Here is a 144,179-nt window from a genome sequence, read left to right on the forward strand (position 1 = left end):
CTGGAAGTCCAAGACCAAGGTGTCAGCAGGTTTGCTTTCTCCTGAGGCCTCCCTCCATGGCATGCAAATGGTGCCTTCTCTCTGCGTCCTCACACAGTCCTTCCTCTGTGCACACGATACCCTGGTGTCACTCAGTGTGTTCAAATGTCCTCTTCTTATATGAGTCACATTAGATGAGGATTCACTTTTTAAAAAACTCACAAAATTCATTTGAACTTAATCACCATTTTAAAGGCCTTGTCTCCAAATACAGCCCATTCTGAGGTACTAGGGAGTAGGGCTTCAACATACAAATTTTGGGGAGCACAATTCAGTCCATAACAGTAGTCATCTGAAAATTTTTCTTTTTTCCTTAAAGATTGGCAGCTAAGCCAATCTTCCTTTTTTTTTCTTCGTCTTCTCCCAAAGCCCCCAAGTAAGTAGTTATATATTCTACTTGTAGGTCTTTCTGGTTGTGCTATGTGGGATGCCGCCTCAGCATGGCTTGATGAGTGGTGCCATGTTGGTGCCCAGGATCCGAACCAGCGAAACAGGGCGGCCGAAGTGGAGCGTGTGAACTTAACCACTCGGCCGTGGGGCAGGCCCCTCATTTGAAAATTTAATGTTCCATTTTCTTAACTGTTTAAGTATTTTATTTAGTAACTAGTAAAGGTGCACAATAATAGATTATGTGTTTTTCCCACATTTTGGCAGAGTAACCATTACTATTCACTATTACACACGGGTGTATCTGCTAGGTGCTTTTAGTGTTCAGAGCAGAATCTGATTGCATTAATTGCTGTGGCTATAAGATTGATCCAATTGGTTCCTCAAACGAGTTTAAATTCAAGACAGCCCAGAAAAAGGGGAAAACACCAATCACTATTAGATTCAACGCTCAGTTATCAGCCCTACAAAATACATTAAACTTTAAACATAAACATACATAATTTCTGATAGAAATAAATCTAATTAGTGAAGTATTGTCTAAAATCAGTTGATTGATTAGGAAAAAGAAAATTTTTACTCTCAGAATCTATGCAAATAAACTTTAAAAAGAATGAATGCTCAATCTAAATTATCAACTATATCAAATAGCCAAGGTAGTTCCGAAATTTCTAAGTTATCTGACAGAATCTTTTGGTCCTAAGGAATAATTTCAAATGTTTGGGGAAAGACCTCAATAGAATAAAATGACAATTGCCACGTCAAATCTTCCGTGTTTATAAAAGAAACAGCTGTGACTGAGGGCAATAAATTAATATTCCAAGTTGTCTTTCTGGAATAGAGTTATGAATTTGAACATGTTCACAAGAAAATAGAATAAGGCCACACCCATTTGAAATGATCTTTACAGATGCCACGTAAATATGCACCAAACCACTTTGCAATTAAATGCCACATAATTAGCTCAGGGACTTCAAGCCAAAAGTATGTTGTAAATCTACTAAATTTAAATTGTGCACAGTGGTAAATGAGAATAAATATTCCAAAATGATAGCTCATTTAGCGTGCTCTCACACACTCACGCCCACACACACACGCAACAGAATCAAACCGATGCGAATCTGGAAATAATTACATCATCTCTTTATTGGCAAACCTAAAGGAAAAGTTCACGAGAAAACTAGTTTTACATTTAATTTCTCATATTTCATGCACACAAGGAAAAATAAATGATGGCCAAAAAAATGGTTTCTATGCATCTTTTGCTACAATCAAAAGATTGCTTATTCTATGAACATATTGTAAAGATGTCCAAATGTTCTCTTTTTATCTACTTTGCTAAATGATAAGGATTTTAATACCAGATGGTACATATTACACCATATCATTCATCTAAAGTTGTGTGATTCCAAGCACATAAAATTCTTTTCAAAAAAGTAACTGCTCCAGAGTTCCTTTCTTTTTTTCTTGCTTCTTTTTCTTTCTCCTCTCCCTCTTTTTGTAAGGGGTGGTGGTATTAATTTCTGGTAATGTGATATCTAACAGTATCTTTGAAAAACAACAAAGATTCAGACACCACTAACATTCTTTTCTAAGTGGAGAGTTAGCTTGTACTCATGATTCTTTTAATAAACATTTCTTGAGCTATGTTCTTTGTCTAGGGAACTCTGCAAGGCTATGCAATAGAGTGGCTAAAATTAAAAAGTAGCCAACATGCCAGAGATAGCAAAGAAACTAAGCAGTCTAGTTTGAGTAGAAGATAATGTGTCAAAAACGTTATGTTATATCTATATGAAAATTTTTTTAAAAATCAGAAACTAGAATTAGAAGTCCTACCAGAGTCCTAGGTCCTAGTGGAATCAGTTAGCCCATTGTCTAAGAGAGGACAATCTAGTCACTGAGGTTATGGCTGAGATGAAGAAGAAACATACACCTAGAGAAACAAATGGCTGCTGTTTTAAAGCACCAAAGTAAATTGCTAAATATATATTGATAACATTATGAATACACAGTATCTAATGCACGTTGAGTAGGACATAGTAGAATTTTCAGCTGCACAAACAAATCAGTAAAATTTATAATAAGTCAAAAATCAAAGATGTTATGTTTCAGTCTGGAAAGCAAGGAAAAGAGATTGCAAAATCAGTCAAGGCTAAAGAAGTTCAGTCCACTTGTATTTCTGGTTTACGCCAGCCCCGAGGAATGTGCTCTCACATCCTGTAGTTGGTGGAAAGTAAATAACAGATTATATTTGTCAGACACACTACTGACTTGTATGATTTCAGGCAACTTCAATATATCTAGACTGATAGTCAGCCAATGAGATACTGTCTCCACTCAGCCACTGAAAAGCCACTATGGTCCAACTCTCAATTCCTCCAGGACTTTTTGTTTACAATCGCCCTCCCAACTTCCTCTTTCTCTCTATAAAAGAGTTTCCCATCCCCTTGTTGCTCAAGATTTGCACATGGCTCTCCATGCTTGTAGACCCCAAATTGCAATTCTTTGCTGATCTCGAATAAACCCATTTTTTGCCGGGGAAATAACTGGCAATCTATTTGTTTAAGGTCAACAGATTAATAATAGTTGCTATAGCAGAGATGTTGGTTGGCTATGCCAAAAGCCATTGCCAAGTCTCATTTTCTATTTCCCACTTCTCTATAGAGACTGGACAGGCTAAACACTTACTTTCCACTTCTCTCTTTGTCCTGATGTCAGTTATCCCTAAAGCAGATTCTGAGACAAGGATTGGGATGTGAATAGGAAAGAAAAGAAAAGGAGGGGCCGACTGGGTGATGTAGTGGTTAAGTTCGCATGCTTTGCTTCAGGGGCCGGGGATTCACAGGTTCTGATCCCGGGATCAGACGTATGCACTGCTTATCAGGCCAAGCTGTGGCATCCTGCATGTAAGATAGAGGAAGAGAAGCACAGATGTTAGCTCAGGGCCAATGTTCCTCAGCAAAAAGAGGAGGATTGGTGACAGATGTTAACTCAGGGCTAATGTTCAAAGAAAGAAAGCAAAAAGAAAAGGAAAGAATTTAGGGGTAAGAGTGAGGCAGGAAAGCCAATAAGGGATGTGTTAATGAGCAATTACCATGGTGGGCAACTGGGAATCATATATTACGGGGATTCTGAGAGACTATGGAGAAGACCTCTCAGAATTACCCCGTGAAGGGTGAGGAAGTGGGATTTTTGTATAACTACTCCCATTCTTACCAATTCAGTTGTTCAGCTCTGTAGAATGAGCAACTGAACGTGACTGCATCATGAGTAATTGGAGATATAGGCATAGTTTTAAAAAGTCATGTTAAAAATATGTGCTTGTGCAGTACTGCAAATTCGTCTTAGTAGTAGAAAGAGTACAGAATTTGATCAGAAGATCTGGGTTTTATCTCATCCTGGCTTGCCACTAGCAGATAACAAAATGGAACAGTCTCTCTGTCTGGGTCGTGGAGATTTATCATTTGAGAAATGATGAGCTCGCATTATTGAAGAAACTTTTTCCAGTTTTAAGTCCCAAGAATCTTTGTTTAAATACATTTTTATTATGTTTACAATAACTTTGATCTTTGTTAGGCTCTGAAAACTTCTGATGCCCCATTTATCATTTTTCGTTAAATAGAAAATAGAATGCTTTTCCAATGTGAGAAAGCCATCTGTAAAACGAGTAAATTAGCATGGCTAAAACAAAATCTCTCTACGGGAGAAATCAAATTATCTGTTAAAGTAATTGGACATAGCTCATACAATTTTTCATGATAGTCAGTGAAGTACAAGCAATGTTATTTCAATACTTGAAGCTAGCCAATGTTTAATTTTGAATTTTAAAGAGAATGACACCATGTGTAAGTAATAAAGCTAGAATCGCCGAACAAACCAAATCCTCAAAAAAAAAATGCTTATGATTAAAATTGTCCTAAACTATCATATAATTAATGCCAGATGTTAATCATGAAAACAGAAGATAAAGAATTCATGCAGCAAGAAAGTTCCATTTTAAACAGTAGGATGTTAACTTATGAAAATAAGGAGTCACTGTAAGTCCGGTTAGCCAATAAGCCTTCTGTAGCATATTAAAACATTTTTCCATTAACCAGAGTTTATATAGTCAAAGTCCTTTTTGCTGGATCAAATACCTAATTTCTTGGATAAAAGTCAGACTGCTAGAGGTTAGCAGCCACGTGATAAATGCAAAAGAATTTGCATCTTTCAAGATTTTCGGGGAGCTTTTCCTTTTTTTGCATTTTACTTTTCTGCAATGAGATTATAGACTGAGCTCTGATTTGTAGCTCTGTGTCCAAATCTTGCTTTTCTCTTATAATCCAAGTCCACATTTCACAGCTTTTGTAACATTTTTACCTGATTGCTCCTTTAGCACCACAAGCTTAGTATGCCCAAACTTCTTTTCCCTAAAAGATCTTTCCTTCTGTTGATTCCCCTTTGATTCAGCAATGCATTCTTTCATTCAATCATTCTTTCATTCATTTATCATCTCCTCACTCAAAGAACGTTTAAGTGCCTACCAGGAGGTAAATATATTGGGGGGAGCTAAGGCAAATACAAAGAACAATAAAATATAGTGCCTGCTCTTCAGGGTCTAGCAGAGGATTAGCACGGAGAACAGTTATAATGAACTGGAGTAACGCTTTCATTGCTGTTAATGGAACCCATACCACTTCTTTACTTGGCAAATTTTTGAGAAGCTGCCTCAGATTGAAGTACTTCACTTGAATCTTGAACACTGAGTGAAATTTTCCAGGGTACAGAGAAGGGCAGGGGTACAGCGTAACCAGCCTCGAAGAGATGGGGGAAATGACGAGAGGTGTTGCATGTCTGAACTTTAGATTTGTATTTCTGAGTATAGTTGCATTTATTCCTCATCTTTTGTGTTGTTGTTATCATATATATTACATCTACATATGTTAGAGTTCCCATAAAATAGTTTTATGATTTCTGCATTAAAGTCATATACAATTTTTAAAAATAAAGGTAATAATATTTTGTTTGTCTAAATATTTAATATTTCTAATGTTCCACATTTCTTCCTTCAGCTTCAAAATTTTCCTTCAGCCTAAAGAACTTTTGTACTTTTTTTTTATATTTCCTGACATTTGCATAGCTTTTTTTTTTTTTTTTGAGGTATGCTTTTATTTTTGGTGAGGAAGATTGGCCCTGAGTTAACATCTGTTGCCAATCTTCCTCTTTTTTTTTCTCCTCAAAGCCCCAGTACATAGTTGTATATCCTAGTTACAGGTTCTTCTAGTTCTTCTTTGTGGGATGCCACCACAGCATGGCCTGATGAGTGGTGTGTAAGTCCACGCCCAGGATCTGCACCTGCAAGCTCCAGCCAGGCCAGTGAAGCACAGTGCACGAATTTAACCACTTGGCCGTGGGGATGGCCTCCTTTGTACTTCTTGTGGTGCAGTTCTGCTGGATACAAATGCTCATATTTTTCATTTCTTGACAATGTCTTTGCTTTACTTTTCATTTTGAATTCCTTTTGCTGCATATAAACTTCATGGTAGACATCCTTTCAGTACTCTAAAGATATCACTGCACTGTCACCTGACCTCCATTGTTTTTGATGAGAAGTCAGCTGTCATTTATATTGCTAATCAGCTGTAGGTAATGCATTCTTTTTCTCTGCCTAATTTTCAGGTGTGCTCTTTAGTTTTGATTTTCCAGTTTTATCATAAGACTAGCTGTCTTGCTTGGAGTTTTCTGAGAATTTTAGATGTTAGTAGATAATTATTACTACCTTTGGGAAAATTTTGCCTATTGTTCCTCTGCTATGGACTGAATGGTGTCCCCCCAAAATTTGTATGTTGAAGTCCTAACCCCCAACATGACTATATTTGGAGATGAGGACTATCAGGAGGTTAATAGAGATCAAATGAGGTCATAAGGGTAAGGATTTAATTCCACAGGACTGGTGTCCTTATAGGAAGAGAGAGACACTAGATCTCCCTGTCTGTGTGCCCACAGGGGAAAAGCCCATGCGGACACAGTAAGAAGTCAGTTGTCTACAAGCCAGGAAGAGAGGTCTCACAGGAAACTACTCATGATGGGACCTTGATCTTCGTCTTGCCTCTAGAACCATGAGAAAATAAATTTCTGTTGTTTAGGCCCACAATCTGTGATATTCTGTTACGGCAGCCAAAGAAGACTAATAAGTCTTCCAAATATATATATTTTTTTAATTTCCCTTCTTTCTCTCCTCTCCTTCATGTACCCCAGTTATATATATCTTGGACCTCTTGAGATAATCTCATGGATCACTGAGGATCCACTGATTTGTTTCATCTATTCTCTCTGCTCTCTATTAAAATTGGACATTTTCTATTGATCTATCCTCAAGCTTAGTAACTACTTATTTTACCACATAAGAAGACATTTTTTAATAATATAGATTGTTTTGCTTGGTTCTAGAACATCCATTGGGTTATTTTCTAGAGTTTCCATTTCTTTCTGAGATCCCCTATCTGCCTATTCGTTATGACCATATTTTACTTCAAGTTCCTAAACTTATTTATAATTGTTTGTTTAAAGTCCTTGTATTCTAATTTCAATATCCAGGGTTTTCTATGATTGGTTTCTGTTGACTGCTTTTTCTCTTGACTATGGATCATAATTTTCTGTTTCTTCTCATTGTATAATAATTTTTTTATTGAACATTGTAGATACTGTGGATGATACACTGTAGAGACTGGATTCTGTTATCTCTTTCTGAAGATGACTGATTTTTATTCTAGTAGGCAATTAAATTGGCTTGACTCAAACTCAGACTTCTGGCTCAACTTACGTGGGCATCAGCTGAAACTACTCATTTGTCTCAGTCTTCTAGCTATTGCTTTTCTTTGAGAATTCTGAACTTTTCCCTGTGTATGTGCAGTTCAGTAGTTACCAAAGGATTTAGGTAGAGCTTATGTAAGATTTGGGGCTCTCCCCTCTCTTTTTCTCTCCATTATAGGATCTCCTTCCTTACTCTCCTCAACCCAGTAAAATTCCAGCTTGTGTACTAACTTGAGTGTACCCTCAGGTGTAAAGCTAGTGTAGCTCCTTCTTTCATGGGTCATCTCCCTCCAGTTTCTGTCTGCTTTGGTCACTCTATTTCTTCACATATTTTATCCAGTGTTTATAATTTTTATCTGAATGAGGGTTAGCCATATACAACCTACTCTACCATTATGGGAATAAGAATTTGTAGGAAGGGTTTTAATGACAGATTACATTTTTAAAATAAATGTTGGACACATCATAGTTTCTTTTCTTTTCTCTCCTTTTTTAACTTTTGGTCATTTCTGATAATTTGTCTTTTTTAAGTACTTGTTTATTTCATATACTTTTGTGAAATTTATTGGCAGAGACCCTGGTTTTTGATTATATTCTTGAGTGACATATCATAGGGTCTGGTGCCTGTCTTGCCTCTGGACTTTGAGTTGTGAATTACGTATTATTACCTTATAGTATTATGAATTTGATTCCGATTTTTTTTTGTTTCTTCTCTGAAAGCATCTTGACTAAAGAGTACATATAAAATAAATGTTGATATGAATTAAATTGCTAAGATCCAGAATTTTTACATTAAAAATTCACTTTGTTTATACATTGCCAGCAAATAAAACCTGTTAGATAAAAATGGCAATTTCTCTATTTTAAACGTTTCCATAACTGGCACCAATCTATGGTGGTGAAGGAGGAGTATGGGAAATTTGAGTATTTCATTAAAAAGCTTAAAATAATTTGTTTTATTTAGTCCCTTGTGGATGCAAGTACAACAAAATTATTCAAGTTATTACCAGATAATGGGAGCTTATTGTAAGGATAAAAGTGGGCATAAGGGAGTATGACACTCAGGCGTGCAACCAGGTCTGAGGAATAACGGAATAAGAGCAGTACCCAGTATCACAAAGGCTGGAACAGAATCCTAAGCAGCTCTCGGTAATTCAGTAGTGACCAGCTTTTAATGCATTTTTACAAACCTCCAAACATCTGCTTTTCATTCTTTTCCCCAAACCAATCTATTTCCTCATAGTTTTTGCTCCTTCATAACTTTGATTTCCTTGTGATTCCTCAGGTTTCTCTCTGCCTTATGGATGGCCTCTATCTCTGTTTCTTTGAAGCTTCAGATTTCTTTGCCTATGAATAAATTTTTCTCTGTATTAACTGGGATACTTTCACTTACAATTAATAGAAATCTAAAACAAATTACCATCCACATAAAACGTAATTTATTGGTGTACAGACCTGAGACGTAAAGGTTTACCATTGAATTCAAGAATGGTTGATACAGGGGCTCAAATAATATTCCTCGCCCTCTCTTTCCCTTGCTCTCTCACTCTATCACAGAGCAGATTTCTCCATGTGATGGGCCAGATTGACATTACCAGTCCTAGAGTTACATCATATCATCTTCGTGACCTGGGTGGAAAAGAGTATATATTCCAGTATCTCCAAACTGATATCCGCAAGGAGTACTCTGATGGACTCTGATTGACATAACTTATATTACGTGCCCATCTCTGAACCAATCTTTGTGTATTACCCATGACAGTGTCAACCCATCCTGAACTATATCCAATAGATTTCTTGTAAGTAAGATTACTATATTCCTAGAAGAAATGTGGAAAGAATTATTGGATATAAACACAAAGAAGTCCAGCAAACTCTATAGTTCCTAGTTCAGATTTCTGACAATGATTATGTCACCATTCAGAGCACTTTCCACCAGGCACTCCCATGGTCTGGCATGGATACGCTTTTCTTGGATGCAGCGTCCGGTCATAGTCTAGTAACAGGTACTTATAGAGTGGAATCACATTGTACAAAACCAGATGTACAGAGCAATGCTGTAATAAGAGCACTGAGTAGATTTATTTTTCCTGTAGAAGTGTTTGTGGACTTGGCAGATATCATAATTGCCATATCTAGTTAAATAACTATTGTTTTAGATGAAGAAATTCAGTTGTTACAATTCTTTTATAAATTCCAAATTTCACCGTTATTCTCTTAATTTCTATTGAATATGTCTATAAGTATATGCCTTATTACAATGACAAATATCATAAAAAGTTAGCGTTTTTGTAAATATGCTGGCATATGCTGTATTTGATTAGATTTGATATTTAGGTGGACCAAAGGGCAAGAAGAGAGTTGTAATCAGCAAATCGTCTCTTATAAAAGAACTATTTGAAGCCCTAAATTGGTTGTTATTCATTCTATTAAATTAAACAATTCCAGAAGTTATAAATCTTTATTGAAGCCAAAGAAAATATTTATGTAAAAGTGATCATTTAGCCATGGAAAAGGGTAGAACAAGTTTCATCCAGAAAGGTTTCTATATTATTGTTTGCATTAAACCACACTGTTAGCTTAAATTCTGAGTGACCTTATAACTTAATATTTTAGTGTTCAAAGCAAAATGTGTCGAGAAAAAATGCATACAAAATTTAAGTAAGGAGAAAAAACACTATATGTAATTCATTTTAATATAAATAGAATGCTAACCGGGCAAATTATGCTTCATATCTTTAAGTATTTTCAGTAAAACAACTAGGTGATACATGATTTGAATACCAAGCAGTATAAAAAGTAATATTTCATTCAGAAAACAAAACACAAAATGGAATGAATGTTCCTTTCCTTTCTATCTCTCAACCCAGGAAAAGGCTTAACTTTGAAATGTAAATTCTAAATTAAGTATTCAATAATTCTAAAAGTTTCTCAGTAAAATTAAAAGGAAATTCTCTTTCCTCATGTGAAAATTCCTTATGCATTCCTCACAATAAGATATGGTTGGACTCATCTACTTACTTATCATAAACACTTGTGTAAACACAATTTTTCATGAAGTTCATAAAAGGTTTATCCTACTTCCCAATCCAACTCCACATGTTTGAAATACTCCACAACCCTTACCTTCATTGAGAAATAGCAACGGGAGAATCAGACTGTCACTAAAAACTATCTCCCAGTGCTCTTAACTTTGCTGTATTTGATACAAGTCTTTCAAAACAACAACCATAGTGCAAAATTCATCACATGGTTTCTTAGGTACAATATTTGCAAAGTACTCATCTAGGCTTCCACAAATGAGAAATAAAAAGGAATTCCAGGATAGACCACGTTCCTCTGAGTAAAAGGTAGGCCAGTGGTCATTGCAGTTTTGGAGTTCTCAAATGTAACATTTGTGGTAGCTTTGTTTTCAGCTAACCATGATCTTGTACATCACGTCATTTTATGAGATTCTTTCTTTAATTTTAAAATTTGCGGAATATGAGATCTTGCAACTCATCATCAACGTCTCTCTATAGAAACATTTATATTCATATTCATGTTCATATTTAGGAAGATGTGTATAGAAATATATATTTAAGAATTTGGAACAAGCAAATTTTAATTCAAAATTTTGTAAACTTAAAGAAAATTAGTAAAATTAAACCATTGCATTTCTGTCTGAGTGTGTAGTGTTTAAAGTTCATCCTGTACTCCAGACTTTCTTTAGCTACTCTTTCCTTTAGGGTCAAATGTCATGAAAATTTTGTCCTCACACCCTGTTTCCACTTCTTCACTTCCCATCACCTCCAGTTACCCTAGTTTGCATCCTGATCCTACTATATCACTGAAACTGTTTTTACCAGTGTCACCAGGGACATGCTTGCTAAGTTCAATCATTGATTTAACCCCTGAGGCAGTGTTAGTCCCCTACCCAACATCCGTTCTTTCCTTCCGTACTAACAAAATAGGAATTTTCTTTGTCCTGTCAAACATACATACACACACACACACACACACAAATACTCACATGCATACATACACACAGAGACATAACTACATTTTCTGGCTCTCCATGAAGCAATATTTACCCATTTGACAAGTCTGCCCAATGAGATGTAAATTGAAGACACAGGAGATTTTGGGGTATGTTTCTATTAACAGATAGAGGCTCCATATCCACTGCTGGGTTGCTTCCATCTCTTCTTTCTGCTGGTGTAATGGACAGAAATTGAAGGTGGAGAGCCCTTTTGTGACTATAGCTTGCCAGAAAGGAAATTTTTTGCATATAGTGTAATGTAATCCTTCACTGAAACAAATTCTTTGCTGCCTTTATCGTTCACAAAGTCTTTTTTAGGGAATCAGTAACTTTTCTTGGTTTTGTGACACATTAATACTCGTGTTTTTCTCATTCTTCTCTGTCCCTTTTTGTTATTTAGATTATCTATTTGTTTTACTTTGTGTTGCTTTCACTTTGTCTTCATTTATGCACTAATTTTATTTTGTTTTCACTTCCCCTGAGTTCTACCAAATCATGTTTCAGCTTCTCTGTTGTCTTGCTATTTTTCTTTAAGTGCTTTTATCTTTGCCTCACTGTGGGAATTAGGGCAAATTCTTTAAACTCCCTATCCCTCAGTTTTCTCACTTTTAAGGTAGGAATAATAAAAATACCTACCTTGTAGCATTTTTGTGAGAATTAAATGATAAAGTATTTCAGTCAGAACAATTGTTGGCACAAAAATCAAAATTCAGTATTTCATAGTTATTATTAATTTATTAAGCTGATTACTTCATTGCTTTTTAACATTTTTATGTCTAACATTTTAAGTGTAACCACATACAGAAAAGTATTAAGCTTAATGAATGACAAAAGATGTAAACAAAATTTATTGACATAAATTTTCTCAAGATATCTTCATTTAGGTGTTTAATGTCTGTGGGATTGTAATGAGTTTTTCTTTTTCATTCCTCATATTAGGTCTGGTCTCCTCTTTTTCCCTTAACTAGATTCATAAGAAATTTATTAATTTTATCAGTTTTTTTCAAATACTAAATTTTGGTTTTCTTGATCCTTTCTATTATTTTTGTTTTCTCTTTATTTTAAATTTATGTTTTTATTTTAATCCTTCTTTCAGTTCAAGTTTCTGTCTTATATCTAAATTTTAAATAAATATTTAAATCATTGATATTTGATCTTTTCTTCAGGTTTAATACATATATCTTGGGCTACAGATTTCCCTCTGTGAAACACTTTAGCTGCATCCCATAGGTTTTGATCTGCAGTATTTTTATTGTCCTTGAGGTCAAAATGTTTTCTAATTTCCATTGTGATTTCTTCTTTGACCCCTGGGTTATTTGGAAATATATTTCTTAATTTCTAATTGCCTTTGTAATTGTTTTGTTATTGATTTGTAGCTTACTTCTTCTGGTCAGAGAATATACTCCATATGATTTTAGTCCTTTGAAATGTGTTGAGATATGCCTAATAGCTCAGCCTATAATCCATTTTTATAACACTGTTATGAAACTAAAATACCTTCTGCTGTTTGAGACCACCATGTTGCATACTTGTGTTTGTAGTAGATTCTGTAATTAGCCCCATGCAATGGCATCACTGTGAGTAAAATGTATTTCCTGGTCCTTTTGGACTTGGCCATGTGATGTGCTTTGCCCAATGGCATGTGGTCAGAAGTGACAGTATGCCAGTTTGGAGTATAAGCCTTTAAAGGGCTCACGAGTTTCCACCTGCTTGTTGCACATTTTCCACTGGAATGAGACACACAGACCCCTGCTCTCCTATTGGTGCCCGGGGGAGCAGAGCCACCATACTTAGAGCAACCTTAAGCAGAGTTGCCTCAGGCAACCTCAGATCTATGAGGATAAACAACTGATAGTTTAAGCTGCTGAATTCTCAGATGATTTGCTTTTTTAATCAGAAAAACCATCAATATTTTTCAAAGAAATGTGTTCCAAACAGTGACTTTTCCTAAAGAAGTGATTTTTTTTAAATGAAAAAGAAATTTTCGTCCATGAAATATCAAAGGCTCATTTAACAGATAACGTACACTGTATTTATGATTTAACAGAGTACAAACAAGGGCCATAGATTTCACTTTAATTAGGACTGAAAGATCAAGATAAATACCAATGGTTGGTGGGTAGGAGAGTGTTTTATACCCCAAACTCCAAAATTCCAGCTCTATGTCCTGTCCTGTTCCTAAATTTATAAAAATCTTCATGATGCAGTGATTGGAGTTTTTGTAACTTCAGTGATGTGTCAGAGGGCGATGAGTCTTGGTTTGAAAAATCTCTTGTATCCAAAGGCAGGAATAGTACTCGACCATGATGATTAAACACATAAAATGACTCTTTAATGTGTCAAATAGCTTATTTTTAGTTCTGAAGAGGCATTTGCGTCTTTAAACTCCTCTGCAATACGAAATATACCAGAACTGCAAAGGTCAAAAGTGTCTGAAGAACTATACCTATTGGCAGTGATTTATCTCTTTTTAAAATATATATATATATGTTTATTTATTTTTATAATGCAGAGCAGATTTATTTGATTGCACAATGAGGATTAGGAGACTAGACAGAAGGAAATCAGTCTTCAGGCAAATGGAGATGATCAAGACTTTTAAACAACTGACTTTGGGACCTGCTATAATGGGAAGACGCTGTGCTACCTTCAGAAGCTAGGTTTCTTCACCTGATGCCTCAGCAGGCTTTTCAAACAGGTCTTCCCACTAGATCAGCTCTTCTGTTGCCTCCTGGTTGGCAATTTGGTATTCCTGACGGTCTATGTTCTTCATCTGCTTACCCAGGAACTCTCCTAGGAAATCTAAGAGATTAGTTTAACTTGTTCTCAGAAGCCAAGATCTTCAGGTCCTACAGGACCTTGCTTAGCACGTTCTCCAACTGCAGAGCAGACTTCAGGGTGTATACGCCACTTCCTCAGTTCTCCATCAGGCCTCTTACTAATGAAAGGCAGACACTACCTTCATGTTTTCTTAAATATCTTAGGAATTGCTTTCCGCATTCCCTCTTCATCTCAGCCTGCTCCTTGAACAATATGGCAAAAGAGGTGTTTCCATCTCTTTGTCATAATAACAGGCCACCGATAAGTAAGCCTTACTAACACACAGCTCATTTGATGATGCTCAGTTAATAGCAGCCTTACACTCTTCAGGGAGGGGGCCCTGGATGTGGGATTCAGGTGGTTTGTTATTGTGGCAATAGCTAGCCCTTGCAATTATGTTTTCCAAATCTTCTATATCCTTACTATTATTTGTCTTTTTTTCCTATCAATTTAATTCACAGAAATGCATTTTGTCACTGCATTTATCAATGTGTCAAAATATTATCTTTCTATAGATTTTATGTTGGCTCAACTGTGTTTCAACATTGCTACAAAAATTTTCAGACATACTGGAAAGTTGAACGAAATTTACATTGAACACTCGTATACTCACCACCATGATCCCATAATTAACATTCTAATCTGCTTGTATTTCTGATGTATTTATCATATATAAACTCTTCCAGCCATCCATCACCCATTTATGATTTGACACTTCTCAAAATAATTTGCAGATATCACTATACTTTTTCCTAAATGTTTCAATATCTAGAGTTCAATATTTATTTTCTTTTCATACGAAATTTACATACAGTGAAATATATAAACCTTTAGTGTACATTTGCTGAGTTTTAATAAACACATACACCTATAACAAAGTATTACCAAGATATAGAATATGGATATCAGTCCAGAATGTCAGCTCCTGACCTCACCCTCCTACAAACACTCACTGTTCTGATTTTATCCATCATAGATTCATTTGCCCATTCTAGAACTTGATATGAAAGAAATCATAGAGTGTATATCTTTTGTACCAAGCTGCTTGCACTCAGAATAATGTTTCTGAGACTCATCCCTATTGTGGGTATACCAATAGTCCATTCCTTTTCATTGCTATATAGTATTACATTCTTTTTTATCTTTTTTGATAAACTTTGCCTTTGTTTTTTATTTGTTTGTGAAGTTTGCTAGCATTTAATGGAATTATTGATATTCACAGTTTTGGGTCTATCATTTTACCATGCACTTTCTGTTTGTGCTCTCTGTTGTTTGATGCTCTATTCCATTTTTTCTCTTTTTTTTGGATTAGTTGAGTGTGTTTTAGAATTCTATCTTAACTTATATATTTACCTTTAGTTATATATCATTTTGTTATATTTTTAGAGATTACTCTAGGGATTAAAATATGCATTCTGGAATTTTCTTAGTCGAATTAGATTTTGTATTGTTGCTGGTTCCATTTCAATAACCCATGTTTGAGTAAAATGATTTTTTCTAGCCTAATTTTTTGAGTGAGGTTTTCCTGAAGGATGGGCCAATGTTATATTCCAGGCTGGAGAAAAATATTTTTGTGCCCTAGCTTGGTGTGTGTGAGAAGTTTATTAGCTTTTACTTATCCAAAAATATTAAAGTTAGCAACTGGCAGGCAGCTCACAATGACGTGAATGTGAAGGGCCTCACATCTCTCCTTGGACTAACCTGAAGTATAGGATGTCTGTGTGATTTCTCATTCATCCTTCTCCATCTTTTCCTTTAAACAGAGCCAGGCCTAAGGAAGCTCCTGCATCAGTCCAGGCACCCTGTTACCATTTCTGCAAATAAGAAACTATTGCTTTTGAATCTTAGAATTGCCCCATCCACTTAAGAATAAGCAGTGTTTATGGCTTTCTAAATTGAATTCTGCAACCAAGAGGATCCTTTGTCTATATCCCCACTGGTCTTCCTTGTTTAGACAATCCTCTCTCCTATTGAATAATTCAGAGTTGCTTGCTGATACGTCTGAGGTTTTATTTATCTATTTTATAATGGACTTTATGTTTATATTTCTTTCCCTCTTTGTTGCTTCTGGATGTTTGCCAAGAAAAAGAGGAAGATTATACTCAGCCACACTAAATACAAAATTCACCCTCTCAGTAACTTTCATTCCTCTTAACTTGTTTTATTTTCTTGATAACATGTATCGGTATTTAAAATTTATTTATTTTTATTTGTCTGTCACCCCTACTTGAAAGTAAACTCAACAAAAGCAGCACTTTTGACTGCCTTGATTATTTCTACATCCACAGTGCAAGGAGCAGCTCCTGAAACTATAATTAATAAATATTTGTGGAAATAATAGGAGTTCAGGAAATATCTGTTTAAAACCTATATTTTCACCTACATATAGCTAATTTTTCCTAAAAACATAATGCACTTCCGATTGGTTGTATGAGCTATAGATTTAAGCAGTTTATATAGGCAGTTTTAAAGTTTATTTTCAATATCATACACACATAACAACAATGAAAACTCACATGATTTCTGTAATTGCTGTGAATTCAGAGAAATCATGAGACAGCAGAAGGCTAACCTTTTAAAGGAATCAAGTTGCGTTTGGTTTAATAAAAATATTAAGTAATGGAATGGGTTTATACAGGTATGATGAAACTCATTAAAGTGGTCTGGGAATAATGGAAGTTTGCAAAATACTGCATTGATTCGTATATTTAAACAAGACATTACTAGGCCATACCAGCCTGGGACTGGAAATCAAGTGATCTTTTCTTAATCATTGGAATTGCGATGACTTCAGTCTCCTACCTGCCCTGACAGCCTTTGCTCATGACTTCTCTCTCCAGAGATCCCTGAGGAGCCCAGTCTCTGCAGTTGTTTACCTACTGCCCCAGCCAGGAGGATAGGAACTCACATGGGCTCTTAAGGCAGCTTCGCATTGTCAACCAAAAGGTGTGCTTGAAGAAAATGGCAGGTATTGTGTTTGTTTTAATTGGGTTTGGTTTCTTTTTAAAGGGAATAGTAGGCTTGAGAAAGGTCCCCAGACATGAGCTGGGTTTTGAATATGTTTCTAATTTTTTTCCCCTGCTTTCCCTTCAGGTATGGATTTTTTCTCATGATGAGACTTGCTCTCAGATATCTCTGCTAGGACATGCTCTTGAAGCTTCTCCCACACTTTATTCCACACCCCCTCCCTCTCCCCGCCAGGATAAATTGTTTATCTGAATAGTCACATTTCAGGATATACTGATTATCTAAAAGGCTTACCAAAGAGCTCTGCCTTAAGGTGTTGAGAAGACCAGTTAATAATAAAGATATACTTAATGTCTTACTTCTTGATGTTCCCTGTATGTGGAGCTCCCTTAGAAAACCTCCAGGAAGGGGAATAGTGGTCAAGGTAGAATGTCAGCATTGCTTGGATATCCAGCTAAACAATCTAGAAAGCAACATTAATTCTAATAAAACTCATGGCGAGTTATTGAATAAGAAGAATAACTATCATAGTAAACAAAATTACTATTTATTGAATGCTTCCTGTGTGTTGGAAATTGTGCTGTACACTTTTACGTGCATTACATCATTTAAATACACAATTCTTATGTTAACCCTGTGAGGGTATTATTTTTCCTGGTTTATAGGACAATAATCTGAGGTAAAGAGAGATTAAACGAGTCTTTCAAGGTTACATAGCTATGAACGTTGAACTCAGGGGTCATCTAACTTCAAAGCTGAGGTTCTTCACGCTGTGTTAGGAATGAAATGCTTTGAAACCTTTAAATGAATATCAGTTATAAGGGTGTCTGACAGTTAATTTTATGTGTCAACTTAGGCCATGGTGCCCAGTTGTTTGGTCAAACACTAGACTAGACATTGCTGTGAAGATATCTGTAGATGTGATTAACATCTACAATCATTGACTTTAAGTGAAAGAACTTACCCTTGATAATGTGGTTGGGGCTCATCCAATCAGTTGAAGGCCTTTAGAGGGGAAAATGAGGTTTCCAGGAGAAGAAGAAATTCAGCCTCAAGGCTGGAATATAGAAATCCAGCTTGAGTTTCTAGCTTACTGTCCTGCCTTACAAATTTCATACTCAAAGCCACAACATCGACTACTGCCTGAATTTCCTACTTGCTAGCCTGCCCTAGGAATTTCAGACCTGCCAGCCCCCACAACTGTGTGAACCAGTTCCTGAAAATAATTGGCATAGGACACATATATATATTCTATTGGTTTTGTTTCTATGGAGAACACAGACTAATATAGGGGGCATTCACACCTACCCTAACTTACATCTTATGCATAGCTAGCATTTAAGACAAGGTGTAGATCAAAAACCTGTTTGGAATAGGTTGCTATAACAGAACCCGTAAACGATATCTTCTTATGTGACATGCTGATTCATGCTGGCCATTGCAAACTAAAGAAAATTCTTCACATGTACTTTCGGAAATCCTAGGCTCTGCTATGCCATGAAACTACACAGGCCTTTAAGATTTTAGGCAACTTCAAGGATATCACCTTAGATTTCAAAGGGTAAATAAACCTCCGGGGCCCGCTCCCACTACCTCAAGACTCCACACACATGCTCCCAAATTCTTCTTGATTGAGGTAGATTCAGTTGTCGTCAATGAAACCTCATTTGAATACGCCATGAGAGGGATTTAAGTATTGTACATTTTACTTTCCTAGATGACCTTTAAATTCCCTGTCCTTCTAGAGATTCTGAGGATCTATGAGGAATCTTTGTAATGATTTGTTGGGGTTTGAAGAACTCCCTTCTTCTTTTCTTCTTCTCAAGTTCTGAGCTAATTAAGGTTGGCTGTAAAATACAGGACACTCAGTTCATTTCCATTTCAGGTGAACAAAGAGTGAATATTTTTAGGATAAATGTCCTGAATATTGCATGAGATATACTATATCTTAAAAAATTGTCTATTTATTTGAAATTCAAATTTCACTGTGTTTGCTGTATTTCTATTTCCTGAATCTGGCAACACTTACTAGTAATTGACAGGTATAATTACAGAGCAAATCAAACAGGAGATAAAATATCACATTTGCTATTGATACACTGACCAATAATATTGATAAGATAATAATTGCCAAGTTTTGACTTTAATTTTGATAATAATATTATAATAAATTATAATTATAAAAACTGATTTAAAGCGCTTTGACTTTTCCAGGTAGCATAGTTCAGTAGACATTTTACCCAGAGCTGGTGGGGGTTGATGACAGATAACAATTCCCTAATTTAAGAAATAATAATTTTGAAAAATGGTAAGTGTATAGAACATAAAAAAATGGTACCACCTGTAATTTTCACACACATAGATAAACATTATTAATATCTTGGTATATTTCCCTCTAGCCTTATATGTGTAGGTCTGCATGTGTGCACAGGTGTATGTATGTACGTTTACACAGATTGGAATATAGTTTTGCATAAGGAGAGTGAAGAATTGTATCATATTACCTGTGTTTCCTTCTGTTAACCTCTTCTGCTCTAAAGTTTATCATGTTTATTAATTTTTATTCTCTACTACCTATGAGTTACTGGCATATCAGGACTTAATAAAAAATCTTCTTGAATGAAGGAAGGACAGGCTCTTATGAAATGTTGAGTCAGAGAAAAGTTAGGAAAACTCAACAATAATCAGCATCTGAGTGGCTAGAACGCTGCTTCACACAACTGTGTTCGGTAAGTGGAACCAGCTCAAGGGCCAATGTAAGATGTACTGAATAATCACCAGTACCAAGTACTGTTTCCACCAATAGACACTCTGACTGTATGAAGAAACAATGATCCAAGCCGTCTTCCTGCGTTTTACTTGGATCTGATATATTTCTATACCAATTCAACTCAGTGAAACTGAATGGCCTGAAGGGCCACACAATATAAATTTTGAAACTATGTGTTTTTTATTCAACAAACATTGATTAGAGGCCTCCTTTGTTCCAGAGACAGAGCTGGACAGTGGGTATGCAAAGGTGGAAAAATAAAACATGATTTTTGCCACCATGGAATTCCAGTTTTGTGGAAATTAAATTTGATAATAAATAAAAAATATTCAAGAAGAAATATGGAAAACTAAAGCAGGATGCTATGAAGAATAATGATAAGAATTTTAGTGTAGGGGAGTCAGACAGGCCTCCCTGAGACGCACGTGATTACTGGTGGTGTTTTGAGAGAGAGAGAGTAAAGTATATATAAGACAAAAGGGGGGCTGGCCCCGTGGCTGAGTGGTTAAGTTCGCACGCTCCGCTGCAGGTGGCCCAGTGTTTCGTTGGTTCAAATCCTGGGCGTGGACATGGCACTGCTCGTCAAACCATGCTGAGGCAGCGTCCCACATGCCACAACTAGAAGGACCCCCAACAAAGAATATACAACTATGTACTGGGGGGCTTTGGGGAGAAAAAGGAAAAAATAAAATCTTAAAAAAAAAGAAAAAAAAGACAAAAGGGAACAAGAGAGGTGAAGAACCAGAAACGGGAAAGAATGTGGTATGCTGGAGGCAGTGAAGACTAATGTGACTGAATCTTTGGTGAGGAAGGAATATGGTGGGGTAAGATAATGTTGGAAAGGCACGAGGCTATATCAGAAACATATTTCAGCTACATTACTGATCTTTTATTTAAATCTATGCACAAGAAAGAGTCATTGCTTTTTTGTAGATATCAACAATGTTTCAGAAGATTTTTTAAAATAACAACAGTATGAAATAATGCACTACAGATCGTTTAAAGAAACTCAGACCAATGCATTAAGTAGAAATATAAATTCTATAGTCCTTTACATGGAAAACTTCCCCAGTTATAGTAAACAGATTGTCTATATTTTCTCTTGTAAAAGGGAAGCATTTCCAATTCTTTGAGGCATTTACTTGGCATTTTAAATCCTAATAAAAAGACTACATAGAATTAAATCTTTAGGTTTGGTATCCATGTTATGCAATATGCCATTTAGTCTCTTTTACAAATATTTCATCTATCATTAATAAACTTACTAAAATTTCATTTTAACTCCTTCTTTAGGTGTATTTATCTTCCTTTTTATAATCTAACTATCTTTCTGTTAATGATTTTGGCAATTATATATTAAAAACCTGAAGTCTTAAAAGTGATTATAACTATAGAAACTCATGAGACAAGGAGAGAAAAATTTAGTAGCAACTTATAAAAGCTCTATTGAATGCTATCTCTAGCTGTAAACTCCAGAGTAACATTAATGTGTGAGACGTAGAAAGAGTGGAAGTTGGATGATGTTTTGGGATTGGAATCAGGCTTGGAGCAAAAGGCCTATTCACCTACACCAGCTGTGAAGGCCAAGATGGAAAACATATCATCTTGTAAACAAGTACATGAATTAACTTATTCAATTCAGAACAAGTGATTTAACCAAGTTAGACAACATAAAGTAACTTCAGCCAAGGGAAGACTAGATATTAATTGTAACAGAGCCAACAAACATCAGCCAAGTTAGAAAACTTGGGAGCAAAGTGTTAAGACTGCTGGCATTTATATGCATGTGTAGACTTTAAAAGTTAGAACTTAGAAAATATTCTGTAATAAGAACACCATAAATGTACCGTGTAATACAGTTCCCTGCTTTGATAAAAGACTCTTTTGATTTCAAATGTTTTCCTCTAGCAAATATTTGCTAAAGGAGACCGAATTTCTTGAATACGTATATAATGTACACAGTGTGTGGGTATCCTTACAAATTAATGCAGGAACCATCCATAACTAGAAGTTGTAATCCTGGGAGTGGTAGTACCCATAATAATATCTACCTCATTTTAAAACATGGTCTATCTTTAATTCAGCATAATACTGTATATTTAGTCTACGTTCTTACTATATCAGGAGAATTCCATAAAGGCATATACCCCAAGTACAGTGCCTGGGATATTGTAGGTACAAAAAAGTAAGGCAAATTAGTGAGTAAATTAATACATTAATTTTTTTATTGATGTGAAATGAAAAGACTGAATATTTATTTTTTAGAACAGTTTTAGATTTACAGAAAAATTGAGCAGATGGTACAGAGATTCCCATGTTACCCTCTTCCATCCCGCCAACATTTGCTCTATTATTAATATGTTGCACTAATGTGGATTATTTGTTATACTAATGAACCGATAGTAACATATTATTATTAAAGTCCGTTAAAGTTTACATTAAAATTCACTATTTTGCTTTACAGTTCTATGGGTTTTGACAAATACATAATGTCATGTGTCTATCATTACAGTATCAAACAGAGTGTTTTCCTGACCCTAAAGATTTCCTGTCCTTCACCCATTCACCCCGAGTCACTCCCTCTAAACTCTTGGGAATCAATGATCTTTTTACTGTTTCTGTAATTTTGCCATTTCCAGAATGTCTTATGGTTGGAATCATACAGTTAGTAGACTTTTGAGATTGGCTTCTTTTACCTAGCAATACGTGTTTAATTTTCCTCCAAGTTTTTTATGGATTGAGAGCTCATTTTTAAAGATTTTTGAAAAATGCTCCATTGTATGGATATACCACTGTTTATCCATCACCTTTGAAGGATATCTTTATTGCTTGGAGATTTTGATGATTATGAATAAAACCGTTATAAACAGAGTATTCCCAACTCCTCCATCCTATCCCTTATCACACTGCTGTCATTCATTTTACTTGTCCATTTGCTATAATCACCTAAAACATTATTGCTATTACTATTTTGAACAAACCGTTATCTATTAAGTAAATTAAGAATAAGAGAAATAAAAGATTTTATTTTATTTTCATTTATTCCTTGTCTTATGCTCTTCTTTTCTTTATGTAGATCCAAGTTTCTGACTTATATCATTCTTCTCTCTAAAGAACTTCTTTTAACGTTTCCTAAGGTTATGTTTTTCTGAAAAAGTCTTTATTTCTCCTTCGCTTTTTAAAGATATATTCAATGAACCCGTAATTCTAGGATTTGGAGTTTTTTCCCCCCAACATTTTAAATATTTCACTCCATTCTCTTCTTGTTTGCATGGTTTCTGACTAGAAGTCTAAAGTAATTCTTATTCTTGTTCCTCTAAAGGTAAATTTCCTCCACCACTTAAGAATTATTATAAGATTTTCTCTTTGTCTTTGCTTTTCTGCAGTTTGCATATGATATACCTATGTATAGTTTTTTTTGTTGTTCTTATTCATCTTACTTGTTTTTCTCTAAGTTTCCTGGATCTGTCATGTGGTGTCTGTCAATAATTTTGGAAAATTCTGTTATTGTTACTTCAAATATTTCTTCCATTCCCTTTTGTTTTTCTTCTCCTTCCTGTGTTTTCATTATATATATGTTGCACCTTTTGTAATTCTTCCACATTTCTTGTCTATTCTGTTTCTTTAAAATTTTTTTTTCACTCTTTTCTTTATTTTTGGAAGTTTCTATTGACATCTCTTCAGGCTCATCAGTTCTTTCTTTGGCCACCTTTAGTAGACTGTTGAGTCCATCAAAAGCATTATCCATTTATATTACAGGGTTTCTTATTCCTAGAATTTCCTTTTGATGCTTTCTTGGAGTTTCTATCTCTTTGCTTATATTACCCATCTGTTCTCACAAGTTGTCCACTTTTTCCAATAGAGTCTTTAACATATTAATCATAATTGTTGTAAATACTCTATCTGATAACTCTAAATTCTATGTCGTATCTGAGTCATCTTCTGATACTTGCTCTGTCTCTTCAGACTGTGCTTTTCCTGTCTTTTAGCATGCCTTTTAATTTCTTGTTGAAAGCTGGGCATGACATATTGGGTAATAGTCACTTTAGGCTTTTAGTGTGAGATTTTATGTTAATCTGGCTAGAAATTGGGTTGTATTTAATGTTTGCCATAGCTATAGTGCCAGAGCTTCAGTTTTCTCTAGTTTCCTTGTTGGGCCTTTTTCTTTCCTTTGCCTCTGGGTTTCCCTAAGAACTCCTTCTTAAATAGAATCTGTGTGCTGAAGCTCTCTCAGTTGTAATCTGTTCTCTTTACATTTAAACCATGTTGATGTGGTGGTAAGGTGTTTGAGAGGGTAAGCATTCCATACTCTTTCAATTAAATCTCAGATTTTTAGTGGACCGTAGTCCCTGGGACTTGATTTTCAGAAACCTTCCTCAGCCCCTTTTCTTCCCTCTCTCTTTATCTGAGACAAAATGGCTAGCAGGGGCTGCAGTTGGCTGATTACCCTTCCTTCAGGTCAGCTAGGGCTCTGGGAAGAGTAACTTCTCATTGGGCAGGCCTTTGATAATTTTCCTTTGGGCATATTGCAAAATATTTACTAAAAACAGTAGAAGAGTGGCAGGATTAAGAAAATACACATAAAAGAGTAAAATAATAACATTGACTAGAGTGAAAAATGATGGTGATAGAAAAAAGCAAAATGAATTTCAATTCACTGTAATTATTATTTCAGAAAAATGATTACAATGGATTAAACAGAAATAAAAATTTAAAGGTATGAAGAGATTTATGCTGAAATTAACAACAGTAATCAATCTTCAGGTGAAAAAATGTACCTTCTTCTTCTGGAAAGATTGATATGGAACCATAAAGGCCAAAACATCATTTGGTGATGTTACCAAAGTTCAAGGTTTAGAAAACATATTATGAGCCACCAGAGAGGAAAAGTAAGTGACCTAAAGAGTGGAAAATAATTAAGCTGGCTTCAGTCTTTTCCACTGCAACTTTTAGTGCCAGAAGACAATGAAGCAATGTCTCAATGTTCTAAGAAAAATGTGACCTAAGAATATCCTACCAAAAAATTTATCCTTAGAGTAAAAAGTTCACAAACATTTTCAAACTTGCAAGAATTTCGGGAATATAGTACATATGAGATTTTTTGGGGAAACAATCTAGAAGCGATCAAGGCTAAAAAAGAGTTGTATCAAAATTGTACATTCAAAAATGAGGCAGATGTAGAACAAAAGAATAGATCATTGGTATTAATACCATTGTATCTATATCTGAGGTCAAAGTTCAGGAACACAGTATTGTATAATAGGACAAAGAGAATGATCTGGGTCCAGATCCTTACCTTATATTATAATTTCAGCTCTAACATATTTTAGGTGTTTAATCTTGGGAAAATTAATAATTGTAAATATTTCATAAGGTTGTTGTGAAGATTAAATGTGTTATAGTACGTAAAAAAAGTACAGGATACATTAGAACCCCTTGAAATATTTAAGCTAAAGTTACCTAATAAGCAGTATGTATTCAGATAATAAGAAAAATTGTTAATCACTGCAAAGTAAAAACATAACAAAGTTAGACAGTGAGGAGAAATATAAATGTAAATAAGTACATATAAATTTGAAACACTTTAAAATAATTTAGCTCAATGTTTTTCGTAATTATTAATTTTTAAATAGATAATTTTGAACTAATAATTTTTGTGATAAAATCTTTATCTTTCCCCAATTCCTTCACTTACAGTTCAGTGAATTTTTCTCATATTAAATATAAATAGAATTAAATATTTTAAATAAAATATATCATATCTTATATCACATTTTGTAATATTATTTATATCTCTATCTATATCTTCTGTTTTAATCTGTAGAGATGCAGAGATAATAAAATTTTAGGTGGTAAGCATTTGTATGATTATTTTCCTTTTTTCTCAAAACTTAATTATAGTCCTTGAATTTTTATAATGATGAATATGTATAACTTATGCCAAAATAATAAGCTTTGTAAAAAGATGCAACTTAAAAACTAGTAAAATGTAACAATTCACAGACCAAATTATGAAAAAATAAGCATTAACAGTGCCTAATTGTTATTTTAATTATTACTGATTAAGCATGAGTAATGTGAAAATGATATGGAAAACATGGTACATGAGAAGCTATACATGAAACAGAGATTTAATTATACCATCTTGTTTATCAAAGATTTTTTGATATCTTACACACAATTCACTTGGAAAACAGATAAGAATCAGAAGTTTAGCAAAAGAAGCTTCAGCTCAGCCGAAATAGGTTTCAGAAAGTCCCTGCACTAAAGTTCAAAGACTTTTGCTACTCATGAGCCATTCGCTCTTCTTTTACCATTCTCTGCTAGAAACCATTCTCTACTCCTTTTTCAGTCCACTGCAGCCTCAAGGGTAAATCATTTGGCCAAAGGCCTGAGTCAGTTCATTATCTTATTCAACAAATATTTATTGAATGCCTACTATGTGCTATGCACTAGAAACACAGCAACAAACAAAATGGATAAACCAAGTTTCTGTGCAGATAACATTCTGGTGGAGAAAATAAATAAAATAATAATTTATCCAACAACGTCAGGTAGTTATAAGTGTTCAGAAGTCAGTCCTCTTTAAATGGAGTGGTCAGAGAAGGAGTAACTGAAGAGGTAAAATTTGAGCAAAGCCTCAAATGAGGTGAGGATTTAGCCAAACAGACATTGAATTCTCAACTCCATTGTTTTTTAGTTTTTGGGTTTTTTTGAGTGTTGACCACGTGATTTGATCAGAGTCAACAGCACAAAGGGAAATATTTTCTTGGGTAACTTGAACAAAGAGTTCCCCTCTTCCTCTCTGGATTTTAATCTGAAAACATGTAAGATATGGAGCAGATGTAGCCAGCTCCTTGGTTTGGAAGCCAAGTGAGAAGGGCATCAACCAAAGGAAGTACTCTGGAAAGAGAGAAACTTGTGCTTTCCAGTTACCTGGTCAATGAATTTCCTTTTTCCTAAGTTATTTTGGTATTTACTTTTCTATACTTCTATACAGAAGGAGTCCTAAATGGTATGGAAACTCAGATTCTCATCAAAAGTCTGTACCATACATCTTTGTATGTGAAACAAAAAAAGTCTTAGTAGCTTGCTACAACAGGCCCATGGACAATGGCTTGAAAAATGTCACTAGATAGCTCAGCAGTTAGCTAGAACAGAAAAATATAAAAAATGTAATAAAAAAATAAAGGACTTAATTTAGCATGTTAACCAAGAACCAGTTATCATAAGTGCAAATAACCCTATATATCTTAGACTAGCCCAAGCAAATAATAATAATTTAGTAATTATTTATTACTTTGAATTATTACGCATTTGAGTCATGCAGTCAATCATTAATTGATTCATTCCTCCAAAAAACACTGAGCACAAATTGTGGGCCAAGGACTATATTAGACACTAAAGATACAACTGTGAATATAACCAGGAAAGTTTACGCATCATGGAGGTAATAGCCACCTGGGAGACACATATATAAGAACTGAAAAATATAACAGATTGTGGCAAGTTCTATGAAAAAACACGTGTGATGAGGCATTATAGTGTAATGGGAAGGAAGAGGGTCTCCTCTGATGGGGAGGGGGCCAGAGAAAGCTCCTTTGGGGTGATATTCATGCAGAAATGTAAACAATTTAAAAAGCAAGGCTTCATTTAAAATGAGGTTCAACAATAGCTAGTGCAACTCTTTGGGGAAACAATGACTTGGCGTGATCCAAGAACAGAAAGGTCCTCCATGTGACTGTAGAGAGTGACTGAGGGAGATCATTTGATCTGAGCTTGGAGAAGAAGGTAGGTTCTAGCTGGCGAGGAGTCTTTTGGGATACGGTTTAGGAGTTTTAATTTTATTTAAAGAGAAATATGAAGCTATGGCATTTTTTTAATGAAAAAAATGTATAGACTTTTATGTAGTATTTGCAGTTTAAATGATCCCTGGCTGGTGTTTGGAGAGTGAATGATAGAAGCACAAAAGAGGAAGCAAAGACACCTGAGAGCATGCCTGTTGGTCGTCCAGGTGAGAGGATGGTAGAAGGAGATCTATTTGAAGTAGACTTGACTTGATAGATTAATTGGGGGAGTGGGAATTAGAGAAATGGTAGAAGTCTACAATAATTTTAAGGTTTTGGGCTGGAGCCGACTAGAGAGGTGATCTCATTTAATAAAACTCAGAGTATAAGAGTAAAATTTAAGGTGGGTCCAAGGCTACTATTTTAGGAATATTGTGATTTTCCAATGAGATGTCCAAGTGAAGATGTCAAGTTCTAAGTATTCAATGGCATATAAGCATCTCCAGCTCAGAAAGAACAGTGAGGACTGGAGATGTGAAGCCGGAAGACAAGCAGAAGGCGGTGGCTGAGTGTTGTGGTTAAGAACTTGGGCTCTGCTGCCAGACTCCTTCAGCTTTGATTTTGGCTCTGCCTCTTACTAGCTGAAGTCATTTAACCTCCCTGGACTTTAACTTCCTCTCTCATAAGTGAGAATCATAAACAATGCCAGGTGCACAGTGAGCCTCAAAATGTTAGTTATTATTAAAATTATTCTTATTTTTGTTGTAATTATAGCATAGAAACAGATGAGTTTGCCCAAGGGGAAAGGATAAATAGAGAAAAGATGAATCATTAGACTAAAACCTGAGGCACTCTAAAATTTAGAGGCTGGGTGGAAAAAGAGGTGGCTGACAAAGACACTGAGAAGGCTTAGCCCATTGGGTAGGAGAAAAACCACATTGAAACCAAGTAGGCTGCTAGGACAGCAATTAAGACAAAGCCAGAAAATTACTCATCCAGCTCCCAAACTGCAGTGGAATGAAGAGTGAATAGGAACAGAGCAAGAAGAAACAGCCAATGCATACCATTTGTTTGAGAAATTTTGCTATAAAAGGAGACATAGAAATGGGACAGTAGTAGAATGAAAATGTGAAGTCTGAAGACTATTATTGTAAAGATGCATAATTTCAGAAGTCAAAATTGAAGGATTTGTAGAACGAATCACGTCTGCAGATACATATTTGGAGTGTGCAGTGTTTTAAAATAATTTGATTTTGAATTTCTTTAGACTTAGCATGTGTTCTCACAGACGCTACAGTAGCCATCGCTTTCTATTGACATTCATTCAGGTCACTAGTGTTGCATAGAAGGCCTGCCTGACTTCTGCCCGGGCATGTGTGTGTGTACTTGGAATTGACCTAGTAGAGAGGAGAGATATTGAGAGGGAGGAGGTAGTTAAAGAAACTCGGACCTTAAAAAGAGGAAAGGGGGGCTGTCCCGATGGCATAGTGGTTAAGTTCAAACACTTTGTTTCTGTGGCCCGGGGTTCGCAGGTTTGGATCCTGGGTGTGTACTGAGCACCACTTGCCAAGCCACGATGTGGCGGCATCCCACATAAAATAGAAGAAGACTGGCACAGATGTCAGCTCAGCGACAACCTTCCTCACAAAGACAAAACGAAAAGAGGTAAGGGAATAAGATCCTAGGCAACATTTGGAGAATTTACTTGTAACTTCTTGCTCTGTCACAGAAGGGAAAACAGAGAAGATGCATGTGAGTGCAGGTGGATATGATAGCAAAAGTTAATTGAATATTTCTCTGATGACTCTACCATCACTCTGATGACTTTCAGTGTGGAGAAAAGGAACATAGAAGATTTGAGGACAAAGGAAATACGATAAAGTAGTCATCTTAGAAAGCTAGAAAGAGAATCAACATCAGAAACACAGTAGATCTCCTGGCCAGGGTGGAAGCTTATCTTTAAGAATTTAAAGTGACACCAATCATCGTTGTGTGTGATTTTCACTAGTAATATACAGCTCAGATGTAGGAAAGGAGAGAGTTGAGAGTTGCGTTCAACCAAAGCTGAGGTTTTCCCAGGTGAGTATGACAGAAGAAAAAAGAAAAAAAAAGGAGCAGAAAGTGCTTGAAAGGGAGTCAATATGATAATGGTCCATTAAATCTAAAGGTAAGGAAAGATGTGAAGATAAGAGATTTAATGAATAGTGAAAAAGTGATGGAGCCAATAGAATGAAGTTCTCATAAGACAAAAATAATAATAATAATAGTAACAGTACTCCACTAGTAGGGTTATGTAATACTTAATAATGACAAACTAGAGGGTATGTCAATGACGGTGGGAATGTGTAACTTTACTATACAGGAGAAGACATAGTAACTACCAGGTCACCATGATAGACATCGAGGTTGGCATCACTGAGAATGATGACAGGGGTATGAGTAGAGGGTATGAGCGAGCCAGCAAAGAACGCCATCAACTATGAGAGGCTTAATTAGGAGATGAAGCAGTTGATGACAGGGAGGAGGTTGTAGATAAGTAAGCCAATTGTCTTGAGTTCCAGAATGGATGAAGTTTCTGAAAGAGTAGAGAGAAGAGATCATTTGGAAGAGAGAATGTAGAGCAAGAAAAATTCCTCAGTCTTTCAGTTATGTAAGCAAAGAAGAAACAGTAACCTCCACTTTAAAGGCATGGAGTGGAGACAGCCAGATTCTTTTAAGGTAAAGGAAGAAAAGGGAAATTTTCCAAAAGAAAGTGAGGACAAAGGAGAGATTGAAGATGGCAGATGAAGCTTGAAAGATTCTGGAGGAGGAGCTGGGATAGCGTTAGGGGGTACAGGTTTATGGTGATGCCGGAAGACCTAGAGTTTTGGAGTTGCACTGATGAGTAAGGTCTCTGAGGCAACAAGGGAATTCTTCATAGGAAGTTAGGTAATCATTTCAGACAATAGTTTTATTCCTTATAATTGTTGGAATGGGATATCTATACCCTCCTGCACCTCTTACTGATGTGGCCTTTTGGGGCTGGGGACAAGGGCAGGCAGCAGTGGAGTGTCCTCAGAGTGACTAGCCCTCTCTGCTCATCCCTGCTACAGAACAGAGAGAAGGCAATCGTTAAGATAAGACCATTCTCTTTCAAATTAATTCTATTTAAGCAAGCAGGATGGTAGTTAATTAATTTTGTAGCGTTGTAGCCAAAAGAATTTGTAAAATGTTTCAGGGCTTAAAGGAATAAGCCATAGAGCCTCAGTTACTAGATAGAGCAGCTAGTCGTGATAACTGATCCCCTGAGGGTGTCTCATAAGCAACAAGCTCAGACTCTATTAAGAAAATTATCATGAAACTAGAAGATATTTACCAAGGATAAGAAAGGCTGGAACTGGTAATTAATCCTTGCTCACTGCTCAATGGAGATTAGGTCCTCACGAGATTGTGACAAATTTGAGCTCCCACAGTGCAAGATAGACTTTGAAATGTTGGAGAGGGTCCAAATAAGACCAAGAGAAATTCCTTTAAAGATTGTCCATTTTCATATGGAAAGGTGAAAGGGTTATCTATTTGGAAGAAGACTCAAGAATGATAATTTCTGCTTTCAATTCTATATTACGACAAGTATTTGGTTATTAAATTGTCATTAAACAACTGAATGAGTAGGCAGTGTTCTGAAGCCTGAGGAAGACGTCACTCAAACACCAATAACCCAAAAAAGGATAGTGTGAAAATGTTATTCCTGGAAATAGAGTCTTACAGGTTCAGCCAGAGACTTCTAGAAAGCAAAGACCGGGTAGATCCCACTTCTCTGTCACCTGACAATGTGTGCAGAGTACCAGATTAAATAATACAGGAAGAGAAAGAAATATTAGCTATTTTCATGGATATTCGATTCATCTATTTTTATTCTAAAGCATCTGAAAGAGCCTAAAACTAGTGATGGATAAACAGCCTTAGAATCTAAGGAACTGAGACCCACCACTGCCTTTTTACGGTCACGAATATCCCTCAGCCAAGCTCAGTAACATCTGGGAAATTGACCCAATTTGGTTTTCGCTTTGTTTGTGTCACATATGACAATGGATAATTTAACATCTGAGTGTCAGTTTACCCATCCGTGAATGGTGATATTCACTCTGATTGAGAATGTGGTAAGAGAATTAACAATATATAAGGTCATCTAACACACAATGTGGGACATTGCTGCTAAAGAGAGCCAGCTGGGAACTCAGATTCAGGCCTTATTTCAAAAATGCCTCTGAAAGTAGCCTCTATATGATGTGAGTCTGCAAGGATTCCAGGAAGAAGTTCTTGTCTCCAAGATGGGCTCTCTACCGTTTGAGAGGTCTTCGTAGATGTCCGTACTTTACCCAGTATCACTGTTTCAATCACAAATAAAACTGGTCCCAAGAAAAATAATGTACACTGAGAACAAATCATTTGGAAGCAGGTCTGGAAGATGGGGATAACGACTGAGAATGCCCTGAGGAGACTGGCAAAGAAGTTTTGGGGAGAGGAAAGGCAAGAGTGAAGACAGAAAGGGGAGTGAGAGACCTGAAGACAAACCTTCTTCTCCTTCATCAGTTTGCCCAGAATCAAACCGGCTTTCGAAATTCAATACAGCTATTCACGTCTGGTCACGGAGGAAAGATTCTCGATGCACAGGTTAGACACAGACTCCTAGATTTATGTAAAGCATACCAGAACACAAGATGTAAGTTTCATCTTTTTCTAGAATTTTTGCAGAGTGAGTGAAACTAAAAAATGGAAATTTAATACAAATATATTTTCCCTCCAAACTTGTAATAAAACTCAGTTTCACAAACCGTGACAGGCACCAAGACCCTAAAACAAATCTTGCATTCTGGGGGAAATTTTTTCTTGTGTAATTTGATTTGTTTGGCTCTGATAGATAAAAGAGAGAAAAAGGAGACTTTTAGAAAAACACTCAGATCATATTTATGCATTATTTCTGGACATAATTTTTGAATAAATGTTCACACAAAAGGTTCATTGTTTCATTGCTCTCAAAGCATTCCAAGCAATCAAAATAACTTGGAAATTTCTTTTTTTACTCACCTAACACTAAACAGATAAGGCTTTTGCAACATTTACTGAATTTCAGTTAACATTAATGAAACGTGAAGAAAGCAATTCAAGACAGGCAAGATTTAGGAAAATGATTTCTTATTAGAATGTTTCTGAACTATCCATCTATAGTATCACCATATATATTAACTTTTTTTCTTAGCTGGTGAATTTGATATAGATCAGATATGTTAAAACCAACTTTTTCCACTTAAAAATCTCAAAGCGACACACTGGCAATTACAATTCTTTTAACATAATTTTAAGAGCTTTATATACTATGTAATTTGGCTTTTACTGTTTAATTTGAGTGACTATAAAGTAATTTGGGTCTTTTAAAGACTGAGAAGCATTTCTCAAGGTTAGCTTTTCCAAACAGAAAATTGAGTGTTATAAATTCCACCTCCCACAGACCAGAATTCACAACCATTGGTCAGGGGCAAATAGCACTGGCTCTGCATCCTCAGTCACTTCATGCCACTTCATCAAGTAGGAGCCAAAGGTAAGTTTTTACACTTGTTTTCTTCTTGGGTTAGAGATTTTTTTTTCCTACTCTAACAACCTTTAAAAAAATAATTCAACTTGCCTTAATATCTCATGGTGAACTGTGACTCAATGGATTTGATTTAACTTTGCTTATTTTTATATTTACATTATTCTTAGAAGATCCAAAATTCTGAATTAGCTTAGGAATTAATAACATACAACAAAATAGTTGATCTTAATGGTCATGACATATGCCAATCAAACTTTAGTAGTTTCCAATATATTCCTTACATCAAGTGCCCTGACACAGATCACATTCTTTGCTAGTATAGACAGGCACTATTGATTGATATTGATTGATATGATGCAAAAGAAGCAAATGGTGAGATTGCAGGTGTTTAAAAATAAACTGATGATCATATGGAAACATGCATTAGGATGTCTTTTGAAGCTATACATTTTAAAGCTTTATATAAGCATACATTTTTAAAACATAATGAAATGGTATAAAATGGACGAGAAATTAAAAGTTTCAACAAAGACTACATTAAATACTAATATAATTACTTAAAGGAAGGAATTTTTTTTTAACCAAACATAGATAGATGTTCTCCGTATTTCTAAGGTTCACACAGACTGCCCTTTTGCTGATAGCTTTAATGGATATGCCAAATGCAAGTAAACTCTAATATGTAGACAGTTATAATCAAATATAGAGATGAAGTGAGAAAGAGAATCAGCAAGTGCACAATTTCTTTGAACACTGAAAGGTGCCAGAAATGTACAAGGGAAATATTTTTTCTAGGTTAGCGGTGGCCACTATTAATACTTCCCACTTGCGTGTGGGAGAATGTTTTCTGGAAGATTTGCAAATCACACAGTTTTATTAAGTAAAACTTTGTTGGTATTTGCGTAGAACAGTTCCAAATCTGCCATCCTGCAAAGACTTGTGCAAAGGTGAGTAAAGCAGCGGCTTAGTGTATCCAGAGGGAATAAAAAATTTATTTGAAGAAAGCATAGGAAGGGATAAAAAGGAGCTCCTTGTACTGGTGCTTATTCTCAGGGGAATTTCGTATCCTTCTGCCTAAACCTGCTTCACAAAGACTCTCTTTCAAGTGGCTGAAGGTCGTTTTGTCTGTCAGTGCATTCAAGTTTAAAAGTAATATTTACCATGAATTCCCTTTTATATGTGTGCATAGGTACAAACACCACATGCACTGTTTTTAAAGTAAACGCCAGAGATATGTCCACATTACAAAACCTTTAATGTTAGACACGCTTGATAAAACTTTTACAAATACTTTGCTTCCTCAATAAATGACCACCAGGTATCGTTTTTGATAGGCTCAACTTAAATGTTTAAATTAAAAATGAGAGGGGTTTTTTTCCTAAAGTAAAATGTATTTAAAAGAGTATATACAGACCTAAAATAATTAAAATTATAAGATCTTGATGGAAACCCAAAAAAGCATGCTGCTATCATGGAAAATAAGAATTGTGTCTTTTAAAGAATTATAAAAGATTGCTCTAATCCCACGTCTGTGCAAACCCTCCCCTAAAGGAATCTTGCCAAATAGTGGCTTTTAGACATGTATTCCTGTCGATTTTGAGTTTAAACCTTAGATAGCTATCAAGAATTGAAATAAAACAATAAGGACTAAAGGAAAAATATTTTTCTTTTCTGCTCAATTTAGTTAAGAACATATTTTTTTAAATATTGTATTAAATATTAATATTTAATATACATATTAAATTATGGATGTATTAATGCTATCTAGAGGCAACAGAAAAGTAAAAGGAAGAAAAAAACTTCATTACTTTGTCTGGAAAAAGCCCCAGGCTTGAATGTACAAGAAACATTATGAGTCCTAGTTGTATTACTAGCCGACTTTTGTTGGTTTCCTCATCTCTAAAACGGTGTGACAGTTACAGTGATCATCGTCATCATTATCATTCCTACATCCGAGAGTTGATGAAAGAATCTTAATGCTTAGGAAATGGTAAAGCTCTTAGATAATGTAAAGGCTTTTGTGAATAAGTGTATCACAATCTTTCTGCATCTCATTTTCTTCATGTTTCTCTATAAAATGAAATCAGTTTCACTGTAATTACAATATCTACTGTGAAAATGTGGATAGGTTTGTAAATTACTTTGAACATCTGGTATCAATGGTCCTCAGAAGCCATACAATTTCATGTGTTATGTTTATAAATTATCCATGTAAAGAAAGCTACCAACTTGAGTTTCTCAGTGTTGACATTGATTTATCATTTCTATTTGGTGCAAACTATTCATAAGTTAAAATCAATTAAATATTTATGCTTTTTAATATTTTATGATAAGGAAAGTTTGAAAAATGAAAACATTAGCAAGACTCGTTCTGGGACTTGTCATCCTTGATGCTGCTGTGACGGCTCCAACTCTAGAGCCCATCCACTATGACTCAGAAACCTACGATGCCACCTTGGAAGACCTGGACAATTTATACAACTATGAAAACATACCTATTGGTCAAGCTGAGGTAATTGATTCCCCCCCACTCTGCACCCACCCCCTCCCGCTTCAGACTTTTAAAAGCTTTCTATCAGGAGTTACTGGGGTTTGTTCTCTTCAAATAGATTTTTGTTTGTTTATAATTAGAGATGTTCTATCAATAATTTCACATGAACCTTTTCTCCAGAACACATTCAATCTGTGGGAGGTTAACATCGTAACACTCTTTTGGTTTCTTATAGTACTTCATTTTCTTTATATTGCCTCACAAAATTGAAAAGAAAAAGAGTTTCTATGAAGTTAGAATAGAGAAAATTAGAGGAAAAGGAAAACAATTAGAGGAACATCAATAAGGAAAAGAAGAGTTAAAATAATACACATGCAATAATGAGGAAGTTTGGGATAAAGGAAAAAGATTAACATAAATTTGGAGAAAATACAAAGAATTCAGAGAAAGGACAATGGTTTGGAACTCCACTATGTTCCAAGAGGGAGTGTGTTTTCCTAGGTGACTGATTATCTCTCAGCAGTAATGTAGGCATTGGCAAGGTTATAGCCCATTACATAAATCTGATATGACATGTTCCTAATTAAATGCTAGGCCTTTTACATAACCAAAAGATGCAGCCTAATTTTTTTGAATCAGAAAACAAACAGACCTTGAAATGCTGGAGTGTAATTAATGTACAACATTGACAAAAACTAATTAAGTATAAGTAAACCAAAAGGGAAATTACATCACCTTTATAGGATCATAACATGTTTTGGGCAGGCTTTCAAGTGTAAATCTTCTTAGAATAACTGATTTTGATAATCAGGGAAATGAAATATTTAGACAAAAGTATATATTTAAATTGTATGGAACTTAGATATATCTTATTAAGATAGTAAACATTCTCATCCTTGTTTATGTTGCCTTATAAAATACAAGAAGCAGATTTTCAGAATATAATAATTTTCACGTCTTCTCCCCTGCCCTGTTTTTCTTTCCCTGTCTTTCTCTCTTTCTCCCTCACCTTCTAGCTGCCCCCCCACTCCCTCTATGTGCTCCCCTCTCTGCGTCTCCCTTTTTAGTAAAGTTTCTCGCTTGATAGCAGATAACTTTTCCTTGGCACATTTGGTTGTGACTCTGCTTTCTAAGTCTTTGTGAATGTTCACTATCTGATTCATTTCACTCTATGGCTTCTGAAATGTTAAGGGGATTTTCTGTTGAGAATTTGTAGTCGTTAACACCAGTCTCGCTCTATGTGACCTATGTATCTCCAACCTAATGTATCAATGGAGAGTCTAAGAAGGAAGTTTTCCAGTGCTTAACCCATCTCCCCTGCTCCTTTTTTCACCTTGCATAAATATAAAAAACAACTCAGTGTATATGTCTACCAAATTATCTACCAAATTAAATATTTTAAACTTATTTGTCATTCCTTCAAAAAATATTTTATAAGATTGAAGAGGTTTGATAATTACCATAACTGAATCCTCTATTTTGAGCCAAGCTAGTGAATAGATTCAAGGGGCCGTTTTTTGCCTTCAGAAGACCAAAAGAACATTAGAAAGAATACTGTTGAGACCAAGCTGTGCTAGGGGAAATTGTGAAGGGTGTGAGCTTTGTGTGCAGCTGTCTTTTAAGCCATTCCTTGCTGTCATGATCTTTTTTACTTCCCAGGAGGCCCTGGACATTCTCATGAGATTCTAAAGTTTTCCCCGGCATCAAGAAATTTAAGCTAATGAATACGTCTATTTAAAGATCATTTAGGGAGGCTGGCCCGTTGGCCTGATTGTTAAGTTTGGCATGCTCGACTTCAGCAGCCCAGGTTCACAGGTTCGGATCCCAGGTGTAGACCTATGCCGCTCTTCAGCCATGCTGTGACAGCAACCCATATACAAAAATACAGGAAGATCAACACAGACGTTAGCTCAAGATGAACCTTCCTCAAGCGAAAACAAAATGATGATTTAGTATACAATCTTCCCTCAGTATTTCCATTTTCTGGAACACCAACCTTTCTGCAAGGTACCAAACACAATTCATTATATCCTATACACCCGGCCTTTACTACATGCAAACATCTCTAATTTTCCACAGAACTCTTTCAAACTGCCTAGCCAAACTCAAATCCTTAATAACTGAGGGCTCCAGAGAGCCACAAATAATCCCTTGTGATTGATTGAAATGTATGTCATCTCTGATTTAACAATCTTTTATGACGAAGTCATCATCTGGAAAACAATTTATAGATAAGTGATAGATATAGATATACATATACATGTGCTATAATAAAAAATAGCACATCTGAAAACATAAACTATGCATAATTTAAAAAAATATTTACAAGGTTGGTCCAGTAGCAAAAAGCAATTAACCAACTCGCTCACCCACCACCTATGCAAATAGAAATCCAAAAACAATATGACAGAGTAAATAAGATGACACGAGGAACAAAATTCAAAAGAACTTTAGGTCTGATCTTCATAAATTATTACTATGAATTGCTTTACAAACAAATAAACAAAGAACTAGTATATAATTCTATTGGAGGATATGAAATAAAGCCAGTAGATCCAGTCACGTGAATGGATTCCAGAACATAGTTACTCATGACATGAATTTCTTGAATGCAGTCTTGAAAGTTCAGAGTCTAGTGAGTCCTGGTGAGCTTAGTTATCTCATCTTTATAAATTAAGGTCAGTTGTTCCAGATATTTTTTATCCCGTATGACATTTTCTGAGTGAACACGGATAACACACCCATGTAGAATAGTTGACGAAAAAATTCATGGTAAATGAAGCACAAAGAGAATGGTGGGATCAGATTCTTCAGTTTTCTTATTCTCAATGCCAAGAGCATGGTTGTGTCTGATTTAGAATTTATTTCCTCTATAGAAAAGACAACCTTATATTTTAAAATTATAAATTTATGGGCTAACTGAACAATGCTTCAAAAATATATGTCAATTTCTGTCTTATAAACTCCAAGACTTGGCATCTCATGCCAATATAGTAGACCCTTTGGTCTAGGCTTTGACTGATTAATCCTCAAGGTTTTTGACATATGCAGTAGGCATAATTCTAAGATATCTCCTAAGGGACCCATCCCTGTGGTTTGTCCATGACCTTTATAATCCTTAACATCATGAACATATTGGGATTTCGTTCTTGTAATTAAGTTATGTTATATGACACAGCTGGAATTTAAAAAGGGAGATGAGCCTGACCTAGAATCATGAGCCCTTTAAATCAGCACGTTGAGGTCCAGGACAAAACTTGAAGCATGAGAGAAATTCAACATAAGGGGAACTGTCTGTTGCTGGCTTTAAAGATGGATAGGTCCATGTAGCAAGGAGTGCAAGAAGCGCCTACTTCCTGGGAGAAGCTGACAGCCAGCAAACATCTGGAAACCTTGGTCCTATAGACATAAGGAATCTCAAGCTTCACATGATTTCACAGCCCTGGCCATCACCTTGATTGGCCTTGTGAGACCCTGAGCAGAGAACCCAGTCAGACCATCCCTGGGCCTCTGACCCACAGAAACTGTGAGCTAAAAAATGCCTATAGTTTTGAGCTGCTAAGTTTATGGCAGTTTGTTATGCAGCAGGAGAAAACTAATACAGTATGTAACAATTTAAACTTTTTTCTGAAAACCAAATTTGAATTACAATGCCGCAAGGCTTGCATTTATGAGTCTAGTGATTTATCTAGTTAATGAGCCAGATCGCCCACCATCCCCAGGGTAAGAATCTCAATAGAGCTTTGTTGATTCCTACTGGCGGTAGTATATTCATTATCTCCTTGGTGGTTGGAAAAGTTCATGAAATATTTCTGGTTTTGAAAGTTATATGCAGTAATAATATTCCAGAGTGATGACTTATGTGATTTCTAATGATCTAGAATATCCAGGATCCACTGGATTCTACGTTAGGAGCAGATTTTAGGCCCAGCAAGTCCATCACAGTGCTCTATATTACCCAGCAGATAAATTTATTGGTAAAATTTGAAGACCAAAATATAGGCTATAAGACCAAAATATAGATGTTTTTCTTCCTAGTGAATAACGGCTAACCTTAATCGAGGACTTATTACATGTTGGATACTGTTCTAGACATATCATATGTATTATCTCATTTGTTTCTCACAACAAAGCTATGAAGTACCATTGTTATTTCCATTGACTAGATGAGGATATTGAGACAAGGAGCAACTAAGTAACTTGACTAAAATTACACAGTTATTAATGGTATATAATCATAATGATGTCATCTCACATCAAAAAATAATTTTCAACAGGTTGAGATAATATTGTATTACCCTTCCTCCATTTTTTACCATTCTCAAAATTGTCCTTTTAACGTATATCAATTTTAGTTGAACTGAATGCCAGGTGCTCCAACACTCCTAAAAGAGAAAGAAAAGCATTCTCCTATGGGTGAATAACGTGAACCAGAAGTAACCTTTATAGACAACTGACTGTTATCTAATTATTGTGTGAAAGAATGACTTAAGACGAAGTACCTCAAAGAATAATTACGGATAGGCACTCTCCAACATTTGTCCATGTTATGGGCAACGTGTATGTATCTCACATATCTGGTGGTCCAGTATCCAGGGAAGTATTTTGCTTTTTGCCTTAAAGAGTTCATCAGAAAACTACATAGCTCAGAATTTGGTATTCTTTGAGTGGCTTAAATTGAGACTGTGTTGTTGATAAGATAGATATTTGGTGTTTCTGTTTTCACGGTATAGTTTTTAGATTGTTGATTGTTCATTTCTCTCAGGTCTAAGAAAAACATTGACCTGTCCATGAGTAATTTCCTTTGTCCAGAAGAGTACTCAGTGTCTGTATTGATATTTATGGAGGCTCTACTGAAGGATATGAACTTCCATTCCTCTGGTAAAATGTCCTCAGCTCCATTTAGACAATTAGGCTTCTCCTTGTCTATACCAACTGATTTTAGTCTTACATAATTAGTTTTACTTAATTGCATCTGCAATGTCCCTGCATCTTTAGTAAACACCGAGAATGTTATACTACAGAGCCCTGTGGAGCACTTGATTGTATTTACTGTAGGATGATGTGAAGGTCATTGTAAATGCTCTTCATGAAGATGTGGAGGAGAAATTTCTCTCAGGTGTCAGTGTCAGAATGGGTTGCAACTTTTAAGAAATGTGCTTATTTTCTGTGCTCTACATCTTGTAATTAATTGTGTTTTTCATTTTACTCAGAAACCTGGAGCCTAATTTTTTGCCTCATTCTTGCCTCATTTCATATTATCTCCCCCACCTTTATTTTCCTGTTGTCCTAATCTCCTCATGTCAATTGTTTGAAGTATTACCATACATGCTTTTAAAACCACCGCATATTGTTTCTGGAATAAGTTGGGATATGCATTCATAAGTAAAAAGCAATAACAACTAATAAAGAAGTAAAAGTAATAATTGACCAATAGGAAATTTCTTGAATGAAGGATGCCTCCCTTGCTATTACTCTTCATTGATCTTAAAATTAAGGCCAATTTTTCTCTTTCATAGAGAGAACAAGTAAACCACATTGTTTAAAATCATTCCTGATTTTAAAATCAGCTTGAAGATAGCTTTTAGAGATGAAGACACTATAAGATTCATCAAAGGAATGAAAATTAAATTTAGTGGAGTTGTAGGAATGGGAGAGAACTCATTGAAGGCAGTTGCATCAAGTAACAATTGAGCGATGGTTTCTTTTCACTTGTCATCATGATAACATGGCATCATGCAAAATCATTTTAGACTATACACTGATGTCCCTCAGACCAGAAACTGCTGAAGTAGAATTAAACTAATTTTGGACTACTTATAGAATCACTATCTAATTTAGATAATGATATATAAAAAGAATTTTTATTTAGGTTATCTGAATATAATAAATTGATATAGAACTTTCTTAATGATGATGGGTAATGTCTCAAAAATCATCTTTGTATTTTCTGAACAAAAAGTAATTAAATTAGTAATATTTCTAGCATTTTTTCCTCCAGTAACAAAAGACATGCAATACTTTTATCTTTATATTTGCAATTATCTCTCACTTTGGCCAATTTATACAATATGTTTTAAAGTTTCAAACATATGGTTTGCATATAAAACCCTTTTTATTGGAAGAACTTTAACTCAGTCAGTCTGAATTAAATATTCTTTTCAGGATTTGGCAAAAAATAAAAAAGCTAATCTTCATTTTCCCTCTTCACTGAAGATGCTCTGGAGGGAGGGAGGGAAGAATCTGCCTGATGAGCTTTTAATATGGTTGTTGATCGACTTTCCATATGCTTCTTTTAAAAACAGTGTGAAAGCATTTGATTCTGATTTTAAGCTATTTGAAAATCTTAAAAAAATGAAGCAACAAAAATATACAATTATGTAGGCTCACAGGAAACCAAGAGAACACTGATAGCCTTTGCCAGTGACTTATTTGTATTTGTACTATGCATTATTTATGAGACCACAGATGTAAGTTAATTCCCATAACTATCCCTTGAAATAAGATATTATTCCATTATTACTATTATTATTAATGGAAACAACTGAGGATCAGAATTTTGTCCAAGGTTACTCAGCTAGTAAGTTTCAGAGTAAAATTTAAACCAGATTCTTTTAATGCCAAACCAGAGAAACTTTGGCACTAAAAGCCTCCATTATTTTCTTGCTTCTTCTCTTTCATCTTTATTTCTTTGAGTAAATATTGGGTCCAATATTGGGTTTTCATTCTCCTGAAATTAAGTAGTTTGATAATTAGGAATTAGAAAATTAAGAATTTTCAAGTGATTACAATTGACACAATATTTAAGCATCTCTCTTAGCTGTCAAAGTAGTTAAGGGAGTGAGAGGTAAGATGATCCTTCTGAACTGAAAGCTGCTTTGTGAGAAATATGGGGATTGAGCAGTCTTTGCCAAACACATTTCTTCTTCATCCATTTTCAAGATAAAATAGAAAAGAAGACACAGCTTTCATTGCCAGTGTTCATGGTCAAATTCTTTTAGATAATTAATACGGATCGCTTAAATCAATTTGAGTAACAGACTAATCTTTAGAACAGAATTCCATTGTGCTTAACATATCAACATGCCAGTATGTGAAACTCAAAGCAATTTTCTTTAGTAACCTAGGCTGAACAGCTAGGAGCCTTTTAACACCTTTGGAAACCAACTGTTGACATAATAGTAACAAAGAATAGCTTCAAGAGTTATTATCAACCTTGTAAGACAATTTGGGAGAAAGATAAATTTAAAATTCTGTTTTAAACAAAGGTTTAACAAAAACCTTAGGTTGTGCTTAGAGTAAAAATCCAAATAACATTCCGGATTTCAAATATCTTTTTTAAAAAATGGGAGAGAAATCAATAACTTAAATACTATCTGCTGAAGAACTAGGCTTACTGGTTAGGAACTGACTGGCACAGCGGGATCCTACACTAAGCAAATAAATGGGTGAGGACCTTTACTTCCCAGTCTGGCTCTGCCTGAGTACTTAAACCATAAACACCCACTCTACAAAGCATGGTAGGAGAACCCATCAGCTTTGGGTGTTGCTCATGTATACACCTGTTACATTCTTGGGAGGTGGTTTGTCACAATGTTGAGTGACATGGGCTCTGGAGTCAGACTCCCTGTGTCTGAGTCCCAGATCTGTCACACCAACTGTATGGCCTTGGACAGTCATACAATTCCTCTGAGCTTCAACTTTCTATTTATAAGATACTTTGCGAGGATTAAATGAGAAAAACTTGTTAACTGTTTAACTTAAGGCCTAGCACATAGCAAGTGTTCAATAAGTGTTAGCTTTACCATCAAATCATTCATTCAATCAACAGCCACTGAAGCTTATGCACTGGTGATCAGGGAAGCCTTTGTGGAAAGGATGGGATTGGAGCTGAAATGAAGGCTAAACCCATTGGGCATGAGTGCGTTTTAGATCCACTTACCAATCTTTTGATGAGAGCCAGGAATTGGGGTAGGTAAATTATACCAAGTTCCCCGCCATCCCTCAGTACCTCCCAGTCTAGTCATCTTACAAATACACAATTTCAACACAATAGAAGAAGTGAAAATAGGTAAATATAAACAAGATCTGTAGTTATCTATTGGGATATAAGGTATCTATGAGTTCAGTCACAAAATACATATGCTGAGAAATTACATTCCCAAATCTGTCATCAGCTTTAGAGCTGACAGTAAACCTGAGATATAAGCTATTTTACTTGTGAGCTTATCTGCCACCTTTTCTGAACAGTAGTTAAGTGAATACATGCTATAATGTGTACAGAAATAGATATATGTAATAAATATAAATATAGATAAAAATATAATCTGTTTAATAGTATTACTTTGTAAAATAACTTATAAAAATATAGAATATAGAGTACATTGTCTTATATTATCCATAATATCACATCTTATATCTTATTATTTTTGTGTTATGTTACATTATGGTATGAAAAATGTAAATAGAAAGTGAGGCAAAGAAAAAAATAAGAGTTTAGAACATAATATGAAGCCAGGAGTCAGGTACATAGATGAGAATGTATACTACTTTGTATTATAACATATACGGATACATATAATATTGAAGTTTTTCTAGGCAGGCAATAAGTGTTAGATTTTAAGGAATCTAGTACGTGCTCCTCCTATGCCCTACCTAACTTCAGAATCAGTTGAGAGACAGAAATGGGACTCACACAAATAGAGTTCAAAATACCCCCTTTACTACTGAGAAAGGTTAAGTTGAAATATATGACTTAGGTGTGAAGCAACTATAGGCTTCCTAATACAAAGTTCCAGAAATAGACTATGCCATCAGTCTCAGGCAATGGTGGTTGATGACAGGCCTCAGAACAGCACCTGATTCAGGAAATCTTAGCACATGGAGGGACAAAACAGAATGTATGCTCTTGACAGACAGGCAATTCCCCTCAAGGGGAAAATAAACCACCTAGACCTAGTCCCATCTCCCGATCAGATCACCAATTAGCCCTGTCATTCTTCCTCCCTTGGGAGGAGGGAGTAAAGGAGCAGACAGCAGAGGCGCCCTCTCCTCAGGATGGCGGGCTTTCAAGCCATTAGGCTTAACCATTAAGTTCAACAGAGCTCTCTCTTTCAAGAGACACAATCAGTCCATTTTAAAGACAATTGTGTTCCCACCTTCATGAGACCTATCCTCATGCCAACCACCACTCTTAGGTGTGCTCTGGCAGAATGTAGATTTTGACCCTAGAAGCTCTGAAATGGATCCAAGACCATTAATGAATTTATCTCAAAGGCCTCTCTGTACTTGAGACTGAAATTTCACTCTCAGTTCTTTGTTCTACCTCAGCTTATATCAAAGCACATTATCTAAGAATAGAGCTGCTGAGAAGTTCTGCAATGAAATTAAATGCTAAGTAAATATACTCTAATGATACAATTCCAGAAACATAAAGATGACATAATGTTGTATATAGCTCTCCTACTTCTATGAAGTTTTTGAGAAAAAATAAAAGACTACACATTGACTTCTCCTGCAAACTAAAGTCTAAACTTGTTTAAATCCAAAGAGATTATAGTACAAAATCAAAATTACTTGCTTTGTGATTTAAAAGTCCAAGGAATATGCAGTCTAAAATTTCCCTTTCTCAATTACTTTGACCTCATCTCGGCTAGACGGATTCTGAGCGCCTGGGTCAAGCTGGATTCTTTCAGTAACTACAACCTGAGTGGACTCCTCCAAATACAGATACAGTTTCTTCAGAGGCACATAAATTATTAATTCATTGCCAAGTCTCCCATGACCTTGATATTTAAAGAGAATGAAGCATTAATTGCACACACAATATTATTACAACACTGACGCCAACCCCCATCAAATTTAAAGAACAAGTTCATCCTGAGTCTCTAAAATAGTTATTCTAAGTAAAAGTATATTCCTCAAACCAGTACATAGTCTTGCCAGAGACTTATGAAGAGACTTGGTATCTGAGAAGTCAGAAGATGAAAGAGATCCTGGTTTAGCCTCATCCAGATGTAGACAGGCTGGTGTTCATAGTCTCCAGTCTGCAAACTTTGAGCTCAAACACAATATGGAGAAATCTACCACGAGGAGTTAAATTCTGGCACTGTTTTACCATTATTAGAGCAGCTGTTCTCAAAGTGTAGTTCCTGAACTGGCAGCATGAGTATCACTAGGGAGCTGGTCGGGAACGCAAATTCTCAGGTCCCACTCCAGACCTAATGAATCAGAAACTCCAGAGGGAGACCCAGCGATCAGTCATTTAACAAACTCTCTAGGTCATTCTGATGCTTCTATGGTATGAGCAGCACTGAACTAGGAAACATCTCTCCTCTCAGAGTAGCATTTGAGATATTCCTGTTTTCTAGTAAAGTTTGCAAACATACAATGGTGGCAGGCCCAGTCACCAGGTCTACCCGAAGCTTCTTTCTCTTTCTTTCTGCATTTTCAAGGCTTTTGAATTCCCATTTTCCTGCTAACCCTTGAGTTTCTGGCACCAGATGCTTCATTGAGCGTGTGTTCCGTCAGGAGACAGAATTTCTTGTAAGTGAGAATTTTCATCCAGCGGGGTTCTCCAGCCTGGAAGCTATGCCCCCAGTGGCTTCTACCCTCGCTTCCTGCTAAGGAATTCAAGAAATCAGCCTCCTAGAGAGTTTTCCCCTCTTCCTCATTTTTTTTTTTTCCAGTTGGAGAATGAATCTCAGCAGATTCCTGAACTGAAGCTGCTGTTGATGATTCCGAAGCCTGTGTTCCCTGGGAACCCAGTGAAAAGAAATCCTTCTACCCTCTTCTGATCAAGATGTTACTCAACATTCCAAAGTTCCAGGATTTACTAGCATTTCTGTCTCCTACATCCTGTTCTGCAGAATAAGTTTCCCCTGTAATGTGGTGGTTCTCAACTTGACCATATATTTGAACCACCTCTAGAGTTTTTAAAAATCCTAATGCCTGAGCCACACCCCAGACTATTGAAATCAGAATCTCTGTGGGTGGGACCCAGATTTGGTATTTGACTTCCCTCAGCTATTCTTTCAGTGTGAGTCAGTTACTATTTCTGTTTAACCAGTTTAATATGCTTTTTAATTTGGTTGCTTTACTTCTCCTGTATTCTGTGCTACATCAGTGACTTTTCCTTTTCTGGTTCAGACTTTTGTTTTTCTAACATAGTCCTCTAGATTTTATCTTGTGGCATATTCCATGAAGACAGATAAAAAGTCAGTAACATATAAATCCACCAAAAGTAACAGTGTTCAAAAAAATTTGGGGAAATCTTCATGTTTCTGAGTTGAATGATCCTACACTGGACATGTTCTCCCCTCATACTAATTTCTAACCCAGGATTGGACTTGACCTGTTTTTGTCCTGCTTTGTCCTCCTTTAGTATGCCTAATTTTCACTAGATCTTCCCTAATTCCACAAATTTCTCATTCTAACCCTCCTAGGGCAAATTGTGGTAAACTCTGTCTTGAGTTTGCTAGGAGCAGAGAGACTCACACTATGTTTATTAAGGTTCACACACACAGAGGCATTGGAATAGTTCAAGAATTATTGTTTGGTAAACCTGTCATCCACCACATTGTACAAATATTGGCTTGTGATATCAATGACTCGGTGTAAGATGCAGATAGGTGGGCTCTAGAGGATAATCACAATGGCATCATCCCAATCTCTTCGCTAACATCCAGTGTGGGCTTTAAAGAGGTAAATGATATGTATGCAAATATACATTATACACTTCATTTCTTAATACTTACAACAAAGAAAATATATCTAAATGATACTGAGGCTGGATCAAATCTTTCATGTTTGTTCTCTTTGAAGTTATGACATCAAAATGATTAAAGACATAAATATGCAAGAAATCAAATCCAGGACACTTCAGATAAAAATCCTTCTACTATAACTATATTGAAACTATAATATATATAGAATGGAGATTGAAAGGGATTGGTACATTTTGGTAGGGAGAGAAAAATGATCATAGAGTGGAATATTGTCAAAGCCAGTTAACTACTATTCAGCAGCCTTCTCCTAGTGGCAGGATGATTTCTGTAATGCTAGTGACTGCAAAAACTTATGATAATCAACAGATTTAAAGATTTTTATCCCTGGAAAACAGCCATTCATTTTCCTTGTGCTATTATAGAGCTGACTTATTAAAGTCCTTTGTTCTGGTTCTATGGTCATCAATGATCTTTTGATTATAATTAGTATCTCAAATGAGACTACAGAGAGTACAGAGAATATATTGGGAGCAATAAGAGGATTCAAGTCAGCATGCTGGTTTAGTAGTCTTTGAATTTGTTTAAAGTAATTCTGCCCCAAGAGATAAAGTCAGGCTTCCAAATTTGTAAAATTTTGCACGGCTTTACCACTGATACTGGATAGTAGAAACAATTTTAATGTAATAATTGTCTCTTTCAAAGGCAATTGTCTAGTAGCTGGTCCTGGGACATCCTCTGTAAGTGCACAGACTTTCCTGTTCAAAATGTCTGTAATTTCTGTTTGGTGATACGTACATCATCATCATCATCACCATGAGTGCATAGCACATTTATGCAGAGCGGTTCTCCATGTTAAAAGGCATGGCTTATTCTTCTTGTGCCTCAATAAAGTATGTGTTAGGAGGAACAATTTGCTGTGTGTTAGGATGGGACAGGCTGAAACTAGAAAAAATTACTAAATTACTCCATCATAAAATAGAGAGCTAGAGTTTGGAAGATTCCAAATATTTTGGTTTTCAGTCCAACTTCTTTGTTTTCAATTACTGTGATTGACTCTCTCCTCCTACCCCCATCCTCATGAGATTACTGATTTCAGCCCACACTAAATTGTCCTTTTGGCAACCTTACTTGGGGAACAAGGGCAGTGAGGGAAAAGGGAATATGAACTGACTTTGCCATTAGTGGATGTTTCTAAAGCCTTTGCCAAAGTTCCCTGCAATATTATTTGGAGACACTCAATTAGAACTAGATGATACACTTTGTAAGAACTAAGATACTGGAAACCTATGAAGTTTCTGGAGCCTAAGGGGACAATGGTGAATGGAGTCCTGAATAAACTAGGATAAAACTGAGGCAAAAAATCCTTCTGGCAACTACAAGTGGAATATTGTCATTTTCTGACAACAAGAAAAGGAAATGAGAAAATAAACACATGAACAAAGAAAAAAAATGCTGAGGTCCCAGAAGAGACATAAACTAGAGAGGGTATGAGTAAATGAAACCTTCAACTCTTCAGCTCTTGTTTCTCTTGCACTGAATTTTTCACTTAAACATTGCATTGAATACAAAGAAGCATTACCATTTAGAGTTATGAATTTATGAAGAATAACCATCCATTAAGATTGATTTTTTAAAAACTAAGAAAGCAGAGGGCTGGCCCGGTGGCACAGAGGTTAAGTGTGCACATTCTGCTTCGGCAGCCTGGGGTTCGCTGGTTCAGATCCCAGGTGTGGACATGGCACCTCTTGACACACCGTGCTGTGGTAGGTGTCCCACATATAAAGTAGAGGAAGATGGGCATGGAAATTAGCTCAGAGCCAGACCTCCTTTTTGCAGAGGAGGACTGGCAGCAGTTAGCTCAGGGCTAATCTTCCTCAAAAAGAAAAAACACTAAGGAAGGAAGCATTATATTTTTCATAGGTGGGTATATACATCCGAGCAAGTCAATATCAAATGTTACGATTATTTTATGCTATTTTGATGTAAAAAAGTAGCCATTGACTAGTTTTGATATTTGACTGGCAGACATTTATTCATTATATAGATTTGCTAATTTTGGCTTTTTTTTTTTTTTTTTTGGTGAGGAAGATTGCCCATGAGCTAACGTCTGTGCCAATCTTCCTCTACTTTGCATATGGGATGCCACCACAGCATGGTTTGATGAGCAGTGTGTAGATCTGCACCTAGGATCCAATCTGGTGAACCCTGGGCTGCTAAAGCCGAGTGTGAGAACTTAACCACTATGCCACCAGGCCGGCCCCAATTTTGACTTAATTAAGTTAATAAAATACTGAGATTTAAAAACAAATTAATTAAAATAATGGTGAATTCACTCAAATTTGGTGGTATAATATTTCCGTAAGTACTACAGCAGATAACCAAGATCAAAGGACAGCTGTTTGTAAAAGAGAAATCAGAAGGCCAGAGAGACAAAAGAAAGTGCATTTACTTTTTTCTAATGTCAATGATATGTGCCCATAACAATGTTAAAAATTATTCCCTTAGTATAATTAAGAAATGGATAAGAAAACAAAAATTGAAAATGTCTATATTAGGGCAACCTACATTAGCACTTGCAACACACAACTCCAAAATCCCAGTGGCTTAACACACAAAAGAATTTATGTCTTGCTGACATGACTTCTCATGCAGGTCAACAGGTTTGCTGTCCTCCAAGTAGTATTCAGGGATTCAAACTTCTTTCATGCTACAACTTCACCATCTTCATGTTGGGAGTTCAAGGTCACACTGGTATCTTGTGTTGACAAATGTAGAGAAGAGAAATAATGTGGAGAAAGTCTACTTGCCCTTCACTGATTCAGACCAGATGTGGCACATTACTTCCTCTCCCATTCAATTGGCTAGAACTAGCCACATGACCTAATCTAGATTCAAAGAAAATGGAAAATGTATTTTAGCTGAATGCCCAGGAGGAAAATGAAACAATGCGGTGAATACATGAATTGTCTTAACCATCATGTTTAATGAGGCTAAAGTTTCATTCTGATATAATACTTATTACTCACAAAAGTGAGAGAAAATTATTATAAATGCTGCTTGGATTTTACAATCCAACTACTCAATGTTATGTGATATTCTTCATACCTGCCAATTTCAGCAGAAGATTAAAAGATTAATTGACTGCCAAGTGCTCCCACGGGCCTAGATGGCGTTGGTACAGTTTTCAGCCTTCAGGTTCAGCAACTGACAAACAATCAGTCATGATCAGATCAGACTGTAGGCTGATGAATGATGCCAAGCGAAAATCACATGAGGCTTACAATATGAACAAGAAAGTCCATTAATGAGTTTGTAATGTGAATAGTCATTTCCCAGTGATGCGAATGCTCACTCTCCCTATCCGTACCCCCTTTCACTCAGAATGAAGGTGCCTAAGGAGTTAGATTACTCAGCAGAATTTTATTTGGCTATGTAGAGAATTAAAGTTAAGGAAGTTGAGCAGTCCTTTGGCAGGGCTGATTAGATTCAAATCCTAGCCTTACCACTTAGCTGTGTAACCTCAGCAATTTACTTAGTCCTCCCGCTTCCCATCCTCCATTTACAAGTTTATCAAATGTGCACGATGATTATACTTTCTGCATAGGGTTGTTCTGAGAATGACATGAGAATCAATGAAGAGCATAGCAGGTTCTCATAGATGGTGAGTATTCAATCCATCCCTGTTATTTTCATCTAGCCCATGATAAGATCCAGTAAAATCTCTCTTCCCCATGTTAGAGATGATCTGTTTAGTGACTGCGTTGTTTATGCTCAACAATTTTAATATTTCTCTCCTCCAAACAATGCTGGCCACAATAACCTACTATTCTCCCCTGAACTCAATTGTCTAGGCTATCTTCTTCAGTTTACTTTTCTTTCTTTAGCTGTATTATCATTACTAACGAGTCAAGAGTCAAGGAGATGCTCCTGAGGGCTTGGGAGAAGTTGTTTGTCTCATTGTGCATTTTTAAGATCAGTTTTACATCATGAGAACAATCTAATGTAACTTCAGTTTCTTGAGTGGGGACCTCACTATGACTATCCCCGACTCTATGTATATCTACACTAAAATCTGCATTATTTTTCCTATCCTAATAGAAATAATTATATCTTCATTCTTCAATGAAAATAAATGAGTCAACAAGGATCTCAGTATATACATACTTTCTCTGTCTTCGGAGATTTAGTGTACTGTCCTTTTTCTCAATTGCACACATAAGCAAAGAAAAGATTAGTAAAATATTTTCCCATCTCTGCCTAAGTTGGGATGCTTTGTCAAATTGTAGGGAGTATACATAAAGAGGATATGAAGAAAATTAAGGGAAACTTAGGTGTCAGGACTGATTAACTGATGACTTAGCGTTGACATGTACTCAGGCAGTGTCATCACATTCTGTAATCCAGGGAGAACCATTCACATGCAATGCCAAATAAATAGTGCCTCTAGGAGTTGTGCAATGGAGTGGCTCTGACTTTGGGTGTATAATTCCATCATTCTCTCAAATATAGACCACGCTTAACCAACATCTTTGGATCAGCAGTAGATTCAAAACCAGTTTCATCAAATGAAGTCAAAGCACATCTCCTTTAGTTTCCTTTGACAATATGTTTGCATCTACAATGAAGGTCTATTGGCAGACATGGAGATGTCTGAGCCATAACTAATCTCTTTTTATACCTGCTCTCTCATGCATGTTTAGAATGTTAAGATATCTTGTTACTCTGATATCCAAAACAATCGCTTAAAATATCAAAAGTTTCCATTATTTACCTGTACTGATGCAACAGTATTGATCAGGAGGCCTCTTAATTGCTAGGCACACTACTCCATGTGTTCTTTCATCTTCCAACAGGCTGGCCTCAGCTTGTTCATATGACAAAGGAGCAGGGTTCCTAGAGAGCAAGTGGAAACAAGCAATGTTTCCGGAGAACTACCCACAAAAGTGACACAACATCAATATATTCTGTTGACTAAAACGAATCAGAAGGCCAGTCTAAATTTAAAATTCAAGGGATGAGAAATTAAGCCTCTACTTATTGATTATAGGAGCTGAAAAGTCATTTTGCAAAGGGGCATGGATCTAAGGAAGGGAATAATTGCAACAATTAAAAAAAAAATGTACCACAAATGCAACAGTAGATGTGCCAACAAAAAGTACACAATGCTCTGAGAGCCACCAAACACGTTTGTCTAAGTCAGATAGATCATGAGACACTTCTCCAAGGATGTAAGACTTCAACTTGATATGAGGGAAAAAAGAAACAGTTAATTACAAGGAAACTTTGGGAGGTGTTGGATATGTCTATTACCTTAATTATGGTGATGGCACCACAGATGTTTGCATATATCCACACTCATCAAATTGTACACATTAAATATGTGCAGTTTTTTGTATATCAATTATACCTTCAGTAGAGTTGTTTAAAAATCAAATGAATTTGGAAAAAAAAATATGGGGAATGGAAGGAGTTCCAAGCAGAATGACTAGTTCATGCAATTGTCCTACAGAAGAAGAGCATAATAAACTAAAGATGGCCAGTGCAGCAAAAGAGCACAATTGGTATGAGACGGAGGAAGAGGACACCAGAAGGGCCAAACCATGAGGAGGACCCTATAAGTAAAAAAGTTTTGCATTTATTCTAAAAATAGTAGTAAACATTTCCATGGCACTTACTATGTGTGGACATTATTCTAAGTGTTTTGTGGGTATTAACATTTTCATCCTAACACAGCTGTACTATTTATAAGAGGATTTTACAAACAGAGAATCTGGGTTCAGGGAGGTAAAGTAACCTGCCCAAGGTCTCACAGCTAGGCTAGATTCCGACTCATCTAGTCTGAATCCTTCCTCCTACCCAATATGTTATAGCACTTCTGCTAGGCCATTGTTCTTGTGGTTATTAAGAACAAAAAAAGCCATTGAAGGATTTGAAGAGGGGTTGACATGATCAATTTCATCTTTTTAAGAGTTTATTCTCACTGCAGAGTGAATACAGACCAGAGGAGATCCCAACTTCCTGTAAGTAGACTACTGTCGTATTTCAGGCAAGAAAGGATAGTAACTTAGATTATGGTAATGGTGGCAGACAGGGAGAAGAAATAACGGTATTGACAGATGTTTAGAAAATAATAAGGACAAATAAAATGGACAGGGGATCATAACTTAAGTGTAATGCTTGACACAGACATTCAGCCTCGTTGATTAGATAACTGTAAAAACTGGTGAACCTTCCATCATTTACAAATTCTTACATTCGTTTCCTGATCCTCTCACTCATTCATAAAGGTAGGAATCAAATCTGAGTAACTTGAATTCTTTCATAGGATTCTTTCCATCACACATATATTACATCTTCATTGAGTTCCTCACTGGAAACTTAGCTGCAGATTAAGTGCTGAGAATAAAAACTATTAAAATACCAAAAAATAAAACACATTGTTGTATTGATTGAAACACAATGCTTAACAGTAGCAGATGATTCGTGACTGCCCTAAACAAGTATGATGTGCCTGTTTGACAAGAAGTTTGTACTGAAGGGATTCAGTGGCAAATGAGGCAATCAGGAGGAAGCATGACTGTTGTTTCTGAACACATTAATTTTTCATTTTTTTACCCTAAAATTAAGACAAATAAAATAAGTAGACTTAACGGTAGCAACATGGTTACATTGATCATTTAGATGGGTTTTTTGCTAAATAATACATGGATTTCATTAAAATTACTTTTAACCAAATGTTATTGTCACTTACAATGGTGCTGAGTACTTTTATAGAAAGATTCTTCTATGGACAGCTCTGCCGATTATCGGAGAATGAAGGTCTCAGATCTTTTGCAGCGTTATTGATAACAATAGAAATATCGCCGGTAAAAGTCTCAGTACACATAATCTGGGACAAGAAATGTAACTGAATTATTTTCTGCTGAGAGGCCTTATTTCTCCAGGGAGCAGAAACTTTGAGACACTTCAGGGTCATTTCAGTCTCCTTTACCCCAAGGTTGTATTGAGGTGCTGGGTTGTCTACACAGAGTCAAGGCTGTGCAGGGTGCAGAGGCTGAGGCAGGCCTGAGGACTCCTTTCTTTGCACTATTATCTTTCCAGGCTGACATCTGCTGAGACCTCACTCTATTCAGGTCTCCCTCTGTGGCCTACTCGTTTGTCATCTCTGGTATAGGTACGCCCTTGCAAGGACATGGAAGGTACTAGCAAGCACAGTCTGCCATGATGTAAATTATCTATAGTTCTAGGACCAGGTAATTAAGAGACTAGAAATGGACAACTTACTGCAAACCAATCAACTCAGAAACGTACCCTGCTGGTACTAGGTCTAAGAAGATATTCAAGTACAGTATGACTAAGCTCAAGGTCATATGTAGGAGTGACACTTTGTATTGTGTTTTTAAACTTTAGGGAAATATCATGAACAGATTAAAAAGTCAGTTCGGTAGGAAGCAAGTCAAAGTAAAATAAGGAGGTAAAAGGAAAAAGAATGGAGGAAAACTTCAAAAGAATTAATATTTATATCAGAGGCTCAGTTATATTTGCATTTGAGTGTTACCAATTGTAGCTTGAGAAAAGAGGCAGGAATGTTTTCTGGCAATTTGTGTTTATGCCCAAATTTAGGTTTCTGCAGCATAAGCACAAAAGTCTGCCACAAGGAGAGCCAGGCGGCCCTGTTTCCCTGGCTGCATGTCTTTGCATGCATTGCCTCCAAACATATCACAGTATGAAATTTGTTAAAAGAGGAAAAAAGACGCAAAGCTAAATCACTTCATTCAACAGTGCGAATAAATATGTCTGCAATGCAAAAGGCTGTCCACGCACAGTACTCTGAGGTTATAGATCTGCAATTTTGCTGAACTGAGAAGGCATTTCTCCCTGTTGATTTTAAAAGTTTTTCATCATTCACATTTTATTAGCAAGTAAGCATGAACAGAACAGTTTCTGGTAAACACAAAAGCTGTTTTGCCTCATTATACTGGATGACACGTGAGATCTTACAGCTTCACATCAAATCAGTGGAAAAACAATGATCTGTAAAAAGTATGTGCAAACATTTTTCCTGCAAAGCTAAAGATTCAAGGCAACGTGTCTGGAATGTGTTTCTCCCTTTAGGCTGCCTCCATTCCATGAAACATCTGTCTTAATTTCCGCTCTTCCTGGAGCCTCCTTTTGGTCTCTCTGCAAATCCATTCCTTTTGAATCTGCCTCATTCTGACCCTACAGATGGAAACCGTATGTCTCTCTCTTTAAGGAAGTGTGCCCAATCTTCTCAAGTGGAGATTTCTAGCCAATTTTTATAATATCTTCACTTTGGCTTCCTAATGTACAAATGCAGTATGATTTGCTTTTGGTTTGATTTTATGCTTTCAAAGCATTAAAGTAAGCATTAACATGCTCATTGATTCTTCCCAGCAAAATCTCTAAAGTAAGCATAGAGCTGTGAATTAGATATATTTTGGACAAGCAAATTTGTTTTTTCTTTACTTCAATAAGTACTTGTTGATTGCCGATTATGCTACAGCCTTGAGGTACAAAGACAAGAGACACAACTCAGAGTACACCACCTAGTAGGCTTGGAAAGGTAGAAGACTGATGGAAGCAACACAACACAGTGTAGGAAGGGCCCGAATGGAGAGACTACAAAAGCACAGGAGAAACAATTCAGACTGACAAAAGAAAGTGTAGTGTTTCTTTAAAAGGGTAATTTTCATTTGCGAAGCACTGTATTCAAAATGATCAAAAATGACATTAAATAATGTGTATCTTTAAAATGTTATGGTTATCTGAGACATCTATTTAAAATGTCCAGAAAATATCTGGCCCAATTAGGTGCCTATTTTATACGGGAGAGTAGTAGTTGGCATGTCATTTTGACATTAAATAAGTTAGAAAGTAATTTGTGCATTATTTTGCTTTTTTAGTGAAAATGTTTCGCTTTATTTAAAGAAGTGGGTGGAAAGGGGCAAAAGCTCCTTTCAGAGTGGTCAGAGGAGAATCTGGGATTTCTGGGGAAGGCCATGAAGAAACTAGGTCCCAAAGGGTGGGTCCTGCTTCTTGCCCAGCCAATTGTCTTGAGCAGATTTCCTGTCCAAACTTACAAGGTTGTCAAATAGCTAATAGAAGGAATAGACATGGAGACAAAAGAAGAGATGGGAGAGTGAGGGGTTATTCTAAATGCAAACAGCCCTCTTAGAAGCAACAACCTCATTATTCAAAATATGCAAATAAGGACAAAAGCAAGTGTAATCTAAAACATAATTTCTGAAAACATCTTTGAGAATTTTTTCAAACTTATGAATGACTCCTATTGTAAAAGCTCTCAAAAAGGTCCATTTTAACATGCCCAAATATTGTTGGTAATACTTGTTATTTAAAATAATATTGAAAATATATGAGAAATGGCATATTATAATAAAATCATAAAGCTTTTATGTCTCCATAAATTTTATTTTAGTAGAAAGGATACTTTTCAGTAAAATACAATTAGAAGAAGTATGAGTTTCCACAAAGAAACAGAATATTTGAACGTAGAAGACCAAAGATTGAAAGGACTGGAACATACATGTCAATCTCTAACTGGTCATTATCTTCAACAGGAGTAGAATTAGCACTGCAGGCTGAAGGGGACTTTTGGATTTTATTTTGCACATTTCTGGATTAATTTGAATCTTTCACAAAAATAATGCATTCTTGTAAGGCTATATATTTAGAAAATAATAAATAAGTTTTTTTTTAAACCTATGAAATAAACATACCAGGATGTTTAAAAGAGCAAAAAGACAAAAGAAAAAAGGCATTGGAAACTATTACTAAGATTTGAGAAACCAAATTAATTAAAAACAACAATAGCTGTAATTAGAACCACATGTGCCCTCCCAGGCAAGCAAACCATACTGTGTTGAACTTCAGAACATGAATGACCTCTTGTGGCAAAGATGGGAACATTTTTAAGTTGTGTCACTGCCACACAGGGTGATTGAGAAGGTTGCCTGATGGAATGAATTCTGCTTCTTTTTCAGACTGAAGTAGTGACAGTGATGCCTTCGGGGAACAGAGAGCTCCTGACCCCGCCCCCACAGCCAGAGGAGGCCGAGGAGGAGGAGGAGGAGGAGTCCACCCCCAGGCTGATTGATGGCTCTTCCCCACAGGAGCCTGAATTTCCCGGGGTTCTGGGCCCACACACCAATGAAGGTCAGGTCCATCCAAGCTGAATTGTAACTACATCCACTTGTTCCTTCCTTGAAACTGCCAAGCTCCAACTCCATAGGGAGCCCTCATGACCCAAGGAGAAAGTTTTGGAATAGGCTAGGTTTAAAGGAGGAGATACACATGTATTTTGTATTCAAATATAAAACAGTTTTAATAATTCGGTTTTGGTCTGATGGGAGTGATCAAATAACCAAAGATTTGGGATGGAAATATTTGTCTGGCTTCATTACTCAAAACCTTCATGGGAGAAAGCATTTGTAGAACAAATGATACTCTGCTAGCAAAATTAGAATCTGTGTCTGAGAGATCAGACCATAGTAATTCAAAGTGATAAGGTGATGATGATGATGACGGTGATGACAGTAACAGTAATAATAACATTTTACCTTGATTGAGCTATCTGTGGGCCATAATGCTCAGCACTTCATATTACCTCATTTGACTATTACAACCTCCCCAGAAGGTGTTACTATTATTCTTTTCATTGTTACCGAGGAAAACTGGCTCAGAAAGGGTAGGAACTTCCCAGAGATCACATATCTACTAGTTTCGCACACTGGATTTGAAGCGAGCCTGTTCTGATTCTTGTCTGTGTACTTATTGGAAAACAGGCTTGTTCTCATTCAGTCCTAGGATGAAGCAGAGAGAGGAAAAGAGAAGAAAGCGTTCGTATCATTGGACTTCATCTCACATGGCCTGAAGGTGGTCTAAAACCAGAATCGTTTAGTTAATGAGAAGGAATTCCTAGTGCTAAATGAGTTTCTATGATTTGTCTATATTTCTTCTTAGAATTTGTCACTGTCCATCTTTGGGAAGCTCAAGCGGACTGACACAGAATAGTTTTACACAAATGGAGAATGGCACAATGAGGTGGTGTATTACAAATGAGTAGGCTTCCCATTGCAAAGGTCCAGTTACTATCGAGCATCTCTGTACTCTAAGTTCTGGACATACAATACTTATCTTAAAATAACTACTGTTCTCAAAGATATTTCTGTCTAGTACAAGGACACAGACGTGTAAACAAACTTAGAGGCAAGAATGTGGTACAGGTAATATGAGAAAAGTCTGTGCAGAACATACTGAGGAAAGAAAGAGAGAGAAAAGCATTCAAATCCAGGCTTTGCAACTTGCTGGATAGAGTCTTGAGCGAGGTGGTCAATATTTTTTTTTGCCTTAGTTTCCTCATCTAAAAAACAGGATAATAAATAATAGATCTTACCTAATATAGTTGTTATAAGGATTAAATGAATGAATTTAGTGCCTGGCCCATAGTAAACATTATAAATGTTAGTTATTCTCATTATTCTGTTATTGGTAGAAGAGTTTATCCTTTTTTTTACTCTCAACGAATTTTTCAGAGTACAATACAATATTATTAGCTATAGGCACTATGCTGAACAGCAGATCTCTAGAACTTATTAATTTTTCATAACTGAAACTTTGTACCCATTGAACAACTCTCTATGTCCCCCTCTCCTGGTACAGCCCCTGGTAACCACCAATCTATTCTCTGCTGCTATGAGTTTTCAACTGTTCGCCAATAAGTAATATAAAAAGTCGGCATTTATGAAATGCTGCTGATAGGTCAGCCATAAAAGTGTTTTATGTACATTAACTCTTTGAAAAGTCACAACAATGCTATGTACTAGGTATTGTTATCTCCACTTTATAAATAGGAAAAGTGGAACTCCAAAGTACTATGAAGGTTGTCCAAGATCATGGAGGTGGATGTAGGGGTGCTGGAATGCAAGCAGAGACCACTCAATCTTGCCTTTCACGAGCACATCATATTCTTTCCACATAGTTAACTTTCTATGAAGCTGTAGAACATCTACAGAAAGAACCAGGGAGTTACATACACAATGAGAAGGAAATGTAAGTACCCAGCAGAAAGCCCTCAGATGGGGAAATTAAATAGCCCTAGAACATTACTTATTTTTAAGTAATTTCAGATCCTTCAAAAGTTGACTGATCTGGCATCATTACATGTACTCGTGGTCTTTCAGCTGAGCCAGGAACAACAGAAAAGCATAATGTCCAATCTTTTTCAAAGCTTTAGTCAAAATCATGCTTCAACACTGTCAGTTTTGAAACAATATAAAAATATGAATTTTAAAAAAATTTTGTCTCTAAAGTAGTCTGAGCATGGGTAACGAAGTTAAAAGTTTAACTCACATTTTAATTTCCAGAGAAACATCACCAGAAATTCTAAACTTTAAAATTAAATTTAAATCTTATACATTTATGAAAGTTAAATAGTTTGGAAATATTTAGAACGTTAAAAATCAAAATATCGTATTATTTTACTATGAATACAAATTTCTAAAAATAATATTCTGAAGCTGTATAAAGTATGCTTGAGTTATGAGGAAAAACTAGAATTAAATTACAACTGGTGTGAATATATATAATTGTCCTAAGCAATTACTGCTAAATTAGTACAGCCATGAATATATGAAAGAATCAAATGCCTTACGTTTAAAAAAAATTTATGATAAGTGGCAAACATTAATTTATAATGATTGGATAAATTAGCAAGTATTAAATATTTTACAGCTCCCTTAAAACTTTTTTGCGTAGATTTCCATTCCTAAAATAGTTTTCATTCCTGATGTTGTTATGGTAAATGATTCTCCTGTTTAAAGATAGCAATTAGACCTTAACAGGTGCATCGCTAGTTCGTGATCACAAACCAGAAATGAATCTTTCACCTAAGCCGACCAAATGTCCCAGTTTGCCTGGCAGTGAGTGGTTCCCGAGATGGGGGACTTTCAGTGCTAAAACCAGGAAAGTCTCAGTTAAGTTGGGATGAATTGATTGCTGAGCAAACCAGGGAAATTCTTCTATTACTTTCTTCTCTCCCTCTCTAGGCTGTTTCACTTTCTCCATTCATCTCACATTCTCACAACCCTTGCTGCCTTCCTCCCTTTACTCCTCAAGCTCATCAGAGAGCTTAGCCTCCTACTTCACCATGAAAATGCATCTTCCTCTCGGCAGCTCTTTGGTCTTTCTATTTTCAGACATACACTTCACCTACATCTCCATCGATGCACCTTATCTCCCTCTCCTTCTATTACAATGGAGGAACTGTCTGTCCTCCCACAAGTGGGATGTGAACCCTTCCCCTGTTCTTTGAGACGCATTTCCTACTGCCCTCTCAGGATCTGTTTTATATTCAACCTCTCCTCCTTCAGATCCTTTTCCTCAAATCTCTCCCTCTTTAGTCAATTTCCCTCATCATACAAACCACCAATGTCTTCTTATAGTTATCATCATCTCTCCTTCCTCCTTCTTCATAGTCAGACATCTCAATAGCATTGCTTATATTTGCTGTTAACTATTTTCTCACCTCCAACTTGCCCCTTAATTGACTATAATCTGGCTTCCAGCCTCATCACTCCATAGCTCTGACTGAAGTCTCCTATAACCACCTCAATAATTAATCCAAGACACATTTTCAGTCCTGAACTTTCCTGACATCTCAGCAGCCTTAGATGGTTTTCTGTTCCCTTTTCCTCCAAACTCTCTCTCCACTTGGCCTCCATAATACTGCCTCATCTTATTTTCCTCCCTGGCTTCTGGTCATTGCTTCTCTATGTCCCTTAGAAGCTCAATGTCCTCTACATGACCACTAAACAGAAGGTGAAGGAGGGGTAGGGGTGTGTGTGTGTGTCTGTGTGTGTGTCTGTGTCTGCGTGTGTATGATAGAGAGAGATGTTGGAATATAATCCAGCCTCCTAAATATCTTTTGGGTCTGTTGCCTTTTATATCACCATTTCCCTAGCCAAGCAACCGTCACCTTTTATCTAGAAAACAACTCATTCCACTCTGCTCACTGGCCCTCCTTCAATCTTCCACCACAACTTTAAGCACAGTGATATCTTTTGTTTGTTTTTTTGAGGAAGATTAACCCTGAGCTGACATCGGCTGCCAATCCTCCTCTTTTTGCTGAGGAAGTCTAGCCCTGAGCTCAAATCCATGCCCATCTTCCTCTACTTTACTTGCAGGATGCCTACCACAGCATGGTTGCCAAGTGGTACCATGTCCACACCCAGGATCCGAACAGACAAACCCTGGGCCGCTGAAGCTGAACGTACGAACTTAACTGGTGTGCCATCGGGCCGGCCCTCACAGTGATATTTTAACATGCAAATCAATCATGTAATACCCCTAGCTGTTCATCCTTGGGATAAGGAACAAAAACTATAACACAGCCTATAAGGCCCATGAATGTTATGTCCCACAGGTTCCAATGCTCTCTGTGCTGTAGCTACATGGACCATCTTTCAGTCCCTCCAAAGTGAAGGAACTTGGCACACGCTGCTTCCACTGCCTGCATGCTCTTCCCTCCCACCTGCACAGTCAACTCCTTCTCCTCTTGTAGATCTTAACCCTTTCTCTTCTTGCAGCTCTCAGCTCAAGTGTCACCTCCTCAGAGAACCATGACCCTCAGATTGGATCAAATTCCTCTATTTTATACTTATGTCATATTTCATGACATTTATCACAGTCATCATTTTATTTATTTATGTAATCAACATTCATCTTACATAGCAGATCATAAAATAGACTGTGTCTCTTTGTGCCCACCACTGTTTCATCAGTTAGCACAGTACTATCTACATAAAAAGAATTCAATAGGGGCCTGCCCAGTGGAGCAGTGGTTAAGTTCACACACTCCGCCTCGGTGGCCTGGGGTTCTCCAGTTCGGATCCCAGGAGTGGACCTAGGCATCGCTGCTCAAGCCATGCTGTGGCAGGCGTCACACATATAAAATAGAGGAAGATGGGCATGGATGTTAGCTCAGGGCCAATCTTCCTCAGCAAAAAGTGGAGGATTGGCACTGGATGTTAGGTCAGGGCTAATCTTCCTAAAAAAAACCCAAAAGATTGAATAAATTACATATTGAGTGAATTAATATTAATAATTATTACCTTATCATTTTCTTGAAGCAGATTTTGGTTCAATGGGGTGTTTAAATATTGAACCAAAGACCTAATAAAAATATTATATGTGATGTTTTAAATTTATAAAAACCACAATCTTAAAATTTCCATTTGAAAATAGAATTTCTAATAAGTATAAAAGCAACAACCTTTCCATATTCACTCAGTAACTTAAAATAAAATTTTAAAACATTACAAAGAGTATACTAATTATTGGGGTGGCTGTAATTGGTATATATGACTTTACTATTCCACACACAGAAAACTATATGAGAAAATATGAACTATACCAGGATGGTCTGTATGAGACTCTAACCTTGTTTACCAAACATTCCTAATCACATTATTTGTTAGAAATTGCTTTTGTTGCTTGCATGTAATTATTTGCCTCTATCTTTCAGACTTCCCAACCTGCCTTCTGTGTACTTGCATAAGCACCACCGTGTACTGTGATGACCATGAACTTGACGCCATTCCTCCACTGCCCAAGAACACCGCCTATTTCTATTCCCGCTTTAACAAAATTAAAAAGATCAACAAAAACGATTTTGCAAGCCTAAGTATGAATGACAGCACTATTGTCCTTCTCTTCTTTACAGACTTTCCTAAGATTTTTGCCCTGTAAAATGTTGGTACTGAAAATGAAACTTGAATATAAAATATGGCTCATAAATCAATTCTTTTTTCTTATTTAAATATTTGAAGGCTTGTTTTAATTATAACAAAAAATGACAAATAATGAAAGGTCATGATGAAACTATATCATTGTTGATATTTTCAAATAAACTATTTTTAGCTAAATAGAAATCATAAATATTGTATTTTATAAGCTAGAACTCATTATAATGTTATGACATTAAGAGTAAAATGTCATGGTCATATATTTACTAGGATTTGGCTTGTTTGAAGAGACTTCCACTCAAGTACGGTTGCTTTATGATGATGAATGGAAGCCAACATTCTGACTTTATAATGATTGTCAATTTGGAAGAATTTTGGTACTTCTCTTCATAAAGTGTTTTAATCACTTGACAAATTCTTAATGCTTTTATTTTAAGAAAAATGTATCTTTGACTTTTAGATAATACAACAATCTGCCATCACTGAGGAAAACATTTTAACTAGTAAAATTCAGAGAAAGTTTATGTAGAATATAGGCCAAAGACTATTTTAAATATAACATGCCCATTTCTCTACTAAAGTTACACTTTCTTGTAAGTGCACAAATATGAATAGTATTAGGAGGAAACAATTAAATTTTGTACAGTAGTTAGAAATCATTATTTCATTAGTTGTCCACTGCTAAATTCCTATTTAAATTTGCTTGCATGTGGGAAAATTTATATTCATATTTTTATGTGAGCAAAATATATTCAAGAATATTTAACCACTTCATTTTTTCTTCTAGATGATTTAAGAAGGATTGATCTGACATCAAATTTAATATCTGAGATTGATGAAGATGCATTCAGAAAGCTGCCTCAACTCCGAGAGCTTGTCCTGCGTGACAACAAAATAAGGCAGCTCCCAGAATTGCCAACTACGTTGACATTTATTGATATTAGCAACAACAGACTTGGAAGGAAAGGAATAAAGCAGGAAGCATTTAAAGTGAGTTTTAAGTGTGGTTATGAAAGACTTTCATCTTCCCACTCCATTTGCTGTCAATGACTAGCCTTTTTATTTCTATAAAGGGATTAAATATGATGAGACTTTTAACTCCTAAAATAAACTTTACAACACTCTTTTGGGAAATACTGTGTTTGGTATGTTCTGAGGATCATCAATCACCAAGAACAGAAAGCAGAGCTCGCATAAGAAGTGGGTGGCTATCCGGAGCACCAATCTATAAATTGCACCTGGAAATGGTATAAGTCAGATAATTTGTATTTGCCAATAACTCCACTCAGGGAGAGCATTTTGTGTAGTTAAAAGGATAAATGCTTGTACAGGGAGTGGGTGGTGCCTTGAGAGTAGAAGTCTTCTAAAATACCTTGTAAAGAAGGTGGATTCAGTTAATCTTAGGAACTTTGTTTTCTAAGTGAAGGAAGCAAGTTTGGGGCAGGAGTGACTTGCTTGGAATAACAACATAGAGTCTGGAAACAGTAACCAGCTGGCTTTCTTACCCACTCTTACTCTGAACAAGTTCATTCTCTAAATATATGTTGAACAAACAAATTTAAAATACTGTTTGAAGGGACATCACATTACTCCATGGAGGCTACAGGGAGTCATGTGGACTTGTAAGGTAACACTGGGAAAGAACGAAAGTCTTCTCTCTCCACCAACCCTCCTGTGATGCCGCCCTAGTGGGCAAGGGAATTAGTGCACCTCATTAAGTAAGGGTCAAAGTCTAGTCTCCCCACTCAGCATTTGTTGGCATGGGTGTTGGTGAGTAACAGGTTGTGCTGTGGAATTTGGCTAGAATAGGCCTGTTATTGTCTCAATGTGTTCTGTCTTGCTAGGCTGCCCTTTTCCCTCTACTTAGGCTAGAGAGAGCAGGCTTTTGTTGGGGGAGAAATCCTCATTTCTCCACCCCTATAACATGAAGGAAATTCTTGCTCTGCTTTACAAAATCCCATTGCAGAATGTCTTAAATGGAGTCACTAACTTGTTTAAATTGAGAAAGTTAGAGTGGACAGTTCTTAGAGATTGAGAAGCATGTTCCATTATCATCAAGAGATATCTGCTTGCCATCAGTTCTTCCAAAACTCATTTGAACTGTCTACTAACTTAGGAAACTAATCTGCCTCAACTTTACAAAACAAGACCTGAACAGGCATGAGTTATTTTACAAATAGTTGCATGAACAGGAAAGGGAAAATACAACTAATGGCACCACTAATTTTTATTAAGTCCCTACATTTGGAATGTTTACAGGATATGTATGATCTCCATCATCTCTACCTCACCGATAACAACTTGGACCACATCCCTCTGCCACTCCCAGAAAATCTGCGGGCCCTTCACCTCCAGGTAGGCTTCCGCTAGTAAGGTCTGCTCAACAGTTCCACAGAAAACAAAAGCCCAGGAAGAATTTGGGATGCGAAAAGCTGTTCATAATAGCATGTTGAGACACTGTGACAATTTTTCTTCTTTTTCCTCACTCTCTCATTCCTTCTCTCTCAATATGAGTACAAGGTATTTGTACATTCATGACCCTATGTATACTGGTTTGTTTCTCATAACCTTGGTCTTTATTTTCATTCTTTGCCAAACCATAATAAGTCTTTTTGACACACAAAGCTTCTTATGAAAATTGCAAGCTTCATCTGCTGAAGAAGTGTGTAAGGATTAGAAATAGAAAGAAAAAAGGGAAAGAAAAATCTAATTTGATTTCTAGTTCTCAGGGGGAAAAATGTCAATTTCAGCCTTTATGTAGTGAATTAAATTCAATTTATGTTCTATAACATTCCTATCTACTGAGAGATGATAGATTTCAATCTCTCTGGTTTAAGAAAATGCAGTTTTTTCTAAACCAACATATTTGAAAGCTTGCGTTATTTTGAATTCCATTAAGCTACATTTTATCTTTGAAGTAATAAATGAAAACATATTTTCAAAAGTGCTATGATCTAATATTTGCTAAATATATTTCATTTAAATAGATTAAAAATATGCTCAATTAAAACAAACATTTTTGGTTATTAAAACAAAGAAAGATAAATTATTTCTTATTTCAGATGTGAGTAACTTTTGGTCTACAGCTGTAATCAACTTTCTGTACTAATTTCATCTGTTCTGTGGAATAAATCTGTAGACAACACATCCATTGTGTGCTCAAAGAAATAATACCATAGTGTAATATTACAGTTTTTTAGAGAAAAAGTGCAAGCCGTCACAAGAAGTGATTTTGCTACGCTAGAGCAGGTCTCAGATTCCTGTGTTTTTCTCTGTGGATTCTGTAAATATTTACATCTGTGTCTTTTCTTTTATTCCTATTAATATATATCTTTCCATACTTTTTTTGAGTGTCTTTGTGTGTATATTTGTCTATGAGTCTTAGATATTTGTCTTTTTCGAGACTTTTTCTGGCTGTGTTTATTTCCTTAATATATATGTCCTTTCTAGTTCTCACTCTGTTTCTGAATGTTTCTCTCTTGGTCTCTGTTTTTCTGGGGGCAAGTTTCTATGTATATGAGGATTTCTGGCATTGTTTATGACTGGAAGGAGGATTTTCAAGGGAATCCTCAAGGAAATTTTGGAATGTGTTTTCCAATTCTGATTTAAATCTTGTTACTATTGTCTGTGATGATATTGACTCTGCAAAGTAATGAGTCCTCTGATCTTATATTTAAACAGAATATGCTTGGATATACAATATGAGATATTTTTGAAGTAAATTGGCTTTACATTCTCTAGTCTAAGGTTTAAAAAGGCATTAAGTGTACCTTTTAAAATATTCCTCTTTCACAACCACCTCACCAATATGCAGCATAAAGTTTTTTATTTTACATTGTCTTCAATTTATATATGTCTCTAATGATTTTAATAAAAATTCTCTTTTTTGATTTCTTTGAAAAATGTTTGCTGACATATATTATAGTGATTTTGAATAACAGCCCCTTGGAGCTGGACCAGTGGCATAGTGGTTAAATTTGTGTGCTCTGCTTTGGTGGCCCGGGGTTTGCAGGTTCAGATCCCAGCCACAGACCTAGCACCATTCATCAAGCCACACTGTAGCGGCATTCCACATAAAATAGAGGAAGATTGGCAGGGACATTAGCTCAGTGACAATCTTCCTCAAGCAAAAAGAGGAAGATTGGCAACAGATGTTAGGTCAGGGCCACTCTTCATCCCCCTCCAAAAAAAGAAAGAAAAGAATAGCAGCCCTGGCAAAAGCAGATTCCCTGAGCTGCAATTCTACTCCCAACAATATTTAATGATTGGACAAATATCTGAACCTTCCTGTATCTCAGTTTTAGTCAGAGGTAATTCACTAAACTATCTGAACTAATAAATGAATTCAGCAATGTGGCACATTATAAAATCAATATAAAATATTAACTGTATTTCTATACACTAACAATGAACTAAACCACAATGGGATACCACTTCACACCCACTTAGTTGGCTAAAATAAAAGAGACAGACAATTGCAAGTGTTGCTTAGGATGAAGAGAAACTGGAACCATCGTACATTGTTGGAAGAAGGGTAAAATGGTGCAGCTACTTTGGAAAACAGTTTGACAGGTCTTCAGAATTTTAAACATAAAGTTACTGTATGACTCAGTAATTCAACCCCTAGGTATATACCTAAGAGAATTGAAAACATATGTCCAAACAAAGTTGCACACAAATGTACATAGAAGCATTATTCATGAGAACCAAAGATTGGAAACAATTCAAATTCCTATTAACTGATGAATGGATAAACAAAAATGTGATATAGCTGTAAAGCTGAGTATTATTGGGCAATAAAAAAGAAGGTGGGGGGCCAGCCCAGTGCCACAGCGGTTAAGTGGTCACATTTTGCTTTGGCGGCCTGGGGTTTGCTGGTTTGTATCCCGGGTGTGGACATGGCACTACTTGGCAAGCCATGCTGTGGTAGGCATCCCACATATAAAGTAGAGGAAGATGGGCATGGATGTTAGCTCAGGGCCAGACTTCCTCAGCAAAAAGAGGAGGATTGGCAGCAGAAGTTAGCTCAGGGCTAATCTTCTTCTTCAGAAAAGAAGGTGGTACTGATACATGCTAGAACATGTATGAACCTTGAAAATACAATTCTAAGTGGAAGAACCCAGTCACAAAAGATGAAACATTGTATGATACCATTTATGTGAAATGTTCAGAATAGGAAAATCCATAGAAAAAGAAAATAGTTTAGAAGTTGCCAGGGGCTAGAGGTAGGGGAAAATGGGGAGTTATTACTAATATCTTTGGCTAATATCTATGGGGTTTCTTTTGGGGATGTTTAAAATGTTCTCAAATTAAGTTGTGATGCTTATACAAGTCTGTGAATATATTGAAAATCACTGAACTATCCGCTTAAAATGGCTGAATTTTATGGTAAGTGACATACACTCAATAAAACTATCTTTAAACATCTAGTTCTGGACCCAGCTTATCTTTCTGATATTTATTCACTGTCTCCCTCCCTTCACTTTAGCCATCTTGACTTTTTTCTCATTCTTGAACATTCCATGCTAATTACTCAGAATCTGAAGTTGGGTTCTCTCCACCTGGGATATTCTTACCTTGGCTCTTTCCATGGACATGTCTTCTTGTCATTCCATTCTCAGTTCTATTGCTATCTCTTAAGACAACTTTTCACAATCACCATCCTTTCTTCATAGTTCTCATTGTTTTGGAAATAACTCTTTTCCTTTAAATTTGTTTTTTCACCTCCTTATCTTATGTTCCCATTACTGAAGTATAAGCTCCATATGGGCAAGCATGTGTCTATTTGTTAATTGACTTATCCCCATTACCCAGAAAGTGCTTGATGTATAATAATCACATAACATGCCTTTTCGGATGAGAGAAGGAACAAAAGAATAGAAACGGAGGTGAAGCAAATGGATGACGTTATTAATCAATACTAAGGATACGTTATATCTTGTCTTATAAGATATTTCCATCTTTTTCAGAATAACAACATTCTGGAGATGCATGAAGACACCTTCTGCAATGTTAAAAATTTGACTTATATTCGAAAGGCCCTAGAGGACATTCGATTGGATGGAAACCCTATCAATCTCAGCAAAACTCCTCAAGCCTATCTGTGCCTACCTCGCTTGCCTATTGGGAGTCTTGTCTAATTTCAGATAGCGGTTAGCATTACGATGCTGGCCATAACAAACAATTCTCACTGCTCTCTTCATAAACAAAACTCAGCATGATACTTTCAAATTGTGTTCTCAATGATATATAATTACATAAAATACAACTAAGACTTTTAAGATATGATGGCAACTTAGTAATCTAAGGAAAACACCAGAAGAAACAGGAATAAACCAAAAGATGTACAGAAAGAGCAAAACCAAATGATAAAAAATATTTCACAAATATTCTTATAAATCATATGTAACTTGCAACTTTTAAGGATTCATATCCTATATAACATCAAGTGAAGCATATAATAAAGAAAAATTAAAAATGAACACTTTAGGTATATTGCTAAGATTTAGATGTTTTTAATTAAACTTTTCTCTTCCTTTTTTCTTTCACTAAAGCATGTTTCTGTTTCTGAATTCATTAAAGAAAATGAAGAAAAGAATAAAAGTATTTGAAAATTTCAATGGCTTTGTGGGAAAATATTCATTATAATCACAGCATGCAAATAACTATAACAAGAATACATATAGCTTCAATTTTTCAATAATAAAATTTTATCATCTTAAAGACCTGTCAATTCATTTTAGACCTTTGCTAAATTGACCAGTTACTTGGTGTATTTCTGCACCTGTGAAAATAATAAAATATAGAAAAGGGAGCATATAGACAATGATAATGATAAGCACATAGGGAAGAAGTTAAGGAATACCTTCTAAGGGAAGTGGATCTTTCCGAAATGTATAAACATAATATAGGCATATGGTTAAAAACTGAAAGATAATACAAGAATATACAATGAAAGATGAGTTTCCTTCCAGCTGCAAACTCCAAGTTTTCACTCCCTAGAAATAACTATTCAATGGTTTCTTGCATGTCTCTATGAATTTTCCATGAGAAAGAAAATCTTTTTTTTTTCTTTTTTGAGGAAGATTAGCCTTGAGCTAACTGCTACCAATCCTCCTCTTTTTGCTGAGGAAGACTGGCCCTGATCTAACATCCATGCCCATCTTCCTCTACTTTATATGTGGGACGCCTACCACAGCATGGCTTCTGTCACACGGTGTCATGTACACACCTGGGATCTGAACCGGCGAATGCCAGGCCGCTGAAGCGGAATGTGTGCACTTAACCGCTGCACCACCGGGCCGGCCCCAAGAAACAAAATCTTGCACATAATTTCCCCTTTTTCACACAAATATAGATGTGCATTGCTACGCGTCTATACATATCACCATTACGTACGTATCTAAACACGTAAACATAGATTTTTAAGTACAAAAGATAATCAGGATTCTGAATCTTGCTTATTTCACTTAAAAATATTTCTTGGTGAATTTTCTATACCAGCACATACTGATTCTGAAAACCACACATCGGCCCATTACATGGAAGTACATTTTATTTTTTGTATTTACACTAAAAATTGCAAAGAAAATCCTTGCATGAACATAAGTATCTTTGCGTTCATGTGAGAATAAGTTTATGGATAAATTCATAGAAGTGCAATTCTGGGTCAAAGGGTATATTCTTTTAAATTTTAATAAATGTTACTAAATTGCCCTTCAAAGATACTACAGCCACGTAAACTTTCACCAACAATGTGGGAGAGCACATGATTCTCTACAGCTTCAGCGAGATGATTTAATAGCACACTTGTTCATCATTGCATACTCTATTTCTGAATTAATATATTAAAGTAAAAAAGTGGGACAATTAATTTCCAAGACATCTCCAAAATGTAAAAACATACAATATATATTTTTATTTGCAACTATCTCTTTCAGTTAAGTAGATTTCCTCATCTAAATTATCTGAGTTTTTCCTCATTGCTTCATACCATTCATCATATGCCATTATTTGTAGACACTACAGCTAAATCTAGAATTTCTGCGGCATAACAGTTAAAGGGAATTGTTTTAATGTGTCTCCATTTTAAATGCATAAGCATTTCCTAGCAGGGAAACCAATCATCATTTAGTCATAATTTGTATACCCCGAAGTTTAAAGGCTTAAAATAGAATAACCACCAAGCCATCAAGTGCTACAATCTGATGATATTTAAAAATTGATTGGGGCCCGCCCGGTGGCACAGCAGTTAAGTTTTGCTTCAGTGGTCCAGGGTTCACCAGTTCAGATCCCAGGTGCAGACCTACACACCATTGGTTAAGCCATGCTGTGGCAGGCATCCCATATATAAAATAGAGGAAAATGGGCATGGATGTTAGCATAGGGCCTGTCTTCCTCAGCAAAAAGAAGAGGATTGCTGGCAGATGTTAGCTCAGGGCTAATCTTACTTAAAAAAAAAAAAAAATGATTGTGGGGCTGGCCCTTTGGCCAAGGGTTAAGTTAGCATGCTCTGCTTCGGTGGCCCAGGGTTTCACATGTTCAAATCTTGGGCATGGACATGGAACCACTCATCAAGCCACGTTGAGGTGGCATCCCACATAGCACAACCAGAAGAACCTACAACTAGAATATACAACTGTGTACTGGGGGGCTTTGGGGAGAAGAAGAAGAAGAAAAAATAAGAAGATTGACAAGAGATGTTAGCTCAGGTGACAATCTTCAAAAAAAAATTGATTGAAAGAGTTCTTGTTCTGACTTTTTAGACATACTCTCTCATAAGTACATTACTGTGAATCAGACTAAAAGTAGACTTTAATTCTAGCATTGTGTCTCTATATCAGTCTTCTATGACTGCCTAAAAATTAGTGCCAAAAATTAGGAGTTTAAACAACACCAGTTGATTATCTCACAGTTTGTGTAGGTCAGAAGTCCTTCATGACTCAACTGAATTCTCTGCTTAGGATTTCACAAGAGCAAGGTCAAAGTGCTGCTGTCGGGTTCTTCCTGCAAGATATGGGAAATAATCCACGTCCGAGCTCATTCAGTTTGTTGGAAGACTTTGGTCCTTGTGGTTATAGGACTAAAGTCTCCAATTCCTGGCTGTTAGCCAAGGGCCTGTCTCATCTTCCAGAGGATGCACACATTCATCATATGGCCCCTTCCATCTTCAAAGCCAGCAATGGCGTGTTGAATCCTACTTGTACTTCTAATCTTGTTGATTTTCTCTTCTGCTGCTATCAAGAGAAAACTCAGCTTTTAAAGTGTATATTTGGTAGGGTCATGCCCACCTGGATAATCTCCATATTTTAAGTCACAGCTTTGGGACTTTAATTACTTCTGCAAAAGTTTTTAACAGCAGTAACAAGATGAGAGTTTGAATAACCAGAGAGCACAGATCTTGGAGAGTAATCTTTAAAATTCTCCCTACCCCTGTCCCTGAATCCTAGTAGTATTAAGCAAATGGTGACACACCACGGACTATGACCTTCTTTCTCTGCCCTTAAGTCTTCCTAGAAATACATAGAAAAAGTGGTTGCAGCATCGATAATAATAATGAAACATTACGAACACTAATGAAGCCATTTTACTATTATATTTCTAAAATGAAATGGTTATTCTCCATGTCGACAAAGACACAGACTAAGAGTGTCACTGACTTTTCTAGTTCTGTGATGCCAACGAGGCAGCCAAATGGATGATTTGATTTTAATTCATTTGCTATAGGTTAAGAAAAAGAACTGCATCAATCTTTAGCAAAATTCAAAATTTTAGCAAAATTTTCACTGCTAACACATTCCTAAGTTATTTTTAACATACAGATATATTTTTTTAGTCAAAATTATCTTCTAGTGTTACTTTTACTTGCCTTTGTGGGAAATATAGGGGGAAGTAACATGGAAGAAAGAAAAACCATTTGCTAGATCTTATCATGTGTACATTTGAATGAGGTTAAATGAATAGCACTGACAGTAGACAAACTGGTAGCTCCCAGAATGTCTACACAGTTATTACGACAACTTTGTATGATGTTTAAACTAATTTATTATTTAACATAAATTAAATTTAAAATAAATAAATTTATTTAAGGACTTCAGAGCACCATTGCTATAAAGTAGAAGACGATAAAAAACGAGAGACGATGAGAGAGCATATGTCAGCCAGTAATGTCAGAAATCATCTTTAGGCTAGAGTTTAACTTTGAAGCATACTAAACGCTGTTTTAAAGTTAGTCCATAAATATACATACATTGTTATAATAGCAACCAATTCTGGGACACAAATGTCTATAAAGGTCTTCTGCAGGAATTAATTCACAACATTCCAGGAGTTGGGGATAGTAATGACTATTCCAAGTGAGATCAGAGAGAGCGTTTAAACAACTTGTCCTGGGTTAAGGGCCGACTCCAATGTCTTGTTGGATTCCTCTCTACTGTTCTGCCTCTAATACCACAAATACGCCTTTTTCCTGTTTTGCGATATAAGAAAATGGTGTATAGGCTAGACAGAGAAGCTGTTATGGACTGAATGTTTGTGTCCCCTCAAAATTCATATGTTGAAGCCATAACCCTCAACGTGATGGTATTTGGGGATAGGGACTTTGGGATTTAGATGGGGCTATGAGGGTGGAGCCCTCATGATGGGATTAGAGGCCTTATAAGAAGAAAGAGATCTCACTCTGTGTGTGTGTGTGTGCACTGAAGAAAGGCCATGAAGGACATAACGAGAAGTCAGATCAGCTGAGAGCTTGATCTTGAACTCCCCAGCCTGCAGAACTGTGAGAAATAAAATTTTATTGTTTAAGCCACCATGCTATGGTATTTTGTTATGGCGGCCTGAACAGACTAATATAGATGCCAAGCTCAGTATTACCTTTTTCTATGGTACAGTGACTTCCAAATGGCCAAGAAACTTTGAGACATGTTTGGAGAAATGTTTCTGGGGTCCAGACTAGTCTTTTAGATATCCAGCCTCCAGAAGATCAGCAGAAAGATGGATTGAGATGCTCAGGGCCACTAGGGTTAAGGGAGACCCCTAGCAGGCAGAGCTGACTTACTCATTAGGCATAGTAGGCACAGTAGGCACAGTGCCCGGGGCCCATGATAACTGTAGGGAACTATGCAAATGTTTTCATTTCTTTTCAGTAAACAGCAAACATGATTATAATAATAATAAATATACAATAAAGAATCTAGCCTGAAATATATTAATCTTTATTGCAACAAGACATAAACTAAAATTGTTGGCTTTTTTGTGGAGGAAAGGGCACTATGAAAGTTATAACGCCCTGCCCACATTATCATTATTGATGATCTCAGATTTCCCCGCAAACAGCACAGAATTCTCTCTATCCTCCCAGCCTTCTCAGTACGCTATTACAAAAAAATCATGGAGGGGGTAGCCGTAGCAAAAAAATGAAATAAAATACTGGGAAGAAAATGGCATTATTATGCAAATTTTATGGGGCTAATTGACATTCTCATAGGCATTATGACTGCCTACTCACAAGGCTGCTTTGTACATGTAATTCACCATGAACTCCAGAAGGCCCAAGTGCTTACTATAACCCTGAAAATGCGATGATAACCTTTTATTATTCCTTCTAAACACATCCTATTTAAATGGCCATTTCAAATGATTCACATTCTCACTCTAAAGCTGTAATTCCAAAACTGACCTCTGATTAAACACAGTACTTTATTAACAGCCTGATATTTTTTCTCTATTCATTTGCGACACATTTATTTTTCTCTAAATACTACAGGTTATTTTCCAAAGGAGAGAATACTGCATTCCATTGCCCCATAATATAGTTACTTTAAACTATTTATAAGCAAACATTTCCATGTTAAAATTCCTAACTGATCGTTACTGAGTACACGTGTTCTTTCTAACACATGACTACAATATGTTGCGCTAATCTTCTGAAAATCCTGAGTTGGTAGAGGATTAATAATATTTTCAAAGGGTGATGTTGAGTAATATCGACACATAGTACTATTACGAGTGTAAAATCCACATCCTCACTTCTCTTGAAATCTGCAGAAACATTCTTTGTAGTTTTCTCATTAGAAAGTGAACTCTTCATAATTTGCTTAAATTGTCATTCACAAATGGGAAAATACCACAGTGGTATTACCTGATGCACCACATGCCTCACCAATTTGCAAACTAACCCCACAACTTCCCAAATTATCAAGAGAAAGCAGAGTAATTTTGAATCCCTTTGTCTAACTTTTGGAAAGACTTCATACCTTGTAGTTAGCCTCTGTGACCACTAGAAGGCGCCTGCCCTCCTGGTTTGCAGTTACTGTACCTGAATATCTTCAGGGTGGAAAAAGACAAGTCTTTGAGAATGCATAAAATTTACTCTATTTATAGTATCTTTTGTATCACATAACAATGCACTAGTTACAAGGATCAATCTAAAAGTAATTTTTGTACTTCATTTCTCTGACCAAATATATCAGGCATATCAAACCTCTCTCCAAAGAATTTTACCTATCAGTTTAATTAGCTGAGGTTTGCTTTCTAAAAGCCAAGTGAAAAAGGCTGAAATCTAATACATATACCCAATTCCACTGCAGTAGAATAAATAGTAATTAATATTGGCAACCGGGAGTAGTTTAAATGTGGTATGTGTGATAAAATATAAAAAAGAAGGATTTGACTTCTCATAGTTTTTGTATAGAGAATCCTGCAGACTGAATTTTTGAATGAGTTACTACTGCCATCAAGTGTTAGAATTCATTCTTTTCAAGTCACACAAGTGCACAAAAACCAACACCAACATTGTAGTGCATCTTCAACTTCACAGCGTAATGCGCTGCATGACATATAGCATAGCATAACCTATGCTGTCATATGACACTTAGCAGAACTTCAAAATGCAACCACTCCATTAAAATCTCCCAAATAATGTTGCAACTAGTTAATATGAAGAACATATTTTACTAAATTTACTTGGTATACGTGGCAAACAGACTCTAGGGTGACCTTGGGTGATTTCCCCCCTCTTGGTGTTCATGCCTCTGTGTACTCTGCTCTCCTCGAGTGCTGGTAGGACCTGGGCCTTGCTTCTAACCAACAGATTATGGCAAAGGTGATGGATGTCAAGACCATAATTATCACACACACACACACACACACACATGTTCTTGTATTCATCCTGCTAGGAAGCACTAGGGAGATGCTCTTGACTGGCTTGATGGAGAGCAGTCATGTTGAGGAGCCCACAGCAAGGATCCATGGGCTGTCTCCAGGAACTGCTGTTCTCCCCTAGGACCTGTGGGTGGCCTCTAAACCTGAAGGCATCCTCCAGCCAACAGATAGCTAAAAGGCAGAACCCTCAGTTATACAGCCACAAGGAAACAAATTCTGCCAATAGCATGAATAACCTTGGGAGCAGACTTTCCAAAATCAAGCCCCAGGATGAGAATCTAAACAGCCAGATGCCTTGACCACAGCCTGGTGAGACCCTGAGCAGAGGACGTAAGCAAGCTGTTCCTGGACCTTCGACACTTGGAAACTTAGATAAATGTATATTGTTTTAAGTAAGTTTGTGGGAATTTGTATGCAGCAATAGAAAACTAATACAATATAATGAAATGTGGTGTTTGTATTTTAATGTTGAATCAGAACATTTCATTTGGTAGTATTTAAAGAACATGGATCAATTAAAAAATGTCTTTAAAAAATTCCTTAATTGCATTTCTGTTGGTTGTGTTTAACATGTTCTGGTGCTAATTTTCTCGGGTAACTAACCAGTACATGAACGATTTGTATTATAATGTCAATCTATTGAAAAAATTAAAAATCGTAAGTGGCCATTTGCTGCTTCTCTTAACAAGAAAAAGAGTGGGGCAAGACAATACTGCATTAATGTTTTTTAGTAGGGAGAACAAATATGAAAGATATATATCTCACCATGGAAAAAGTGCATAAAGCCAGTACTATTTGTCTAAAGTTCACATCAACTGATCAAAAAGGTGATGTCCTTAATTATCCATGAGTTAATCTTTCTTAAGACAAAGAAGAAATTGATGGGAGTTCCACTACAGCAACATGGTCAATTTCTATAGCTCTCAATTAAGACCTGGTATCGTATACTACACATGTTCTTGGAAAAATAAATCTGGACTATTACCATTCCATTTTGAGTTAAGCAGAGCAGGGGAAGAGTAACTGCCAAATGTGTGAATCTACAGCCAGAAAGGGACACCAGAGGCGAACATGGCAGCATTCTGCACTTGAAGTCAAGTCGGCTTGTCTTCAGCAAACCACAGAACAAATGAAATTGAATGAAGCCCATGGTGTCTACAGGTCCCATGGCCATGGCTGGAGTCCTGATCCAAGAACCCTCCATACTGTTCTCAATTTTCAACCAGGAATGCACAAATGACCTTTGCAAGCTTCAGGGCTTTCCCACATTTTCCTCCTCTGTCAGTTATGAAGGCGTGCATAGACTGGGGTTCCCAGTGGGCAGTGTTCCGTTCTGCACAATTCCTCTCGCCACAGGAAGGTAATAGGGGGATATACTCTAGGACAATTTCTTTAGGATCAAGCCTCATAGTACTTCCCTGATGTTTCTAAAAAGTGGGACAAGAAATGGACACAAGGGTGGGATGCTTATTTTTGCATCAGGCACGGGGTTAATTATCTTTACATATACTGTATCAACCTCTTTAAAAGTCCTAAAGTATTTAAATATGAAAATGATAATAGTTAACAGTTACTGAGCGCTCAAGGCGTACCTGCACTAAGTACTTTAATGCAGTACCTTATTTAACCCTTAGTATGATCCTATGGAACAGGTACTATGACTAAGCTCATGGTATGGGTAAAGGGGCAGAGGCTTACAGAAGTTAACAATTGGTGAGTTGAAGCTGAAGCATATGTGGCTTTTTTTAACAGACTATTTTTTAAAGCAGTTTTAGGTTCACAGCAAAAGTGAACAGAAGGCACAGAGATTTCCCACATACTTCCTGTCCCCACACATGCATAGCCTACCTCATTATAAACATCCCCCACCAGAGTGGCACATTTGTTACAATTGATGAACCTACATTAACACATCATTGTTACCCAAAGTCCATAGTTCACATTAGGGTTCACTCTTGATGTTGTACATTCCATGGATTTTGATAAATGTATAATGACATGTACCCATCATATATCACAGTAGGTTCATGTCTACTTAAATCAAAACCTGTATTCGTAACCATAATAGTACAAAAGCTCGCAAAGTACATGCTATCTGGTCAATAAAGGGATAAAAGGAAAGACATAACTGGCATATTTCTATTCTCAAAAGTCCATGGTACACATCCTGGTAACGTTCGCTTTATCAACAGATATTTGCATGGTATATTACAACCAGCAAAGTGCTTTCTCATACTGATTTCATTCCCTCATCACAAGAGTCCTATTTCAGGTGAACGGGCAGTATGGGATAGAACGCCATTAAGAATCTGGGCTCTAGGGTCAAACAGCCTAGTCTTAAATACTAGCCCTGAAGTTCCTTAGCCCTACAACCTTGGGTAAATTAACCTCCCAGGTGCCTAATCTGCGAGACCTGCTAACAACGCCTACCTCACAGGGTAGGTGTGAGGACTGAGTGCCAGGAGCCCACGTGGCGCAGTAGGCGCACGCAATAAAGGTGTGCAGTCTTGTTTTCATGTATGATGATCAAAGCTCCCGGGAGTTAGAAAACTAGGCATGGGCCACAAGGTAAGGAGTGGGGCCCAGTTTTCTGACTAGAGGATCTTCCTCTTTAACCCCTTCTGTCCCCTAAAGGTGTGAAGTTCTCACACCCCCCTCACCCCCCGGGGTTCTGCTTAAGGGCCATCTTCTATATCCCCATGTCTCAAGGTGGTCCAAACAGTTCAAAGACACTGTCTCTAGCAGTTCCTTTGCCGGTCAGCACAAACCAGGCCTCAGGGCCCTTTGCCTCGCTCAAGAATTGCGTCACAAGCCCCCTACAAACGTTCACGAGGGTCCCCGGTTCCAGCAGGAACCCCATGTCCCCGCCCACGGCGAACGACCTCAACCCCCATTGGCTGTCGCCCTGGGCAACCAAGGACGCGGTGGGGGGGCGGGGCACGCGGGCGCTCTGGCCAGTATTTAAAGGCTGCCACTGCTTGCACCTCCTCAGTCCGGCCAGGACGGCGACGGTGAAGCACCTGGGTTGAGAGGGAGCCGCAGGGTAACGCGCCGCCTCGGCCTCCCCGTGCGTAGCGCGGCCTCCGCTGCGGCGGGTGTGTGCGGGCTCCGGGAGCAGGTCTCACTGCGCGTCGCCCACCAACGCCTTCCTCCCCCACCATCCTTACCCAGCCCCAGTCCCACCCAACCCACCTGGGCGGGCGAGACAACCCGAGTGCGAAGGACGAGAGATTCCGACGGAAGAGCGAATGAGCGAGGTCCTCCTGGAGAGAGAGGCGTGACCCCAGCGCCGGCACGTGGCGCCGTGCAGCGACCAGCCTCTTCACACCGTCGGATCTGGCCACATTTGACAACAGCTTCAGGGACGCTTCCGTTTAGACCTGTCGGAGCTCCCTGAACCATGACCCAGACCCTCAACGAGAGGGAGGATCGTCTGAACGCGGGCGGTGGCTGGGCATCCTCGACGCCGTTACGCACCTGGTCTTCCTGCCACCGAAGGCGCAGAGGTGCTCCGATTTACAAGCGACGCCACCGCTACGGCCCCAAGGCCGAATATGAGCCCCCGAGGAAACAGCCGAAGCAACAGCACCGGCCGGGCCCTTGGTTTCAGCCACCCCCACGGCCTTATTGGGCTGTGTACTCTAACTGGGGCCTCTGGGGAGGGCCCTGGTGCCTCCCTCCGACGGGATTCCGGAAGCCCCCCTGCCGGGTGCAAGTGATCCGGGTGTACGGCCTGCACCCACTCTGCTTTTGCTGCTGCTCCTGCTGGCCCGGGCCCTGGAGCCCGGGCTGGGTGAGGCCCCCTGGCAGGAAGAAGCGTTGGGGCCGCCGGGGCCGGGGCCTGCGTCGCCCCCCTCGCAGGGCCTCGCCCAAGGGCCAGCCCGGGGAGCTGAACACCCTGCTGCGGCCGGTGAACCTGTACCGGTGGCGGGCGCCCGGCATGCGGGCGCCGCGGAACACCACCCAGTTCATCATGAACCAGATCTACGAGGACATGCGGCAGCAGGAGAAGCTGGAGCGCCAGCAGGAGGCGCTGCGGGCGCAGCAGGCCCCGGCCAGCAGCCCGGCCTATCCCGCGGCCTCCCCGGGAAACGACGCAGTCCCCCACGGCGATGAAGAAGACGCGGGGCTGCAGGATACTTTGTCCAGCTTTCTGCAGAATCCCCTTCTAGTCTTCACTCCTGACCCCAACGAGGAAAAACAGTCTCCCACCCCACAGCTGTTGGAGCAAGAAGAGGAGAAAAATGAGGAGGAGGGGGAGGAGTGTGACGAGGAGGATTGTGAGGAGAAGGAAGAGGAGGCCGAGGAGGCTGAGGATGAAGAGGAAGTTGAAGAGGCTGACTCTGTGGAGGACGAGGAGGAAGCAGAAGAGGAGGAGGAAAAAGAAGAGGAGGAGGAGGAAGAGGAGAGGCTGGAGGAGGTTGAGCAGAGAGAAGAAGAGAATCATTTGCCTCTGAAAATGCCTTTATCAATCCTAGTGGGAGCCGAAGAAGAGAGAGAGAACTTTATAGACTGTCCTTATTTAAGCCCGAAACAGATAATTCCTGAAGTGCCCCAGGAAGCTCTCCTCATGGTACAGGACTTTAACTGTTAGACATCAGGAAGGGACTGAGGAATGGGATGGAACTGATTTGAGGCTAAAACGGATTAGCAGCCTATTAAAAACAAGTCTAAAAGCGAGTTCCATTAATAAACGTATCTATGTAAACCCCTTCTTTGGCCATTATAAAAATGTTTAAAAATTGATGTGTTTGTGTCTGACTACGGGTGGAGGAGAGGGAGCTTTCAAATATAATTTAATTGGAGATGATTAAAGGCCAAATATTTTATTACTACAGTTTGAATAGATAGGGGTGTTTTCCCCTCTTAGCCATGAGATTTTTTTCTTTTTAATTTGGCAGTGCTGAAAAAATGTTTTTGTAGCAAATGTATTCAACTTGTCTACTTTATGAGCTTGGAATCAGCAGATAATTTGGCTATTACACTCGCAATAAGCACGTGGTGTGGTTATTGAATGTCTATCAGTGCTCTTAATATGATAACCGAAACTATTTTAAAAGGTCTATTTTTTTTTTTTCAAGTAGTTTTCCACCTTCAGAGTTCATTTTTGAGGGTTGTATTTTGGTAGCCCGATTTGCAGTCTCTTCTGGCCTCACTCATTTATATTCCTTGTTCCACAGTGCTATGGATCTTCCTCAGAAGAACATGGAGTTGCTTCTGTGGAACTGGTTATCTGCCATGGCCTCAGCAATCCATAAATCCATGCGTGGAGAGGATTCCCATGGTCAGAAGTCAACTTGTACATCTAGTTAAAATCCAAGGTAACTGCAAACCCTGGAACATAGCTTAGATTTTGAAGCCTTGTTCTTGCAGATACTCCCTGTCATAAGTTTACAGGAACCATAAAAATAGATTTTGCAGATGGATTTTTTTTAAAGATTATTGGCCTTTTGGGAGCGGAATGTCTTATTTTATTTCTTTTCCACTTTGTCTTTCTTATAAAGGAGAGTAAAATAAAGATGGGTAAGTGCAAGCCTGTGTGAGCTAGTTTCTAATGTCTAAACAGTTACCTATGGAGAATACAGCACTGAAAAGAATAGCTTTTATTCAAACATTTTTAGGAAGTAATAATACATTTCCTCCTGGGCACTTAATTCTCATAATTTACTAAAAGGTTCCATCGATAGCGTATGTCCAGAATATCCCTAGATGAAGAATTTGAAGCTGCCTTCCAAAAAATTACATCTTTTGACAAACTCTACTTCTGAGTATAGTTTAAACCATAATTTAGTATTTATTTGGTGACAAGAAGGCCTGGATATTGATTTTTATTCATATATCCCGGCATATTGCAGCTTTCAGGGTGATAAGCTTAGCTGTTAAAACAATAAAAAATACAATGCTTAAAGTGTTAAATGAAAGTACCTTAGTTTCACTTCTTATTATTTAAATATCAGAAAAATCTATTCAGCAACACTTCAGTGGCCAACAGGATGAAACGAAGAAACACTAAAAACTGTAGGAATTTTAAGGTGACACTAAACACTCCAAACTACAGCAGTGAACAGCCAAACATTTCATTGTACTCTAAGAAGTTATTTTCTGCAAGATGCAATTCTGAGTGACCTATAAAAATAGTTTAAAATTGGCCACCCATATGTGTTTCTAATGTATATATGTAGGGGGAAGCCAAGAATCGTGCTCCTGATGTGGGTCAATAAATTCTTGCAAGTCGTAGCCCAAAAATACTTTTACCCAAGACGCTCAAATAATGACTAAGTCTTAACTATGTTCTCTTTAAAGAAACCCTTTCATTTAGGATTGAATTTCTTCACAATCACATCTGGACAGTTCTCAATTTATCCTTACAAAAGATTCTACTTTTACATTACAAAATTCAACACGTTAATTGCCTCCATATGCACAAGGCATTATCCATTAGTCATTGTGAGGGATGTAAACACAAGCAAGGCCTCAGGACTCATGAATTATTATTCAACAAATATTTACTGAACTACCAGGCGCCAAGCACTGTGAACAGAGATGAGGATACAATGGTGAAGTCGGAAAATCCATATTCATTTGTATTGCTTATAGTTTAGTAGAAAAGACAGACATTAAGTGATGAGTTAGACAGATTAGTCACTGCAAGTATTCTGCAGGAAATGCACCACTATGAATGTATATGTCACAAGAGAACCCAAGAGTGAAGTTGGGGATGTTTCCTCAGGGCAGAGGGAGCTGTGAGTCTAAATGCTGAGAACTGGAAGGAGCTTGGTGCCTTTGAGGAACTCAGGGTGGAAGAACCAGAGTGTCCTGAAGGAGCTGCCAGTAAGAAGTGAGATAGGTAGGAAGAAGCCATATTATCTGTTCATTTGTTTGCTATTCATATCTTCTGAATAGATACCAGCAAAAATTAATGGAAGGGGAAAACAATTAGTCATTCTGTATATGAACTTATTTTTTTGTTAGCCAGATCTTGTGATGGTCCCTTTATTAATCCTGAAGGCTGATATAGAATGGTTAAATCATGTTGGGGGGTGGGGGGATTGGTCATCCCAGTGCACCTATTACACTTTTCAGAGACCTGTCCACCCACTCTTGTGTAACCATGGGGTCCTGAGGATTATTGCTCGGCTTCCATGGAGAGCGTCCGCAGAGTCATTCAGTACAACGCGATGATGGTTCGGTAGTATCAGTGTTAGTATGGCTCAGAATGAACAGTCTTTAGTTTTAGAGGTAAATGTACACTTGAAGAAAACACAATTTTCCAAAATAAGCTCATTATTATTCTTTAAGTCATTTCAAACTTAATGAGTGAACACAATGATAAGGGGGTGCCACTTAGCCATTTCTTTCACAAATGGAGTTATTTCCTTTGACAATTGTCAGAAATATAACATGATAAATCATAAGATTTGAAGGCTTAGGCTTGATAAGAATCTTTGCTGTCTATTCTTAGGTGTTTTTACATGTAGAGATTCTGGTATTTTCCTTTCCTGGTGACTGGCAGCACTTTTTGACTTGTCTTTATTACTTTGTCTTCACAGTAACTTAAAGCGATTTTTTTTCTGTGAAAATATTAGACCTCTAAGAATAGTAAATACACCTGACATTTAGAGATCAACTCTGAATTCTGAGTATGGCTTCATAAAATTATATAACATCCGCATATGAAGAAGACAGTAATTCCAAAGTATTTAGTTCCATTAAAATAAACGCGAGGTGAAATAACCAGTCTCCTGCCAGCCACACCAAACCTACAGAATCTGGGAAGAGAATGATACAAGTATCACCCCATAGGCAGTCTTGAGGCGAGGGAGTGCAGAGAATAAGAAAATAGCTTCATTATTTAATTTTGATCTTAGCAGCATAAAACAATGATATATGCAGTTATGTTGTTTGTATTTAGATAGATTAATGTAATCACAATTGAAAATTACTCTTAATATTAATGCTTCCGAATCACTTTGGCCTTGATTATCTGTGTATTTAAAGCAAAATCAGCATGTGGCTGTGTCTTAGCTGTTCCAGTACCAGCAGTGTTCTGTATCTCTTTACTTTTAGCCAGTTAAAGGAACTTAGCCTGACATCAAGGTCAACTGAGGGAAGACAGGAGTTTGTGCATCTGTGTGTTGTCACTGCTGCCTAAGAGACCTGGGCTGGTAGCCATTTGCCTTGAGTCTCTGCTTCCTCAAACACACATGTCATTCTCCATTACCACTTGGGTCAAATATGAAGACCAATAACCCAATACTTCAGAATTGCATCATAGACTCTCAATCACTATTAATCATTACCACTAAACTACATTCAACAGTCAAAAATCATCATCTCAATTTCTGGACATTGGATCAGTCCAGATTCATTAACAAGGTTCAGGAAATGTCATCTCATTGCGATTCTGTTGGACTGAGATCTCCAGAGATTTTAGTTGTTACCACTGAACTAAGCATGAACCAACTTGTCCTGGAAATTCAGTTTTGGCTTCTGGTAAAATAGTGTTCAAGTTCAGTGGTTTGGTGCCTTGATAATGAAAGTGTGGTGCCTGGACCAGCAGTATTGGCACCACCTGAGAGCTTGTTAGAAATACCGATGCCCAGGCTCCACCTAGACCTACAGAGTTAGAATCTGCTTTGTAACAAGACCTTTAAGTGATATGTATACACGTTAATGACCAGGAGACTGTGGTTTAGGGATTACATCCACTACAGAGCCCTCATGGGAATTTAATGATTAGGATTGTGGTTTGTGGGTTCAAATTTCTAATACAGTCACGAGTCACATAACGACATCTTGGTCAACAACGGGCCCCACATACAACCTGTGGTCCCATATAATTAGTACTGTGTAACCTAGGTGTGTAGTAGGCTATACCATCGAGGTTTGTGTAAGTACACTCTATGATGTTCACACAACGACGAAATCGCCTAACGATGCATTTCTCAGAACATATCCCTGTCGTTAAACAGTGCATGACTGTATTTACTGCTTGTGTGACCTTAGGTATGTAACTGAAATTTTGGCTTCTCATTTTCCTCATCTGTAGTATCTACCTCGTGGGATTAAATAAAATTATGAAGATTAAATGGGTCAATACTTGCCAAGAACTCAAAACCTGTTCAATACCTACTAATTATAGTAATAAGTATTCAATAAGTACACAGATGAGACCATGGATATACTATTATGTGGTGTCTGAAAATCACTTGTTAGTAATTAGAGCAACTATAAATGTAAAATCTCATGAGATAATTAACAAAATGATACATTAACCATCTTGTTTTCTCTTGGATAACTGCAATCAGATACACTACTTTGAGCAGCATGTATAGTTGTGCAGGAAACCAATTATATCTCAACTATAGAAACCAATTAAATCTCTAGAGCTGGACTCATTCCCAAAGAACACTTTCTTTCCTTTATCTCCTCCCCCACACCAGGTCAATGATGTTTCTTTTCTTCTTATGGCTAACATTAATACCCTAATGACTGGTGCTAAGCATCACCCACTCAAGTCAAGATTGCTCTTTCCCACACCGGCAATGCACCTTTTCAAAATCAAAATGCATACATCATGATGCTTAAAGAAGAAGGTTCTGTCTTAGGCTACACATAAGATAGTGAAAATTCCAATAAATATTAAACACCTGCTGTAAGCCACCTTTGTAGACGCTTAAGCTCTTCAGAACAGAGATCTAAGATTTCAAAGAATATTTGAGCCTATGCAAGATTCTTAACATATATTATCACATTTAAATGTATAACTACACTGAAATAATGCTTTGCTTTCCTTTTACAGATGAAGGACCTGGAATTCAAAGAAGTAAATTGTTCTGGAACCCAAGTCTTCTATTTTGAGTTCAAACTTGTAGGTCCACCGTATTATCGGAACATGTCTTCCTGTTGTTTTATTTAAAACAACTTGTCTAGGAAGAAAATTTCCTTTAATAAGCTTCATCTGAGTTCCAAGGAGGATAGAAACAATTATAGTCTATTCAGTGTGGGGTTGATAATAGTGGCACCTAAAGAAGAGATACTGATACCCCATCTCAATGACAATTCTTCAGTAGTTGTTTAATAATTTATATGTCATGTGATGACAGTTGAACAAATTGTTGATTTATATTTTTATGTATGTGAGTACAAATATATACATATTTGGTGGAAAAAATAGCTGAGTGGAATAATTTAGTCTAAGAAGTTATTGTGTTACTTCTCACCTACAATTAGAGTAAAAATTTTACTTCAGAAAAATATTTTCATAAGAATTTGTAGGTAATTTTATAGCTGTGTAAGATAACTGGATATCATTCATAATACTCCCACATTACTGAAGGTTCTGTCTTACACTACACCTAAAAAAACAACTATTAACATTGCATCTTCTGATGTTTTCATATGGCATTTGAACTTTTTATAATGATTGATACTTCTGTTATCATGAAATATTTGAGCATTCACTCCTGTGAATATATTTAGATTTTTAATATGAAACTTGGTTCTCACGAAAATCACTATTAGATTAGACATTTCATATAACATTGGCCATTAAATAGCACTACCAAATGCAAAGTTTTAATGCTGCTTTTTATACTTGTATATTTGTGTTATTTTCTGTTGATCGTAGCATTCCTTTGAGCTAAGAGATTACAATATAAAATGACAAGCTGAGGTCCAGAATAAGTGGATCTACATTCCTCCCTCCCAGTCGATTTTTCAAAGTCAATGTCCATCTTTCATTTTTTCTTAAAAAACTCCATAATTTCATGTTTTCCTTTTTCTTAAAAAAAGTTTTATGAATTCCACACTATTTCTTGCAATAAACCCATGACCTCAAAGTATATACTAGCACAAATATTTAAATACAAAACAAAGTTAATAAAACTAACTTTTTTTTCTCTCTTTCACTCTCTATTTTGCCTTCTTATGCAAAGCATATGCTCTGCAACTATTAATATGTAAGTGCCACCTAGTGGCAAAAGTAAAACATTTAAATGTGAACTAGTGATCATACTCTTCTATTGTATTTACAGACGCATTTTTGGGGACACAATACATTAATATATATAAAAGGAGTATTGTAAAGGTGTTGGCACAAGGAATCATATTAAGATAGTTATCGTTTATTTGAATGTCTGGCCATATGCCTTGGTTTTTAATAATCAGTATCTTTTTGATCTATGAGACTAAGCCATAAACCTAAACCATCAAAGTTTATAAAGGAAAGAGAGAAAACATAGACCCACAAGAGTCCTTAGATGTCCATGGATTTTTGGTACAGTTATAATAACTTTATAGTGTTAATACTGGTTTATCTAAAGGCATTACAGTGGTCCCCACTTATCTGCAGGGATACGTTCCAAGACCCCCAGTGGATGCCTGAAACTGCGGACAGTACCGAACCCTACATATATTGTGTTTTTTCCTATACATAAATACCTATGAGGAAGTTTAATTTATAAATTAGGCACAGTAAGGGGTTAACAACAACTAATAATAAAATAGAACCATTATAACAATAAACTGTAATAAAAGTTGTGTGAATGTGGTCTTTCTCTCTCAAAATATCTTATTGTACTGTACTTACCCTTCTTCTTGAGATGATGTGGGCATATACAGCGTGGATCCACTGGACAAAGGCTGAGTCACCTCCCTGGTAAGACAGCAGGATGGCAGAGAGTTCATGATGCTACTCAGAACAGCACGCAATTTAAAACTTGTGAATTGTTTATTTCTGGAATTTTTCATTGAATATTTTCAGAGTGCAGTTGACTGTGGGTAATTGAAACTTCAGAAAGCAACACCACAGATATGGGGGGACTACACTACAATAAATCTATTTTGAATTCCTTTTGATATTAACACCACTAATTAACATTAGCAATCTTCACTGACAGTATATTTGTTTTGCTTTTAATATCAACAGCAGAGAAGATGATTAACAAATTTGAAATTTATATTTATATGCTTAAATTTTAAATCCAAATTACTAAACTAAATAATACTTAATACTTTATTCCTGAGAAATAAAATGGGAATATGTGTCTGTTGTCCTAGTTTTAAATGCAGGAGTTGTGATAATCAATCACCTCCTGGGACTTGAGCATAATTTAATTTATTAATGATCACAGCCACTAATTAGAGCACAACTTGTTAAGAAAAGAGACTGACCTGCTTATTTGTTGGTCTTGCATCCAGAGGATAATTTATATTTTTATTACTGCGCCATTTCCAGCTCACCCCAGCCGCTTCACCACTTCTACTGGGAGCATGAATCAGTGATAAGGATGGGCTCTGCCTTGGCCTGAGAGGCATTTTCCACATTTACAGCTTTCTTAGTAATGCCTTTGTCCATTGCTCCGAGTGCCTCTGGAAGGAGGAGATACTCCTGCCTTGTGCTTCCTTCACACTCCATTCCTAATTCCATTACTCTTTTAAATCATAGTTTGTTGTCTGCAGTTCTCTTCTACCTAGAAAATCCTATCGGGCAAGGAACTGATTTTCTATTTCCTGTGCAGAGCCTTGCATACAAGAAGACCCTCAATAAACATTTTTAATATTATGAAACAATAAAATGAAACTACATCTATGAAATAAACTCTGATTATTAGGTAGTTCTAACAAGGAAGTGCAGTGACTTATTCATGACATTTGTACTAAAACCACTTTCACAAGGAAAGCATAAACGAAGGAGCAAGGAAGGAGCTGTTAGAGGGGCAGGCACCACATCTCTGCCCCCTGAACTCTCTGTTATGCAGTAGACAGGTCCTCGTGGACAGGCAGGTCCTCGCAGGCACTGAACATAAAATCCTTTGATGTAACAGGGAAGCTCTCAGCTCCAACTTGCTGGACAACAGAATCTTGAGTATAAACCACCTTGGTAATGCTCCCAGCAACGATGCTCCTCTTCAAGCACACCGGAAAATACATTTTAAATGTATTATAATGCTACCATTTAGAATACCTAGTTTATAAATTTAAAAGGCCGACACCTATTTTATTCCATATTTAAACTAACGTTTGCTGAGCCCTTACTGTGTGTCAGGGCCTGGGCGAAGCACATGTAGTTAGCTTACCAATGAGAAAGCTGATGCTATTGATGAACTCACTCAAAGTTGCACAACTGATGGGTGACAGATGTTGGAAGCCGCACAGTCTGCTTCCTGATATCATTAACTCTGCTCTGTGAAATGGAGGGGAGTGCGATGAAATTTTAAATTCCATTCAGATTATTCAAAGACATAATTCTGAATCAATATCCAAAGTCAAACTTCCGCAGTCGTACTGCATATTGTAATACGGTCCTGGAAAAATGCTGAATCTCAGTAATTGATGTCCAAAGGTTCTGTGATAAATTATTTATGGGATGAGAAGTTTCAAAGAGAGAAAAGAAGCAGAGTGCAAAACTGTGCTAGAATATTCACATCATTACAGCGATTTCCTGGCCCCGTTTCCCTTTCTTCTAAGGTGAAAGTACAAAGCTCATTCTGATTGCAGAGCTCTTAATTCTCTAAATTAAGAATGAGCTGTCACTAATGGAAGTGGGTGGAAATGAAAAATTGCTAGCTACTGGCAGGAGAAGAGCCTGAGCACTGCCACATGGCAGTCATGGTTAGGAAAAAAATTAAATACAGTATGAAGAAGAAAAGCAGTAGCCAATGTTAGCAGGTTGGTTGAAAGCATTTGGGTGTAATGTAAAAGCTGAGAAAGATTCACCACTGTAAGGAAAGTACCAGAAATTAGAGTAAGAATCTAAATAGGAAATGCCAATGAAACAATAGGAAATAAGAACTTAGCTAGAAATAATACCATGTAAAATATTACAACTCCTGTGTCACTAAGGTTACCATCAGGCACAGCTGGAAGTATGGGCAAAAGACAGGGAGTTTATATTTTGATGCACCTTAAAACATGGGTTTCTTCAAAATAGTTTCTGTTGGTCAATGGCATGTCCATGCTCTCTCTAGCTTAAACCCGCCACCTTAAGCCTCACCACTCCATTGGTTTCAGACAATTTTTTTCCTAATAAGTCAGCTATTGTATTCTGCATATATCAGCAGAGCGTTGGCAATTAATAATGCCCAAGGAATATATTAGCATCAATGAGTTTATCTAGTTTAGCAAAGTTGTTGACCTGGAGGAAAAGAGGGCCTACAGGGAGTGGAATAGGATAAGATTTGATGGAGATTGAACCGTGCTGAGGCATTGTTGATTGAGGCTAGAGTGCAGAATTTTTCAATATTTAGGATATTCATTATTATTAGCCATTTTTATACAAAAACTATAGGACACTAAAGTTTAGACTCATAACACAGCTACTTTGCAAACAGAAGATAATCAGTACTTGTTGAATTTAACATCACTTAGGAGTGTTACATGTGGATTGCCAAGCAATTTAAATAATTTTACTAGGGAGTGACCAACTGTCAAGTTTACTTATTGAAGTAGATAAATTCATAATTCATCTTAATGCATCCAAAAATCTTTTCCATCCTATTATCAAATATACTACTGATTCCTAAAATTCTCCCTCTCTATACATGTATATAAATTATACTAGTGAGCCCAGAAAGTGTTTGTGCACAACTTTATTTTTACTATATAATATTATATATATATGTGTATCTACATATGAGAAAATAGTTCCCGTTGGTGTGCCACTACCTACTGATTGCCTACGAGGAGGCTTAGGCTAGTGATTATCTAAAAAGGGATGAGAATAACTTATATTTCTCTTTGCCTTAAAATATTAATTATGCTTTCTAAAGTCGACTAACTTCTTAGTTATGTTTTTCTCTTTTTGTGTAAGAGAGTGGCACATTCCACAAATGTACACTCAAAGCAAGAGCCAGTCCAGTTTGAGAAACCATTCATTCGTTGGGTTTTCCGTTCCTACTAAATGTCAGGCATCATTCTCAGTGGTGTAGCTACAGCTAATGGTCACATATTAAGTATTAACCACTGGCACTATGGGCACCAATTAATCACAACGGACACTGATCAAATAGCACCTTGGAAACGACTGTATATAAGACATAGTCTCTCTCCAGGGGGCTCATCATTTGGCAGAGGAAATTGATGCGTTAATAAGCAGTCACTAAACAGTATGATAACTGATTTAATGAGTAAACACAGGACAATAAAACTTCTTCAAATAGTCCATAAATTTGTTTTCTCCTTACACTTTCCTATTCCATGATTCTTGATGCATTAAAAATTCGTAATCCAGAGGCATCTAATTAACCAAAAATTGTTATCTTCAGAACATGTGATTTAATTTAAAATAATTTTTTAGGAACTAATTAAGAGAGTTAACTTTTTAAGCTAGTAGCTTTTTTAAAAACAGGAAATAAATCACCCAATTTAAACCTACATTAAAGATTTATTACTTTCTTTCCAGTTCCCATATTTGTAGCATAGCATGTAAAGATTACTACGTGGATCATATTTCATGTTAAATATGCTTTCATAAAATGCAGTGATTCTCTAAGACATTTATCAGAAACATCAGAAATTGAAGCAAACAAAAATAGCCCATTTTTTCCTGAATAACCTACTAAATTATCTCTCACTCCACTTGCTCTGATTTGGGACCTAGTCCGAAATACTCAGAAGAAATAAGTTTAAGGAGAAATTTTCGTTAATTTCTAAGACTTTTGAGATATAAAATGGCTTTCAGTGATAGTGTCTTAAACATTTTCAGGGCACTAATTAAAATTAACGATTATTTTCAAATTGAAGACTTTGCCAAAAATGTAATTTTTATCCCTGTAATCAAATGTCAGGATATCTATCGTCAAAAAATATTTCTAGATGTGGAGGAAAAAATTACGTCAAGCCCTGTTTCATAAATGAGTTACATGCAGTTATAATATTACTTAGAAATAAAAATAAGATTGTGCGCACCTTCTAGGCCCACCAGGTAGCTTGTGATTCCTGAGTGGCCCACCTCATTTAACTGAAATCTGAGAACATTTTACATGTTTTTCTTCTGAAGTAAGTCCTTACGTATTACGCGGTACGCGTGGTGCATTGCAGATGTTGCTTTGACTCTTAATTTCCACTAGGTGGCGCCATTTTCAAAGCAGCCCTGCACGCACCCCGACCTGAGAAAATCGAGCGTCAGCACCTAATATTTATACCCTACTCTAGCTACTATTTTCGTGTTCACAGGGGGAAAAAATACAATTTTGGCACACAATGTGATTTTAAATTCTGTCTTCAAAATCTCGCAAGATTGGAAAGATGGATGTTATCTACTTAAAAAATTTTAAGTACATCTTTGAGAAAAGATATTTGAGAAACAGTTTGAATTAAGCTGGGGTTTTGATTAATTAAGGAGGTGACTGAAACCTTTTACTCAAATTTTACTCTGGACTGTCTAAATCTGCCTTTCTAAAGCTTTGACATTATTATTTAATGAAATGCTTCATTGATCTCTTTAGATAGGTAATTGTTTTTTTCCCACTGCCCACAGTTGCTCTTTTCTGGATATCCTACTGGTAAACAAGGGAAGGTGGGTATGTAGTGCTAAACTCACTTACATTTTAGATCCTTCCATTATAGATTGAAAAAGAGAAAGAGACAACAACATGAAAAAAGAATTAGGCTACTTGATGTAGATAAATGATGTAGAGTGAAAAATACTCTAAAATTCAGAAAAATGAGACCTATTTCTTTCTCTGCCCACATTCTTCTTACTCTAATATATATCTTTTAAGACACACACTTGGCATTTGCATATACATATGTAGCTTTCCTCTGCTTTGAAACTTCACCTTTAGCTTTTGCTCTGTTCATGTTTAAATTTTTCACTGCTCCACCCTAAGATTCAACCTCCAAGAGACATGGGGCTGGCAATGATGAAGCATGACTTCAGTGTCACTCTCCTAAATGCTGTCACAGAGTAATTTGAAGTATCCTGTAATCCTTCAAAAAAAAAAGGATATAGAACTATAGTACCAATTAATATTTTTGTAGCTATTTGAAAGGAAATTTACATTTATTATATGCTTCGACACTTTTAACAACTCTGGGCAGTCAGAAAGCAGGAATTACCATCATCCCATTTTGCAGATAAACCTCAAAGAACTTAGTCTTTAATCAGGGTAAAGAGATAACAGAAAAGCCAGGACTCAAAGCCTTTTCTTTTTTCTTGTAATCTCAATAGGATTTGGCCATATCCAGCTCTTTAAAATGAGCCCCAAATTCTGCCCCTACTACCTTCCCTGGGCCTCTACCTGCCCACACATGCATGAGTTTACTGCTGTGTTCAACAAGAGAAGCTGTTTCAAATTTGAAGTGAAGTTTCTCTGACTAAATAGCCCCTGGGAAAGGATTTATTGAACTAGCTTATAAGAACCTCTCAACTTTTCTGTTTGGTACCTTGAGCCCTCTGAGGCCATCACAGCAGCAATAAAGCTAAGCATTGGAGTTCAGTGCACTCACACAAAAACTTTTGCCAGAGTTCCGTTTGGCTCTTTGACAGAGTAATTTCCATGTTTCTTACAATTTCATCCTTGGCCACTGGTCAAACTGCAAAGTCCATCACCCCTGGTCACCTCAGTCTGTCACTCCATTCTCCCTTCAGTCTCGCTGATGTCCCGTCTCTCTAATCCATCTTCTTATCATTGCCCTCCTCCTATCATCTTCCCCCATTACCTTTGGAAACCTCAAATCAGGGCCAGCCACATAATTTGTGGGGCTCAGTGTAATGTAAATGTAGGGCCTCTTGGGTAAAAAGGAGGGGAAAAAGCTTTTCTTAAACCAGTCAGAGAGGTTTTTAAAAAATTGTTTAGGGGCTGGCCTGGAGGCGTAATGGTTAGGTTTGTGCACTCCTCTTCGGTGGCCTGGGGTTTGCTGGTTTGGATCCTGGGCGTGGACCTACACACCACTCATCAAGCCATGCTGTGGCAGCATCCCACATAGAACAACTAGAAGGACTTACAACAAGGACATACAACTACGTACTGGGGCTTTGCAGAGAAAAAAAAAAAGAGGAAGATTGGCAACAGATGTTAGCTCAGGGCCACTCTTCCTCACCAAAAAGCCTACCTTAAAAAAAATCATTTAATGTCATGATCACTCACGTGAGGGGGCAAGTACAGCCTCTCACAGGAGCCTGGGGCGCACCCCACAACTTCCAGTGTGGGGCTTGCATTCCTGACCCCCCCTTCCTCCCCAAGCCCAGGCAGAGTTCCCCAGTTGGGGCAGGAGTTGCTGGGCAGTGGGATGGGGGATGGCAGGTAAGTAAAGCACAAATTCAAAGACAAAATTGATAAGAATTTCAAGGCAATATCCAATGTCCACAGAGCATTAAGGCCCAAGAGTAGAGCCTCCTTTTGAGAGCAAGGCCCTGTGTGAGGGCATTAGGAGCAGACCCAGGAGGCCCAGCCCTCCCCACCGTGGTAAACAGCTTTCCTGGTATTCTCAACCTTTACACAGACGGAGCCTTCTGTCTCCCTGAAATCTGGTGCTCCTCCTCCGAGGAACTTGGCTTCCTTTGCAGCTGCCTGAGCATGCACTTATTCTTGCCTGCTCATGGGAACGGGGGTGGGGGTGGGAGGCAAAACTCCCAGCTCCACAATGCTGCCTCACTTACAAACATTCCTCTTTAGACCTAATGTAAATGAGACGCACCTCATGACAGTAGCCCCTCTACACTTCTCCTTTTGCTCCATCAGCCTCTTGTTCACTGTCCGTCTTCCACTGGTCATTTTCTTGCCCCTAGAGCACAGTCTTCCACTCCACCCCCAAACCCTGCCATCCCCCCAGCTAGGTTGGAAACCCACAGGACAATCGCTATTTCACAGGCCCTTGGCCTCAACCCCATCGGTCTTCAATTCTACCTTAGTCACTTAATTTTGTCGTCATAGCCTTGGTCTTTCCATAACTGGGAACTGCTGGACCAATGAAATCTTAAATTTTAACTCCCTGTTCTTTGGCAATTTTCTTTTCTTATTTTGTTCTCTAACCCTTTACTTACATAAAGAGTGACAGAACTTTTTAGAGGGGAGGAACAGATCCTTTGGATGCAGCAGAAATCGGTTTTTATTTTGTCTCCAGGGTTTTAAATTGTCCCATATCAAATTGCTCAGTGTCTTATGTTTCACAACTTTTGTAGTTGGTGTCATGTGCTTTTGATAGTGTTATCACATTTCCAACTATTTTATACACACACATACACACACGCACATTTCCATTCCAGAAATTTGAGGAAAGGGAACACACTTTCTTCTCCACTCTCCATCCTGCCAGCTCTCCATGTTGGCTCACTATGCATTGTTCTTTGACTTCATTGAGACTCTCAGACCCTCCAACACTCATTTTTCTTTTCACTCTGCCAAGTCCTTCCTGGCTTCATTTTAATCAGTAATATGTCTAAATTTTATGATCTATTACTTGAACTGCTTTCTTGAAAATATCCTCAAATTCTTTGTTTTTCCATTGAACCAGCCCAGAAAACCGTGAACTCCAGGTCAATAACAATGATCAAAAATGGTACTAAACATTGCATGCTTCCAATGTTTCATCTGGTTTTATCTATTGTAATCTTCAGAATGATCTTATGAGGTGAATATAATTATCTCCAATTTATAGATAAGGAAACCCAGGATCAGTGAGGTTCAGTAACTTGTTCATGTTATTTCTGAAGTGAGAATTTGCAATTCTCAAACTTTCAGCGTTGCCTTCAAAGGTCTGGAATTCTCCACGCATTATAGGGAGTTTCACTCTTCCACAATTCCTAAATTTGCATGTTAACCTTATTTCACTGCACTCATATTATTCAAGTCCTCAGTGTATCTGAAAACCTCTGAAATGTTATATTCCGTTCCTCCTTTTTTTCCTTATGTCAGTAGCTGCTTTATTAGATGTAGACAGCTGGGATAGCATATGTTTCTTTAAAAGAAACCTTTAAAATTTAAAATTTGGAGAGCACACTTATAAAATCCACCAAAAAGTAGGGTGGATTTTGCTTCTTATGAGACTTATGAGAAATCTGGAAAGATTCAAACATCACCATGTAAGAATCCTCATTCGGCTCTTGAAGGTACACTCTAATAGGGGTTAAGTCCAGAGATGTTTTCATTAACTTTTGGTGAAGTTTCATCTAAATCACATAAATTAATAGCATTACATGTCTTCATTTATAAATCAAAGTTAATATTGCTTGCCCTGTTTACCTGAGAGTACATTTTTAGGACCAAATGAAGTGATGAAGGTAAAAGCATGTTGATAAAGGTGGGAGACAAGAGAAAGGAGAATAAGTAGTGTCGGTCATCCATTGCATTCTGGGCACTAAGCCAAGCACATCACATATAGTTTTTCATTTAATCCTCACAATCGGCTCAGGAGAGTAGACATATTGTCTCATATTTTAAGGAAAGGATACTAAGGCTCTAAGAAATTAAATAGCTTGCTTAAGGCCAAATATTAAGTTGTGGAGCTTTGATTAGCAAATTCTTTTGGTTCTACTTTTTAAATGTATCAAGAAACCCACCACTTCCCACCACCTCCTCTATTACCCTCCTGGTACAAGCTACCACCAACCTTGCCTGGACTATTGCAATAGCTTAACTCTTATCCTATTTTTGCTTTTGTCTCCCTACAGTCTGTTCTTAACACATAAGAGGGAGACTTTTAAAATTTGTCAGATCATTCACACCTCTGCTCAAAACCCTCAGAACTTCCTAACTCATTCCGAATAAATGTCAAAGTCCTTAATGAGTCATAGAGCCCCTGCATTATCTTGGCTTGCATTATTTCTTTGGCTTTGATCTCTTATCATTCTGTTCTTTGCAGGCTGTGATCCAGCCACACTGGCCAGCTGCCCTCTTGCCTCCCCTTGCGGTTCCTCCAACGTTGCAGTCATGCTCATTCTTGGGGCTTTTGCATGGGACTGTTCGCTCCAAAAAAATTCTCTTTTCCTAACTGTCCTCCTGTAACTCCTCCTCATCTCTTTCAAATCTTTGCTCTAATGTCACCTTCTTAATGAAGCTTTACCTAAATTGCCTCATACCCAACCCTCACTCCGGAACACCCTCTCCCTGCCATAAGAAAAAAGGCTATTTTGACAGTTTCTCCCATTTTTCCCCTAGTAGATAAGCACCACAAGGGCAGGTTCTCTTATGTGTTTTTACACTGTGGTGCTCCACTTGGGAGGGGCCCGAAGATGAATCCCTTTGGATGAAAGGAATCTGACTCACCAAGACAAGTACCTTCCATGGGGGAAGCCCCTATTCAGTGGCTGGTGGTTGAGAATAAGAAGGCCCAGACCCCTTGAGGCAATCTGGGACAATTCTGAAGGGCCATCCAGCTCAAAAGTCCCAAGAGACAGGCTGAGCCCTTTTATGCAACCGTGTTACAATTCTTCTCCCTCTGCCCAATTTTGCTTCTTTCACTTCTTTCAAAATGTTCCTGAGAGCATGCCCCAATAATCTTCTGGGGAGCAAATCTCCATCTCAGACTTTGTTTCCTTGGGAACGCAGTCTAGGCCCCAGCACCAACAAAAGTCACGGCATACAGTAGGCGTTTCAATAAATATCTTTTGAATAAATAGATGAATGAATGAATGAATGAAGAGAATAGCATAATGGTTAAGAATTTGCGTTCTGGAGTCAGAAAGATCTGTATTTGAATCCCCGCTCTGCCTCTTAATTCCTGTGACTTAAAATTATTTACTCAACAATCCATTTTCCTCATCCATGAAGTAGATTATAATGGTACCTTTCTCAGATTATTTTTGTTAGGATTAAGTGAGATAAAGCATATAAAGCCCTCATTCTAGTGCTGGAACATTAACGTTCTTAATAGATACTATGACGATAATTACAGCTGTTACCATCTATGCAAGAGATGCAGGCAACTTCCTAAATCAAGAGTTATTCCTTCTATAGCTTGGTTCAAATCTATTACCAGGTGAGAATAAGAAAAAGGAAATAAATGGAGACACTTTTCTTCATCACCCCTAGGAAAATATATGTGAAAGTGAAAGTGAGAAATATGAAAATAGTCATGATGGACACAGGTTAAATGGATTAAATAAGACTACAGTCATGGAATTCTAGATCAGAAAAATAACGTAAATATATTGGTAAATATTATAATTCTGTTGGAATGGTTTAAAGGGAAGATAGCCCAGCCCTTGGTTTCTAGGCTGGACTTAATTCATTCAAAGCAGTTTATCATGTAAATGATTCTAATAGATATGTCTGAAGGAATATTTCAAGATCTCTCACTGGAGTGTGTTCCAGTGTTTAATCACTTGGTACCATCAAATTCTGCTTCAAATAACTTTTAATCTACTTCTAGAATTTTAATCTATTTCATCCAGTTTTGGCCACTATACTAATGCAGGACCACTGATCTCTGTCCTTTGAGCCTCAACTTCAGTACTTTAATTAATCAAGCTATTTACTGAGCTTTGTGCCAAGTCTTGCGCTGGGCTTGACGACAAGTTCTAATTCATGATCCTCATTGCAGTCCTCTGACCTCCTTGGAGTCCTGGAGTCCCTTTCATCTTTTCTAATAGTCTTATTTTCATTTTTCTTGATCTTCTTTGAATGAGCTCCAGTTTCTCTACAACTTTCATAAATACTTCAGGAAAGGCTTGATTATTGCCAAATATGGCAGGAAGATTACTACTCAGGATAAGCTTGTCATACTTCTATTAATATACGCCAGCATAATCTTAGCTCTTTAAATAATTGCTTTATGCTGCTGAATCATCTGATTTCTGTTATATGATGTTTTAAGGCGTCATATAACCCTCAGTACTTGAGCACACAAGGTCTTTCTTAAATCAACTGAATTTGGTTTTTGTTCTTCACTATACTTTCATTTAAACTTATTAAATTTGGTCCTAGTTTTTTTAAGTTGTTTTCTTTTACATATTCAAGTTAAATTCTCATTCTTTATTAAATTAGCAATTCTTACACCCTTCCTAGTTCAGTTCAATTCAACCCGATATTTGGCACCTATTTTGTGCCAGGCATTGTGCTAAATATTAAGGCTACAAAATGGTTGAACATGGGCTTTATTAAGAAGTTCTCAATATAGAGGTGACAGAAAATTCCAAGTGCAAGATAGACCATAATGCTTCCATTCAGAGGGAGAGTACTTGCTAGGCTTCTTGGTGGAGATGATGCTGACTTGAGCTGTAATGATTGAATGGAATTAAGAAGATATGAGTACTGCATTCCAGACAGAGGGAACTATACAATCAAAGTTTAGAGGCCAATAATAGTAAATATATGTGGGGGCTATAAACAGCTTCTCATCACTAGTATAAAATACAAGCTAAGGAATGGTGAGAAACTTAATAAACATCACTTTCAACCTCACTTAGGAACCAAAAAAATATTATATAGTCTTTAGCTGTCTGGTGGTTAATCATCCTTAGTACAGTTGATCCTCATTATTCACAGATTTCATATTTGTGAATTTGCCTACATGCTAAAATTTACCTGTAATCTCCAAATCAATACCCGAGTGCTTTTGTGGTCGTTTGGGGATATGCACAGACTGGTGAAAAATTTAAGTCACCCAACCTGCACATTCCCAGCTGAGGTCAAACAAGGCGACTCCTCTGCCTTCTTCCTTCAGCTCTCCTATTGTAAGCAAGTATCCATCCTGAGGTCTATTTATGCCATGTGGTTTTGCATTTTTGTGCCTTCTCTTGGTGATTTTGAAACTCAAAATGGCTCCAAAGTGTGGTGCTGAAGTGTTATCCAGTGTTCCTAAGCGCGAGAAGGCTGAGCTGTGCTTTATGGAGAAGATACGTGGGTTAGATAAGCTTCACAATTAATAAGACTAAACGGTCAAGAAGTGAGTACCATCTCCAAACAAAATCGTGGCAGTGCCTAAATTTTTACATTTCATCAATATGAAGGGTAGCTGCAGCTATCTCATTTCATGATTTAAATGCATTGTCAGTATTGCCAAGCCCTGCTTAACTTTGACCATCACCACCAACGACGTCCTGGAGTGAAATGTGTTAACCACATACAGTTCTACAAAATTGGGCATACCTTACATGTGTAGACATTCAGTGGATATTTATTTTATTTTATTTTTTAGATTTTTTTTTTTTGAAGATTGGCACTTGAGCTAACGTGTGTTGCCAATCTTCCTTTTTTTCCTTCTTCTCCCTGAAGCCCCCCAGTACATAGTTGTATATTCTAGTTGTGCTATGTGGGATGCCACCTCAGTATGACTTGATGAGGGGTGCTAAGTACATACCCAACCCGGGCCACCGAAGCAGAGCGTGTGAACTTAACCACTCAGCCACGCAGCCGGCCCCTCAATGGATCTTTATTGATGATGAATACACTGACGGTGATGTTGATGATGAAAGGCAGAAAGTTTTGGGAGCAAATGTTGTGCATTCACCTAAAATGGAACAGCTACACGTAGGATGGGGTAATACATGGTTTGAAGGTATGCTCAATACGATTAAATAAATCTGATGCTTAGTGAGCTGCTTCTGCACACACGGCTCTCTGCTGGGATAAATTAGGGGCAACACACCCTCTGTCCGCAAGAAGTTTACAATACACTAAGTTTTTAAGGATAAGATAGTTATTTACCATACTGTAAATTAAAGAGGTGTACGGGGAGGGGATTTAAGTGCTATGGGATTTTAATGGTGATTGAGACCATACTTGATAATGAGGAGAATATCAGAAAAAGCTTCATAAGGAAGATGATGTTCAGGGTGACCTCAGAAAGAACACGTCCAAAGTCAGGGAAACACAAGGCATGTCAAGGGAAGAAAGTATCCAATTTGCTTTGACTACAGACTGTATGAAGGTAAGAAGGAGAAAATGTGGCTAGAAAAGCAAGTTGCGCTCTTAAATGAGATTGTAGATTTTTGAGCACAGCAATAATATGTGGAGCACTCCACTTTAGAAGTTCCATCTTATGGCAGCATGCTGGAGGAGGCACATGGAACAGTTAAAGGCTTTTAGATGTAGGTCCTGAGAGAGACTTTGAGGCCTATGAAAAGATGGTGGCAGAAGAAATGGAAAGAAGGACAGACGTGTTAAGCTTTGCAGAAGTTGCATATTTAGAGCAAGCCGCACAGCCTGAGTTACTAGAAGAATGGGCGAGCCGTTCATGGTCACAGGAAATTCAGGAGAAGGAACTGACTGAATTCCGTTTCACACAGGTTGAATTTATTGTGTCGATAGACATTTATGTAGAAACATTCAAGTGGGTATTTGGTAAATTGGGTGTGAATCATTAGAGTAATTGAAATAGGGTTGACTATTTGGAAGACATCTGCTTAAAAACCAGTCTTAAATGCTATTAAGTGAAAATACTTTCCTTATAAAGTGAAAGCAATCAAAATACATGTTACAGATGTAGAAATGTGTATATCAAATATATATACATCTATGTTGCTATATATGTGTTCCAATGTGCTGTTTCGTTGAATTTCAGTGTAACCCTGTGGATCAGTTGCTATAGAAAGAAAAAGAGGGAAAGAACTCTTTCATTTAGAAATCAGGGGGCCTGGCCCCATGGCCAAGTGGTTAAGTTTGAGTGCTCTACTTCGGCGGCCCAGAGTTTTGCCAGTTCGGATCCTGGGCATGGACCTAGCACCAGTTATCAAGCCATGCTAAGGCAGCGTCCCATACAGAAGAACTAGAAGGACCTACAACTAGAATACACAACTATGTACTGGGGGGCTTTGGGGAGAAGAAGAAAGAAAAAGATTGACAACAGACATTAGCTCAGGTCCAATCTTTACCAAAAAGAAAAAAAAAAGAAGAAGAAAGAAAGAAACCAGGAAGGAAAAAAATGAAAAAATGTATCCTTCCCCCCCAAAAATGAAAGAGAAGCATGAAAATGGGGCTGGAGGGTGGTGCAAATGGCTCTTAAATTTCAAAGACTCTTTCCTTGCTTTGCTTTAGTCTAGGTGCTTATTGCTTCTTCTTTTTTTTTAAAGAGTGGCACCTGAACTAACAACTGTTGCCAATCTTCTTCTCTTTTATTTTTTTCTGCTTTATCTCCCCAAACCCCCACCCATACATAGTCGTATATCTTAGTTGCAGGTCCTTCTAGTTGTGGGATGTGGGACATGACCTCAACGTGGCCTGACAAGCGTTGCCATGTCCCCGCCGAGGATCCGAGCCCTGGGCTGCCTCAGCGGAGCATGCGAACTTAACCACTTGGCCATGGAGCCGGCCCCTACCTATTGTTTCTTATCTGAGTTGTTAAAATAGGATCCTAACTGGTTTCCCGCCTTTCAGTTCATCAATGCTCCATTCATCTGCCAGACTGATATTTAAAATTTCATCTATAATCTTTTGCCCCTCTGCCTAAACCCGTTCTGTGGCCCCACCTTTCTTATCATAACATTAAAGTCCCCTCCAGTCTCATTCCCACCACCCTGAGCTCCAAGCTCACTATGGGGTGGGGCACTCAGCATCTCCCAGACCTAGCAATGTGTGTTCAGATCTGTGAAACTTTTTTGGTGTGGCTATTTCTGCCCACAAGCTTACCTCCTCCCAAATACTCCTAGCTAAATCTTATTTAGCCTACAAGTTCCAGATCCAATGTAATGCTCTGAGCCCCTCTTCTGATTTCCATACCCCAAATGAATGTTCATTCCCGTGTTGCCCAAGTAGCCAGCCAAGGCTGATGTTGGATGAACAATTTCAGGTAAGTCTCTGTGCTCATGGCAGCTAGCCAGGACTGATTCTTTTGGAGGTATTGCATAAAATTTAGCAACCAGACATGGAATAACTCTGGGTCTATTTTTTGTTTGTTTTTAGTAAAAGTATTAGGACACTTGTAAATTTGAAGCCATGTCTATGTTAATATCATCGGAGTAAATTTAACTGAAACTTATGTTGGGGGTATATGGAACTTCCCAAAGTGTAACCAGTATTTTTTGCATTCTGTACAACCTAGGATTGCTCAGACATGAAGAGTGTCATGAAGAATGGCATCTTAGGCAAACATTTGCTGCAAACCAAGCTCTGCATTAACGTCTGTCTGTTGTGGAAAAAATGGTAAAGTATGATCTTTCAGTCAGACCCTCTTGCTTATGTGTACACAATCAGATTATAAACATTACCTATAAAGTTATATTTGAGTTTAAATAACAACTATATGGATATGATTTTACAAAATAATAACAGTGTTTAGTGTGATTCTTTTGGGACATGACTCAATATGTTTTAAAAGCACAAATTGAACTTTTAATTATTACTCAGTGGGTGTGATCCTCAAGTCAGTTGGCTAACTGCCTGTCAATTGAATTCAGTAAACTGTGAAAGAGTGCTGTGTTAATGAAGACACAGTGGAGGCAAGAGAAATTTTTGGAGCTTCAGGCAATTAAAACTACATTTTCCTTTTGTCTTTTCTAAAGTTTATACAGGATTCAATATATACCATCTCACATCAGAGTCAACACGACTTTGCAGGCCTTACTACCAAGCAAGAGTTTTATGCTGCGGGCAAATTGTAATGAAAATAGGTATTAAAAATAAACTACTGAAGATAATTTTCAGCTTGTACTTCCCAAGAATTTTTCCAAGATAGTTTCACTGTTGTTACAGAACTGGGCAAAATTAAGTAAATCTGATAGTTGGGGGAAATAAACTTTCCAAAAACTAAGTTAATTAAAATACTGGAGAACACTGAAGAAATTTCGATGAGCATTATTTCTGTATTAGAAAAAGGTTACAACTTCAGACTTAAATAAAAGTTCTGTCTCGTCTTTTGTTCTTGCCAGCGTTCAAACCTCCTCACCCTCTGTTCTGTGTAAAAGCATTTCCAGTCAACCCCATGATAGCTGGTGCTTCTGTCTCATACTGCGTGTCCACCTTTCTGTTATAAGGATGAGCAGCTCCAATTATAACCTTACTGCTTAAATAACCCAGTCTGCAATGATTTATCTCACCATGTTCCTTTTCTCTCCTCTCTGTTATGGATAAAAAAAATTCATTTCTCCTAAAACTTTTTTTGAACCCCCTCCCTTTGTCATCTTTATCTATCTTTCAGATAGATTAATTGTCCTATTCTGCCATGCCCTTATTTTTTCCTAATGCAAAACTGGAGGGTCTAGTGGAGTCAAAACTTTTTCTTTTCTTCTTAGGGCCATTCTTAAGGACATATATATGTATCTATCATATCAAGTCCAACACATTTTTTTGCAGCATTCTTTTAGAATCGCTATTGGTTCTATTCCCTCACATACATGTTTCTCCTTCAGCCTGTTCATTGCATCAATTTTACCTATTTTGGGATACAATTTCCTTAAGACTGCATAACCCCCACAGAACTGCCCTCTCCTGGCCCATCATGCTGGAAGTAACCAGTAAAAGGTGTTGTAGCTTCTCTGAAATCTCCAGCTCGCTACTTCTCTCTTCGACTACTGATTACTTTCACTTTAATACTCTCATTCAGCTGCTCTGGAACCTAATAAGCAAAAATATCATTAAAATATGCAGAATCCTAGAATAACAGAGTTGTCTGTACCAGTAACGCTTTCCTCTTCTAAACTTTTGGCTCATTTACTTCAGTATTAGCAAAATCAACACCCTCACCTTCCTGAAACTTCTCAAGCCATCTGTATCAATCCCAAATCAGAATTCCTCCCTAGTAACCACTGCCAAGCTCCTCCAACAAGTCCACAGAGTAATCCTTAGGGAAGATACAAAACCGTGAGGAACTATAAACCATCACAGATTCTTACTGTCCATTTTCAACACTGGCCTTTGCCACTGGCTGGCATTCTTTTTATTCATGTCTTATTAATCCCCCAGTGAATTGTCCACACTTGCCATTCTTTGTCTGCTGAAGGGTTACTGGAAGTCCCCAATCTCATGATGCCTTCAATCCTTATAGTTGACATTTAGATTTGTTTTATAGAGATGAGGCTATTTGTCATAAGCAATCTACACGAAGGCTTTGGATGCTACTGTATGAAACTAAAAGAAGCTAAGACTGGAAAACAATTCACACCAGAAGCTTCTAACACATGATCAGAGTGTGCACAAAAAGGGTCATGATTAGACTGCAGTCTAAAAAGGCAAAGAGCTTGGGAACTTTCCACTCAGGGAGTAAGACAATAAAATATTCTAAGCCATCAGTACAAGAAAGGAGGTTTAAGAAGGGAAAATAGATCCTCCTTAAAGGACTTAGTGAGAATCTGAAAAGTTGTAGCATAGGATCTGAAATATAGGCTGTGGAACACGGGATAGGGACCAAGGAAAAGAAGCTTCAGGACTCAGCTCCAGAGAAAGCGAGAACATTGTTAAGCGCAGTAGTAGATACAAGGCTCAGGGCAAGAATGATCATGATGCCAAACAATGTAAATAAAGGTACACCATTCCCAGGAGGCAGGCAATCAACTAGACCCACAGCAAGAGTAGAAATAATCCTATGGTGGGAGCAAATAGAAATGATGATAAGAATGAAGAAGTGAAGAGAACGGAGCGAAACAGCATCTTGGGATAAATTCTTTTCTCTCTCTTTCCGCATGTCTTCACATCAACATATATTTGTATCTTTTTCAAACTGTTCTTCAGATTCAAAAGACAAAGTCCTTCTGAAGATAAATGTTTTTTAACTTTTTTTTTGTTTTTTTTTTGCAGACAGGGCATTTGATCTTGCAGAGTCCATGGAGGATTTCTTGAAAGATTTTAATTTTCTCTGCTTAAGAGCTGTGTCTTACACGGCACAGACTCATGATTTCAGTTGTCCATGCATATGTTTAAGGGCCGTATTACAAAGAGGAAGACAACCAGGAACGTATTATGATTTCATCATTTTATTGATCTAGAATGAGTGCATGATGATCTCAATTTAGATTCACTGAATAGCTCTTATTCTGAGAATAGCTCTGATTTCATATGAGTTCCTCTTTTTATTTGTTTGATTTTTAGTGCTTCACACAATTCACTTGAATTAGAATATCGAAATCACTCTGCAAAACTAGAGAGACTTGTTGGAAGGTAATGAATACAAAGAAAGGATCAAAATTATCATTGTTCCTGTGTCTCTAGCAACTGAGGCCCCATCAGCCAGTACTTAGCTAATTTTTATTTGCAAACCCCACAATATTCTGTTAAGAGAAAGGTGACCATTCCACCTAGGTTATATACCACACCTCTTTCTATTTGCTTCTAGAAGCTTCTTACAATGCTCTTTCTAGCAGTCTCATATGAGTTCCTGACCTTCTGGCTTCCAATTTCCTCCACTCTCTGCCCTTCTGAAAAATTAAATAAAAGTCATTTTCTTTGAATTGACTGTGCTTTTGTTTTAACTCTCTCTTTTCTCTTTCCTGGCAGCTTTTAAGTCAAGTAACTGCCGTTGTCATTATGATCTTGAAGAAAACATAATAAGTCATTTGGACCTCTTTCTTTAACAAAAAAAGTCGGGCTGATGATCCTTAAATGTCTTGTAACAGAGTGCCATAATTCTAAAACTGTAAGTTTTTAAAGAACTATGATATTAGAGAATTTTTAGAACTAAAATCTATAAGAGATACCTTGGTTAAACTCACTATTTTTCAAATAAGAAATTAATTATTGTTTAGGATACAGTATATGCTTGAATAATATAGTTTTTCCTCATTGATTTATACTTTCCCAATTCATAACATAAATACATAATATGTGCATTACTAAATAGGGATCAATAGCTGCTATTTTTAAGGAAATGCAGTACAGTTCTATAAGTATATATAGTATAATACCACTCTACCAATATTATACTTTTTTCAAAGTATCTGGCACTTACTATACCCAGTAATTGTTGCACTAAAGTTCCAGTCTGAGAAATGTGGATATCTATCGTGCAAATTAATTGTGATACATCACCTCAACATCTTTGTTCTCAAAGTTTTCAAAAATAGTATGTCCACAGATACAAACGGCAGTGGTTTGGAAAAGTGGTTTCCCAGACCAGCGTCTTCAGCATTACCTGAGCACTTAGAAATGCAAAATCTGAGGCCCCACCCCAGACCAAGTGACTCAGAAACTCTGGGGATGGGGTCCCAGCAATCTGTTTTCTAACAAGCCCTCCAGGGGATGCTGATGCACGCTGACATTAAGAACCACTGGTATGGGGACTTTCTTACTCTCCTTTGCAGGGTCTCCTTACCTGGCCTAGGGGATAAAGGATTGCATTCCTTATTAATTAGTATCTAAACAGAAATTTATGCCAGAGATTTAACATAATCTATTCCATATGATTCTCTTCCCACTCACAGAATGTATCCCCGGCTCTTCAACAGAGGATTGAGGAAATATTTCTTGGCTTAGCTGTTTTACTTGCCAAGGACACTTTAATTTGACATCAATGCAATGTTCCCTGCATCTTGTTTGTGATATAAGGTATTTATCCCTGTGGGGAATGCTATGGTCTGCTTCAGTGGCTGATTCGTAAATTCAACAGGATTCTTTTTACAGTTGGACTTCTCATTGAGTGAAGCTCCCTGAGTCTCTCCTGGCACTGCTCACATAAATATAGACAGTAAAACAGTGGCACAGGTTATTGAGAGTCATTTTTAGTTATTATTCTAGCCAATTTTCAGGAATGCCCTATGAAGGCACTATTATTTTTCTCTACAGTATGTCTCTTGCATGCTATTCATAAATATTTGATTGACTCTCACAGGCTAGATCTCCTAGTGGATGATATAAGGTGTTTTTGTACCAACCAGCTGGATCATCACCCATAATAACTAGCTTACACACTTCCATGGAGACAGTGAACTCAGCTTAGAATCAGTACCAATTTAGGTAGGGTTAGCTTGGTTATGGTGGTTAAAGTTATGCATCACTATGCATTTGCTCTCTAGTTTTAAGAGTGAATCAATACTTGCTTACCTAAGTAGCTTGATAGCTTGACAATTTGCAGGTAAGCTGTTCAATAATACATACTTTTCTGCTGTACAGGACGCCCATACGCCTCATATTTGCGTTGGGTCTATATAATGAGGTCTACCTACATCCAGCTGTTTTGTCTAAAAGTAATACTCAGTCAAGTCACTTTAAGAAAAATATTTGTTTTAAGTATAAAATAGGAATTCATTTTCCAATGTGTTAGCTAAGATGTAGTATTTTTATTGCATCTTTCAAATACTTGTGCAGAAGTTCCTTTCAACCATCTACACAGGGTCTAAAGGTCTGATTGACATTCATGAAATCAGCTTTTGAGTATTTAATTATGCTCCAGGTCTTGATTTTAGAGCTGAAGGGATGCTGAGGAGAAGTATCCCATGGAAAAATGGAGGAGGCATGGGTTTGGCATCATACCAGACACATACTTGGGTGCAGGTGGTTTGAAGTCTGCAAATGGATAACAGCTGTGTGTGACGTTCCATTCAGGTGAAGTCTGTGCAGGAAGTCCTCTAATGAGGGCTTTGCTCCCACACAGCTCCTGGCATTCAGACAATTCTTCATTCCCCAGGATCTTCCGGGCCTCATCGTCACTCGTATTTGTTCTCCAAGCTTGGGGCTTCTGGCATTCAGGCTTTCCTTCTTGGTCTTCCTTTCTTCCCCGACTCCTTTGGCACCCTATACACACTCCCTTTTTACGCCTCCATACAAGAACTCTCTCTCTCCTCTCCCTTTCTCTCACGGTGGCTCTTTCTGGACAATAAAGTGGATCCTGCTTATCCATTCAGACCAGAACCCCAATGATTATTAGCAGCAAAACTGCCCCCTCCATGCCCACTGGAGGGCAGTGAAAGCTCAACCTTCCTAAAGGCAGAGCTTGGCATCCTGGGGTCAGTCCCCGGGCTTTCAGAGGGCTTTAATCAGATGGCTTATTCTAGAAAGTGTTCCAGAAAAGGTGAGGAGGGTCTGGGGAGTAAGGAGCAGAGGCACTGTTAACTCCCTCTCTATTTGGAGAAATACTTTATTCCTAACATGTAGCCATTGGGCTTTTCTACCTCTAATACTCAGTGTATGGACAAAGGCAGCAATGGACGGCCCGAGTATACTATCAAAGCATTCTAAGGGCATTCTATGAAAACTCTGCCATGTGCTACATAGATATGGACTGAAGCCCCATCCCTGACCACACTCACTTCTAAAAGCAACTGCATCCATGACAGCACTGGCTCCCTGAGCTGTCATGTGTGTAACAAACAGTCCCTTGACTATAGGCTGGCCAGACAACAATGGCCTCTGCGGCCTGACTTGAAAAGATGACTCAGGCCTGTCTGACTCTTGTTTCCACAAACTTAAATTTGGGCTAAGAAGCACAAGAAATGTTTTTGAGTTAGCAGTGGGAGTGTAAGGTGAAAACTTACAAGATAGAGAAAAGGCCCAAAGAAGCTATATGAAAACTGAAGTTATGAAGGAGCATAAAATAATGACAAAGCTGATGTGGTGTAAAGAAGCAGATACAACCTGAGGAAGGAGAAAATAGGGGATCTCCATAATGAGCTTTCTATGGCTTTCCGCTTACAGTATATACATATCTTTACATAACAAAATATGCACTCTCAACCAGTTTTGATTTTAAAAACTCAGATTCTTTTTGATATATTTTAAACAGTCATTGATCCTTTTTGGGTCATTCTCTACCAAGTTCCTCTTGTTCCTCACACCATTCAGAGCCTCATCTGTGTTCTCATCTTGCCAAATGCCTTCCGTCAGTAGTTAGAGTTAAAGCCTTTTGAGGACTCCTGTCATACCGCTGGTAACAGCCCACCTTCCCAGCACTCTGCTGATGGTCCTTGTCAAATGGCCTCTTACTAGAAGTCTGAAAGACTCTTTGCCACTGAGATACAGGATTTGATTGACCTATCCCAAGATGATCCTCTTAACTGGTGATTCCTGACTAGGAATCTCTTAGTTCCTTTCCCTGTTTGCTTCTGGCTCCAGGAATGGTCTTTGCTTTAAGACTGGCTTGCTCTGAGGAGTCCATAAGCAATCTAACCCAATCTTCCCAGATCTTTCATGAGCTGGCCAAGAGTTATATAGGCTTTCATTTCACCCCACTTATTTCCACCGGAAGAGAGATTAGTTCACTTGTTCCTTGAAGGTTCAAGATTAACACCACATACCTACTTCCTTGACTTTGAATACACTAGCTAAGCTTACAATGAATAGTCCCTTACACATTCTCCCTACTCGCCTCTTGCGCCCTTCAAACCACTTGGTCTTTCACTAGGGAGAAACCACAGCCAGACAATATCCAGACACATGTCATGAACTCTCCATATCCTTTGTCCTAGAGGTCAGGTACATGAATCCAATCTTCCTCACTCAATAGAAGTCTTAAACTAAAGTACCATTGCAGTTCACCATGCAATTCTATGCCTCTTGACCCCTGATTGTGTCATATCTGATTTGTAGGTTTCTTTTCATTGAACACTAAGATAAAGCCATATGTTGCATATTAGGTCCCATCTATGTTTTTACAGATTTACCCTGTAGTATCAGTGGTGTGAAATGAAGAATGAGACTCTAACTGCTAGAATGCACCATGGTAAAAATACGAAGAAGCACATATTGAGACAAAGAATGGTGCATTTGATAAGCAAAACCTTAAGTGAGAGGAAAATTGAAAGGGAACCAGTAGTTGGAAATAAATTAATTTGAATTTAGAGGAGCAAATATCTTTGTACCATCTGCAGATCTGCAGTATAGGATTTCCTTCTTTAGCAACAGATTATTTTATAAGAATGCCACCTGCACTATTTTAATAGCTTTCTAACTGATTTCTCTGCATCCACTTTCTCATCCCATGATCTACTTAGCACCATGATATTCTGTTTTCTACCAAAACACAGAGGAGATCCAGTTAGTTCCCTCTTCAGAAATCTGCAGTAGCTTTTCTTGTCAAGCAAGGCCATCACATGCACACAAGGTCCTTTTAAGAATTTTGATTAATCTATCCTCTAGATGCCCACCAGGTCTCTTTCGGATGCAAACTTCACTGGATAGTATCAATTTAAGCTAACAACTCAGCAACTGCCAGCACCTACTGAGTAGGGAAGTTGAAGCTCTTGCAAAACTATCCACAACCTGAGCTACCTGAGGGTTCCCTCAGAAAGGAGCCTTGCCATGTCTCTGTTTTTCATGGTGATCTTTTGTCTGGAATGTTCTTTCTTTTCTTCTTGGATAATTCGTTCTCATTCTTCAATACTGAGCTCAAGATGATACCCCACTGTGTATTTTCTTTAATCTTCACTATCATGTGGCAAAATAATGTGTATCTTTCTCCCAAAGAGCCTGAAATTCCTTATGCATCTTTGTGTCCCCAGAAGAGCTTTGTGTTGAGCATCTTATATGCTTCATTGATGAACTTGTGCTGGAAAAAGAGAGGAAGACAGTGTTCAGCTGTCAGCCCTTTCAGGTATTAACTCAACTATGGAAAGCCACTTTGCCTAAAGTTCCTCATTCAATGAATATTCAGTAAAAGAGCATAAAGGCCTGGACATCTTTCTTCAACTCGGGACAACTCTAAAGAGCAGTCTAGCCTTAGGGCTTCCTGTGAAATTGACCAAGTCTGTTGTTGGGCATGCTGTCTTTCTTGACTCCTCTCAGCCTGAACCCTCTTCCTTGCCCTCCCTTCCCCAGGTGTTGATATCAAGGCATTGCCTAATGATCTGCAGGAAGCACTCCATCTCAGAGTCTACTGACTGGGGAGCTCAACTTGTAACAAGTGGTACCAGGAGTGATCCAAGGAAGCAGGAGATACACAGGAGTTTAGCATCTGGATCACTCCCTCACCCAGCTAGCAATAGAACCACAATACTAGTACTTGGTGGGCACAGATAACCTCTGGCATGAAGCAATAGTCTAATTATTAAAACTTCTCCCTGTGTGAATTGGAATGGTATACTAGTATGGTTTCAGAAGAGAATGCACTACCATTGTGTCAATAGTTTGAGAAATATGGGGAAAATTGTTAATTATAAGGTAAATGGAATTGAGTGGCTCTTGCTAAGCTTAATTGACTCTGGAAAATGATAAAAACAAGCTGAGAGTAATTAATCACCAACTGAAAGCTAACAAAAAGTCAGAGGGCCTCTTTGGTAGCCTATAAAAAAGCTCTCATTTCCTGTAGAAGGAGGGCAGAGAACACTGAGGACCAGGCTAGAGATTTAATCATTCAAATAAACGAGCTAGAGAAAAGTTTAAACTCCCAAACAGTGCAGGTCTGCTCTGAAGGTCAGGCCCTCACTGGGGAAGAATGGAATCAAAACATACAGAGCAGGGACATCTGGGTTGATGCCCTAACTAAATATTGAATCCTTAGATTCCTCTAATATCTCTGAGCCTACAGAAATGACCCACTACTCCTTATCAAAAGTTAGATCTCCCTTCTTCTTTGAAGACAGTGTAGAGTCTCTTCCACAAAAGACATTTGCACATCCGTCCCCTAGTTGTGCCCCCACTTTCCCTCCTAGCCACTAAGTCTATTCCTATTGTTAAATAACAAAATAGCCCAGCAATGGACCTGTCGGGCCTGATAAACAAGGAGAGAGACTATATCCTAAAGAAGCTTCAAGACCTGCAGGAGCTGGAGCACACATGTGGGACCGGAGTTTTTGGGCATTTGATGAAGGGAGCTGGCTTTCTACCACATAAAAGGAAGCACAATGTCTGTTAGGCTGCTGAACGAATGCAAGTGATGTATTCAAGACCAAGTACAAGCAAGAAAAGGTCCAAAGCAAAGTGCATGAGCAGGTAGCCCAGACAACCATTTCATTCACCACTATGGTACCTTTGCCTCTCTCTCAGCTTACGCATATGGCCCTATGAAGGATCATTTATTACTATATGATGGCAGAAGAAAATTTTCCAGCTTGGTTTATTGATTGACAGATTCAGTAAGTGGGTACAAGCTAAAAATGGATGGCAGTCAATCATGGCTTTGACAGACAGAAGCATGGGAAAATCCTTCCAATTGGCAGAGTTTGACGTGGTGCATCTGGTCCTCTACTTTGTGTGGGAAGAGAGCTGACCTGAGGTTAGACTATAGTTGGCTCATGGCTTGGCTGGCTAGTCATAATATGGAAGATGAAAGATTGGAAGATTAGGGACAAGGGGACCAGGGGTAAAGGCGAGTGGACGGACATATGATAATGGACACAAAGTTCAAAGCTCTTTGTATCGTGTGTTAATGCCATCCAGAGAGCATCTACTACTGAAATGGCAAAACAACAAAGAGAAAATAATCTGACCAGCTGATATCACTCAGCTTTGGTCATCAGACTGCCCAATTCTGACAAAATCCATCCCCTAGTTCTGGCCACAGCAGCAGTGATGGAGGCCGTGTTTGGGCCCCACAGCATGGGCTCTGACACAATGATGCTGACCTAGCAAATACTGCCACCGACTACACCACCTGCCAGCAACACAGACTAATGCTGAATGCCTGAAGTGAAACCATCCCTCAGGGAGATGAACCAGCCACTTGGAGGCAAATTGATAACATCTTGTCCCTTTACCCTGAAAGGGCATGGTGTTCATTCTGACAGGAACAGACACTTGTTTTGGGTCTGGATTTTCCTTTCTTACCTACAGAGGCTCAGTCAAAAGTTCATAGAGTGTTTGAGAAACAAGCATAAGTTCCCACATATCATTAAATCAGACCAGGATGATGCATTTTATATCAAAGAAGTGGGAGTGGGCCCATGATCATGGGAAGTACTAGTCATATTACAAACCAGACAACTCAGAAATTGCAGCTTGATAGAGCATTGGAAAAGCCTGTGAGAGGCACAGCTGAAGTTCCAGCTTCCACATGTGTAGAGCCCATGGGATTCCCTAATAATCATCCCTCACCGTAACTCTATCTCAGTGTCTGCCTCTCGAACAAACCAACCTGCTACATGTAGACCAACATTTGTTGAGATGCATATAACCAAAGGTCCTTCATAATCAAATGCTAATGTATTTTGTAGTGGACATTTTGCTTGACTCCTCCCAGAAGATCAGTTTAAACATCGGGATTAGTCCACTGGCTGGGAACCAGTCCTTTCACCACCTTCACAACATATTCTCAATTCAACCACTTCCGAACTTCATCACTACCATCCTTCTTCAAGCCACACTGTTCTTACTTGTCTTTCTGCTCTAGCCTCTTATCTCTGCTTCTGCACTTTCCCCCTTCAATCTATTCTCTGTAGGCAGAGTGATCTTTTTCAAAATGTAAATCAGAGCACACCATTCTTCTCTTCCAAACTGTTCAATGCCTTCCTGTCTCCCTTAGAACAAAATCCAGCATCCTTACCAAGGCCTGTAAGATGCTTCACGATGTACCTCCTTTGCCAATTTTCTGACCTTGGCTCCATACATACTCTACTTATCTTATTCTGTTTTTTCCACTTTGCCTTCCACAGTGATTCTTGAACACGCCAAGCTCATTCTTGGCTCAGGGCTCTGGAGCTATACTGTTCTCTCTGTATAGAAACAGCTTTCATCGGATAGTCACATGACTCCCTCCTTCAGTTCACCCAGGTCTCTGCTTAAAAGTCATTTCCTCAAAGACTCCTTCTCTGCCTACCCAACCTGAAATTCCTCCCCTGCAATATACCTATTCTTGTTTCTCTCTTACTTTTGTTCATAGAGCTGACCATAATCTGATATTGTATGTTTAGATAATTTGTGTATTTTTGGTTTCCCCAACCAGAATATAAACTCCACGAAGGTAAGAGTTTTATTTAGTTTAATGCTTTAGTATTTAAAAATACCTAGAACAGTGCTTGGCAACATTAGATGGGCTCACTGAGTATTTGTTAAATTACGAAGCTACTCATAAATGGACAGGTGGTCCAACGCTGGTCTATGACATGTGAGGGGAAGTGTGTTAAGTGTCTTCTGAGGAAGGTTCATCATTTCTAAGATAGACCCACAGGAAGAGACAAGAATCTTCCTGCCTCCTGGGTATGTTTACTTTGGAAATGTGAGGCCTGGAATTGCAGCAGTCATCTTTGCATCAGCCTGAGGAGGAAACCTAGACAAAGATTGAAGGACATGGAGAGATGGAAAGAACCTGGGTCTTTGATGCTATCACTGAAGTGCCGGCTCCTCTCAATCTGACCTCTCCCTACCAAGGGTAGACAATTGTGAGAGGGAGTAAATGTCTAGCTGATTATTCCAATGTTCTTAAGGATATAATTTCATTCATGGTTTCATTCCTCACAGCAAAGAGCAATCTGGCTGATGTATGTATCTTTTCTAGTCTATCCTACTACAGAATTCCACACACCTGATTCTTTAGATGTTTCACAACTCCAGATGTCCAGCTAACTGTTCATCTGTGCATTTGCTCAGGTATTCCCTCAATCCCTTGCTTCTATACACGCAAAATTCTACCCCACCCTAACACTTTCTCTCATGTGGTCCAACTCAGAAGTTTCCTTCCCAACATCTCGCTGCTGCATTACAGTCACTTTTTTTGCTATAGCCTCACAACTCTTTGCTTATCTCCTTCCTGGTTCTTATTAATTCAGGCTTTATGCTACAGCTATTTTCTCCCATTCTCACCTTCTTTCATTCATTTAATCATTTATTCATTCATTCACTCACCAATATTTATTGAGCATTTATTGGCAAGCTTTGCCAAGATATCGGTAAACAAAACACAAAAATTTCTGCTCTAATAGAATTTACTTTCTCTTTAATGGGGGTGGGGCTATCTATTCTACAAATAAATTAATTAAACAGTATATCAAGGAACAAGTGGTATGAAGAAAAATAAAGCAACAGAAGGGTAGAGAAGGAATACCAGGGTATGTGAGGGAGGATTGCAATTTTAAAAAGGGTTAATTGACAGAGGCAGTTCACCTTATTTAGAAGGTGACAGACACATGAGCAAAGACTCGAATGAAGTGAAGCAGTAAGCCATCTATCTGGGACACAGTGCTCCAGGAAAAGGCAATAGGCCATAGGTCAGGGAGCACCCTCACGAGTTTGAGAAACAGCAGGAAACCTTCATGTCAAGAGCAGAATGAGTATAGTAGTAAAAAGAAGAATACATCTTCAACATCTCACCTTGCCCCAAGAACCCAACTCAGTCACTCAACTACTGAACCTTAGTGCATTGTAGCAAGCAGTTGTTTCTATTGACTGGGTTTAAGATTATGGACAGCACCCAAGTATTTAAGTAGTCCTAATTTGACATTTTAATAGAATATATTATGGGCCAGATTTGTTTTCTACCATTCAGACAACTTTTCTAAGATTATTACAAGTCCCAGTGTTCAGACTCACATACTTCAGCCTTAATTTCTCCCACTGCAACGTTAGCAGCAGATCTCAGATTTTTGGACTCGAGGCTAGCAGATGTCACGATCGTACCTCGAGGCAAAATAAGCCACAGTTGCAAGATGGACCATCCAAAGAGTACTCCATTTGTTGCTGCTTTGACTTCCTCTCTTGCCTCTGGAATGACACACTGCTGTTTGCATTAAAGATCCAGTCCTGGCTGGTTGAGGTCCATGGTAGCATGAATCATCAGGTGTGCCCCCTGGTACAAGACCATCTCAGCTTCTACTGAGTCTCCATACCGCAGCCATTGCTCCTGCCACTCTGTTCCTGTAGTGTCACTGCAGACCTCTGACCAAGTATTGGGTAATCTTCTGTCACTGTATTAAAGAGCACCATATCATTTACATCTCCTATTGTGAAGACTGGAGCAGAGCCACTTGTTAAGAGATGTTTCCAGGACTACCCCACCCCACTCAAGACAATCTAAGCATTAGTGGCTAAGTCTGCATCATAAGTCCAGGCATCTGGGCTCTCAGGAGAGCCTTGGACATCATTTCATGTAGGTCAAGATCATTTCAATCTGTCAAGAATAATCTAATAATATAGTGCCCCAAAGTTTAGATCCCATAATGTTCTATTGCTCTCTATGCACATGTATATACTTTTGTCAAGTACTCATTAAACTTCTACAGGAAAAATGGCTGCCTAATTGTTTTAAATCCTCATAATCAAGAAATCATTCAAGAAATTCTTCTCAAAACCAAAAATCTGGGGCTAGCCCCGTGGCGCAGCGGTTAAGTGCACACGTTCCACTTCGGCGGGCTGGGGTTCGCCAGTTCAGATCCCTGGTGCAGACATGGCACCACTTGGCACACCATGCTATGGTAGGCGTCCCACATATAAAGTAGAGGAAGATGGGCATTGATGTTAGCTCAGGGCCAGTTTTCCTCAGCTAAAAGAGGAGGATTGGCAGAAGTTAGCTCAGGACTAATCTTCCTCAAAAAATTTAAAAAATTAAAAAGAAAAACCAAAAATCTGTTTCAAGATGTTTTGCTGTCACCAAGTTAAATAAAGAAGCCAGATACCTTTAAAGGAGACCTTCTCTGGTTAAATCACATACATTAAAATGGTTCCCTTTATATATTGCCCAGTGTTATATATATTCCAATTAAAAGTTTTTGAAAACTAGTTTATAGAAAATATTTTTGGGTTACTATAATTGGTAAACTCATCAAGAAGAAAGTAGAAAAAAATACGTTTGTAAGAAGTTGTATGAATAATTATATTTGTAAGAAGTTGCATACATTATTACCAGAGGAATGCATCATAATCTCATTTAAAATTGTTGTTTATATAAAATTAAGCTCAGATGTGCTTCTTGGGATTGTAAGGGCCCAGAGACAGGAGTAACCAAGAAAACTCCATGTTAAAGTCACTCTATCTGCACAATTACACTGGTTTTATCCTCAGAGACATTGTACTATTAGAAGTTGTTGCAGGTGAGTTTTTTACAATGAGATGTAAATTCTATAGTTTGTTGTCATTATCTTTTTAGCAAAACTCTATAAATATAGATAACTGATAGATAAATCCATATATAGAGATAGATGATACGCATAGATGTATCCACATGTATACTTGTGCATTCTATTAACATTTATTGAGTACTTACTATAGGCTAGGTGCTGTTCTAAGTACAGGGCACATAGTGGTGAAGGAGAGAAAGCCCATTCCCTCACAGAGCTTCTAGTCTACTCAGAAACAGAGACAATAAATATATCAACAAATAATTTAAGATCGTGGCAGGAGAATGACAAATGGGAAGGATGTCACTTTAGTTAGTGTGGTCAGAGAAATACTTGAGGTACTTGAATTCAGACCCAAACGTTGAAAAAGATTCAGTTATGTAGATGATTCCAAGAAGAATGATTCCAAAAAGGAGAAGGTGAACAACATAGAATGCAGTTACAGATATGACTGCATTGAGGACGCTTCAACTGTCAACATGCTTACAAATTCTTTAAGTAAATATACAGAGTCAGATTTAACATTAGTTCTGTCTTCCAAGAAAAACATACCCTCAGGTTATAATAATAAAATTCTCAGTAAAGTCTATCACTGACATCTTCCATTGCGGTTTTGTCACAGGCACTATTCTGGATGTTCGGATGATCTAACTCCTACCTTCCCTGACCCCCTCTCTGGGGGTGACCATGTGACACAACTCTGGACAATAAAATGTCAAAGAAAGCCAATTAAATGGGGCTTTTAAGAAGACTGTTGCTTTTCTGGCTAAGCAGTTTTGCTCATTTGCCCTGTGCTCTTTTAGACAGATAACTAAAGTCTCAGGTTCTATGAGATAAGGAACATGGGAAAAAGCCAAGAGACTCATGGAGATTCTGGAGATCTCTGAGCTGAGGAACCATAACCAGTAGTTGTCAACCATCAGATTTCATATTATGTGTAAACAAATAAACCTTTATTTAAACTATTCTTGTCGGCATGTTCTGTTACTTGTAGCTGAAACTTTTCTAACTGATACAAGCTATGCTCTGAACTTGATCACTTTCTTGTGACTTCTATTCATTCCTTCTTGGTTATGCCTCACTTCCATTAAATAACTTCTTCTTCAGTGTCAGGGAACTAAATCTTAGAGAAAAATATTTCGCTTTATGCTTTTCATACATACTCAGATTTGGTGGTTAATGCTGTTTCTTCATGGATGATTTTAAAAATTGTGCTTGGTAAAATGTTTCCTTCATGTTCTTTATTTCTATAAAGAAGAAAATAAGGATCATGCTTATTTTAGAAATTTTTTTAGGTATAACATTTATTAACTATTAGAACTGAAAAGCACAACTTTATCATCTTTCAAGATTTTATAGATTATAAAATTGGAGCTGGGAAAAGCCTTTCCCTAGGATTCATGAAATAATGCTTTAGATTGGGTTTTTCATCTTTCTTGAGATGATTCTGCTTTCACACAAATTGTTGTTCAAGAAGGATGGTTGAGTCTAGAAAAGCAAGAGGGAGGTGAGTCATTCTTTCCATCCTTGCACAGAATAAACAAGTCAGTGAATTTAGCATCTTGATTTAGTTTTCCCAAAGCATTGACTTTCTTAGATTTGTCTTGTATTTACATTTGAAAATAAAGCCAAACAGCCAATTATATTAACAAACATATTCGCTTCATCTGTTATATCATTTAGAAGGATTTGAAAATATTCCCAGTTTTATCAGATTTAATTATTTTCTATTTCTTCTATATGGAGATTGTTGTTAATAAAGGTTATTAAAACCAAATGTTTTGAACATATTTCTGTATTCTTAGTTTGTTAGATAAAGTAAGAGGAGACACAATGGTGAGAGAATAATGCATTGGTGAGTCAGAAACCTGAAGGTCAGCCTCTATCTGTTTTTTTAAATAACCTCAGACAAATGGTTTCACCCTGTGTTGAACTTGTGTTTAACATGGTCATTTGATTTGTCTTCTACCAGATGTACTCATTCAATGATTTATTTATTTCGAAACTAGATAAATGTTATGCCAACTTCTGTAGAAGAAAATAAAAAATATACGTATAAAAGACACAGTCACTTCCTTTAGGCATTTTACAGTCTAGCCGAGTGAATGAATAAAGTATATATGGGAGGCAGTCTATGTTACGTTTCATGAGTGGTATTTACCAAAATAACCATAGGAAATCATAAAGATCTCTTCCAGTCAGGTGATCAGGAAAGATTTCACAGAGTGGGTGTGTTTTGAGCTTTGACCGTGACATTTTTGAAGGCATTAAGAGCATGGATTCCAGAGTAAGACTACTTCTGTTCAAATATCAGCTCATCTGGAATGTATGCCTACTTATCTGTAGACATAACAATGCCTATTTTATAGGGCTGATGAAAGATTTAACGAACTTAATATATGGAAATTCTTAGAACAGTGTCTCTTAAGTCATATGAGCTTAAAAATGTTAATTATCATTTTTGCAAGTGGAGAGATATGGTGAACAGCCCAAGCAAGGGTAACCACAGGAGCAGAGATCTTCAGGAAGACTCAGTTGACCTATTGTGTTAGTTTCCTAGCCCTGCCACAACTCATTACCACAAACGAGATGGCTTAAAACAAGAGACATTTATTCTCTCACAGTTCTGCAGGCTGTAAATCTGAAATCAATGTGCCAGTAGGGCCTCATTCTGTTCGAAGACTTTAGGGGAGACTCTGTCCTTACTTTTTCTAGCCCCTGGTGGCTCCCGGTGTATCTTGGGTTGGAGAACTCCAATCTCTCTCTTTATCTTCACTTGACCTTCACTTCTGTGTCTTCTTCCCTTCTCTTCTCTTCTAACGACACGTGCCATTGGATTTAGGATTCATTCTGCAGGGTGACCTAGGCTCAAAATTCTTAACTTAATTACATCCGCAAAGACCCCTTTTCAAAATAAGTTCACATACACAGGTTTCAGGTGGACATACAGTTTAGGGGGTCACCATTCAATCTAATACATCTATTTATAGAAATTAAAAAGTACATAAAGGGCAGCTTTAGAATAGAGCTAGAAAAAATAAGAAGCAGCTTTCAATACCAGGGCACAAGATTAATAATTTATTTTATAGACATTGGCAAGCCATTGAAAACTTGAGTGACAAGATGAGTGCTGCAATTTAGAAAGATTAATCTGGTGGCAGAGTGCAGAATTTGCTGAACAGGGAAGAAAGTGGAGACAAAAGACCAGTTAGGAATGATAAATAAATGAAAAGCAATAGTATACATTGGAGTATAAGAGGAAGCCATTTGGTGTAAAACTAATTCAGCTTGATCTTGTTTTTCCAAAAAGGCCTGATGTGGTCTATTGAGCATGCATTGTACATCATCTTTAAACATTTACTATGTCCCAAAGACAAGAATGATGACCTTAAAGATAGGCATGTAGCTTCCCGCCATATCAGCATTTCTTTAAGGATAACATCTCTTCCTGGGAACTAAGGATCAATTACTGACTTGCTGTGCTCACCTTGTGACCACTGACCTGCTGACCACTAACCTGCTGTGCCAGCTAAGCATTTGTGACAGTAGTAAAAGAGATATTCCTGTCATATGTGATATATGCTCTTTGTTCCAACATCTTGTTGTTGTATGTAACCATCTTGTATGTAACCACTCTGTACACCCCACTTCTTTGGTGCCCTTCCTTCCTTGGGGAAGGAAGGCCCTGGGCTATAGTCCTTAAACCTGGCTCATAATAAACTCACCCCTGTTTTGACTTATAGATTGATTATAGGTTATTTTCATCAAAAAGAGTTATGTGTGGAAGCTCATAATGAAGCTAAGACCAGGTCTACAGCCATGATTCAGTAAATCAGAAGAATATTATGAGGAAAGACTAAAGGACTTGATGAAAAATTGGATGTGAGTGGTTAAGAATATGGGACAATGTAAGGGCTCCTCTCAGATTTCAAGCATTAGTTACTCAGAGAATGCTAGTAGCATTTTCATAAGCAGAATTAAGTCTGGAGAGGGAGCTATTGTGACAAGAAAGTGATTCTAAGTACTTTTTTTGTGGAGCATATTGAATTTGTGTTGGATACTCAGGATTATATCCCAGAAAAGAGTAAGGACTTCAGATACAGATTTGAGAGTCATTTTTTTTGGGAGGGAGTCATTTTTATGAGCATGATTCATGAAACATAATATCAGGTAATATTCCTGAGAGAGTTTACAGTTAAAGGCTTTGAGAGACTCCGTTCAAAGACAGTCTTTAAAATTCCATATATGGTAATGTTGTTATTTGGGAACCCAGCTAATAAAAGAGAGAAATTGTAATTTAACTCTTATCCAACCATTCTGCCCAAACTCATCCATATAAGAGAAAATGAATATAACATCTTGTCTCCCTTTCTGTCTTTATTAGGCAAATTGCCTAACTTCAATCAGCTTGGTTCTGAGCTGTAATTGCTCCAGTGGCCGTGGTATCTGGTCATCTCAACAAAAGAATTCTGTCAACATGTTGGGTCATATCAACCCATCATCTTGATAAAGATCAAGCCTGACCAAAAAAAAAAAAAGTTTTTCTGTTCTCTTCATCAACACCCTTGCTCTCTATTTCTTGGAGATCAAAAATATTGGTTTGCCACACTATGACAGCTGATACCAACTTTGGAAACTTTCAGTATTAATCGCATAGAGATCTGCTTTACCAATAGAGTAATACTTCTTTTAACGAAGAAAATCTTCTTTCCCATTTCCTACGTTGTTATCAAGAGCTGTATCATCAGAGATATAAAAAAAATACTGTATAATGTATACATAAGAAAGACAGAGTAAATAACAAATAATACATTGCTAACGAAAATAATGTCAATGGGCTGGCAAAAGAGGGGAAAGGAAAGTTGGAGGAAGCTTAGCAACAAGAGGCAGAGGTGCAAGGAAACCTGCATGAAGGACAATTTGCAGCAGGTGTGCAGTTGGAAAGGACTGTCTCCAAGTTAGTGTTTCTCAAAGAGTGATCTTGGGCCACACTTATCAAAATCAATTTAGGGGCTTGATAAAAAGGCATGTAGCTGGATCTTAATTCTGGGGATTATTATTTTTTTCCCTGAGAGATTCTATTCTGCTCTGCGACTTTGGAAACGTTACTCAAAAGCCCTTTAGAAGAAGCCAGTGAAGCAAGAACCCTGGCTAGCCTGCAGCCAGAAGTTGCCTAAATTAGGCATTTAGAGCAGTTGCAGCCTCTCCCGGCCTCAGGTCATTCTCCACTGAGGAGCCGCACAGCCTGATGGGAAGCAAGAACCTCCTTTCAGGCCACAGTCACCTCAGAAAAGGTTAAGTGAACTTTACCTGCAAAGCCAGCCAATTGATCCTAAGGCAGCTTTCCAGTCCCCTACAGCTTATCAGAACTCTGAAATTCTGTCAGTAAACTGAAATTCTTCAGCTCTTTCAGATCACAAGGAGATAGGAAACTACTTAAAATGAATAGGTCTTCTTTTAGGCAACCAATTGTTGTGAAGTCAATTTAGGCAGAGTATAAATTAGATTGTGTGAAATAAAGAAAAATAAGCTTGCCTTTCGATAGAGAGGAACAGTAAAGAGACCCGGAAGGCATAGCTCACTAACCCTGCATAATTGTGAGAAAAAGGACATTAAAATGAGATATGGATTTAGTCTGGAATTTTATGATGTAGAAAAGATATCGATTCTTTTGCGCCCTCAGTTTCACAGTTTATGTCACAGAGATTATTATCATCAGTATCAGGGTTGCTGCAAGGATTAAATGTGACAATATTGTCCTGGCACATTCTAGGCGCTCAATGAAAAATATTTCTTTTTTCTTTCCTGAATTTGAGGAATGTTTTATGGGGGGACAAATGGATCAGAAAGTAGAGAAGAATATAATGTAATCACACTTCAAAGTCTTCACTTTTTGCCCAAGATGGGCTATGCAACTGCAACACAGAAAACCATGGGTGGGGATGATCTGGCTGACATTTTATGAATTTTTCAAAAAAAATTTTTTATTGCAGTAATATTGGTTTATAAGATTATATAAATTTCAGGTGTACATTGTAATATATTTTGAATTCTATGTAGATTACGTCATGTTCACCACCCAAAGACTAATCACAATCCATCACCACACACATGTATCTAATCACCCCTTTTTCCCTCCTTCCTCCCCTCTTCCTCTCTGGTAACCACCAATCCAATCTCTGTCTCTATGTGTTTGTTTGCTGTTGCTTTTATCTTCTATTTATGAGTGAGACTATATGATATTTGACTTTCTCCCTCTGACTTATTTCACTCAGCATAAAACCGTCAAGGTCCATCCATGTTGTCACTCATGGCCAGATTTCATCATTTCTTATGGCTGAGTAATATTGCATTGTGTATGTATACAACATCTTCTTTATCCATTTGTCTTTTGATGGACACCTAGGTTGCTTCCAAGTCTTGGCTATCGTGAATAATGCTGCGATGAACATAGGGGTGCATTTATCTTTATGCGTTTGTGTTTTCAAGTTCTTTGCATAAATACCCAGAAGTGGAATAGCTGCATCCTATGATAGATCTGTTCTTAATTTTCTGAGGAAACTCCATACTATTTTCCATATTGGCTGCACAAGTTTGCACTCCCACCAACAGTGTACGAGCGTTCCCTTCTCTCCACATCCTCTCCAACACTTATTTTTCCCTGCCTTGTTAATTGTATCCATTCTGACCGGAGTGAAATGGTATCTCATTGTAGTTTTGATTTGCATTTCCCTGATAGTTAATGATGTTGAACATCTTTTCATCTGCCTTTTGGCCATCCATATATCTTCTTTGGAGAAATCTCTGTTCAGATCTTCGGCCCACTTTTTTAATTGGGTTGTTAGTTTTTTTGTTGTTGAGAAGTGTGAGTTCTTGGTATATTTTGGATATTAACCCCTTATCTGATGTATGGTTTGCAAATATCTTCTCTTAATTGTTAGGTTGTCTTTTCGTTTTGTTGATGGTTTCCTTTGCTGTGCAGAAGCTTTTTAGTTTGATGTAGTCCCATTTGTTTTTTTTTTTTTTTTCTGTTGTTTCCCTTGCCTTGTGACTGATACTTTAAATATAACCTACCCCATGCATTGGCATCATGACCTGGCTGTTGTGCATCAACCAGTAGGAAATATGGGATAGCCAATTTGAGGCTCAAACTCCTGACTCAGGCTTTTCTTTTTCTTTGGTGAGAAGATTAGCCCTGTGCTAACATCTGTGCCAATCTTCCTCCATTTTGTATGTGTGACACTGCCACAGCACAGCTCGATGAGTGGTGTGTAGGTCGGTGCCAGAGATCCGAACCAGTGAACCCCAGGCAGCCAAAGCAGAATGGGCAAACTTAACCACTATTCCACCAGGCTAGGCCCCTGATTCAGGGATTTTTAAAGGCCAGCCTCAACAGTTTTTTACCCCTGCGCCACTTACTTTTTGAGCTCTTGACTTTTAAATCATGCTGCTGATCAAGGACATCAGACCAGACTACTTTTCCTTTCCTCAGATCCACTGACTTCCTTGGCCTCTTCTCTCAGTTTTAGTAACTATTTCCTCCGTCTGCCTCAGTCTACACCACCCTCCATAGGTAGAGGAGGAGTATTGATATCAAATGAAATATCTAACAAATAAAATGTTCTACAACGCTATCAATAAACGGAATCTTGGCAATGAATGAGTTTTTTCCTTAGATTTTTAAAACCAGAAATATTTGTATCACATGATTTATGATCTATTTTTAACAAGACTGATTTTATAGAGACAAAGTTTAGATTCAGAGGATAGGTTAATAACAGAAGTGTCTCTGTAAACTAATTGAAATACCCACCTTTTCCCCCTTCTTCCCAGATAAATGCAGTAGTTGAAATAAAATGCTTTAACCACTGGAGGTCATTAAATCAAATAAGTTAACAAAGAGGTTAGTTGTTTGTGAATATAATACACCAAAATGTCCCAAGTATATTTAAGAGTAGTCTTTCATGTTGCTTTTGTAAATGGTTAGGCCACTAATTTTAAATGTGTTTAATGGTCAACTACTGGACAATTTAGCTATAAAGGAAAAAAGTAAAGTGCTATTAGAGTTTGTAATAAGGAGCACTGACCTACCTTTGGGAGTTATACAAGTCTTGTCAAGGAAGTGTTGATTGAACAGAAATCTGAAATATGAGTCAACCCAGATATGGGGTTGGGAGCTTTCTGTAGAGAAAAAGCAGCATATACATGTTCCTGTGCATAGCAGCAAAGCGTTATTTGATACAGCACTGGAAGGTGAGAGGATGGCGCAAAAAGACTCGGCAGGGTTCCACTCTGCTGCCCACAGGGTCACTGTGGTGTCAGAATGGACTCCAAGGCACTAACAACAATAACATAGTCTTGAGGTGGGAAGGGGCAAAGTATCTGCTAATTGATCTGAAAGAACTTGGACAGAGGAGTAATAACTGAGTGCTGATACTGGAAAGACAGACAAGAAGAACTAGCATGTGCAGCCTTACAAGCCATGTTATAGATTTTGGTCTTTCTCTTAAGAGTAAAAGGAAGTGTCCGAAAGGTTTTCAGCAGGAAATTGATATGATCAGATGTGTATTTTAAAAATATTACTCTAAGCTACTGAAAGAGGCTTGATTGGAAAATCAAAGTAGATAGACGGAGACCTGGTAGGGAGTCATGGCAGGGTTCATGAGCAAGAAGCCGGCATCAAGGATGGAGGTGAGGGTAGTCCTGAGGGCAATTATAGGGATAGTGGTGAGAGTCAAGTTTTGGAGGTAGAGAAGTGAGTGACTTTTGGAAGCATTTATAGTATAATATGACTTGAAAATTGATTACATTGGGGAGGTGAGAAGGAGATAGAGATTTCAGTGATAACACTAAAGTTTTGGCTTTTAGCTTGCTCATCTGATGGATGGTGAGTATTATAGTGATGGACAAGGGCTTTGACTCTGGGATACACACATGAGAATGTATAGCTAAATGATAGATAGATAGATAGATAGGTTTTACATTTTGGGTAGTATTACTCCAAACATGCTAACAGAATGGAACATAATATGGGCTTGTTTAGGCAGCCTTTAGGCATCCTTGGATGAGAAACCTTCCCTTTTGGTCATGGGGAGATGACATTGCTTTCAACAAGTCCCAGAAGATATAAAAATGATAGTATGGCCAAAAAATATGTTCCTGCCCATTGTGGTTCTTACTAACCACAACATGTATCACTAGTTGTTTCTTTTACTCATCTATCTCAACCAGATACATTCATAGTTAAAACCAATGCTTATATGTGTGTGAAGCAGTATAATATAATAGTATGTGTATTTTAGGACACGTATTATTGATATACAAATCCTTGTTTTAATATTAGAACCTTGGACAATTTATATACTTCTTTGTATGGAAGTTTTCTATAAAAATAAATAAACTATAGTAATACTTATTTCATAGAGTTTTTGTGAGAAGTGAATGAGTTAATACAAGTAAAGTGCTTAGAAAAATGCCTTACATTAGACCTACTGGTCTCTACTTATGTATTCATGGTGTGGTGACCATATTAAGAATCTTTCTCACAGTGCTAAGATCTTGGAAAACTCTGGACCAAAGGTATTTTCTTAGAATATATTCCAGCTACATCAAAGAGAGCTGAAGGAAAACAAAGTTTCAGAGAGGAAATCATGATTTCCATTTTTGGAGTGTTTATTTTTATCTGACTGGGAGGTATCCAAGTGAATATTTTGAGACGTCTGTGAGGTACATCCTCTGGCGTTACAGGAGGTCTTGGATAGAGATAGAAATTAATGATTGCCAGCATATAGAAGGGAAAAGAAACTATTGACATAAATGAAATCACCTATGGAGAAAGTATATAATGTTGTTGCACTTTGAGTTTCCCAAGAAAGAGACTCTGAGATGAGAATTAGCATGTAGGCAGTTTATTAGAGAGTGATGTTAAGATGAAAAAATACAAAGAGAAAGAGTCAGGACTGGGCAGTGGGAGAAGTTGGCCTATGATGAAATATAAAAGACCTCGGATGACACCACAGGGAAGCTGAAACCAGAAGAGAATTTCCGACTTGTCCAAAGTTAAGGGAAGGTTTCAGGCCTTTATAGTCCTGTGTTGACCAGTCATTGAATGAAGGCTTTTCCAACAGATAAGGCCTCTGCCAGCATTTCCAGTGATTGAGAGAATGGGTCCTACCATGATGGATTAGAGAAGCAAGTGACAGAATCTACCATAAGTGAAAGAAAAAGGTGTTAGGACCAACCCTTGAGATCTCCAACTTTTAAAAATCCAGGAGGTAAGGATAAGCCTGGAAAGTAGAATTAGAAGAAGGGGGAGGCTAGATAAGTAGAAAGATAAACAATATGTTGAGTAGGATACGCTAAGAAAAAGAGTATATTTTGAAGGATGGAATGTTACATCGTGCCAAATGTTGCTGAGTTTGGAATTTAATAATACATTGTAAAGAGCTGACTAAACCCAAAGGAAGAGGAAAGAAGGAAATATTAAATATTCGAGTGGAGAGGCCAGCCCGGTGGCGCAGCGGTTAAGTGTGTACGGTCCACTTCCGCAGCCTGGGGTTTGCTGGTTCGGATCCCCGGGTGAGGACATGGCACCGCTTGGCAAGCCATGCTATGGTAGGCATCCCACATATAAAGTAGAGGAAGGTGGGCACGGATGTTAGCTCAGGGCAGGTCTTCCTCAGCAAAAAGAGGAGGATTGGCAGCGGATGTTAGCTCAGGGCTAATCTTCCTCAAAAAGAAAAAAAAAAAGGATTCGAGTTGAGAAAAAGAAAATGCAGAATAGAAAATAAAACCAATTTATTTCTTTAAAAACATCAGTAAAATTGACAAAGTGAAATCAATGATGACCAATAAAAAAGCAGAGAAGACTCAAATAACTTAAATCAAGAAAGAAAAAGGAGACGTAACTACTGATCTTATAGAAATTAAAAGGTTTACAAGGGAATACTATGAATAACCGAGGAAGTAGATGATGTAGATGAAATAAGCGTATTTCTAGGAGGACACAAAGTACCTTAACTGACTCGAGAATTCATAGAATACCTGAATAAATCAATAATAAATAAAAACACTGAATTAGTAATTTAAAAATCTTTCCAGAAAGAAAAGGCCAAGATCTGCTGGTATTACTAGTGAATTCTACCAACAATTTAAAGAGGAATTAACATTAATCCTTCACAAACTCTTTTAAAACATGGAAGAGAGGGGATCACATTCCAGCTCATTCTGTGAAGCCAGTATTAAACAAATAATAAAACCAGAAAAAAAATCACATGAAAAGAAGATTACAGACCCATATCCCTTATTAATATAGATGCAAATATCCTTAACAAAGTACTAGCAAACCAAATCCACTAACATATAACAATATTTATATACTATGACCAAGTGGGATTTATCTCAGGGATACAAAATTGGTTTAATACCCTAAAATCAATCAAGGTTACACACAATATTAATGCAGTAAGAGAAAAAAAACCTCATGATGATCTCATTAGATCCAGAAAAATCATTCAACAAAATCCATGATAAAAAAACACTCACTATATCAGGAATAGAATGGAAATTCATTAATCTGATAAAGAACATTTATGAAAATGTGGTGAGATTTTTATTCCTTTGGGATATGTTGGCTTTGAGGTTATTGACCATTCAAATGGAGATATTACCTAGGCAGCTAGATTGCTAGTTTGGAGTTCAGGAGAAAGATGAGAGATGAAGGTGTACATTTTGTAGTCGCTAGCATATAGCAGATATTTAATGCTGCTGGACTGGAAATAATGCAAATTGAACCTTATAGAACCTATTAAAATTACATGCTTGGTGGATGCCTGTTTGGATATATTGGGATTCCAAAGATGGGCATGGTTTGAGGCATAAGTAGACTGTGATTGTAATAAAACTAAGAAAAACATAGAATTATGTAGGAGGGCATATTTGAAGGATAATTAATGACTTTGATTTCAGCTATGTTAAATTTTACGATATATAAAATAAGTCTTGGGGAAATGTATAGTAAGCAGTTGGAGAAAAGAGAGCAGAATTTGGAAGAGAGAAAAGGGAAAAGTGTGAAGATTGGTGCTCCCAACCAAGAAATGATATCTGAACTTAAGAAATAGGCAATAATATAACGATATCAGTAGGAGAGACTAGGAAGGGAATTCCAGATTCATAACTGATTGTGGCTGAATAATAGCATTTACAATAGACATCCATGTCCTAATCTCTGGGATCTGTAAATATTACCTTATATGGTAAAAATGAGTTTGCAGATATAACTAAGTTAAGCAGCTCAAGATTGGGATGTCTTGGATTATCCAAGTGGACCACATGTATCTTCATAAGAGGAAAGGAAGTAGATAGGGAATATATTTATTATATCTAGAATATATAAATATAAATATAAACATGAAATACATACCTATCACTATGTGGGATTCCTTGAATAGTAATTTTTATATTTAAATCTTTATTAAATATATTTATTTGCATATATGCATATAGTCTAATGTGACAAGTTGCATCAATCAATTATCAATAGTTCCATGAGTGTTTATGGGAAGAAATTAAAATTTAATATACATGAGGGTCATAGAGATGAGTCATAACTAAATAAGTAAATAGCCATATACGAAAAAAGAACAATAAGAAAATTATAAAGAGAAGCTTGTAAAATAATGATGTCACAGGAAAGTAAGTATCTTTGTTTATCTCAACTAAAGTTGTAACTGAAACATATTTACTACTAAAGTAAATTAAGAGTCAGCAGGTGTTATATTTACTGCTTGCCTTCTACGTACATACACCTGATGCCATGAGTTACAACAATGAATAAGACATAGTTCTTACCTTCAACAAACTGGCACACTAGGGCAGTGTTCCTTCAAATGTGCTTATGGAGCAAAGGAATCAGGATCTTCAAGAATCTACTTTAGCCCTCTGTGGCAGATCGTCAGGGCAGGTCCCAGAATCTACTTTTTCCCCCTAAAAATAGACTTCATTTTTTAACAACAATTTCAGGTGTACAGAAAAATTGGGAAGATCGTACAGAGAGTCCCCATACACTCCTCACATATTTTCCCTAGTATTAACATCTTACATTGTCTGATGTGTTTGTTACAACAATGAACCAATGCTGATGCTTTTTTATTAACTAAAATTCATATTTTAATCAGACTTCTTTAGTTTTTCCTTCACGTCCTATACCTGTTATGGGATCCCACATTACATTTAATTATCACATCTCCTTAGGCTCCGCCTGGCTATGAATGTTTCTCAGACTTTATATTTTGATGACTTTTACAATTTTGGGGCATATCGATAAAGTATTATGTACAATGAGCCAGTACTGGCCTATTTGGAATTTGTCTGATGTTGTTCTCATGAAGAGACTGAAGTTATGGGTTTGGGGGAAGAAAATGGAAGAGCTAAATTTCCACTTACATCACATATCAAGGGTACATACTAACAACATGATTTGACCGTTGACGTTGACATTGATCACCCGGCTGAGGTAGTGTTTATCAGGTTTATTTACTGTAAAATTACTTTTTTCCCCTTTTCCATATACTGCAGTCTTTGGAAGGAAGTTACTAAGCTCAGCCCACATTTAAGGCCATATCTCCTTTAGGGCAGAGTATCTACATAAATTATTTGGAATTCTTATGCATATGGGATTTGTCTATTCTTTCCCATTTTAATACTTTTTTCAATCATTCATTTATATCAGTAAAGATTAACGGATATTTATTTTATACTTTGGGATATAATCTAATGTTACCTTATTCTGTTTGCTCAAATTATTCCAGCTTGGCCATTGAGTGCTCTTTCAGTTGTTTTCTATGCCCTTTTGATACGCTTTATTAAGGTGGGTTTTTTTGTTTGTTTGTTTTTAGCACTTCTTACATTTTGGCAACATGAGATGCTCCAGGATCACCGTTCCTGCCACAGGTCTAGAATCAGCCATTTCTCTGAGGAGTCAAGTTTTCTTTTATTGGAGAATGACATTAGACAAGATCTCTGCGCTAGGTGTGCTCATTGCTTCTGGGGTGTCATTTCTTTTAGGTACTCTCAGCTGACAGAGCAAGAAAATGTATATGTTTGTACTAACCTAAGTATATAAACATATCTATGATTATTTAGTATGTAATCTATCTGTATGTAAGCTATTAAGCTAAATAAATCTAGCTAAACATGAGGTCTTACTGATGTCTCCAACTCTATTGCATCACCATGTGTCATTCTAGCCTATTCTCCTTGCTTACCGGGAAATTCCCACTCCAACAGTGAGAAACCTGTCTCCTACCATCCACCATCCATTTATTTAATTGTTCAATACCAGTATACATGTATAGCAGTAGCAGAATTAACCTGTACCCTCCCTCCTACATGTTCTTAGCAAGCTTCTCTGGTGCTTCTTGTGCACATTAAAATAATATGATGGGTTAAACACTTTGAGTAAATAACTTCTGCAACTAATTATAGATACTTTTTTCTGTTTTTATTAGATTAAAAGATCTATCCTCTTAAAATTTTCGTAATTTTTCTTTTTTTTTTGTATTTTAAATATTTAATGCTAAGCATTAAAATTAAATGTAGTTTATATTAACTTTAATTTTTAGGCTAATCAGTAATAAGTCAGAAGTAAATAGCCATACAAAAAATAATTTTTTTCTGCATTTTATCTCTTTTTGTTAATAAGAAGTAATAGATTTCCCACTTTCTAATTAGGTGATATTGTCCACCTCTGTGAACTCTATTAATAGAAGTAAGTGTAATTTATTCAGAAATGTAAAAATATGAGCAATTAACTGCCTACCAGAAGAAATACTTGAGTCAAGCTTTAGGATTTAGCTAACAGTGACCTACACAAACTAGATTAAGGAGGAAAAACAGCAGAGGTGGTTTAGATTAGGGCTGTCTCATGGGGACCCAAAGGAGGGAGTCAGGCAAGCCTCAGAAATATGCTGAAATGAAGAATTGCCATGCCATCTTGACTTGTATTTTCACATCTTTGTTCTTCTCTGTGCACCTTCTTTATTTTTCCTTCTTGGCCTCTCTGGTTCATATATCTGACAAAAGATGATAATTCCATGCTTCCTGAACTTGAGCTTTACTTGCGTTCAACCACCCAAAACAACTATCTTTCCCATGCACCCGTTCTCAATCAGATACTCTGATTTAATCGATCAAGGTATTAGCAAAAGGGGCACATTGATCTAAATGGCTTCCAGGGTTGGTCATTGTCAAGGAGCCAGGCAGTAAAGAAATGGTGGTTGTGACTGGGCATTATCTCCAAAAATGTCCACCACAAGGCTTAAGACATTGAACATGGATGTCTGTTCATCAATAAAGCAACACTTCTACCTAGGTCAAAATAATTGGCTGAGTTCTACCTTCTGAAGGTTAGGAGACTATTGCCTGAACCATTTTTATGGTATTTTATTTTGTGTAATATCTTTTGTTTAATTCCTATAACATTACATTAATTCATTCTTAATTAGTTACCCCAGAGTCACGCCCTCCACATTCACTGAATCACTTCTCCAAAACATGTATCTGGGAGTGAGAATTGTTCTTCTCAGAGTTCCCATAGAGTAATAAATCACCCAATAAGTTGAAGTATGATTCCTCATTACATGCCTTATCCCCAAGGATTAACATCCAATCCTTCTTGAAATCACATTTTCTAATCCTAGATCCTTCACTGATCATGAAATTGCCATTATTCTAATACCTTAGAGATCCAGAGAACCCAGTAAACTAGTGAATGTCTGAAAAGAACAAAATAAAGGTCAACACAGACACAGCACAGTATCTATGCAAATATACCTTTAAAATTACTTTTCTCACTTGAGGCAATGTTTTGTAACTGAATCCCTCAAGTGAGAGAAGAATTAGCCTGAGTGGTTTACAAGTTAAAGTACACACTTCAGGAGTTAATGAAATGTGAGGAAAACATAAACATTTCCACCAGATGATAAAAAACAACCCTATATTGTTTTGTCCCATCAAAAGATAACGAAAACTTATTTTCTCATCTCTCACTTGACTTAAAAAAAAAAATGAGTGCCATAGAAGTTATATAAGGTGTTCTCGTATGCCTAAAAAAGAGATCTTCTCACTTTTCACCACTTTTCTTTTCTTTAATTTCTGGAGTTTACCCAGTTCTGCATCAAGTAAGATGGCATACTCACTAGCAGACACAGAGCTGTATTATTAAACCAGAAATGCCCAGTTTCTTGATGTCAGACACACAGTGCACAGTAATATATTCATGAAGAGCATCTTGGCTCTAAGAAGTTTTATCGTTGAGCCTTCCCCAGCTGCTAACATTCCTTTTGAGCCCTTGGATACCACCAAGACTCCATTTAATGTCGTTAATTTATTAATTTCACAATTCATTCTTAAGGACAGGGCTTCCTAAGGATGATGCTTCCTTGAAATTAACATGAAGTTAATACACAAATATAGGGTCATCCAAACCGGAACAACTTAAAACCAACTAGAAACTTCCCACAAAGAGAGAGTGAGAGAGACCAGACAATTTCCTTTCTTAAATGACAAAAGTTAAAAATCTGTATAGCTGCACATGGAATATATTATTTACATCCATTTTTAAGTCTGAAGACAGTGAATCAGATAGATGGATGGTTTTGATGGCAGCAAATACAGAGAGGTCTTTAGGTATCAAGGATATACTAAATATTAGGTCCTCGGGAAACACTGTAATAATTACATATGGACACCAGCCTTAGGAATGTTACAATGATACCAAAAGAAAGTCAATTTCTTTAATTAATACTTGTTAATTTGAATGTATTTTACAAAATATTTTTTTAATGTGAGAGCCAAAATATTCTATATTTATTGGTGTTGGCAACCATGACAAGAGGAAATTTTAAAGCAAGCATACTAACAAGAAATAAAGATGAAAATGTATTTCTAACTGTATTAGTAGGGTTCCTGATCATTAAAGAAAGGAAAGGTGGTAAAAGTAGGGAAATCTCTATTTTAGGCATATATGAATACATTATGTAACTCCTGCGGCAATGAAATTTTTAAACTTGCATATAGTGTCACTTGCCAGAAGCAGATATTTTATGCATAACCACAGATGGAAGCTGTTAGCCAGGATTTTGTCTGCAGTTTATCATCATTAGATACTAATTGGCATGCATTTGTACCTACCTGCAGGCTTTCGCAAGAAGAAGAAAAGGGCAAAGTTAATCAGTTAGAAGATCACAGTTCAACTGGGTATAAAGAGAACATCACAAACTATGGGAAATATCTGGCATATTTTCTTCAAAATTAAATTGGTTATACTTGATCAATAGCAGAGTGTTTAAAAAGAAAATCTGATACTTTAAGAAGCCAAAGTCAGAAATGTGGAAGAGATAAGAGTTCACCAGCCTCTTATACTAATTCTAGGATAATTCCCCTGAAAACCTATCAAAATGGAGGCAAGAGAGAAAATTGTCCCCAGTGTTTCAAAAACAAGTTTACTCCCTCTGATTTTTACCAGTCTTGGAAATGTTTGCATTAATGAAATTCACAAATATTCTATATTAAGGTATTGTTCACTTTACAATATTTATTATGCATATTCATTTTATTCCCATAATGGAGGTCATGATGCTTTCCTTTAGAGATTACTCTATGTCTCAGTTTTTATCTTTAGAGTATTTAGTGTCTCCTGTTTATTATCTTATATTTAAATAATCTCAGTACAATGGGAAGATTTAAGGACAAAAATTTAAAAAGAAGGAAAATTAGGACACAACAAGTAGTGAAGGAGGGTATGCGACTATTATTTGTCTTCTGGTTTTATATAGTTACTTTTTATTTCAGGAAGTCTGGATTCCGATCAGAGCTCCATCACTTTCATTCTCGCCACTGCTCGATTTCTTCACTCTGCACCGTTCAGGTGTTAAATTGTGTACTTCACAAGTCATAATAATACCATAAACTCTGCTATTCAGACTGCATATCAAAAACCATTTCTCAGGGGTGGGGAAAGAGACAGGAGAGAAAGACATATTTGGAATGAGAGGACTATTTCAGATTATGGGTGGGGGGAGGAGAGGTGACATAAAGAAGTGAACACATAAACATTTGTTTAAGTTGTCATCAAACTGACATTTTCCCAAACTTCTTTTTCCTTCTGGCAGGGTTGGCATTGGTAGTCCGAACTTTATTTATTTATTTCCTTGAGGGTAGGTGTGGACAAACATAGTTCTTAAAGAGAGAAGGTAGAGAAGCATGATTGACATGTTTAAGAAGTCTCTCTAGTCAAGACTGTCTACTGAGAGAAAGCAAAAGAAAGTTTTGACAGTTCTATACAGTAATCCCCCCTTATTTGTGATTTCCCTTTCTGTGGTTTCAGCTACCCACAGTCAGCCACAATTTGAAAATATTAAATGGAAAATTCCAGAAATAAACAATTGTTAAGTTTCAAATAGCACACCATTCTGAGTAGCCTGATAAAATCTTGAGCCATCCTGCACCATCCCACTCCATCCCACCCAGGAAGTGGATCATCCTTTTGTCTACCGTATCCACACTGTACACAGTACCTGCCCATTAGTCACTGAGTATTTATCTGGGTTATCAGGTGACTGTCGAGGTATCGCAGTGCTTGTGTTCAAGTACAGGCAGAGATAATGTAGGTTCGGTTCCAGATCGTTGCAACAAAGCAAATATAGCAATAAAGCAAATCACATGAACTTTTTGGTTTCCCGTGCATATAACATTATGTTTACACTATACTGTAGTCTACTAAGTATGCAATAGCGTTATGTCTAAAACAACAATAGACATAGCTTAATTAAAAAATACTTTACTGCTGGGGCCAGCTGGTGGCACAGCAGTTAAGTTCACACCCTCCATTTTGGAGCGTAGGGTTCTCAGCCCTGAATCCAGGTGCAGACCTATGCACTACTTATCCAGCCATGCTGTGGTAGGTGTCTCACATATAAAATAGAGGAAGCTGGGCACAGATGTTAGCTCACGGCCAGTCTTCTTCAGCGAAAAGAAGAGAATTGTCGGCAAATGTCAGCTCAAAAAAAGAATTTATTGCTAAAAAATGCTAACCCTCATCTGAGCCTTCAGATGAGTTATAATCTTTTTTCTAGTGGAGGGTCTTGCCTTGATGTTGATGACTGCTGACTGATCAGGGTGTTGGCTGCTGAAGGTGGTGGTGGTTGTGACAACTTCTTATAATAATATGACAATTAAGTTTGTCACATCATTATCACTTCCTTTCATGAACAATTTCTCTGTATCTTGTGATGCTGTTTGATAACATTTTACCCACAGTAGAGCTTCTTTCAAAATGGGAATAAATCCTCTCAAACCCTGCCACTGCTTTATCAACTAAGTTTATGTCATATTCTAAATCCTTTGTTGTCATTTCAACAATCTTCTTAACATTTTCCCCGGGAGTAGGTTCCATCTTAAGAAATCACTTTTTGTTCATCCACAAGAAGCAACTTCTTATCTGTTAAGGTTTTATCATGAGATTGCAGCAATTCAGTCACATCTTCAGGCTCCACTTCTAATTCTAGATCTCTTGCTCTTTCCACCACATCTGCATTTACTTCCTCCACTGAAGTCCTGAACCCCTCAGTCATCCATGAGGGTTGAAATCAACTTCTTCCAAATTCCTGTTTATGTTGATATATTGACCTCTTCCCATGAATCACAAATGTTTTTAACGGTATCTGGAATAATTAATCCTTTCCAGAAGATTTTCAATTTACTTTGCCCAGATCCATCAGAGAAATCACTATGGCAGCTATAGCCTTATAAAATGTATTTCTTAAATAATAAGACTTGAAAGTCAAAATGACTCCTTGATCCATGGGCTGCAGAATGAATGTTGTGTTAGCAGGCATGAGAGCAACATTAATCTCGTTGTACATCTCCATCAGAGCTCTTGGGTGACCAAGTGCGTTGTCAATGAGCCATAACATTTTGAAAGAAACTTTTTTCTCTGAGTGGTAGGTCTGAACAGTGGGCTTAAAATATTCAGTAAACCATGTTGTAAACAGATGTCCTGTCCTCCAAGCTTGGTTGTTCCATTTATAGAGCACAGACAGAGTAGAATTAGTATAATTCTTAAGGGCCCTAGGATTTTCAGAATGTTAAATGAGCATTGGCTTCAACTTAAAGTCACGAGGCACATTAGCCCCTAACAAGAGAGTCAGCCTGTCCTCCGAAACTTTGAAGCCAAGCATGGCCTTTTGCTCTCTAGCTATGAAAGTACTAGATGGCATCTTCTTCCAATACAAGGCTTTTTTGTCTACACTGAAAATTTGCTGTTTAGTCACCTTTTGCTAGATCTTCTGGATGACTTCTACAGCTGCACGTGCTGCCTCACTTTCCACTTTTATGTTATAGAGACGGCTTCTTTCCTTAAACCTCATGGAACCTCTGCTAGCTTCAGACTTTTCCTCTGCAGCTTTCTCACTTCTCTCAGCCTTCATAGAATTGGAGAGAGCTGGGACCTTGCTCTGGACTAAGCTTTGACTTCAGGGAATTTTGTGGCTTATTTGATCTTCAATCTACACCACTAAACTTGCTCCATATCAGCAATAAGGCTGTTTTACTTTCTTATCATTCGTGTGTTCACTGAAGTAGCACTTTTAATTTCCTTCAAGGACTTTTCCTTTGCATTCACAACTTAGCTAACTGGCGCAAGAGGCCTAGATTTAAGCTTATCTAGGCTTTAGATCTGCCTTCCCCACTAAGCTTAATCACTTCTAGCAGTTGACTTAAAATGAGAGATGCGCCATTCTTCCTTTCACTTGAACAATTAAGATGCCATTGGAGGGTTATTAATTGGCATAATTTCAATATTGTTGTGTCTCAGGGAATAGGGAGGCCTGAGAAGAGGGACAGAAATGAGGGAATGACTGGTGGGTGTAATATTCATGACACACACAATGTTTATTGATTAAGTTCACAGTCTTATATGGGTCTGGTTCATGGCACCCCAAAACAATTACAATAGTAACATGAAAGATCATTGATCACAGATCACCATAAAAAATATAATAATAATGAAAAAGTTTGAAATATTGTGGTAATTTCCAAAATGTGACACAGAGACACAAAGTGATCAAATGCTGTTGGAAAAATGGTGCCGATAGACTTACTCGACACAACATCGCCACAACCATTCAATTGGTAAAGAACGCAATATTTGGGAAGTGAAATAAAGTGAAGTATAATAAAACAAGGTATGCCTGTAACCCTTATTTTACTTAATAATAGCCCCAAATCGCAAGAGTAATGATGCTAGCAATCCGGATATGACAAAGAGAGCAGTGAAGTGCTTCCTGTAAGTGAAAAGTTGAAAGTTCTTGACTTAATAAGGGAAAAAAAAAACATATGCTGAGGTTGCTAAGATTTGCAGTAACTTTTCTTACATTGTTTTGTTATAATTGTTCTATTTTATTACTAGTTATTATTGTTACTCTGTTACTGTGCCTAATTTATAATTACACTTTATCATAGGTATGTATGTATGGGAAAAAACATAGTATATATAGGGTTTAGAACTATCTGTGGTTTCAGGCATCCACTGGGAGTCTTGGAATGTACCCCTGAGGATAAGAGGGGACTACGGTATACCTCTCCAATATTGGTCTTTGGTAAAGCAATGGATCCCTTTATATAATAATATTAATAATCATCTAATTGTTTCCCAAGCTTAAGTTTTGAACATTGGCTTTATTAAATGAACCAATAAGTCTCAAGTGTATTCTTGGTATTACTAGCCAATAAATGAGAGACAGAGACTAAAGGAGATTAAGCACAGCTTTTCCTTTAAGAATTTGCATTTTTTTAAGAAAACAAGAAAAACATACAAACAATAAACAAAGAGGAGAAAGTCATACATAACTTGTTACATTCTTTTCCAAGCACAAAATTGTATAATAGTCGGTGTGAAACGCCACAGGAAATCAGAAAGGAAAGGTTAGGTGGTGCTCTGTAGTCCCTCACAACTTTCAAAGCAGGAAAGGAACTTAGAACTCATCTATGAACATCCTTAATTTATGTACAAAGAGACTTCAAGCTTGTAATGTGCCTTTAGTTAGAAACGGAGCCAGAACTGGAATCCTAATTTTCAACATCCTAGGCACTTTGTATTAAACAAAACTTGGCCTTGTCAGTGAAGTATGAACAGGCTTTGGATGGCAAGAGGAATGACTATTTTAGGCAAGTAGTTGAGTAAACCATCAAACAACAGTTTCAGGAATGACTATATTTTATTATATCAACGGATCTATTATATAAGTAGTTTTACTGATCTATAGGATTTGTTATGTTAATGAAGAACTTTATAACACCAAATTTGATATTTATTTGCAGAGCTACCAAATAAATATCCCCTGGATTAAAAACATGAAGATAATTTGACCGTGTAAAGAAATCTATTTCATATTTTTATCCTTTACAATCTTAGAAGAGTAGGTGATAGAAACATTCAAAGCATTACAATCAATACTTTTGACTGAGAAAGGATGATTGGGAATTATATGTTTGGTGATAGAATTTCCAGCCCTCAGTCCACCACAAATTAGTTGTACAACCTTAATATCCTCATCTGAAAAGAAGAAGTAGGTAATCTCAGATTCCCCTTCTGAGTCAACATTCAGACTTTATGAATGAAAATCTGTTGGGGTGATGGAGGAACATCCCTTGTAAGCTAATATTTGGAGAAAGAATAATGCAATAGAAATCTTAAATGCTTACTTTATATTCTTGAGACTAGTTTTTCCTTTGATTTACAATTGTTTAAAATCCTTATCATAATTTTGATACTGGTTTTGTTGATTTTCTGTTGATTCAGGAAATATTTATTTAGCACATACTTTGGATCAAACACCATACTAGGTACTAAAAATATGGAGCTGAAAGGCAGTCCTTTCCCTAGATTAAGGTACAAAAAATGAGATGTCTTTTAGGGTCTCTTATACCTAAGATGCCTTAAAAGTTATTTAATTCTCATAAAAATCTGTAAATTATTGTCTCATTTATAGAAAATGAACTGGGATAGTACCTAGTATAGAGGCAAACACACAAAATTAGACAGACAGAAAGAATATGTAACACCTCATATAACACAAACAGAAAAATGGTTCTATATTTTAAAAAAATACATTTGAAAAGGTCATTTTTATTTTCTCATCTTACGTTGAATTTAAACATAAAATTTACAAATGAAATTTGAACTTTTTGAAAAATTCACTGAAAATGGTTTACACACTGAAACATTTATATTTAAACGAATTATCTGAGAATAAATAGGTGAATTTGACTTATTCTTCTAGTCCTTTTTGGAGAGACTTCTAGTTGGGGAAGTGAGCAAGCATTCACAATGTGGTGAATAAATCTAAACTATTCATTTATATATTTTAAAAAACACATAGGAAAATAGAATTGTGACTGCAAGTTTAATTACGATGCAAGCTGTTTAGCCTTTGGTCCTGTGCTCTGACTGGCAAACTCTTAGTCATCCTTAAAGACCTATCTCAAATGCCCCTTTTATTCAATTGTCAACACATTATATTATGACTCATATGCTTGTTAGATGCTGAATAAAACAAGATGAAAAGATGAGGTCCTTGCCTTCAAGATGCTATTGATCTGTTAAACAGTTCTCAAGGAAATAATTAAAATGTAATGCAAAAGTTGCTTAAAGTCTACGTATCTGTCATGAAAAAAAAAAGCCACTTTTAATTATCAAAAAAATGAAAGTTTAATGTAAGGAAATAGAAGCTTAAAAAATTGTTGGGAGGTGTGGTAGACATTTCCTGTCAAAGAACTTCTGCAGATAGTTTGGTCAGCAGACGGCTTCTAGTTGTTGGCTGTTTGAGGGTCTGTTTCAACTCCAGGCACCCGTTTCAACCACGATCATCCCATTCCTAGGGCAGCCACATCTGATGACTGAGCCAAAGGTGATTATAACGCTGAGCCATTTTAGCCTAATGTAGAACAACGTTAATAGTCGATAATTCCTCCAGATCTCTCTATCAGATTGGCTAAAACTGTTTCAGATTGAATCTCAGTTTGACTTTTTTTTACCCCTGTGTTGTTTCTGCCCTCTCCCTTGCACAGTGGATCTGGGATAAACATCTTGCATCCTAAATATGGTCTCAGTGTCTGATTCTGGAAAACCTGGATAGAGGACTGGGGGATCTGAAGTCAGAAAAGTTGCCATAGAAGATCTCAGTGGGTAACACCAAAGCCAGCTTCTCTGTCTTTATCTCCCCATTCAAACTGTTCTGACAAATGGTGTTGATGACTTCCTTGTTGCTGAAACCAATGAGCTTCTGTCAGTCCTTTATTTAACCTGCAGGGATTGATAGTGCTGACTATCCCCTTTTCTCAAAGTTGTTTCTTCCCTTGTCCAGGTGGTAATTAAGTGCACGGACTATAAACTCAGACTCAAATCCCAGCTCTATCACCTATTATTCGTGAGATTCTGGGCACTTCACTTGGTCTCTCTGTGCCTTAGTTTCCAGTCTGTAAAATGGCTATGACCACTGAACCTACTTCACAAGGCCGTTGTCATAGTAAATGTTTAGAATGGTGCCTGTCATATAATAATCACTATATATGTGACTTCCATTTTTATCCTGATTTGCCATTTTATCTGTTTTTTCTTCTGCCCCTCTGACAGCTCCTTCTAAGTTTATTCCCTTTCTCTTTCTTTGCATCCCAATCCCCACCTTAAATCTTGACGCTATCTTTCCCTGACTCCCTTCTTGTCTTTCTCTAAACTGCCTGACAAATGGCTTATTTAAATCCAGGCTTTCTCCTAAGTAGCAGATCCATATTTTCAGCTCTACCGAATACCTACATCTTAATGTCTCATAGGCATCAAAACTCAATCTATCTTAGTACAGAATAACTTCCCTTTATCCTGCCCCTCAAAAAAGAACACAAAACAAAAGAGTGAATGGCACCACTGAAGGTATATATACTCAGTTGCCCAGGTCAAAAGTATGGGAATCATTTTTGACATCTCCCTCGTCCATGTTTGTCATTTCCCTAAAGCATATAGAGTTATATATATTCCTTAGCATCCTATGGATTTCTCCCCACCCCTCTACACCTATTACCATTTACTTAATCTAGGTTTTTTTATCTTTCTTTTTTCAGCATTGTCAACATCAGTTCCTAATTGGTCATCCTTAGTCTAAGCAATCGCTTTCTCCCGTCCATTCCCCGTACCGCAGTCTACATGATTTTTCTGAAATGAATGTCTCTTCTTGTCACTGTATTACTTAAAGTTTTTCATTTGTTCACCTGTGTCCTTGAGGAGGAATTCTTAAATCTTTTCTGTGGCATACAGTGCCCTTCATAATCTATCCTGTATTAACTTCTCCATCTTCTGGCTTTATGCTCCAATCAATTTAAAGAACTTAGAGTTCTCCAAGTGCCATTCAATCCTTTATACATGTTCTTCTCTCCACCCGAACTATCACCTCTACTACCAACCTTTCTGCATCAGTTTGCTTTGCTATTTATTGAACAACCACAAGATCTGAGTGGTATTTATTTATGCATCTGGGAGTCAGCTGGGAGCTGGTTTCTTTAGGCGGGGCCTTGCTCCCTGTGTTTCTCATCCTCCTCCTGGGACTTGTGGGCTATCCTGTGGGAATGTTCTTTCCGTGGGAATGGGAGAGGTGCAAGAGGGAATGTGATAACACATAAGACTCCTTATGGCACAGTCTGAGGACTGGATTACTATAAATTCTGCCTGATACTTGGCCAGAGCAAATTACATGTGCATATCAAGAGTCAAGAGGAGGGGAAATATACCCTGCCTCTTCTGTGGGAAGAACAGCAAAGTCGTACGACAAGAGGTGTGCGTACAGGGAGAGAGTTGGGACCAGTAATGCAACTGACACCTCACTCCTTTCCTTGCCTACTGATTCTATAGTTTTCACTTCAGTCATTGCTTTTTTAAGATACCCTTGCCTGACTGTAAGTCTGCTTTTAGTGCTCCTGTATGTTTCTCCAGTTGCTTGTGAATGCCTAGCTTTGTCATTATGTGCAACTTTGTAAGGGTAATTTCCAGTGTCTCTTTTTTCTTTCCATTATACTGAAGGTTCCCTAAGGGTA

General features: G+C 37.3%; 2 protein-coding genes across 4 annotated transcripts; both read left to right on the forward strand.

Moving 5' to 3' along the window:
- The first annotated feature begins 16,892 nt into the window (after positions 1-16,892).
- On the forward strand, positions 16,893-69,677 carry EPYC (epiphycan). 3 transcript variants are annotated; one of them, XM_046646616.1, is made up of 8 exons: positions 16,893-17,027; positions 33,072-33,161; positions 35,490-35,667; positions 57,395-57,566; positions 62,935-63,093; positions 63,942-64,144; positions 65,414-65,509; positions 69,124-69,677. In XM_046646616.1, the coding sequence occupies exons 3-8, from the start codon at positions 35,503-35,505 to the stop codon at positions 69,292-69,294; spliced, it is 966 nt and encodes a 321-aa protein (XP_046502572.1). In that variant the 5' UTR covers positions 16,893-17,027; positions 33,072-33,161; positions 35,490-35,502; the 3' UTR covers positions 69,295-69,677. The 3 variants fall into 3 exon arrangements, with proteins under 3 accessions (XP_046502572.1, XP_046502574.1, XP_046502573.1); XM_046646618.1 differs by having other exon boundaries at positions 35,495-35,667; XM_046646617.1 differs by lacking the exon at positions 16,893-17,027 and adding an exon at positions 29,175-29,248.
- A 10,038-nt stretch (positions 69,678-79,715) lies between these two features.
- CCER1 (coiled-coil glutamate rich protein 1) lies at positions 79,716-80,909 on the forward strand. The gene has a single exon (XM_046646176.1). The coding sequence runs from the start codon at positions 79,716-79,718 to the stop codon at positions 80,907-80,909; it is 1,194 nt and encodes a 397-aa protein (XP_046502132.1).
- The last annotated feature ends 63,270 nt before the right edge of the window (positions 80,910-144,179 follow it).

Source organism: Equus quagga, chromosome 19, assembly GCF_021613505.1.
Source record: "Equus quagga isolate Etosha38 chromosome 19, UCLA_HA_Equagga_1.0, whole genome shotgun sequence".
Taxonomy (NCBI): domain Eukaryota; kingdom Metazoa; phylum Chordata; class Mammalia; order Perissodactyla; family Equidae; genus Equus; species Equus quagga.

What these genes read in the sequence shown, in the direction of transcription:
- EPYC (XM_046646616.1), top strand. Translation starts at nt 35,503, where the DNA reads ATGAAAACATTAGCAAGACTCGTTCTGGGACTTGTCATCCTTGATGCT. An exon ending in AAACGATTTTGCAAGCCTAA is followed by an intron (nt 63,094 to 63,941) that starts GTATGAATGACA and finishes TTTTTCTTCTAG; the next exon opens with ATGATTTAAGAAGGATTGAT. An exon ending in TGCGGGCCCTTCACCTCCAG is followed by an intron (nt 65,510 to 69,123) that starts GTAGGCTTCCGC and finishes CATCTTTTTCAG; the next exon opens with AATAACAACATTCTGGAGAT.
- CCER1 (XM_046646176.1), top strand. Translation starts at nt 79,716, where the DNA reads ATGACCCAGACCCTCAACGAGAGGGAGGATCGTCTGAACGCGGGCGGT.